The sequence below is a fragment of the Cupressus sempervirens genome, chromosome 1, assembly GCF_028749045.1.
Source record: "Cupressus sempervirens isolate cs-2001-9-10 chromosome 1, ASM2874904v1, whole genome shotgun sequence".
Taxonomy (NCBI): Eukaryota; Viridiplantae; Streptophyta; class Pinopsida; order Cupressales; family Cupressaceae; genus Cupressus; species Cupressus sempervirens.
This window is the reverse complement of record NC_143118.1, coordinates 884,601,464-884,745,642: the sequence shown is the minus strand read 5'-3', so window position 1 is coordinate 884,745,642 and position 144,179 is coordinate 884,601,464. Positions and strand designations below refer to the sequence as shown.

The 144,179-nt window shown below is 33.2% G+C and overlaps 1 pseudogene; it reads left to right on the top strand.

Moving 5' to 3' along the window:
• The first annotated feature begins 49,921 nt into the window (after positions 1-49,921).
• Positions 49,922-126,342, top strand: LOC149580665 (elongation factor 2-like; annotated as a pseudogene).
• Positions 126,343-144,179: the final 17,837 nt, after the last annotated feature.

Below are 144,179 nucleotides of genomic sequence, written 5' to 3'. Positions count from 1 at the left end.
TAGCATACAAAGGAACATTAATTTAAAGTGTGTTATTAAGAAAAATAATAGCATTGTGATCTTTATAAATGGTAAATAAGATCTCTAATCTGAAAGCATGCCATATCTGGGAGTACTTGAAGGAAATTTGAGCATTGTCACCCAAAACAACCATATGCTAAGAGAAAGGTTTTGGGTGGAAGGGGCAATAGAGATCATGGATCCATTGCTAGTAACACTGAGCCCATTGATAGAACTAAGAAATGTGCAAAAAAGTCTCTATTTGACCATAGAAAGGGAAACATGGGTCAGGAACACCCAGGTGTTGCAGTTGGGGGCCCAAAGGTAAGACCTGGGAAATAATACACTAGGTGAAATGTGCAATTTTAGGATCAATAATGGTTTTCCACATATTAAAAACCTATGACCCCAAGTATGGTGAGAAGATTTCAAATGCCATCTTTGGTTAAGAACTTTGACCATGGGCAGGTGATGAACTAGCCATCAGTAGCCCAACCTAGGCTTGTACCTAGTTACTAGGGTATCTAGGTACCACCTCTAGTCTTTCCACCAAGGGCAAGAGGATTGAATGCCAAGTTTATGTAACAAATGTGGAGGCACTAAAGAAACAAGAAGATCAAAAGTCTAGCAATTTGGACAAGTGAGCCAGAATTGCACTTTCATGTCCTCCCATGATCATAAGCTCATAGTAACTCTTGAGAAAATATCTTTAGGGGTTCTTATGCCACATTTTTTAAAATGTAGAGCACTAGCCCCATGTACTTTGGTCAGGGGAACACCTTGGATAACAAATAATGGTGACCACTAAAGATTATCTTGGTTCATGAAGAGTCCATCTCTGAACCCATCACCAACCTAGTGAAGCCAGAGCTTAACTACTTCCCAAGCTTTCCAAATACTTTCGGCAACAAAAGTGCCTTGAATCTGAACAATTTCAATGGTCACAAGAAGGGTATGAAAACCAATCCCCTTCTAGGCTAGCCAGTGAACTAGAAATCTTGAAGAATGCAATGCCACAACAAAATCTTCCAAGCTTCATTGCTAGAAAGAGCTCAAATAACCCATTTGGCACAAAGAGCAATACCTTGCTTTTGTGTAGACAACAAGCCCACAAAACTCTTTGCGAAGACAATAGAAATCCTAGGCAACTATATGAAAGCCTTGGTGAGAAGCATCTAAACCCTACAGGAAGTCACACGGTAGTCACTCAAGTTTGAGATAAGAGGCCTTTGAAGGAGCCCAATAGGAAGAGTAGTACACATGGGTGGTGTCCAATACCTTGGAAATTTTTTAGAATTTTCCCACAAGGGAGAGAGGTTTGGTGATCCAATATCCTAGCTTCTTCTCTATTCATGCAAGGACCACATTCCAGAGCTCGATGATAGAAGCTTGAAATGCTTTTTTTTTTAATGAATGGCCAAGGAAAATACATTCATAACTTGTTGGATCAAAATTACTAATATCATCATCTCTTTTAATGTAACACTTGCTTCCAAATACTCTAAAATAATTAAATGATGGAGAATGACCAAACTATATTTCATAAGGTGTCTAATTAATACCTTGTCTAATCTGTACTCTGTTGATAGTGTATATTGTTGTATTGATGGCTTCTCTCCAAAATTTCTTGGAAACATCATTCTCGAACAAAATTTATCTTGCTTACTCTTCTACTAATCTATTTCTTCTTTCAACAATCCCATTTTCTTCATGTGTCCTAGGTGAAGATAAGTGTCTCTTGATTCCATTCTCTTCACAAAACATGATAAACTCTTTAGAGGTGAATTCTCCTCCCATATCTAATCTCAAACATTTTATCTTAAAACTAGATTCATTCTCAAATCTATTCTTAAATATCTTAAACTTCTCAAATGCTTCAAACTTCTCTTTAAGAAATGCTAGCCACATCATTCTAGTGAAATCATAAAAAGAATCATGAAATACCTTTTACCATAGAATCCTCTTGTTCTAGAGGGACCACTTAGATCTATGTGAACAATCTCTAACTTCTCTATGGTTGTGAACTTCTTTCCCAAAAATGATACCTTCTTCTACTTAGCCAAAATACATTCTTTGCAACAACATTAGTAGGCTTTATTATCTTAGGAAAATGTCTAATTGCAAATGTGCTACTAACTTTCAAAATATTATCAAAGTTTATATGAAAAAATCACATATGCCATAACCAACTATTTTCTACTTTTGTAACCAAAAATTTCATTTCAATGGGATTCAATTGAAATACATTACCTTTGGACCTTGTTCAATTTCCAATCATCTTACCATCTTTATCCTTGATAGTGTAAGCCTTTTCTGTGAATTGGAATTGATACCCTTTGTCCACCAACTATTGAACACTCAACAAATTATGCTTTAGTCGATCAAAAAAGTAAACATCATCAATTTTAGTCTTTCCATCTAAAGTAATGGATCTTATTCCTATAATGTCATAGGTTGCATTGTTACCAACTCTAACAATACCTCCTTCATAGTTCCTAAATTTAGCAAACTTATTCATATCACTAGTCATATGATGTGAACATCCACTATCTATTATCCAATCAAATTTATTTTCAACTTGAGAAACTAGAGCCTTTTCTTATCTAATTTCTTTATCAAGATCATCTTCCTTAATATCTAAAAATCCTATCTCATCATCACTTTCACTCTAACCATTTTCATTAGATTCCTCTTCTTCATTATTATACAGACAATTCCTAGGTCTTCTAGGATTAAACTTTCTCATATACATTTTCTCTATTTTAGGACATTTAGATGCATAATAACCAAACTCATTACAAGTCTGACATTTAAAGATATTCTTACCATATTTTTCTCTTCTCACAAGAAGGGCTATACCTTCCTCAATATTCTTATCTTCAACAAATCTATTTTTGCTACTACTAGCAAAATCTCCATGTGTACTTGTAGTTCTAAATAGATTTGGCCAAACATTTAAGGCATTGAAAGTTGTCTCCACTCTTGTCAGTTCTCCTTATAGTCTCAAACCTACTTTTGTTGTTTCCAATCTTCCAAGCAATATTTCCTTGGTAAAATCTATAGTACAAGATATAAGTAGTTGAATCATTTGAGCTATTTTCCTAAATGGTGATGTCAAATTCTTCAAGATCTTCTACACAACCGCATCTTCTTCCTTTTTCCCACCATATGTCTTGATTCTTGCAAAAATATTTGATACCCTACCAATATAGCTTCTTACAAATTCATCTTCCATCATGATAGCATCTTGAAATACACATCCAATTCTACAATCGTAGTCTTTTTGTATGTGTATCACCTTCAAAAATAAATTATAATTTTGTCCAAACCTTATGAGATGTTTCTAATGACTTTACTCAGCTATATTCATTCTCCAAAAGATCTAATAGTAAAGCTTCTCTAGCTCTCATGTTTCACATGAATAAATCTCTATATTCTTCACTGCATTCTTCAATCTTCTCTTCTTTGACTATTGTGTTTTTGTTTTTAGTCAAAATCTAATAACACAAATCCATACATAGTAGATGAGTCTTCATCTTCTCCTTCCAACTGTCATAGTTGGCCCCATAAAATCTAGGACTATCCTTTCTAAAAGGATTCACCATTGATAAGAGGGAAAACCCTAGTGGGGATGGTACCCACAAGATGATGTACTAATATAAATATTCCTTGTTAGAGGATGGACCCTGTTAGGAGTCTATAACAACATTTGGTACATATCAACCCCTATTGGGAGACTTTGAATCTCTATTAGGAGATTCAACTCTGTAAGGAGTTGTGCCAACCCTATTAGGAGTTTTTCCAACCATGTTAGGAGTTGTAGAAGAGAGATGGACCCAATGTCCAAACAACTACAGGGAAAGATCAATGAACCCACTTTCCAAATGATCTCTATAGTATTCCTTGTAGAATAATAGAACTGAATAGTACTGCTTCTTCCTCTTTCTCTATCTTTTCAACTAAACTCTTGCTCCTTCTAATCTTGTAACTAGATCACAAATCTCACATCCAATAATCCCTTAGATTTCTTACTCACATTCACCAAACACTCTTCTCCTTTTCACACTTTACATCAAAAAACAATACTCAAGACACTTTAAAAATAAGGAAAAAATCTATCTTTTATACCATATCTTCAAAATAATTCCTTCAATTAGCCTTGTGACTTTTCCAATTAATTATAATAAGATGAATAATTAATTTATAATTATACTAGCACCGTTGACTCATCGTCTATACAACTTCTCAAACATGTGTCACTAGGACTTGTGCATTCACTATCATCATCATTAGAATGTCATATGTCACTGGCTAACTATGCATCTCTAGATTATATCTTTGTCAGATGATATAATACAAACATCAAAAACTACTTCTTAGGTATTCTATCTCTATACTACTCTTTGTAAATCAAGCATATCTTATGTATGTCATCATCTCAAGTACTATGCATTGAACCTTCACATTAGGACACTGTATCAAATGTGTCCATGAATTCACATTTCTAATCAATCAAAACAATTATTTGTACAACTACAATCTTTGTCTACTACTTTACCAGTCTTCATAGACTTACTACTATGTTGACATCAGTGAAAAACACATTCAAGAATGCAACATGTCAATGCTCTCTAATGATTATGATACTTCCCTAATATAGTATTATGAAAATTCATGCTAATAGATCTAAGGTAGGGTATGTAGTAACTCAATATATCATGGCCTTGTTAATCTTAATTAGTCTACCTTCTAATCATACCTTGATATCATGTACACAAATAAATATGATCTTTATCCATTCAACTTTGAAAACTTTTAGAAAACCTAGGGCACCGGTAAGTCCTTTCTCAACAATAATCTTGTACTCATCCTTTAGTACTCCATTGCTAGATAAATTATCATAAGTTGTTGTTAACTCAAAATCTTTGACTTCTCCCATTTTGCACATGTAATAGGATCTCACATCCTTAACAATCAAAACTTTGGGTGGAATTGACATGACCCTAGTATTTGTATGCATGAATATGTGGCCTCTACTAATACACACACTTCAACATGGTCATTGTATGTGGATTCATCCCAAAATGAACATGGGATTGTTCATCTAAAAATTAGCCTACAAGGTGACCTGTTGCCTTCTATCCAAAGGGAATTTCTTGTTAGATATCCTTAGATTTGAGGTGTTAAGCAACCAGACCCTCTACGAATGAAGGATTTGAAAGAAAATGTGACTAATCTATATGAGAATGCAGATTAATCTAGAATGGAGTATGCACATTTAATCTAAGAACATCTAAAAGAAATTATACTAAATGTATGCATATTAAATCTATGTGAGAATTAAACTAGAAAATGAATATGAAAGTAGGGGGCTCAAATGAATGCACAATCTAGCAGCAATTCGATGCAAATTCTCATTCAACCTCCTCCAAAATGAAGAGATGAGGGTCTCTTAAATAGACTTTCCTAGAATCCATCAACAGTTGAGATCGATTTCAATCAACGATCAAGATTAAAGATGAAGTTTAGTCATAAAGGAAGATTCCCAAATTAAAGGGAGTTAACTGATTTAATTTGAGTAAAAAAAGGAGTTAACTGATTTAATTTGAGTAGAATAAGTAGTTAACTGATTTAATTCCTTTTTGATCAATAGTGAACTGAGAATTTCCTTTTTTGAACTGAAGAGAGATTTTGGTGAGATATTTAATTTAATAAAATGAGATATGCTCTCATAATTACCTTTTTCATTTAATTAAATAATTCTATTTAATTAATTAGAGACACTTTTCTTATTTAATTAAATAACTTCATTTAATTAATTAGGAATGACTTCCCATTTAATTAAATAACTTTGTTTAATTAATTAAAATAGGCATATTTATTAAATTAAATAAATTTAATTCCATAGTACATTAACCTTAGGATATAATTTAATTTAATTAAAGTATAAATACTTAATAATTAAATTAAATATTAATCAATAGGTTTAATGTAACTAATATGAGTAAATACTATAGGAATTAAATAATAACCATGATGAATGCAGATTAGAGTTTTCTGCATCTGACATTTAAGTCAAGTAGTGATTAGCAGAATAAGAATTTTCCTAGTGAAATAGGACTTAGGATTGATCAGAAATAGACTAGAATTGGTATCATGGCATTGAGCCAATTTTGGGGTATTACATTTTTCCCCTCTTTGAATGAATGTGCGAGCAACACGTTCAATTCAAAGATAATTAGAAAGCATGATGTGAACATGAGATTGGTTCTAAAGTTGATTACACGGAGACCAATTGATAAGCTTTTAAGGACTCTCTCTAGAACAAAGCTCAATCCCAACGAATCCAAGTAGAGCACCTAGATACCTAAGATTGGTAGCATTTAAAAGACTATCTCCAAAATAGAGTGTAATCTTTAAGGATCCAAAAAAAATGTCTAGATACTTGAAATTGATAAGCATTTAAAAGGTTTCTTCATAACAAAGTTTAACCTTTAAGGATCCAGATAGAACATCTAGATACTTGAGAGTAATATCATTTAGAAGACTATCTCTAGAACAGAGCGTAATCTTCAAGGATTTAGATAGAACATCTAGATACTTGAGATTGATAGCATTTAGAAGATTATCTCCAAAATGGAGCTTAACCTTCAAGGATCCAGGTAGAACACCTAGATACCTGAGATTGAAAGCATTTAGAAGATTATCTCCAGAACAAAGCTTAACCTTCAAGGATCCAGGTAGAACACCTAGATACCTAAGAGTGATAAGCATTTAAAAGATTATCTCTAGAATGGAGCTTAATCTTTAAGGATCTAGGTAGAACACCTAGATACCTAAGAGTGATAAGCATTTTAAAGATTATCTCCAGAACAGATCTTAATCTTTAAGGATCTAGATAGAACACCTAGATACCTGAGATTAAAAGCATTTAGAAGATTATCTCCAGAATAAAGCGTAACCTTCAAGGATCCAGATAGAACACCTAGATACTTGAGATTGAAAAAAGATAACAAGGTCCAATCATGAGTCATAGAATCATCCCTAGAATGAGGCTTGATCCTCAGGAGTTGAGGTTTATATTGTCCCAATACCTATCCATCGAACTCTGAGAAGAGTTGTTATAAGGTTGATCAATTGATGAAAAGATAAGATAGATGGAAAAGATGCCAGATAGAAGGGAGCCAGGTGCCCGGAGTGATGAGATGCCCCAAGTGATGAGGATATGAGATGGGAACAAGATGCCCTGAGTAATAAGTATTCAATGATGTAATCATCCTTCCCCCTCAGGAGCGAAATTGAAAGATGACACACCAGAAATAGATGTGAAGCAATATAGCGATAGATATAGAAGAAATCTAAGTTCTAACAGAATGTAGAAGAGATCAGAATGATCTAAAGAAATATGAAGAGATTAGAATGATCAAAAGAACTTTGGAGGTTGATCTGTAGTGATGTCTAGATCCAAAAGACCAAGTTTGAGTTGAAAAGATTCCAAGAATTGCAAAGTATCAGAAATATTTGGATTGCACAAAAAATTTAAAATGTATTTTGAGCCACTTAAGTGTGTCAAATTTTGAATTTGATCCTGAAAAATGGGTTCAAAGCAACCAAAGTAGCCAAGAGGGTGATTAATCAATCATTTGTGTAGTTCGTGAAAGAACATGATACTTTGAAGAGATCAAAAATTCCTCATCAAAGAAGGTGAAAGTAGATTTGTAATTGAATCGCATGCTTATGCAAGTGAAGTATGTAATGTAAGACTATGTTAAATGCAACCCTAGGTCTGGTTACCAAGCCTCGATATTTAATCATCACCAGATATAAAATAAAGCTCGTATGTTATACAATTCCCACTAACATTGCAATCATGGAAATATTTATATAACATACATTATCAGTTTGTTGGGAATAAATGCAAGCATTTGAGGTACAAGAAGCCAGAATGACCAGAACATTTGTCCTTTTTGATGTAGCCAGTTAACATAAGCATCAAAGCATAGATGCTAGGATGACCTGAATGTTGCTTGCATTATAGGCACACCAAACACACGGGAGATCCCTCTTATGCTAAGTATTCAATATTCATTCTTTCTGCAATGACCCTTGCATTCATAACCTAAGATAGAAGTGCGCTAGATATACTCACAGTGACCCTTACATTCACTTAACAAGATGAGTATTAGTATTTACTATAGCATGAAGAGACTTCAACAAACAAGGAGAAGAACCAAAATTATTGGCATATTTGTATAAAAGGAGTCGAGGTACACATGACCATCCAATATGAGATGGAGGCTCTTATAGTGGACACCCCTCTTATAGGAATATATCAACTTATTGGAACTAAACTGAAAATAGAAAGAAAAGAAAAGATCATGACCCAGTCGTTACTTCTCTAGTCAAAGATGACATCATTGAGTTACTCGAGGAGATATGATAAAGAAAAAAAAAGCAAACAAAGAAAATGCTCAGCATATCCAAACAATTATATCATTCTTGAGTTCATTTTTTGGGATTGATGTCAAATGTCAATGTCTAGAATACATTTGAAAGAAATATCTTTAGTAGGGTGATGACAGTAGGCAGATGCAGTCAAAATGATTGGTGACTGAGGTCAAAGAGGAATCTTCATGATGAAGGACCTAAAGAGGTCTAAATGATAGTAGACAGACACAGCCAGGATGACTACTGACTGACGCAAAAGAGATCTTCCATAAAAGAGTCTGGAGATATGAACTTAGCAACAGTAGTTACACATAGTTGAAATAATTGGTGATTGTTGTGAAAGAGATTCTGTGAGGAGAATCTTGAAAAGAGTGACACTAGAGATAGTAGGCAAACATAATCAAAATGACTGGTGACTGTCACGATAGAGATTCTATGAGGAGAATCTCAAAAAAAGTGACACTAGCGATAGTAGGCAGATGTAGTCAGAATGATTGGTGACTGTCGTGAAGGAGATTCTATGAGGAGAATCTCAAAAAATAGTGACACTAAGGGGGAATGCCCCCGAGCTGTGAAAAGACTCAATCCATGGATACATGAGCAGGAAGTAGGAAAGTGAAAGCGTGAAAGCAATTGTATAGAAAGCCTAAAGGTACACTACAAGATGAGGCATTGGGAACAAGAGGCACCTGTTTACCAAGTTTTCACCTTCTTGGCAATTTTTTTTCTTTTTTTGCTACCATGATGCCTATTTCCAAGTTTTTATCAATGGCACTATTTTTTTGTTTTTCAATTTTTTTGTATTTTTTTCTTTTTGATTTTTTTTGGTGTTACCAAGGCATCTATTGCTAGGTTTTCACCAGGGTAACCATTTTTTAGGACTTTTTTTGATTTTTAGGTTTTTTCAAAGATTACTAGCTCTCAAGAAGGATTACCTTGATTTTGTTTCAGTGTCTAGCAAGGTGTAGGACATGATGTAGTAGCAAGCAAGTGGATAAGAGAGATGGATAGGAAAGGAGTATGAAGTGGTGAATGTTACCCTCAAGGAAAGCCTTCACAAGATTACCCAAGCTAGAGAAAAGGATATAAGCTCATGGTGTAATGAAGGGTATCATGTAAGTAATCCAAGAAAATGACCATGTCAAGAGATTGGTAAGAACTGAGTATTCTTCTTTCTTTCGTTGATCAAGACCAAAGGGTTAACTGAATAGGATAAAAAAGTTTTTTATGGAGGTTATGAGTGAATGACTTTAGGAATGAGGACATATGAAGGATAAGCAAGATCATGATAGGATGTCATGGATGGAAGAATTATGCATGATGCCTGTTTACCAGGTTTTCATCATGGTACTTGTCCAAGGTGCCACAAAAAGTGGTTTTCACCATAGGACAAATTTATTTATCTTTACTTTTGCTACCAAGGCACTTGTTTCCATGTTTTCACCGAGGCACTTTTTCTTTTTCTTTTTTTTTCTTTTTTCTTTTTTTTTCAATTTTTAGAGTTTCTAGAAAGAACTCAAGCCTTTCTCAAGTTAGATAGCATGCCTATAAGAAAGATAAGTTATGATAAGCCAAGGCCATATCAAGGTACACTTAAAGATGTTGATAAGGTAATGCAAGGGAAATGAAAGGAAAATGAGAGGTAGATGGAGGATAAGGTTGTTGGTTTTGGAAGACTAAAACAAGCAAGGATGGCGAGCAGGCATAAGATTTAGAGAATCTCATGAGGGTGGATGAGATATTAGGAAAGATAAACATTGACACACACCCTGAAGGGTAGTGGAATGATGGAGGAAATATGGATGAAATAGATTGAGGCTTAGATATATGAGGTAGAAAATCCATTTTGGAGAGGGGTGGAGTAGAAGGTTTTGAAACCTTTTTAGGAAGATGTTGGAAAGGAGATGGATTGGAAACCTTTGGAAGCTTGAATGCCAACTTTGATTTGTTTTCAATATTCAAGTCCTTCAAAAGAGACTTGGGAATCCATATAGCTTTTGATTTTTCATTAGATGCTTTGGAAAGCATTTCTTCAATAACAAATTTAAGAACCCATACTTTCTTTGGTTTAGCTCTTTGAATAGTTGACCTTTGTGGTCTCTTTTGTGTATTTTCCTTCTTAACATTCACATGTCGATTAGAGGAGACATAGTCAACTTTTGAGGATGGATTCATGCACTTGTGTTTGAGTTGATCATCCAAATTGCTTCCAAAGGACTTGGGACTTGTGGATGAGTGAGGCCAATATGACTGGTTTAGATGGAAAGATGGATGTGAAGAGTTCAAGTATGTGCATATTTGTTGATCTTGGGCTAGGATAGGAGGAATGTGTAATGAGCTAGTAGTGGCAATAGGAGATAGAGAAACATAAGGTCCTAATATGGATGGAAGGCTTGAAGGTTTTAGCTTGGATGGTAGGGACCAAGGATAGATTTAGAAGATGTGAATGGACCATGAGTAGGGATATCGGCATCCTTAGAGTGAGCAACATGACCAAAGTCATCAATAGATTTATGAGTGATTGTTATAGGAGCAATACCTTTGACAGGAGTGTTTAAAGCTTGAGCATAGTTTGGAAGTGAATGTAGTAAGGTAGAATAAGAGAGTGAGGAAACACTTTTCTCTTCAAAAGGAATCTTTTGTAACATAGGAAAAGTATCCTTCTCTTGGTATTTTTTAATCTCCTTAAGGATGGTGGAAGGAATATCTTGATCTTTCTTAGTAGAGGTGCATGACATGGGAGATGGAGGACTATGTGACTCTTGAGATGGAGGCATGAGATCTTGGAAGACTTGAAAGCGGATGAAGGAATATTGGTCTTCATCAACACTTGTTTCTTCATCATTTAAGTGGTCCTCTTGACATGAAACCAAATCCAAGGATGAGGGAGTATGTGAATCTGTATTCAAATATATTTCTAGAGTCTCCATAATAGGCTCTTGAAGGGATAGTGGAGGAATAGTTGGATTGGGGATAATAGGAGGAGCAACACATGGAGGTTTTGGATCTTTGCTTTGTGTAGTATGGGAGAGGTTTGCAGCTAAGTCAAGATTATTTTGAGTTTCCTTTAAAGGTAGTCCTTGAGGGTACACATAGTCAACTGGGGGAGTAGTGAGTTCTTTTGGTGAATATGTGTTGGAAAGATTGGATAATTTAGAAGGTGGATGTATGTTGGAGGAAGTAGAAGTTGTGTTGTAACCATTACTAGACATGGTTTCATGAGGTTGATCCTTCTTGAGAGTAGAATCTTTAGTAGCTAAGAGCTTAGATTTTTGAGTAATGCCATTATCAAAGAGATCTTGAATCTTGTTTTTCAGCTCCTTACAATGTGAAATTTTATGTAAATTATGTCTATGATAGGCACAATAGTTAATCATAAAGGAAAATCCCGCCAAAGTGACCATAGGTAACACAATGAGTTTCTTTTGAAGAAGTTCTTCCAAATTTGATTCATAATATCTTCCCAAAGGGGTGAAATCACACTTTGGTTTAGGTTCCCAAGGTTTTTCTTCAAAAATATTTCTAGATTTCTTGGGTATTTGTAGATTGTTTTGAGATGGTTTGGACTCAACATTATAGGAAGGTAAATAATCTCACAAGGAGAATTTGTTCGATGATGTGTCATCTTCCTCCTTCAGTCTTTGAAGTTGCGTGCTCATTGATTGGATTTGTTGCTTCATGTTGGCAATAAGTAGCTTTTCTTCCTCACTAGGAATATTGGATTTGGTGCATTTGTTGTTAGCCATTTTGATGTACTGTGTTTCAAGTAGTGATAGCCAAGTTTTAGAACATAAGTCAAGTTGCCACAATCATAGACAATGACAAAAAGAAAAATCTTAGACAAGGACCACACTAGAATGTAGTCTTAGAAAAGCAAGATAAGAGTGTAGTAGACTAAGGTACGAATAGTCTGATTTGAAGGCTACAATAGCCAAAGATTATGACTATCATGACACGAAGTACAACAAGCACTAAAGGACAAGAGCAATATAACTGAGAGACAAGACTAGTTAAATTATGGATCACAAGTCATTAGCTAAGTAGGATGCCATTATTTGGGACTGTTTGTAGATAGAGAACGATAAAAGGATGCAAAAAAGGGCAGCATACAAATCGTAGATAGCTAGATCAGACCAAAAGTGGAAATGCTAACACAAGATCTCGTGTGAAAAACCTTTATAGGCTGTACGAAGAAGTTTTTTGAGCTGCACAAAGAAGTTTTATAGCTCGTGCAAAAGTTCATAGGTCACGTGAGAAATTTCATAGGTTGCACGAAGACTCATGATAAAATTTTAGTTTCGCGCAAGGACGAAATGATTTTGCGCAAGGAACAAATGATTTCACGCGAGACTAAAAAAGTTTTTGTGTGAGAAAGCAGATCAGTTTCAGAATAGTGATTGATTTTGGCAAGATTTCAAGACTTTTTAGACAGATTGGGTAGATTTTTGAGACAAGTTCAATTTAACAGATAGCAAATTTGATTGTTTTAGTAAGCAAGCAGATAAATAGGCACATAGAACAACAAGCAGGTGATATCAAGCATGTCTGAAAATAATGAGCAAGGGCAAAAGCAACCTTATGCATGACCAATCAAGTGACTTAGTACGCACTAATTCCTAAGAGAGCTAATTGTGTATGTTTTCAAAGAGTTTTGCAATCATTGCACACATTCCTAGAAAGTGAAAAGTTTTGGCCACTCTAAGGTTTTTAGTAATGTTTTGACTCTACAACTTTTATGACTCACAGGGGTGACCTCCAATCCTAATGCACCGAGGTTTCAACACGGTCTGAGAACTTAATCTTCAAGAGCTACTGGGGAGATCTGACAACCCACAATGAACCACACCCATGGAGATTTCTTCCACAAGGACATTTATATAGCGGTTGTCACTACCATGTTAAAAATGGCTATTACTGCTTGAGGTTCCATCAATGCAGTTTGCCCTGTAGAGGGATTGTCTGCTATGGTTAACCCTCTCTAAAGGTGACTGACTCACAATAGTGTACCACAAGGGGACTTAGCTTCCAGATTCAAGGTCTTGACACCTTTTCACTTTTAGCCCAATCAAAGCAAACAAATTAATCCGACATGCTAAACTAAGACTATCTCTTAAAGATCTATGATATCAACTCCCAGTGATCTATCAACCTCTTCAGAGAAAGGATGCCTCAATCAACAAGTTGAAGATTCATCTATCTACGAGATGCTCAAAGTATCCTCCCCACCTCCAAGGAATCTATCTTAGAGAGGAGTTTCACTAGGAACCCACTCCCTCAAGATCCACGAATAGTGTTCATGGGGGCTTAATTACTATGTGTGTACAAATGTTAATTCTCGAAAGCAAATCTATCCAAAAGTAGTCAAAGAGCACAAGGTGGTACACTTAATGCTTTAACTAATGTAAGGTGAGTCCAAAGATGTGGAACATTTAACCCCTCACACAAGCCAAAATAAGTCCACAACTCAAAAACTAGTGAGTTCTAGAAAGCACAAAAGGGTTGCCTTGTGGAGCATTTAATGCTTCTTTCTTGTAGACCCCTCCCCTTTAACGTGGTGCTGATCTTGCAACCACAGGGTGGAACGAGGGGCTAGCAGATTAGCAAGTCCAATAACCCAAGATAGCTAATTAAATCTATCACTAGTAATTAAGCCTGCTAGATGAAACTAATAGAGATCACAACCTAGTATCAAATTATGCATGTGTTGTAAAATGAGAACATGGAAGGAAATATACACAAGCTTGACACAAGAGATGTTTGTTTTAGCTCGAAATGAAGGATTATTAGTCAAAGAGAATTACCTGGTAATCCTCACAACATGCTTAGTAGATGTTTTACCTTTTTTTTTTATGATGAAAAATTGGAAAAAATTGTCTTTTTGTATTGTTGTTCCAAAAAATAGAAAACACTGAAAAAATAGAAATAGTGAGCAATTAGCAAAAAAACTAGAAAACACGAAAATCAATGCAAAAATAGCCTCTGTCAATAGAGTCTCGAGCAAAATTTTTGATAGAGCCACGCGAAGTTATTTCTGTCTCGTGTGAAACTGTTCAACGCCTACGCAAAATTGTTTTTGACTCACGCGAAGAAACAAGTGTTGTGCAAAATTTTGCGTGCTCAAGCACTTTCTCGTGCGACCCAGAGAGAATTTTTGCATGAAGATTCTGGATCTTCATGTGAAAATAAATAGTCTTGCGCAAAGATTCTCGAATTTGTACGGAATAGTACGGATAGAGAACACAAAAATGATTAGAAAATGCAGAAAGAGGCCAAAAAAATTGATTTTCGAGCCCCACATTGGGTGCCAAAAATGTATGCATGAATATGTGGCCTCTGCTGATACACATACTTCAGCACGGTCATTGTATGCAGATTCATCCCAGAATGAACATTGGATTGTTCATCTAAAAACTAGCCTGCAAGGCAACCTGTTGCCTTCTATCCAAAGGGAATTGCTTGTTAGATATCCTCAGATTTGAGCTGTTAAGCAACCAGACCCTCTATGAACGAAGGATTTGAAAGAAAATGCAACTAATCTATATGAGAATGTAGATTAATCTAGAATGGAGTATGCACGTTTAATATAAGAACATGTAAAAGAAATTATACTAAATGTATGTATATTAAATCTATATGAGAATTAAACTAGAAAATGAATATGAAAGTAGGGAGCTCAAGTGAATGCACAATCCAGTAGTAATTCAATGCAAATTCTCATTCAACCTCCTCCAAAATGAAGAGATGAGGGTCTCTTAAATAGACTTTCCTGGAATCCATCAACGGTTGAGATCGATTTCAATCAACGATCAAGATTAAAGGTAACATTCAGTCATAAAGGAAGATTCCCAAATCAAAGGGAGTTAACTGATTTAATTTGAGTAAAAAAAGGATTTAACTAATTTAATTTGACTAGAATAAGGAGTTAACTAATTTAATTCCTTTTTGATCAACAGTGAACTGGGAATTTCCTTTTTTGAACTGAAGAGAGATTTTGGTGAGATATTTAATTTAATAAAATGAGATATGCTCTCATAATTACCTTTTTCATTTAATTAAATAATTCTATTTAATTAATTAGGAATGATTTCCCATTTAATTAAATAACTTTGTTTAATTAATTAGAAAGAAGTTCTCCATTTAATTAAATAATTTCATTTAGTTAATTAAAATAGGCATATTTATTAAATTAAATAAATTTAATTCCATAGTACATTAGCCTTAGGATATAATTTAATTTAATTAAAGTATAGATACTTAATTATTAAATTAAATATTAATCAATAGGTTTAATGTAACTAATATGAGTAAATACTATAGGAATTAAATAATAAGCATGATGAATGCAAATTAGAGTTTTCTGCATCTAACGTTTAAGTCAAGTAGTGAGTAGCAGAATAAGAATTTTCCTAGTGAAATAGGACTTAGGATTGATCAAAAATAGACCAGAATTGGTATCATGGCAATGAGCCAATTTTGGGGTATTACAGTATCATCTTTAGTCACTTCAAAATTCATATTATTTCTAAAATTAGGTAGGGGACATTGGTCGTTCCTTATGATTTGAGTGTTGCTCTCTTTCAACACTTAACTTGTAGATGCCATTTCAATCTATGGTTTATAGAGTTTTGTTTGTTTGATAACTACTGAAAAAAATAACTCAACAATGAAAGTAAAATTTACTAACTTTATCAAATTAATCAATACTTCACTGTGATTCGCTTTCTTTTTTTATAAATTTTTTTTAGTTGACTTTGAATCACTTGTGAAATCTGAAATCACTTGGTGAATAGAAATGAATTTTGAATTTTAATAAATACCTTGAATTTATCATTTAGGTCTAGAATAAATGTGTTCTTACTTTGGTGGGTGTTTGCAAACTATCTTAGTATTCATTCTTAGTTGTAAACACTCGATTATCATTATCTTTCTCAGTCAATGCCAAATCATTCAGTCAAATACACCAACATGGTCATCATTGGTTCTTGGTCTATACTACAATTCTTTATAAACATAGACTTTATTATTGATGCTAGGTAGTCTATGTTGCAAATGATTCTTTTCACTATTCTTGCCATAGATATTTTTTGTATGCATCCTTACTTATACATATATGATCTTTGGTACATTTTATGTTAGGAACTGATGTAAGATATAAAATTGAATAAATAGTTCCTACATTCCTTCTTTACTTATTTAGTTTTTGTGTGATCACCCGATCCATTGGATTGGGTGATCTTAGATTTGCTTAATACAATATTTCTATCTTTAACTATTTCTTCCCATGTTTTGTTTTACTCAACCTTTCCTTTACCTTTGTCATTTCCATTATTTGGTGTAGGTGCTCTAGTTTTTTAATTCTACTAACATGAACAAATTTGTGATAACTAAAACAAACTAGTTCTCCATTTGACCATTTCTTGTAATTCCCACTGAAATGTGTCTTGATGCAAATCTCTAGAATGTGTCCATATTCTTCAAAATAATAGTAATCATACCATATATTGTAATCAAAATTTTGATGGTTAACTTTCTTAGGTACATGCATTTATTTCTTTGATGTCCAGTTAGATTTTGTCATGGATCTACATTTATGAGCTCTATGTCAATATTTTTAACAATTATAGCAATGTCCTTCAAATCTAGATGTAGTGGGTAAATCACATTTCTTTGATCTAAAGTCATATTCTTGGTGTCCTATCTTCTTTCAATTGAAGCAATTACCAATAAACTTAAGTTTAGAAGAATTCATACCATTCTTACTTCATCAGATGTTGGTTGTATATCCAAGTTTTCCACAATCATGACATATAGGTTTGCCTTTGGATTTTGCATGTCTTTATTCTTCACTCTTTGATGATTCTCTTTCTTTGGTAGATGAAAAATGTTTGATGTATCCTTGTCCAAAAGTATCCCTTGGTGATCTAGGTGATTTCATCAATTCTTCTAAATATTTTCTAGATTCACTTGGTTTATTCATTCTTTCTAGAAGTTCCTTTATAGTTCTCAACTCATGTCTTACTTTATCATTTAGTGACCTTAAACTTGTGATCTGCATGTTTCATGAGTTATGATTACCGAGTGATTTGTCATTTCCAACTAATTGTTTGTGAGTTTTTGCACCTCAAATAATCTTTCTTCAAGTTTGATAGTCATTTATCTTTTTTCTTCTTCTATTTTCTTCTTTTACTCAATGACTTTACATAGTTTTACTAATTGGATTTCCTATTCTCTCTTGAGTTCTTTTACTTCTTTATTTAGAGTGTTATTCTTCTTGAATAGTTCTTCTATTTTTTCATCACCATTACTAGTCTTTGTACTATTAGTCTATCAAGTAGTTCTTTTGTATCAATTTCCTTGTATAGTGTGTCATTTTGTTGAATGGCCATCTCTTTCCTTTTTGTCTAGGATTTCCTTAATTCCTCTTTTGCTCCTTTTAGTTTTTGTACTATGATATGGATTTCAATCATCTAGTTTTCAAATATTTTTCCATCTTGTATTCCTCCATCTTCAAGATATTATCCTCTCAAGTTGTTAGTCTTCTTCCAAGAGAACTTAGCTTTGATACCAATTGTTGGAAGGATTTAATAGGAAACATGATACTAAGAGGGGATATGAATCAAGATATTTAAACTTTTACTTGCAAAACATATTTCTAATTTCACAACTAATTCATCACATATCTTAGATCTAACATCAAAATGTAATGCTGAAATGAAATTACAATATAACATCCATGAAAATTTCAACACATAACACAATTGATTTGGTAACCCAGAAACACTTCAACGTGAAGGTAAAAATAGGGTTGGGATGAAACCCATAAATCTTCATTGTTGCAACAATAAAGTTAACCTATTAGGGTTAAAATATTGATCATAATATATGATCTACCTAGTGAAGGGTCTACCATGTTAAAGCTTTAAGATTGTTAGGTCTTACCCTGTTAAAGGATTTTACACTCATAATTAAGTAAGGAATATTTTAAGATATTTACATAGATCTATTAGGATCACTTGGTTAAGAGATTTCCCCTAACTCAATTGGTTAAAATTGGTTTAGTACCTAACCCTCAATTTTCTCTGAAAGCTAATTTCAGTTCTCCTCTCTCCAATATCTTAATTTGATCTCTTAATATGAAAAATCCATTCTATCCTTCACTAATTAGGTCACTTTGTCTAGTCTTTTTTCATACATAGTCTTCCTCTCTCTATTATTTCCTTTTTTTCTCCTTCTCTTGCTTGACAATACATTCACACACACACACACACACACACACACACACACACACACACACACACACACACACACACACATACGTGTGCGCACGCGCGCGCGCGCACGCGTGCACACACACACACACACACCCATGCATGCACGCACACACACACGCACACACGCACACACGCATGCACACATGCATGCACGCACGCACGCACATGCACATGTACATGCACACACACACGCACAGGCACAGGTACATGCACATGCACACACACATGTACATGCATAAGCACATGCACAAACACATGCACATGCACGCACACACACACATACACAGGCGCGTGCGCGCACGCACACACACACACATGCACATGCACACATACACACAGATGCAGAAACATGTTCCTTTTCCACATCCCTCTAGATTCTAGGGTTAGAACCCTCATTAAATAGATAATGTTGAAAATTTATAGATCAGAATCAATAGTTCACAATTCATTCCTTTTTCCATTTCTCTTTGGATTTTCCAATTGGTTGATCTACTTTCCTTGAGATCAATACCTTCTACAATGATGCATAGACTCCATCTTAACTATCTTTACAATCATTAAATATTGTATGGAAGTCATCCAAAAATGATATACATGAATGTTTGTGCAATTATAAAGTCCTATGTCAAAACTAGTTTTCTTGACATTTGAATGTTCTAACACTCAGTCATAACTAACATTCCTATTATCACTTAGCTTCTACACACTCAATGCTTTATGTTTTATCGACAAAAACTATCTTTCAACTTGCTTGGTCTCAATTGTGTATGCTTGACTTATATATGTTCTTGGCCTCAACTAGTGTGCTCAATAACCTTTGACTTGCTTGATATGTAACAAAAAATAAATAAATCTTGATGTAATTGACCTTTACTAGATGACTAAATCATAGTGATGACTAGCCAACCTTGCCTAGTAAATCACTAATTTTTTGGGTAGTAATAGGAAAGTCAGACTTAGAGATCAACAAAAAAATACCCTTGTACATAATGAAGAAAATAACCTCTATGGGGAGTAGCATGAAATGAAGCTTTAGAATCTAAAACCCATGAATCATCAACACTTTGTAAAGAAAGAAGCAAAGCATCTTCTTTGGATTTGTCACTTACCACATTTTTCCCCTTGTTCCCTTCTTATTTTTCTCCTTTATTTTTCTTTTGAGTCCAACAATATTTCTTCTTATGACCTAGTTTTCCATAATACTGACAATCTCTTGGTCCTTTAAATTGAGATCTCTTTCCCTTTGAGTTTCCTCCTAATTTCCCATGATTTTTAGAATTGTTTCCTCTTTTAGTCATTTTCCCTCTACTTTGAGCATTTAAAATACTTATCAATGTAGATCTAGCTAAGATTTTCCTACAAGTTTCTGCACTCAAAATAACACCAATCACATCATCAATTTTTAGGGTATTAAATCTAGAAATAGAATTACTAATAACTATTACCAACCCATTCTAGCTTTTAGGAAAAAGACACAAAATTAACACTTACAGATGATAATTGACTAGTAACGATATTAAATTCATTCAAAGGATCTGTAATAAATATACCTTTGGCCATCTTTATATTAAATAAATGTTTGATGGGAAATACCTTATTTGAAGTGGAGGGATTTTCATATAATCTTTCTAGGGTTTGCATCAACTCTTATGTTGTCTTTTCTTTTGGAATATTAAATGTCACTGATTGTGCTAGACATAAAATTATACTTCCAAGTGCCTTCCTATCTAAAATATTTCACCCCTCATCTGTCATAATGATTAGTTTCTTGGGTTTTCCTTCTAATGGCTGCCATACATCTTTATGATAAAGATAATCCTCCATTCTCATCTTCCATAACTGAAAGTTCTTCCCATTAAACTTATTAACCTTCAACTTACCCTTATCTACCATTTCTCCCACTCAACCATGAGACTCCCACTCAACTATGAGACTCCCACTCAACTGTAAGACTCCCACTCAACTGTGAGACCTTCCTATAAAGCATAGCTAAAAAATTAAAAAATGATGGCATCTCACTTTGATACCACTTGTAAGGATTAACTATAGACATAAATAAATATTACATGAAAATATAACCAATATTAGAAAATAATAAATTGCAAATGAGAGAATACAAGACTCAAAGATTTAACATAGTTCACCCAATCCCTAGGCTATGTCCACTGACATAAAATCCAATATTATTATTATCTAGTGATTACAATCCATAATACCTTATAGTTCAATACTATTGCAAAAATCTACACTATCATTTTAATGACTAACTTATAAAGTGTCCATTGTATTTGCATGATACTTAACTTATCTCTTCTCAACAACATCACTAGCTCACCTTGTTATCTCTTCTTTTGAAATCTTCTTTATAAATCAACAAATATGAAACTCTTCATTGTTAGCAAATATCTTGGTAGTAGGTTAGAAAATGTCTTACCAATAGGTTTGACATCAAAGAAAATATAACAATTATTCCAACTATAGTTTCCAACAACATCATCAATGAATGCAACATAATAATTGTATCATCAAGAAATGGAAGCACTTCCATATAGGACTATTTTATCCGTTTGAGTAGGTGGTCTAGGATCATGTCAAGTGCATTGAGTGGGTATTTCACTAGATCTAGTATTTTTCCCTTGTTCTACTTCTCTCTCCCCTATTTCCATCCCTTTTTTAGTAGCCTTCTCTAAAGATCTAAGATCCTTGACCAGATGACCTTCTGGATCAAGGTCAACATTGACTTTAACCTAGGTCAAAAATGAAATCAACCTTGACCTAGGTTAGAGTCAACCTCCACTCTAACCCTAGGTCCAAATTTTAAGTTCTTAAGGTTTTGAGATATCAGGCTTTAGAAAGTTTCATTTCCCACTTCTGGGTTGGCTGTTTCAAATTTTAGATGGTAAATTCTTAAATTTTATATAATTTAGGCCCATTTCTAGGGGTTAAGGCTTAATTTTAATTTAATTCTGCTATTTCAACCTCTATAGAAGTTTTTTGTACTAGATTAGCATAAAAGGAATCCTTCCTCTCTTGTTTTCACAATTGAGATTAATTTTTCAAGATCAAGCTTCCACCTTCCATTTAATTCAAGCATAAGCACAATCAAGTGATCAAGCAAGAAAGGAGAAGGAAATAATTAAAGCATTCACTTAAGAAAGGAGATTCATTAATAGTTATTGAAGGATTCAATCTCATTGGAGTCCTCTTGTTGAAGATTCTAACATCCACATTCATTCAAGCTTCTTTCTATTCCAAGATCCATTCAAGATTGGTGTTGAAGATCTAATAGAATTTATTTGAGAAATCCTTCATTTAAGAATTTGAATCCTCCACAAGGACATCAACATAATCAATTTGAATAGTTCATTTTACTTTGTTTATCTGTATTGCAATTTCAATTCCCTTTTTAAATGTTAATTCCAAATTAGGGTTTGACCAAGTCAAGCCCCTCATCCAACAAAAAAACCCTTTTTCTTATAGGAGCAGGTGTGGGACAATGAGTATTAGTGCAAATTTGAGTACACTTTTAGGTGAGCTTTCAGGATCCACGAAAAAAGTTTCTATTGGAGTAGTATAGGTCAAGGTCAAAAGTAAAGGGCTAAGATCTTACCCTAGATTCGGGTCAAGGTTAACCTTCTTTAAAAAGGGGAAAATTTTCTAGGTTTTCTTTGTTTCTACATTTTTAGTCCAAATCTAGTTGCAAAATTTCCCAAAACTATATACATACATTAGGAAACAACAATTTCTAGATTTACTCCACTTTAAGGTTAGTATTTGTTTTCAATTCAACTAAAATTTCAATACATACTTTCTATAACAAGATATAAGGTTCTCTTATCTATTCATATTCTCCATAGATTTACTCTTTTGTGCATTAGCCTTTTTGGTTAATCAATTTAAATCTCTACTTTGGGAATTTGGATGTAGAGGTAGATCTTATATCCATTTCATTTCTCTAAATTTTAGATGAACACTCATTATTCATCTTACATTTTGGTGAGCATCCAATAGACAACTCTTTCTTTTATGGCATTAGATCTTGCATATATTAGATTTGTTTTATGTGTTTGCATCTCATATAAAGTAAAAATAGAAAAATATTCATTTCTTAATGCTTTGTGTTTTCTTAGTTTGGTTCATTTTCATTGCATTGGTATATGATCTTTACTACCTCTAGTTCTACTTATAATATTCTTCTTAGTAGAAATCATAGACTTATGGGTGCCTTTGATCCTAAGTTGTCCTCTCCTTTCATTGGGATCTTGGATGACAATTTGAATATTCATGATTTAAACCCTATTATGGATAAAAACTCTTCTCACTCATCTCATGATGAGGATGATGCTTTAAGAGTTTCTCCTGAACAAGTCTAAAAAATTTCAAATGAACTTGATAAAATGGGTAATTGGATTATTCAATAAAAGCATAATCAAGACTATATTCAAGCTATAGAGGCTCTTAAGAAAGTTCCTTATGATAATGACCAAGGTGTTAATCTTCTACATGGTATCACTCACTTCATGCATTCAAATTTTAAACCTTTAGCTCAAAAAGCTCAGGATTTGGGATTTATTCCTCCAATTACTAGTGTCTAACCTTTTTCAGCTCTTTTACCTAGTCTTCCTAGTTATACCCCTCCTTTGGTGACTATAATGGTTCCCTCTCTTTCTATGAGTGTTCTTGTATCCCTCCCTTCATCAAAACCTTCTTACCATAATGTTCGTTTTACTTATTTCAATCCTCCTCCACCTATGGTTCCAAGTGTTCCTCAAGTTTTTTCTTCCATTCCTATCATTTCTTACACTTTATCTAGTGGTTCTAATGTTGTTGTGCCTATTATTTCTTCCAATAATTAAAAAATTATCAGTTTGGCTCAAACTATGTCATCTTTACAACACCAACTTTTTTCTTTAACTCAAAGAAAGTTTAGCATTCCTACATGTGACATGGGAAGTCCTCTATCCTTATACATCATTTGTACTCCTATTCCTAAACAAGTTTATATGCCTTGTCTTGCAAATTATAATAGAAAAGGAGACCCTATTACTCATGTTAAAAAATTTCAAATCCTTTGTAGTGACTATGCTCACGACCATCAGATTTTAGCCAAGTCGTTTTCTTGAACTTTTTGTGATAAGGCCTTGCAATAGTTTTTTTCCTTGCCTTCTTATTATATTGACTCTTTTCCAAAAATTGCTAATTCCTTTATTCAATAATTTCAAAATAACATTTGTTTTCAAGTGACTTTAACCAATTTAATATATTGTAAACAAAACACTAAGGAAAATTTGGCTGAATTCATTGGTAGATTTAAGCATTTACATGCTCAAATTTCTTATCTTGTTCCTAATATTGATATTCAACATATGTTTATTTCAAATGTGTAAAAGGATATTAGAGATAAGATTCTTCTTACTGAATTTACCTCTTTTTTATAACTTTTTATAGTGCTTCATCATTATCAATTACAAGTGAGCCAATTCGAGAGCAACACTCAAATGGCTCATGTTCTAGTTGATAAGAGTGATGTTGCTCCTAATCTAAATAAATTTGAAAATCCTAACAACTATGTCAAGAAAAACAAATAAGTGGATAAAGTTGGTGATCAAGTTATTGTTGCATCTCACAATGCTACTTCTACATTCATTGTTTTCCATTTGAATCATACATTTACTCCTCTCTCTAAATCTTTATATTCTATTATGAATATTTTGTTAATGTTAGGAATAAGGTGTCACAACCTTGGATAATCCCTATTATTATTATTTTATTTGTAAATGTATTTTTTTTAAAATAATGTAATTAAGTGTGAGTGTACATGTCTAGTTGACATGTTGATGCACTCCACTTGCATGCGTCGGCATCTTGAATTGTGTGTAAGGAGATCATGATTGAAAATGTTATGGCAAATTCCTATGACATGTAAGAGCTATCTTTGGAGGATATGATGATGGGTGAAGACATGAAGACATGTGGAAATTGATCATTGAGTATTGTACACTTGAGTCTCCATCTATCGCATGGGGTGTAGGGCACTAGCCCAAAAAAACAATTGGGTTCTTTCTTTTCTAGAGAATGGTAAAACCCTAATACAGTTCTTCTTTAGAAGTTTCCCTAAAATGGAAAGTGCATGATATAAGTGACTTTAAGGTTACAGATAGGAGAATGTGGAAAAGTGTGTATTGATGGTAGTGTTTTGTTGTGACTAGATTTTTCTTTTGTGCCTTGAATGAACTTGCATTGTAAGTGTGTTGTAACCTTTGTGTTGAAGATAATACATTGTAAAGGTTTTGAAGGGGTGGGGTTGTTTTACTGAAAGGTTTTTCTCCACCAGCATATCTTTTTGTTTGAGTTTTCTTTCTCTATCTATTTTTGTATTCATGGTTGACTATAATATTATTGTTTACATAATATTGAATCTAAAATTGTAAGGATTTTAAATAGAATTTGCACAATACTTTTCTTAAGGGATTAGTATAGGAATTTATTTCCACATCTAAGTTTCCTTACAAGTGGTATCAGAGCTTGATCAACTTTTGATCCTAGTTGTTGGGTAGGGTTTTTTGAGCTAATCTCAAGTTGAGAGGGAGTTTTGTGTAGAATATTCTAAATCTTATTTTTAGATTGAGATGGCTAGTTCATCATATGGAAAAGTGAAGGTGGAGAAATTTAATAGTAGTAATTTCGAGTTGTGGAAACTCAAGATGGAAGACTTTCTTAAAGATCGTGATCTATGGGAGGTGGCTTCACTTGGTGAGAATTATAGCAATATCTCAAGTAGATTGAGATCTCAAGGATTGGAAAGCTAAGGGTCTCATTAGACTCTATCTAGCTGATTCGGTTCTCCTGAATGTTCTTGACGAGAAGACCACAAATAGTTTGCGGACATGTCATATGTCTATGTATCAAGCCAAATCTCTAGTGAACAAGTTGTTCCTAAGGAAGAAGTTGTATTCTCTTACAATGGATGAAGGAGGATTTGATATAGATCATCTAAATGTTATTAATTTATTTATTGCATAGTTGACATCATCTAGTGTCAAGATAGAGGAGGAGGATTGATGTATGACCCTATTATGTTCCTTTTCAAATTCATGGGACCATCTTGTGATGGATCTTGGAAGTAATTTAGTCACTTTCAGAATGGATGATGCGGTGTCTTATTATCTAAGGAGAAATAGAAAAAGTCTTCAAATTTGGCTAAAGAAGCTCTTTTTGTTCACAGTAGATCCAATGAAAAGGAAGAAAAATGATAACAAGTCTAAAAAGCATAGATCCAAATCCCATGGAAAATCTAAGACTCATGGAAAGTCCAAGGAAAAATGCTAGAACTGTGATAAGACTAGGAACTTTCATAAAGACTATAAAGAGCCAAAGAAGAAGAAGAAGGCCTTAGATTTAGGTTTAGAAAAATCTCAAGAAGATGGCGATGCTTTCATTGTAGCCTTTGTAGTGCATGCATCTGATGATGTGTGGTTGATAGAGTTGGGTGCTTCTTTCCACATGACCTCTCATCAAAGTTGGCTCTCAAAGTATGAAACTTTTGATGGTGGAAAGGTGTACTTGGGTGATGAATCTCACCTAAAGATAGTCAGATGAGGATGGGTCACTATCAAATTCCCTGATGGATGAGTAAAGGGGATCAACAAGGTAATGCACATCCCTAGTTTGGCATGAAACCTATTATCTGTAAGTATATTGAATGATGTAGGTGAGCAAGTTGTTTTTTCTAAAGATGGATATAAGATGACTAGAGGAGCTATGGTGCTTTCTAAGGGTACTAGGGGAGGTACTCTATTTCAACTTGATGCATGCATTTCTCAATGCAATAGTTCTTTTGTTTCAAAGAAGAGAGCAACTATCACTTCATCTCCACCATCTAAATGAGTAGTAAAGAAGACTGTGGTTATTGGTTTTGATGGCAGTGTAGTATGTGTACCTAAGGGTGCAAACACATTGGAAGGTAAGCTTCCTACAAAAAAGATAGAGTTGTGGCATATGAGATTTGGTTAGAACCCTAAAAAATAATAACTTCATTGAGGGATTAAATGATTATAATCTTGAGTTTGACCTCTGCAAACATTTTGTTTATGGTAAAAAAAGTATTGTATAACATTCCTCAAGAAGGAGGGTGACACTTTCAAGGACTAGGAGATACTTCTCTTGAAGGTGTGCAATACTTTAAGGGTATCATACAAAATTTCTTACATGGAGGTGCGATATTAGAAAGTATATGTGATAAATCTTCAAGAGTCATGCAATAGAATCAGGGGATGCATGATACAATTTCAATGGGCGTGCAATAGATTTTTGTGTCATAGCATACTGATAAAAGGTCACCCATAGAAACACAAGAACACTAAGAAAAACACAAAATGGGAAAAATAGAGTAAAAAAATTTGACACCAAGAAGTATCAGATCCACAATTCGAGGCATAAACACTCGAACACACTACTAAAAGATGCAATCTACATCTAACCATCTAACAAGCAATGAAGGGAAAAATACTGAAGTGAACATCGTAGTGTACAAAAGAAACATCACAATAACTAAAATAACATCACAATGTATAGAATAACCAACTAAGCATGTGTTTCCTCCCAACTGTCAATGGTGTCATAAGACCATCATGGGCCCTAGCCATCCCTTATTTACAACATCCCAAGCCACCGATTAGATCATCAATACTGTCATAATAGGGATGTCACTACTAAAACATGCTAGATTCAAAAGTATAAGGAAATCTAATGTGCTAGTAGTAAAGCATAAGATAAACCTACAAGTAGATAACATCACCTATCACATGCTAATCATCATTATAAGGAATGCGTTAAAACTAACATCATCTAAACATGATAAACAACATCTCAATGAAAGCATAAATCACAAGGAAGCATACTCCATAAACTAAAGTACCAAGTGAACACATCCAACAATGGTCACACTAGGATACAAGATCATCTCTGTACACCAATCCCCAGTAGTGGTGAAGGTAGCTATGCCTTCAAACCACATGGTACCCATAGGTCCACACCCACTGTGCTGATGGAGATAAAGATCCAACCACAAACACATGCAAAACAAACATCCATGGCTAACACACATGCCAAGAAGAATGATGACTGAACCCAAGACAAAGGCAATGCATGACTATAGGTCCTAGTCAGACATCTCAATGGGCTACTATGTAGGGACTAACATCATGGAGAATCACTTGGCATCCAAAAGCCCAAGCTTGGATCTCATGTGGAAACACTCTCAAGGTACTCCCTTGGAGGCCATCACACAAATGAAAACACTCACTCAAGGTACTCCTTTGAAGGCCAACACATAGCACTTTTTCATTATCTTAAGTTTTATTACCACCCAATGTTTTATTTAATTATCATTTACTTAAAAACTCCCTCTACCATACTTGTGGTCTCATGATCACCAAGCTGTGAGATAGGAGCCACCCTCTATATGCTACCCTACCCTACCCATGCTGGTCCAACAATGAGTGCCTATAGGCGTGCAAATTTCCAACCCATCCCAAATGATCACAACTTCTCGAAGTACCATGAAAGATCGAGCCCTACAAGTCACCTGACAGATGTACTCATGTGTGGCACACCACCATCATGAAGATCATACCAAAAGGACTGGATGAGAACACAAATAGAAAGTCAATTAACTAAAAAAATAATCGGAATGACAAATGCTACAGGTATCCCAATGCAACATAAAGTGCAAAAGTGGTCTGATGAATATCAAAATAGTTCATCCAAGTCCACAACCCACATTGTGCCAAGAAAACTTGAGAAAAGAAGGTGGCACACAAAATGAAGCAAAAACCTCAAATTTTGGAAAATTTCTAAAATTAAAACCCATTTGGCCTTTTGGTGCAAAAACCCCAAAAATGCAAAATAATTAAAATCAAACATCGTATGCAAAAACAACCAACATAACAGCTCAAAAACCCAAACCCCTATTTCAAAAATAGGAAAAAAATTCATACCCGACCAACCAGGTAGAACTAGCAAACAAAAATGAAGGGGAACACTAGTTCTCAGCCTCCTAACATATTACTATAGGAAACAAAAGCTAAAACAAAGCAAAAACAATAAAATGGGAAGGTCATACCTAATAGAAAAAAGGGTAGAAACTAAAACCTGCACAATAAAATAAATCACCTGCCAAATCTATTGAAAATAATGGCAAAACATAAACTCTACAAATCGAATCCAATGAGACCAACCCCATACAGATCCCATGCTCACAACTCCTAGAATGAACATTTGAAAAAGAATACTTTAGAAGAGGATTTCCAAATTTTCTCTCAAAATTCTATTTCTAAAATGTGAGAAGTGAATAATGAATTCACTTTTCCAATACTTATTCACTTTTCAAGTGAATAATTGATTATGGTAAATAGCCAACTAAAGTAGCTAGACTCTGAATCGACCCAAATGAAAATAGGTTATTATCCATAATAGAAATTCACCTAAGTCAAAGCTGCTAGAAATTAAATCTAAAAGATTAAAAACCCAAAAACCCAAAATTATAGAAAATCACATAACACTTTCACGACAATGTGAACTTCTAAATGCATAGACACACTCACTAGTCTAAGCACATAATGCAAATGAGTTTAGATTTACTAATCACCGAAAGGTTTTAATTTAAAACAAAACAATAAGGATACATTGACCATACTAGGATGACATTGGCAAAATATGAAAAGTTGAATCACTAACTCCATGTCCCACTGCCGAGGATATAAATTCATGCACACTAAAATACACGATCAAGTGCAATTGTATATAATATCATAGCCAAATAAACATGTATTAAAATACCTATTTAATCCAATTACATCACTCACATTCATAGAAAGCATAAAGATACCAGAATAAAGTAAATAACTATAGCATAAAATTAATCTCATAACATAACCAAAAAATATGTCCAAATAAACTATATAACCAGATATCGTCATAGATCTATTGTCATCTCAAAATAGCATCAACATGCAAATATGATAAATTGAATAGCATAGCAATAACACATATATAGTACTAAGTCAAAGTATAACATCTGACCCTCTAGTCATAATAAGGTACAAAATAAGAGTATCAAGTATCTCTCAAAAAAAATTATCAAGATTCAGACTGTAAACATGAGAGGCACTATAGAGATGGCTTCATTGGATTAAAAAAAAACTTGGGACCTTGTACCTTTTCCTAAAGAATGGAAACCTATTGGTAGAAAATGAGTGTTCAAGAAGAAATTCTATATAGATGGCAGTGTTGAAAGGTGTTGGAAATAGAGATGGGGTAATTGAGAGGGGAGGGGTGAATCAGTTACCACAAAAATAAATCCATAGATCCTTAGATGACTTAAAATATAGCTGCTGAAAATCTCACAAATAAATTTGAAACTTGATAGATGTTATGATAACTTATTTAGCCTTTAAAGTGATAACATGCATGCATAAAGAAATAACATGAACACAAGAGACACCAAATTTAACGTGGAAACCCAATTTGAGAAAAACCACCAAGTAACTAGTTACCAATTTTCACTCTTCTGAAGTGAGCCTTGTTAGGAGCCAACCCTGTTAAAGGTTACAAAACACACTATTAGGTGTGACCTTGTTAGAGGATTTGATCACCTTGTTAGAAGTGGCCTTGTCAAAGGTCTTTAAAATAATTGAACTGAATTGTCACCTTGTTAGAGGATTTACAAAATGGTTGTCAAACCAACTCTATTAAGAGATTTTGAATCACTGTTACAATGATTAGAAAGCAACAGTGAAGTGATCTGAAATATATGAAACTTATCTTTTTTGAATACATATCTCTATTCTACATCACTAAATCCTCACTGATCGAATGCAACTTTGTAGCTTCATAGGGATATCTAATTCTTCCTCAACATTTTCTCATATATTTTCTTATTCATACATTCGCACTTTATGCATCCACACACTTCTACATTTTTTTGAATTTATAGCTTGACCTTTCATATATACCTTACAAATTGTCAAGTTGGCTCAATCAACTGAAAAACATAAATCAGTTAGCTGTATAAAACAATTAAACTTAATTTTTTTGAACAATAAAATTCTTCATTGCCTGACCCAGCTCGATGACCATTGCTCAGAATGGTTTCCCCAGTGTTAACCAAATGGAGCTTGCTAAACACTGCAAACCTTGCAACTTCCTTCGGAGATCAAGTTAACTTGGTAAATACTGACCTTCCTTTGTTTACCAAGTGAGCTTGGTAAAAACTAATTTTTCTTTGCTTACTAAGTGAGCTTGGTAAAAGCTAACTTTCCTTTGCTTATCGAGTGAGCTCAGTAAAAGATAACTTTCCTTTGCTTACCGAGTGAGCTTGGTAAAAGCTTAATTTCCTTTGCTTATTGAGTGAGCTCGGTAAAAGATAACTTTTCTTCACTTACCGAGTGAGCTCAGTAAAAACTAACTTATTGTGTAATGTTCAGGAATGCTCGGTAGTCACTATAAATTTCTTTGCTAACCATCTGAGCTCGATAGACTTTGTCTGATGGCTGATATGACATTTGTGTAACATCAAAGACAATACACAATTAACAATTGTATCCAACTAAAAGGTACAAAGCTATATTGGTTGTGAAAGGGTACTCACAAGTAGATGAAATAGGTTATGGTGAAATATTGTCTCCTATTGCAAAGTTGACATCAATTAGATTTCTTTTATCTTTTTCTACATCATATGATTTAGAGATAGAATAGATGAATGTGAAGACAACTTTCCTTCATGGTGATTTGGACGAGGAGATTTATATGTCATAGCCTGAGCACTACATTGTTAAAAGTAAAGAATCTTTGGTTTGTAGATTAAAGAAGTCTTTGTATGGTTTGAAATAATCTCCTAAGATGTGGTACCTTAAGTTTGATGCCTTTGTGTTGTCAAGTAGATTTGTAAGATTGAAATAAAATCATTGTGTTTATTTTAAAGTTGAAAATGAGCACCTTCTTATTGTTGCATTATATGTTGATGATATATTGTTGTCTAGGAAGGGTAAGGGTATGATTTCTAATTTTAAATCTCAGTTGTCAACATAGTTTGAGATGAAATATCTTGGGGCAACAAGGTACATCTTGGGTATGGAAATCAATAGAGATAGGTCTAATAGAAAACTTTGGTTGAGTTAGAGTAAGTATGTGAAGTATGTGTTGGACAAGTTCAACATGCTAGATTGTAAAAAATTGTGTGTTCCTTTTTCTATGGGAACAAAGTTATCTATAGATGATTGTCCAAAATCTCCTAGTGAGGTGGAAGACATAAGTAAATTACTTTATGCTAATGCAGTTGGCAGTCCTATGTATGCTATGGTTTGTACTAGACTAGACATTTCCCAAGCAATGGAAGTTCTAAGTCAATTTATGGCTAATCCTAGATGGGTGCATTGGGATGCAGTTAAGAGAGTATTCAAATATTTAAGGGGTAAATTAGATTACTCCATTTGCTATCATGGTAGCTCTTTTAGAACTCTACATTCATTTTGTATTCATAGGTTTTTGGATTCATATTGGGAAGGTGATAATGAAAAAAGGAGATCCACCAATGCTTATGTGTTCACTATGTTTGGTGGTGTCGTTAGTTGGATGAGTAAGAAAAAATGTGTGGTTTCTTTGTCCACTACAGAAGCTGAGTACATGAATGCTAATCATGTTTCTAAGAAATCCATTTGGCTTAGGAGATTATGTTTTGATAATGGTGTTGATGTAGGACATATTACTATTTGTTGTGATAGTTAGAGTGCTATGTTCATTGCAAAGAATCCAATTGTCCATGCCAAAAAGAAGCACATTATGTGTAATTTCACTTTATGAGAGATATGGTGGAAGATGGAAAGGTAAATTTGGAGAAGGTAGATACTATAAAGAATGTTGTAGATGCATTGATGAAACTAGTGTGCACAGAGAAGTTCAAATGGTGTTCAGAGTCTATAGGCCTTTCGGCCTATAGCAGTTAGTTCCTGTTATATTCTTGTTGCTCTTACAAGATGTTCAAAAAGTAGGAGAATGTTAGGAATAAGGTGTATCAACCTTGGATAATTCCTATTCTTTTTTTTTTTTTTGTAAATGTATTTTTGGAAAACAATGTAATTAAGTGTGACTATACATGTCTAGTTAGCATGTTGATGTGTCACTCCATTTGCATGTGTTGGCATCTTGAATTGTGTGTAAGGAGATCATGACTAAAAAAGTTATGACAAATTCCTATGATGTGTAAGAGCTATCTTTGGAAGATATGATGATGGGTGAAGACATGAAGAAATGCGGCAATTGATCATTAAGTACTATACACTTGAGTCTCCATCAAGTGTGCAGGGTTTGGGGCATTGACCCAAAAAAATTTTGGGTTCCTACTTTTATAGAGAATGGTAAAACCCTAATATGGTTCTTCTTTGGAAGTTGCACAAAAATGGAAAGTGTATGATATAAGTGACTTTAAGGTTGCAGATAGGAGAGTGTAGAAAAGTGTATATTGTTGGTAGTGTTTTGTTGCGACTAGATTTGTCTTTTGTGTCTTGAAAGAACTTGCATTACAAGTGTGTTGTAACCTTTGTGTTGAAGATAATAAATTATGGAAGTTTTGGAGAGGTGGGATTGTTTTACCAAAAGGTTTTTCTCCACCGGCATATCTTTGTATTTAGTTTTCTTTCTCTATCTATTTTTGTATTCATGGTTGACTGCAATATTGTTGTTTATATAATATTGAATCTGAAATTGTAAGGATTTTAAATAAAATTTGCACAATACTTTCCTTAAGGGATTAGTGTAGGAAGTTGTTTCTGCACCTAAGTTTCCTTATAGTTAATTGATAATATGATTACTTTACCTCCTATTCGACCTATTTTACCTACTACTATATCTAAATCTTTTGATCCCAAAGATTTTTGTCAATACCATCATCAAAATGGCCATGATACTAAGAAGTTTTATTCTTTAAAACATAAGGTTAAGAACTTGAATGATTCTAATACTTATCTATTGATAATTTTCATGGTAGTGGGAACAAGTCTATTTCTCCTCTTAATCAAAACCTTCAAATCTATATGAATTATTTATGTACACATGATACTAATCTCATTGCTCAACCATCTTCTATGGATATTGTTTATAATTTAAAGATGGATGATCTTAATCATATTGTCAACCATGTGGAGTATGTTGATTTATCACAATCTATATCTCCACCTCAACCTCAAACTCACCCTCAAATTCAACCTCAAGTCACACAACAACATTAGTTTAAACAAAAAACTCAACCCAAACCTCAAAAACAATATAAGAATAAAAGACCTCAGGAACTCTTGATTACCTTTGATGATTCTAAGATTATTAAAGCTCCTAGTGGTCCCCTTTACATTTATTCTAAGATTTCTAAGATACCTACATGTGGTTGTCTACTTGATTCTACATCCTTAGTCAATGTTATCACTGAAGAACATCTTTTTATGAAAAAATTTCAATGTGATTCTTATGATACATCTTATGTGTGGATTCAAACTTGTAATCGTTTTCTTTATCCATCATTTGGTTCTATTGATTTTCTGGTTGAACTTTGTGCTAAAATTGTGAACACTACCTTTGTTGTTGTTCCTACTTTCAATGAATTTCAAGTTAAGCTTGGTTTTCCTTGGTTGAATAGTGTGCATGTTATTGCTTCTCTTATTCATAAGTGTCTGAAATTTGTTCATGATGGAAAAATGAATATGATTAACCATATTTTATATCAATCTTCTAGGCCTAGGGATTGTGCTATACTTGAATTATTTTGTCCTTCAATACCTAATTTATGTCCTTCTCGACCTGATAATCTTTTTTTCTCATATCAAGCCTATAATCATCACAATATTCTTGAGTTAATTATGGTATTTTTCCTACACTATCTATAGCTTCTTTATCTATGGCTTCTAGTTCTATTAATCAAGCTCATACAATTGCTTTTTAGTCTCCTAATAATCCTATTAATCCTCCTATAGAATCTGTGAAGGATTCAATAGTTGTTCCTCCTAGTTCTCAACATGTTTCAAACAAGACAAAATGTAATCGATCTTCTAATGATCTCTATAAGAAACATCATGCTCACACTAAAGCCAGTACTTCTATTATTCAAGGTTCTTTACCTTCTTTTGAATAACCTATACATGATGTGTTAGAAGAAGTTAATGCAAACAATGAGGTTCAGATGCAATATTATGATAATTCTATTTGTATCTTCGATCCTATTTTGATTAATATGGATGAAGATAATACTCTTGATGATGTTGATGATGTTAATGACGAGTATGAATCTATGGACATCGATATTGATTTACCTAAAATGCTTTTATCACAATTGACAATTATACATAGTATCAAACATGATGATTCTCAAGAGGATCCTTGTTTGGAACTAGCTATCATTCCAACTATGTTGGATATAGTCCCTCCTATTGTATGCAACCTAAAATAGTCACTTAGACTATGGGCTCCGATTCTTCAATTTATCAATTTCTGAAATCAATACAATAATTTCAATTCAAATCAAATTTCTTAATCAAATCATAATTAATTTATTTATTTCAATATTTCCTAAGGTTTGATCATTTCATCAATAATCATATTTAATTAAAAACATCCCTTTTAAATAAATAAAAGATTCTTATTTAATTAAAATAAGATCTCTTTTCTAATTAAATAATTTTATCTTATTTAATTAAAATCTTTTTTTTTTATAGTTAACATTTTGATTTTTCATTGATATTAAAAGGAGGAATTACATTGAATTTTCCATTTGCATAAGTTGGCCAAAAGAATTAAAAACATATATCTTCCTACCCCATAGACATATATAGATGTTAAACAACAAAAAAAAGGCACTAACACCCCATGCAAAAGACAACGCCTCCACCCACAAAAACCACAAAAAATAGATGTTCTATATGCCCAAGGCAAAGACACCATCCACCTGTACCAACCATTCATGCTTAGTCCTTAAACCACTATGCCACCTCCTCCCTTATGAAATTTGGAATGATCTAATCATCCTAAAATAACCTTGGCATGTCAATAGGTCTAGTTCCTTGGTGATGCTTACTACCCTCACTTGTGCCCACCTCTTCAATCAATGATATATCCAGCCACATTACATGCATCATAGAATCTCCAACATCCTTTTGGGATTTCCATACAAGCTAGTGTTGTAGGGGTTATCATGAAGGTTTCACACTCTTTCATGGCATCACCTTCATAACCCTTACCTTTCCTCACTCGTCACCCATATCTTGTCCTACAAAAATTCCACAATCCTCGTCCACCCTTTCTCTGCCTATAGAATGTGTACCCCTTCTGGATTTTTTGATGACTAGACACTTAGAGGTTGAACTAATGAATTGCCTCCTCCAATCAGTCTCCATGGCTCCTATCCCATCTCCATTTTGACACCAAGAGCAACTCTATCCACAATCTCCTCTAGCCCCTACAACCATTATGAGTCAACACATGATGACATGACCCTACGGACTTCCTCCTTGTTTGTACCAACTAGCAACACCAATTCCACCAAGAGAGAAACCACATCCAAGTTGGAGTGTCTCCACTAGTAGGATTTCATATACTCCATTCCAAACATCTATTGGATGCCCACCAAGAACTCCTAATAATCAAACATGAAAATATTCTTACAAAAACTAACTGTGATCTTCCCTTCATACAATTATGTCTAATTGTCAGATTTAAGATCAAAATTATCCTTCATTTCTATCTCTCTACTGAAAACCCTATGGAATGCCCTTCCTCTCCTACTTAAAATCACACACTTTGAACAATCTAGAAGCTTTCTCTATGCAAGGTTTCAATAAATAATTATAATCTCTAACATGTGCAAGGGATTGATATTTCATGAATGCTGCTAGGAGTATTGATTCATGATTTCAATTGTACTCCCTTCTTTAGTCAACAAAAACACCTTTTTGGCCTCTTCATTGTGTTTTCCAATTTTAATTCCAAGTTGAGAAGCCTAAGTTATTCAAATATATTATTTTGAATCTCTAGATCTATATTCACATCCATGTTGGTCAACTTATCCACTACCTTATTTGCTTCTTTGTAAAAGTGGAAAACCTCAAAGTCCTCAAACTCCATTAACTGACATCAAATTTAGTTTATCTGATTGTCAAGATTCCATGCTTACAAATTTCCTTTCTTAATTTTGTTGGTGATTATCTATGAATCCCCTTCAAGATGCACTCTACAAAAATCCAATTTAGCACTTAAAATGAAAGCCTTTCTAGCTACTTCACATTCTACACATTATTTGTTCCATTCCTTAGTCATTTGGTTACAAAAAAAAGGGTATTTCCCTAATGATCTCTTGATATACAACCACATCCAGAGACCCGAGCAAATTTCCCTAAGCTACCCCATCAAACTTGATTTTTACACATCCTTCATCTGGTGGCAGCGAACACATCATTTCCCTTCTCTTTTTAGGATTAGCCCTTAAAAGCCCATTAATAGGCCTAAAATCTCTCTTTTAATTAAATAATATTATCTTATTTAATGAAAAGAAAATTCTTCTTTTATTTAAATAAATAAATCCCCACTTAAAGATCTCTTTTTAATGAAAAAAGAAAATAGATCAAATAAAAATGAATAAAGATTCCTTTTTTGCTCATATTTCTAAGTGGTGGTCTTTCTCCCCTCACTTGCCTTTGTAGGGATTTTTCTCACATTGCTCTTAAGGATGCATTCCTCTCCACACTTTCCTTTATAAGAAGCCATCTCCTCATTTTCATAGATCAATATTTTATTGTTATGCTACTGGTTTGGAGAGAGATTTTGTAGGAGAGCTTGAGTACTTGAGCTTTGACATTACAACTTCTATTTTTCTTTTATTTTTCCCTCATGCATCCATGGGAATCCATTTAGGCTACTCTTGCACTTGCATGTTAGATTAGATTTACATTTCCTTTCATAGAATAATTTTGCATTTACATTTCTTTTCATAGATTAGTTTTATTTCATGAAATTTTATCATATAGAGCAACTTCCATTTTAATTTTCATTTATATTTGATGATCATGGAGACTAGTGTTCTTTATTTTCCTCTTTGAATCTATCATTTTATGGTGTACTTGCATGGGAAAAAAGTAGGTCTAAACTGAGGGCCTCCATTATAAACCCTTACACTCCATGAATAGAGAGCTATAAGTCACCATTTGAGACCTTATTCTTGAGAAATATTGGATATAGTGATTCATAGAAGTGTGTTAACATTTTAGTACTCATTTTTTGGAGCCCACTATGGGGCAACCCACTTTTACATGCTAATTTTGGAGCTAATCCTCTTGTGCAAATTTTTTTAGAGATGAAAACCCTAGATTTTCAAAGATTTGATCATATCTACCAAACGGCTTGGAAGTTTGGTTTGAATTATTTTTTGCAAGTACGTGATATATCAAAGAAGCTTTAGTAAATAATTGAGAATTTTCTTAGGTATTGCAAAGTTTTTATAATTATTTCGTTATTTTTCATAAAAATAATTTTTGGTCCAAATCAACATTTTTTAAAGATATTTTTACCTTTTTAGAAAGTTCTTTAAATTATATAGGGGGTCCATTTTTTGTGTTTTAAATTTGCGTACCATATTATGTTGGAATTAACAAATGGGAAGGTTTAATTTTGGGGGGGGTGAATTAGAAGTAACTAATTTATGCCTTTTCAAATCTTTTAAGTTAAACCATTTTCGATGAATCTAATTCATATAAAAAATATGCAAGTAAAGACATGCATGAAAATAGATAACACACAAATTTGGTAAACTAGAAACCCTCCAAAAATGAGAAGGTAAAACTGGGGTGGGGATGACACCCACAAAATATCACTGCAACAATGTGTAATTGTTCAAGGTTACAATTTTTGACCACTTCCGATGGTGTACCCTATAAAAGGTCTATCCTATTAAAGACTTTTAAACCTATAAAAAGTGATCTGGTTAAAGGATTTCACTGCCCTACTAAAACTAGGTCTGGTTAAAGGACTTTAGTACATTCACTTGGAATGCCATCTTATTAAAGGATTTACAAATGGTTGCTGGGCCAACCTAAGCCCATAGGATTTCCATACCTAATACAATTGCTAGAGAGTATTAGAATGCCTTTGACCTGATAGCTTTGCAATCTTCAATTGCTGATTTTAGATCCTTATTCTACTCCTAATGATCTTATCCTTGCTTGATCTAATGTCACTCTACTAGATTCTAATACTGTCTTCTTCAATAACTAGATTTTACAATTTTTCTCTATTCTTTATTAAGTCTTTCGAACTCCTCTCTGAATTTCACTATAGTTCACCCATACACTTCTCTCATCCATAAATACAATGGGTTTTGTCCTGCTTTAAAAGATTTCAAAGACATAGGGTTAAGTATGAATCTATGATCAATATTAAATCTTCAATTTATGCTCAGATCTTGCACTTTTCTTATTGGTTGCATGCCTTTTCCATTTTTCTTAGTGGTTGCATGTTGATTGCATAGGTAATACAAAATATTCAATCTTATCTTCAAGATCTATCAAGATTCATCCCATGTTGACTCCAAAAATGGTTTACATCTTAGTTTCTAAAGGCACAAGCTCATATGTTGATTCTATGTTACTCGGCACATACTAGTTGCTGATGCTCAACACATATAGGAAAATTGGCTCACTTGGCTCCTATAGAAATTCTATTTCACTCAGCATCTATAGTGACTTGGCATCTGTACTTTGCTCGGTACTTGAACTTCGCTCGACACCTAAAGTTCACTTAGTGACTATTGAATTTTTTGGCTCGACATACATTGTAGCTTAGCTTTTTTATTGTACTTAGCATCAATTGAAAAATTTGATTAAGTGTGTTGACACTCAAATGTCAAAACAATTATGAGACTAACAATCTCCCCTTTTGACATGAATGGCAAAAACACTTAACTAAAAATTATAAATATGATCTTTATGAGTATACTACATATTTTTTTCAGCATATGTACAAGAATTCAAAAACTTATGCAAAATTTTGTATACCTCAAAATCTTGTAACTCCCCTTGAGTTGATGTGCCATTTCCATTCTTGTAACCAAAATTCTTATTTTGAATGTGTCTCATGCTGATGTATCTAATGATGTATCTAATACTTTTTTCTTTATCTACCTTTATCTATATTTGTGTACCCTTTTTTTGCTTCCTGTCACATCTTCTTACAGTTTTTGCATCCTATTTTCTTTGTTACTTCCTCAAAGTGTGAATGTGAATACCTCCCCCTTTGGATATTCATTATTTCCATCAAAGAATGTATTATGCAATCATTCTTATTCACATCTCTCCAAAAACATTATATCTACCCTTTATTATTTCTTCCCCTTTTTGACACTTATGTCAAAGGGTCCTAAGGGTGAATAGAATACTTTGCTAAAAAAAATTAATTTACCTCCATAATAATCTTGAGAGAAGCATCCCAATTGTTCAATACTATTTCCAATGACTTGTGTTGGATTGTTGTCTCTCCTGCAAGATGAACAAGGCCTTCAAAAGTAGAAAGATTAGGATCTTTCCTTAGTACATTTTCTACATAGGCCTACTCCTTATGGAGTGCTTCTAGATGTGGGGTTATGGAAGATTGAATTTGCATCAATTTGGCCTTAATATTGGCCTCTTTTGCTATCAACAAAACTAATTCCTTTTGTGTGTGAAGTGTAGCTACAAAATGCTTCTCACTCTAAGCTAGATCTTTTGGTAGCTGAGTGTTGGAAATATTTAGCTTTTTCTCCAAGCTTAGTATCCTTTGGCTTGTTTCCTATGTGAAATATGAGGAATCACACAACTTGGTGTATAATGAGAATATATTCTCAGGTTTTTTCTTCACTTTTTCAATTTTCCTAGCCAACTCAACTTGTGAAAGTACTATTTCACTTGATATTTTCTCATTTACTTTCATCTAAAACTTCTTTTCTGACCATTCTAATAATTTTACATTTGTGTCAAGGTCTTCATTCTATACCTGGTCCACAATGTTGGACAATTGCTCTACGGTGGGCTGGGTTTCATCAGGTACTTGCAGGCTAAATGCATCAAGAAAGATTTCTTTGATTTCTACCAGTGCTTTCTTCTACCTAAACTCATTTCTGAGTATCTCTTGTCTCTTCCTCCTTTCTAGTGCCTCTTGCACTTCATTTATCTGTTGAAGGTTTATGGTTCTTAATTCATGACTAGTTATGACTATCTCTTCATCAAGTGCAGGGTCTCCATAGTGTGGTACCCTTGCAACCTTGGTAGTGCTCGAGCCTGGTGCTGAAATCTACAATGGGACTACATCAGTGCTTAGCTTCTTATTAGGAGTCCCTAAGGTAGGCAAGTTTACCAACATTTTTATTGCCTCCTACTCCTTAGGGGTTTTCTCTTCTTTTTTCTCCTCTTCTCTACTACCTTGATTAATAATGATAATATGTGGAGGTGCACCTTGACTTTGTGTTGTAGGAACATCTTGTCCTATTTGGTCCTTTGCTTGCTCCTTGGCAGTTGTTGTTGTTGTAACTATACTATCAACCTTAGCAATTTTTCCCTATTATTCTTTCTCTTTAGGTTGATCTATTGTAGCTATGGGAGGTTTTGTAGATTTTTCTTGTGTTCTTTCTTTCTCCCTTGTTATCTTTGCAAAAACACCCTCTAACTCATCAACACTCACCAAAATTAGATCTATACAAAGTTGTGCTTGCAATGTATATTGGTGAAGGATTTTTTTTAGATCCTTTACAATTAAAGGATTGATGTTCTAAGTTGAAGTGTCAGGAACATCTTGTATAGTTACTATTTCTACAAGTGTTGTATGTGGAGGACTTGGTGGTGGTAGTTGGGTTTCTTGGACACTCTATTATGTCTACTGCTCTTTAGCTATTGCCTCTTCACCATGCATCTTCTCCACTAAGGAAATTAGATTTTGAGCATTTTCTTCATTGACTTCTTAAAGTCCTAAAAATAACAAGTCATCAAGGTTTCAAAATTAGCTCCCATCTACTCTGTGTATTCATTGACTTCAACTATTATTGTCCTATCAATTTTCCATGCAATTTTACGAAAAGAAGGGAATTCATTCTGAACATAAAAGAAAATACATTGGGAATTTTACCAAATTTGCATTCGGATCCCTTTGTTCTTTTAATAGCTACTAGATTTTCATTGATCTATTGTAGTTGCCTCTTTGCAAGATCATATGTATGATCTTTCTTCACCAGTTTATATCCTACATCTACTACAATACAAGGCACATTGTTGAGTCTACTGGACTAGTAAAATTTGTGGGCTATGACCCTAATATAAAATTCAACTAGAGGGTCTTGGATAGTGTCAATTGTCATCCCTCTCTTATTCCATTTTGCACCTATTTTCTTCTCAATTGCCTCCTTAGAATCACTCCTAAGGGTCTTCAGCCAATCTAGGGTTGGGTACCCTGTCACTCTATGTACAATTCTCTTTGTGATTTTTATGGGACCATCCTCCAATCATAAACTACCATCATGCATTTGGCTCAACACTAGTCTAATCCATTTTGTCTTGAACACTATAGGGAATTAGGGCATGTGTTGAACCCTTCCTCTCAATAATCTTGTACAGAGCTAACTTTAAGAAACCCCTCTTGAGAAAAATATGTAAAATGTTGGTGAATTCAACATTAAATATGCAAGAAAAATTTCTAATCGAGGGCAATTTTTTCATTTGAGGCAAGGGAGAAAATTATTTTCTATTGGTGAAAATTTCATTTCCATATCAAAATTTAATAATAATTGTGGTGAATTTATTTTATTTTTTTTGGTACGCAAATAAATGTAGGCAATTTTTTTTGTTGGTCATAAACATTTTCATAATGTAAGAGGTGAATTAATTATTTTATATAACACAAAATATTAATATAGTTGGATAATATGTCAATTTCCAAAGAGAGATTATTTAATTTTTTGGTGAATTTATAGAGTCAAAAGTGGTCCATGGCCCACATGCCAAGTGTACACTATAGAGTGTACTTGTAGTATGCCAATCCATTAAGATTCAATTAATAATGTACCCTTTTTTATTGCCAAATTGGTCATCATCACTTTTAATGTTGTCATTTTATGGTGAAAAGAATTAATTTGGACCGTTGATTTAATATAGATCAATGGCTTCATTCTATTTTGGGCCTAATTTTAAATTACATACAATAAAGTCTCAATCTTCCCAGAATTAGGACAGGTGTGCCAAAGACTAAAACATAAAATAGTTGGCTAAACAGGGATAGTTAGAGACACACGTTAGTAAAATGGTGGACGATGTGCAACCTGAGGGAAAATATTATTTTATTTTAAGGGCAAAATAACATTGTCCAATAAGAAAACATTAGGGAAACACAGGCAAAATTTTTAAAATAATTGTGTTTTAAATGTAGATTACATTGGCGATTGGATCGAGATTTGCGACCAATTATGTGTAAACTAATAAGCAATTAGTCTTGGATTTTGACCCAAATTATTTAATATCTTGGTGACATGGTTGACCCTATATGTAGGTTTTATTTGCCAAATTTTGATTTCCCAAAGAGATGAAATAGCCAATTGGCGAAGATTCACCACTAAAAAAATCACTGATCTTGTACTCTTCCTTCAACACTCCATTTTCACACAATTTCTCATATGCTTCTCTCATTTCCATATCACCTATGGCTCCTATCTTGCAGTTATAGCATTTCCTTATATCTTGAACCATTACAACCTTTGGGGGCATGATAGAAAGGGCTCTAGCTAGGTCATTCTTGTATGCAACCTCTAGGATTGGACAAAAATTGGGTTGTCTAACCTCTTTGGACACTAATTGAACTTCAAATGATTCCTTCTCCTAAAATTTTCTAGAACTAGAAGCCATTTTGCACAATCTAGGGTTTCAACACAAAGAAAACACGAAACTATGTAGCTTGGCATAGTTGTAAATACCTTTAAATCGAAGGAATCATACTTGAATGTTGTTGAAATCTTCTTATACACTAGTTTCTTTTCTTTGGATTCATTATGTGCTCTTTCTCATCTTTTCTCTACATCCTTGATGAAGAAAAATGATTGAAAATGTGATATTATACCCTATTTTCATTGCATTTAATGCATAGTGTGTTTACAACTATCCACTTGACTTCTAAAGGATTCTACATTACTCGGCTTCAACTAAAATTTCTACTTCACTCAGCTTCCTCTATCAACTAGGCTCCAACATTCTTGACAATCAACTTGGCTTGTATTGGATTTTTACTTGGCATATGAGGGAAACTTGGCAATACTTGCAAACTCTTGAAATTTAAACAATGCTAGGAACTAATGGATGATAAAAATTTGTAAATCAGTCCCTTATGCCTTTTCTTTGATTAGTTTGATGAACTGTGATCACTTGACCTATTAGGTGAAGTGATCCCTTCATTTTATGTGTTACTCCCATCTTTATTCTTCCATGTCTTGTTCATTTCTCCTTTGATGTGTTCAACATCTACCTTCACTTTACCTTTGTCATTATTTGAGTTAGGTGCCTTTGGCCTTGTTGGGAAATTCTTGCTAATATGACCAGTCTTCAAGAAACTAAAACATGTGGTTTGGCTCAACCATCTACTATATTTTCTTTTCAAATGTGTCTTTATGCAATTTTTAGGAATGTGTCCATATTCCTGATAGTAATGATAGCTATACCTAGTGTTGTAGTCCCAATTGTAGTGATGACCATTATTTGCTTCTGCTAGTTGATTTGGTGTCTACATAGACTGTGATCTACACTAAAAAGTTCCATGTCCATACTTCTTGCAATTTTAGCAGTGACCTTCAAATTTTGGTGTTCTGATAGTCATAGTCTTGCAGTCATGTGTTTGATGTCCTTTCTTTTTGCACTTATGACAATAACTTGCATTCTTAGGCTTGCCATGCTGATGGGCATTTTTTCTTCTACATATATGAGAATTATGTCTCTTTTTACCATAGAAATGACAAGTAGGTTTAGTGTTCTTACCTTTGTTACTCCTTTCTTCTACAGTCTTGGATGATTCTCCTTTTTCAGTGCTAGTGAAACCAAGTCCTGAAGTATCATTGCTAGCCCTTGGTGATTTTAGTAGTTTTTCAAAATATTTGATGGCCTCATTTAGTTTATTGAATCTTTCTACAATCTCCTTCTCTCTTTTTAGATCATTTCACACTTGTTCATTTTTCATCTTTAGTGTAGTGATCTCAATATCCTTGATATTCAGTTCATGATGTGCATTCATCATCTGACTTAGGGTGTCTAGCTACATGTTTGAAATTCTTGCAAGCTCAATTGAATTTTCTTCTAGTCTTTTGGCAAGGTTTCTCTTTTCTTCTTCTAGTATAACTTTTTCTTCAATGGCTCTTTTCTTTCATTCAGTCACTTCACAAAGCATCATGGCTTGTGATTCTTGTTCAAGCTTGAGTGTTCTAATTTCTTCTGCTTGAGCTCTATTTTTCTTGACCAGGTCTACTATTGCTGCATCAAATTCTTTGGAGTCTCCATTTATAAATAGATTTGAGGTGTCAATCTCCTTGTACTCTATGTCATTCTCAGCTATGGCAATCTCTCTTCTTCATTTTAAGGATTTTCTCAGTTCTTCTCTAGCTTCTTCCAAGGCATGTAAGGCAATATGTATATCAATTACCTAATTCTCTATGATCTTCCCAAGTTTGTAGACTTCCATTTCTAGATCTTTTCTCCAAGCTCTAAGGCTCCTCCTTGTGAGAACTACATTTTGATTTCAATTTTTGGAATTAACAAGTAGGGAGGTTTACTTCTGAGAGGGGGGTTAATCAAAAGTAATTAATTTAAACCTTTTCAAATCCTTCTAACTTAAACCATTTTCCATACATCTAATTCATCTAATAAATATGAAAGTAAAGACATGCATGAAAATAGATAACACACAAATTTGGTAACCTAGAAACCCTCCAAAATTAGAAGGTAAAACAGGGGTGGGGATGACACTCAAAAAAATCACTACAGCAATGTGTAACTATTCAAGGTTACAATTTTTGACCACTTCCAATGGTATTCCCTTTGAAAGGCCTATCCTGTTAAAGACTTTTACACCCTGTAAAAAGTGACTTGGTTAAACAATTTCACTACCTTGCTAAAAGTAGGCCTGGTTAAAAGACTTAAGTACATTCACTTGGAATGCTACCCTATTAAAGGATTTGCAAATGGCTACTAGGGCAACCTAAGTCCATAGGATTTCCATAACTAATACAATTACTAGAGAGTATTAGAATTCTTTTGACTTTATAGCTTTGTAATCTTCAATTGCTAATTCTAGATCCTTATTCTGCTCTTGCTGATCTTATCCTTGCTTGATCTGATATGTCACTTTACTAGATTCTAACACTTTGTTCTTCAATAATTGGATTCTACAATGTTGTTATATTCTTCACTAAGTCTTTCAAACTCCTCTCCAAATTTCACTGTAGTTCACCCATACACTTCTCTCATCCATGCATACAATGGATTTTGTCCTCCTTTAAAAGATTTCAAAGACTTAGGGTTAGGTATGAATCCATGATCAATATTAAATCTTCAACTCCTGCTCAACTCTTGCATTTTTCATATTGGTTACATAGCTAATGCAAAAGATTCGATCTAATCTTCAAGATCCTTTGAGATTCATCCCATGTTGGCTCCAAAAATGGTTTACATATGAGTTTGTGAAGGCACAAACTCATATGTTGATTCTATGTTATTCAGCACACACTAGTTGTTGATGCTTGGCACATATAGGAAAACTGGCTCACTCGGCTCCTATAGCAATTTTGTTTCACTTGGCATCTATAGTGACTTGACATCTATACTTTTCTCACCACTTGAACTTCACTCGACACTTAAAGATTGCTCGACACCTGAAGTTCACTCGGCACCTAATGAATTTTTTGCCTCAGTATACATTGTAGCTTGGCTTTTTTAGTGCACTCGACATCAACTAAAGAATTTTTTTAAGTGTGTTGATACTCAAATCTCAAAACCATTCCAAGACTAATATATTATAGTTAATTTGGTTGATTTATGAGAACTAGTCTATTTTGGAAAAATGGCTCCCTAAGGCATAAATGAAAAGATATTTTTAGAATTATGGAATTTTTGGAAAGCTCTCTACTTTTAAATAGGGGTCTCTTTTTTACATTTAGGGTTTTGGATATGAATTCATTTTATATAGGTCCAATCTTGTTGACTAGGTCAAAAATCAAAATTAAAAACAAGCATTTAATTATTAGCTTGCACTTATGTTTCACATGGTTCAATGAATGATATGAGTTATCTTTTGGATTATTACTCCTAATAATTAATTTCTAGATCTAATGCTAGGGTTTGCATAAGATGAGTATACATTGTATATCTTTCCTTTCTTGTTGGAAAGTTTGTGGCTTGCTTGTGCAAAAAAGTTCAACAAAAATAAAAATAATGTAAAATATACTAAGTGTGTTGCATGGATTAACATGTATTCTATTTAAAACCCTATGAAATTTAGTTTTCTTTTATTAAAATGAACCTCTTATGTGTCTTACTTAAGTGATTTCCTTCCTTCATAGATCACATTTCAATTTCTACTCTGAAAGAATCAATTTCTACTCTGAAAGAATGAACATAGATTTTTTTCTTGAATATCTGTTACACATAGTAGTTAGGCCCTATGAACACTATTTATGGATCTTGAGAGAGTGGGATTCAATATCTTCTTGATAATGGAACCACTTGTAGGTAGGGAAGGTGCCAATCAAGTCTAGGTTCATGTTGGGCGTTCATTTTGCACGAGGTCAACGACACGAATCCATAATGTAATTCCTCTCTTGAAAAGTAAATCTTTTTAATGATCCACTCCAAGGTTCAGTGTTTGTCTTGCGACGTACCAAAATTTGCTCAGTAGAAGATAAATGTGAATGTTCATGAGGAGGCCTTTGCTGGTTCTAAAAACTCTTTTACCTTGGAATTAAGTAAAATTTGTTTGCTGTCCCAAAATATCACACCAAAAGAACAATATTTTTGTATTTTCTATTTTTCAATGAATGCAACTCTAACAATGTAGCTACTACAAGGTCCTATTCTAATAGGGGGTTAGCAAAAAAAATAATGAAACTGAAAGAAAATAACATGAAATCAAATAACTTGAAATTGAAATTATTAAACGGACATAAGCTACAGAACACAACGCGCTACGAGTTAAACCTTTGAAGAAATCGGTACGAAACCAATGAAAATAGGAGCAACACTTCCTAGAATCCACTAATGCGATAGTCGGTGAGAATATTTAATAAATTGAATGATGTTTCAATGTTCATCAAATTGCAAGGCCACAAAAAGTGTGCTCATGTGAGACAAAAAGCTATGTAGACACAATCGGATGATCTCTTCTCAAGCTTGTTACGTCAACAAAATTCATATATCTGTATCAAACAAGAACTAAAAGATCGCACAACTAGAAAAAATGCAATAAACCTTCGGCTCAATCACAATCTTATGAATAAAATTCACAAAACAATGACACATTCAAGCAAGAATAATTACACTCCAAATGCTAGCACCAAAAGCATAACTTTATTGCATAAGAACGGCGGCCTTTTTTACATTTTACAATGGGGTATTTATAAGAAATCGTCTCCTAAATTTGTGTTGAGAGTGAGATATCTTAATGCAATAAATTTTTTTTAAAACATTATACAAACTAAATATATACAAACTGGTAATCTAACTAGTACTTAGAGGTACTCCATCCATATTTTATTCATTAATTGGATGCATGAGCCCTTTACATGTCAAAAATAATGAAAGCATGAGAGAGAAATTAGGAGGAAGCCATCAGTCAAAGTGGAAGTGCATGGAGAGACCAAAAATAGAAGTTGGCCCTTCACTTGATGTGTGTTGGAGTTAACTTGCCATCAAAATGTGCTCCCAATGCATGGAAAGTGCTATTTTTGGAACTGGCAGTCAATTGTCGGTACACCTCTGAATTGCAAAGCTACATGAAAATGCGAAGCTATGTATCTATGGAGCTATAGACCTATGTAGCTATGGACCTAAAAAGCTAAAGACCTATAGAGCAGTGGAGTTGCAGACCTACGTGGCTATGGACCTGCAGAGTTGCGGAGCTGTGGACCTGTAGAGCTTAATTTGCCAAAAAATCAAAGTTCTCAATTTTGAGAATAGTTTTTGGGTTTTTCTCAAATGAGGTTTTAGATCACTTTTGTATATGCTCCATGCCCCTTTCTAATGATTTACACCCTCTTTATAGCTAATTACTTTCATAAACTTGCACTCCCTCTACTTCAATCGAAAATCTCAAGGCACCTGCATTGAATCTTGTCCCCAATAGCTACATAAGATGAGGAACTTGATTTCCTTTATGTTTCCAGCCTCTATATCTTTGACCTTTGTCTTCTCTCCACCTATCCAATCCTTCTTGACAAGAAACCAAGTGATCCAGATTATCCAAGATGATCAAATGTTTGCAACTTTTTCATATTTTTTCACAAATTTTCTAGGCATTTTTAAATGACCTTTTTGAAGGTGTTTTGCTCAAAATTTCAAGTCAAAACCTTTGTTAGTCCCTAAAACTAGGTATTCAAAGGCTCATTGTTTTATGGATTTGAAATTAGATCTTCAGTTCTTCTTTCCAACAGTGTAAGTGATTCTAAATTTTGAGGCCCAAGTCAAAAGTTATGATCTCGACAAGTTGAGAATACCTTTTTTACCTACAAAAGAAGCAAACATTAGTTTGTAGAGTTAACAATGCATAGTAAAGATACACTAGCCATTCAAACAAAATTGGAGGTGAATCTTGAAATCTGGCTAAGTCTAAAATTTTGAAGCCCTAAAATTTTGCTAAGTTTGAAATCCTGAAGCCCTGAAATTTGGCTAAGTCTAGATTTTTTGAAGCCCTAAAATTTCCTAGAATCTTTACCTTATCTCGGGGAGGTTTGAAACCTATCTCAAAAGATTCGTCGCATATATTAAAATATGTCAGCTTATACTTAAACGATATATTTTAAACCCCTCTAATGGCTACTCAGGCAAAATTGGAGGTGAAAGGGCAGCTTGGTTAGCATGCACAGTGCCTTGGGAGCGCGATGGTGTGAATGCACACAAGGTACTTTGATCATGTGTGTGCACACTCATGCATGCGTGCACTTGGGTGCACGCATTGCCCTTCAAGGCATGCAGGCAGCCTTTGAAGGGCGGTATGCATGGGCCTTGAAGGCATGCACATGGACCTTCAAGGTGCGCATGCATGGCCTTTGAAGGGTGGCACATGTGGCCCTTGAAGGCGCACGCTAACCTTGAAGGCACACACGCGCAGCCTTTGGGGGGCAACACATTTGAATTTTTTTTCTTTTTTTTTTTCAATTTTGAATTTTTTTTGTATTTTTTGTTATTTTTTCAATTTTTGATTTTTTTGTGTTTTTTGGACTCAACTTTCTAACTTATTTAATCAAGTTTTCTTCTCTCGACTCTCGAACTATGAGTCTAGGAGTCAAAAAAAGTAGGGGCATGTGTTGTGGACACCACAAGAGTTCAAACATCATCGAGTCTTTAACAATGGATAGTATGTTCTCTCTAGAGAAAAAACTAAAATCGTTGTTAGTAAACACACTTTGTTGAGTTGGTATCAACAATTTTGCAGGTCAATTAATCTATTTGTTGTGTTTTGGTGAGGTGAAGAGGCTAGAGGATTATTCTTTATTTCCTTTGGGAGTATCAAAAACTTGAAATCCTTGAATCTGAACCAAGTGCCCATGTGGTCCATGTCATGAGTCTTCCTTGCACTAGTACAAAAATAACAATATGTGAATAATAAACTACTAGAAATTGTATATATATATGACTAATTTTGATCATGTGACCAAAGGTAGTTTATTGTTAGACATTTATCTCACAACCAAATGTATGACTAAACTATTTTAATAATTGATTTGGTCATTTATTCTAGTTACCTAGTAGTTTATTTGGTAATTTTGATAGTATTTATGGTAGTATATTTGGTAGTTTATTTGTTAATTTATTTGGTATTATATGTTGTTACATGGTAGTTTATTTAGTAGTTTATATGGTATTTTTGGTAATATATGTGGTAGTATATGGGGTAGTATATTTGGCATTTTATTTGGTGGTTTATTTTGTAGTTTATTCAATCATTAATTTAATCATATTAGGGCACAATGGAATCAAACCACCATCTTCCTACTTGTAAAGTAGGTGCTCTTCCATTGAGCTAGTACCCTTTAACATTCTAACCAACTAGTTCTCACACATTAGATACATGATAATAGTTAAATAATTTATTAACATCTTAACTTGCAATGAAGCAAAGATCCTATATAATGTTAGAGAAGTGGAAAGAATACTTGATGGAAAAAATAACCCAATCTAAGTTTCCTCCCTAATTTGGTAGTAGGTTCTCTTTAAGGAGTAGGGATACTTCTCATAGTCAGACATGGCCTAGATAAGAGGTTGCAGTAATTTATATCAATGATTATGGTTTTAAATTTCATTGAATGCATCTTTTATCAACAAGTATATCTTTTTATAGATATATGACAAGACCATTAGCTATGTATGCATGTGTTTAGAGGATAGAAAAATACCAAACTAAGTGTGTTTAACCTTGGCAATGTGACTTGTAGGTTTCACCCATTCACTATATTTGCCAAAGTGTTGAGAAAAATCAAAAGAGTGGCACCTCTCTATATTCAACTAGTCTCAAAGGAAAAAAAGGGATTAAAAACATGTACATGGTACTTATATATGGATGCAACTCATTATTGAAACTCAAAACATTTTGTTAATCATACATAGTATGGCAATGCATTCTTCATATTGTAGCTCTATAGAAAGTTTCCAACAATTGTCAAGCATTTTTCAGTATAGTTATCAAAAGTAATAACAATACTACAAGAGATGCTATTGGTATTCTTTCCTATTCCCTCTTTATTACAATCTATTTGGTGCTTCTACAAAGTCTTTGACTGAAAATCCATCTTTCCAAGAAATTAGTTTTTAGTGTCCACTTCTCGTAGGTTGATTTTAAACATCTTATAACCCTAGAGAGTGAAGAGGTCAATATTCAGCAATGGATTTGCACAAAAATGTGATATATCTTAAAACAACATTGTCCAACACTAAACATGATTCATGGGATACCCTACATGGTCACATGAATATCTTGAATTTGAAAATTAGTGACAAGATCTAAGATAAATTTCCATTTTCAATACCTAGTGTTGCAAACACCTTAGGAATTATTCCTTAGCTTGTTGATGGATCCATTGTGGTCAGAATTTTTGTTTCCTTCAAATAATATGGAGGATTAGTAGATTGAGGTATCAATACAAAAGTAGTTTCATCATCATGAAGGGTACATCTGTAACTTTCTAACCAAAAAAAATATGACATTATAGGAAAAAACACATTAGTAGGACATGAAACACCAAAAAAAACCAAAAAATAATTAGGTTTGAAGAACATGAAATCCCAAACAAAATACAAAAAAGTTCATGCACTTCCTTCTTATACATGTATTTGGTGAGGTGAATGCATGTCAAATGAATGTAACTATGGCTCTTGAAAATAGAAATCAGTTGGACGTAATAGTGACACACTAAGGGATGATAGAGAAAGAAGATCAAGACACATGGAAACCATATCCTTCTTAGATTTTGTAAGGATAAGTGACAAAACAATTACAAAGGAATAAATCATGGGTAAGGATAATGAGAAAGGGATGACCATAAAGAAGAAGCATCTCAAATATTATTCCAAATATGATTACAAGTTGAAAAGGGAAAAGGCTATTGTAGATGTGTCCAATGATGTGACTAATATCCTTCATGTAAAAGATGATAACATAGGTCTTACACTTGAAAATAAAAGACATGGAAAATATTTTGTGAAGTAATGGGTAAATTTTCTAGAAATGAATCTCTTAAGGTAGAGGATGGTGAGGAAGACCTTAGGGAGGGCATTTCTAAATGGAGAGATGGATGAGGGGTTTCAAGACATACAATAAAGTAAAATGCATCTATGCATGTAGAAGAAGTTGAAAAGTGTATGAAAACTTTAGGCATAGGAATATCCTTATGAAGTCAAGTTAGAACTATTAAGGATAGAACTACTAGTAGATGACATACTAATTTGGGTCATAGAAGTAAGAAGAATGGCAAGATAAGTTGTATAGGTCATGATTTATTAGGTAAAGATGGGCAGTGATAAATTTTGTAAGATTGGAACAAAGGACATTTCAGAAATTTTAAAAAGAGCAAGAATGGCCCCAAAAATTGAAGCCAAATCTACTAATGCACCTATAATAGTCCTAAACATAGGAGATGTTGTAGCTCAACTTGTCAAGACTCTAGCTACAGAGGTTAGAGAGTGTTTCTTTTGGAGGGTTTTTGTTGTTAAATGGGTAATTTCCCCCTAATTCAAGGTCTCTTACAAAAAAATTATCCTTTTTCAAGTTTAATCAAACACAAATGATGAAGAAGTTACTTTTGAGGTTGTGCTTGTATCTATTACTACAACAATAGTTTTTTATGTTTCCTTATTAATTAATGTTTCTGGGTGAGGAAAAAAATTAATAAAAATTTTCATTTCAATTAGTTTGTATGTAATAAGTTCACATTCATGGCTAATAATGTTAATATAGTAAAGGAATGATATTATTGATAAAGGGCATGATGTTGTACACAATGACTTTGAGATGGGGTGTGAGCTCAAGGAGATCTTAATATTGGATTTAGGATCCATCATTAGATTGCAAGAGAAATTTTTTGTCCATTGGTTGGAGATGTTATAAGAGTATGTTGAAGTCCTAGATCTTGTGCTTCATGAAAAGGGAGTAGATATTTTATTCTCCTTCAGCAAAAATAAAAAAATGAGTATTCTTAAAAGACCATGTTGTCTAATGTGTTGAAGTTGATTTGTGCTCTTTCTTCTCATTAAAAAATGTGAAATTATTTAAATACCCTTGCATTGTATTAGTTGATGCCATGCTTTGAAATAAAGGAAAAATCTATAATGCAGATGATCATGTCATGCTTTTAAATAAAGGAAAAACCTATAATGAAAATGATCATGTCATAATGAGCTAGTCTTGTGATTTAATATCACCAACAAGATACATAACATAAATCACATATATAACATGATATGATTTTTTTTTTCATAAGCAACATATGAAACCAAGATTCAAACAAGAAATAATTTATGGGATGAACATTTCAAACTTGATTCCAAGGAGGCATTAAGAAAAACTAGGAATCATGCAATAGACAAAGTTATCCAGTTATACATTATTCAATGTCCAAATACATGTCATTGCACCATGCTTTGAGAGAGCTCATCAAAAATAACATAGATAATGATGAATCCATTTTAAGTATGCTACCAAAGGTACTTGAAGTGATGAGGTTTAGGTTGTGGGAGAATAATAAGAATATCAAAGAATATTAGTAGTGTGAACACAATCATTTTAGAATTATATTGTTATACATTGGTTCATGCATTTTTAGTCCAAATAAGACAACTTGGATATCTTTCCTTGAACTAATCTAATTAGGTCCATAAAGGTCTTGACATTAATGTATTTTTACACAAATCAAATGCAAAAAACTCAGTGATAATAATATAGAAGCAAGGTATTGTACAAGTGCCCTTTCTAATGCAAAGCATCCTGGGTGTAAGGGAAATCTTGCATCACCCAAAAATATTTTATCTTCAGCCTTTTCTATTTTAATAAGGACTAGTAGATAGAGTGATTACTATTTATGGGAATTTTCTATTTTTAGTAAGTTTGTCATACAAGCTCAAAATGTTCTCATTTTCTATAGGAAGGTTGATTTTAGGGATATAAGCCTACCATAAAAATCTCATTGCTCTAGCTTAAGTATCAAAGAAGCTATTGTGGATTTTCGATGGAAGAATTTGTAGAAAAATCTTCAAGCTCACTATTGGAGACCTTAGAGTGCCCGGATGAGGTCTAAAAATTAAATGGAAGGGTGCTAGCATAGTTTCAAGCCTGTAGATCATGAGCTAGCATTTCCAAAAAGTGGTTATAATAGCCAATCAAAGCAACGGTTTGTGAGTTATGGCCTTTAGAATTTGGGCTACCAAAATTTCTAAAATAATTTGTCAAAGATGTATTTGGCTGAGTCTATGTGTATTTTTAGGGTCTGTTAGACCTACATATTAAGTTTGAATATTTAGAACCTTCCCAAGAAGCATAAAACTGCCTATTTAAGAAAGGCCCAAACATTATCTATGGCAGCTCTAGGTCATAGTTCACAGCAATGTCTTGTAGACTACTATAATGAAGGAACCCATTTGGGTTAGCATATTATAATTGAGAATTTTTTTATTTTTCATTTGCGGTTATAATAAGAAGTCCATATTTTTTTCTCACATTTGCTATTTTTTCTTTTTTTTTGTTATGAGTTTATGGTATTAAGGGGAGCTCCCTACATCACTTTCTAATAATAACATGTTTATTTTACCATATAATGTACAATCAAAAAGTGCACTTTCATAAACCCTTCTATCCAAGGTTTTCCATAGATTAGAAATCTTGAAATGGTGGCCTAGGGCTCCCTAGTCATGGAGTGAAAGAAGCATACAAATGAGTATAAAATGGTTCTCAGCTGAGCCTTAGGAATGTAGCCCTTGCTAGTAAACCATGAGGTGGGAAATTCCTTAGACAAGAGCAAGAATGCTAGTATCAAATAACTCTATGCAAATGCAAGAATGAAACTAGGATAGGATGAGAATGCAAAAATGTAGCTATTCTAAACCATGATGAGAGTGTTACAATCCAACTATTATGCTATGTGAGCTAGATTATAACAAAGGAAACTAAGCTATTATGCAAGTATACTAACATGCCATAAGATCTTGAGCTAAATGTAATGGAATGCAAGAACAAAGACAAGAAATAGAATGTTCTCCTCAAAGCTCTAGGAAATCTAACAAAAAACCTACAGCATAACAATATTCTAATGATGATGGATGCTTTGAGGGGGAAAGCTATCTCCCTTTTAAAGTTGTATGGATAGTAGAGATCAAGATTGAGATGGTGGATGATCAATAGTTGAATTCAAAAATGGGAGGGATCCATGTGCACACACAAGTCAAAAAATAGAAAATAAGTTGACTTGTCATATAAGACAAAAGTCTCACAGGCCTTTTCTTTTAATTTCAAAATAGAAAAAGGACTTTAAGTGGGTTAGAAGAATGGTGTCTTTTATTTAATTAAAAGGGGACATGTTCTTTTAATCAAATAATGAACTTAGGATAGCATAGTCAAACTATAGGTTATAATCAAATTAATTGATTATTAGCAATTTGGTCTAAGTAAATGATTAATTAAGTTTAGCCAAAATGCTAAGGGGGCTAATAGTTTAGATGAAAAATTTTAGGTGATTACATTTGCCCCTCTTTGAGTAATGTGTGATCAATCTGGGAACACATTGTTGGAGTTGATGAAATCCAACTTTGAAGATGCCCAAGATCACCTACATGTGAAAACTTGTCAAAGAGAAGCCAAGGAAGGAAGAACGTGGAGTAAGGGAAAAACCCTAAATGGACATGAGAGAGAGAATATTGCAACACCAAAAAAATGTATTTACAATATGCTAAATGAAATACAATGAGGGAGCCTGAATATAAAGAGCTCTAGGAATCTTCTAAAAAAAGATAGAAGATGCTATGATATAAGTGTGACAACTAAGAATACATCCACATAAGGTGGAAAGTCCTCGAACAATGTGAGAGGATAAGTATGACTTAGGAGAGAAAAAACTCCTGTATTCTCAACAACTTATAACAAACTCCTAGACTACAACTAATTAATAAATGCATTTACCTAAGTAAGCTTAAGTAAATAGAATAAATAATTAGTAAATTAATTATTTACTCTAACACACATTACGCCAAAGAAAATAGAAGCCAAGTAGGTAGCAATAAATATAGATATCTAATTTCATAGAACAAAATGTAGAAAGAGACAAAAAATCTTGAATGTATAGCCTAATAGTAGTAGTTCTAAACACTAGGAAAAAAGATGATGTTAGAATTCAAGAAGAATGTTAACACCTAGCAAAATAGATAAATCAAGAGCAAGTGAAAAGATCAGACAAATGCTCTTGAGAAATAAATAGCTATAGCAAGTGATGATAGAGTATTTTTGCCCCCTTAGTATTGAAATTGAAATGAGTTAATGGGAATTCAAAAGCAAACTAGATATGAGAAAATTAGGGTATAGCAATCTCCAAGGGGAAAGATAGATAATGAGAACCAAAGAATGACTATTAAGAAGTGATAGAATGCCCCAATTTGACCAAAGTTGACCATGAAGGATTAGGTCAAATCAAGTAGAAAGGTAATTTTAGACATGAAAAGGTGAATTTGAGTAGATATGAAGCATAGAAATTATGGACATGAAGAAATGAAGATGCCCCAGCAATGATTCAAAGATTGGACCTCAGAAGGTCGACTAACTACTTAGAAGAAGGTGAAATTTTAAAATGTGATTTTGACCATCAAGATGAACTTGAATTCCAATTTCAATCTCGATAATGGATCCAAGATGTCAAAATTAGCTAGGGGTGCATTTTTTGTGGAATTTTGATGAGTTTGAAAATTAGGTCAAAGGCTATAAAGGGGCCGAAGTGTCATTTTCAAATTCATTTTCTCTTTTGTGATTTTTTGAGAGCTTGTGAGTGGTCCAAAGAGCATCATGGCTTTGGTGACCATTCTACTTTACCAACACCATTTTGAGTGCAGCCAATTGCACAATTGGCTAGAGCACTATAGGGCGCCAATAGTAACTAAATTTTTGCCATTTTTTTGAGCTTTTTTGGCATTTCCTGCATGTTTGGAGGGTTTTTACAAAAAATATCACATGATATTTTAAAAGTATCGCATGGGTACTTTATAAAATGTTGCATGATACATTTTGTTTCAAAATGTGTCACATACATGCTTTATGTTCTATCATATGGAACATACCTATTTATCACCCACATTGGTGTGAAATATCGTATGATAGAATTATATCACATGACTTTAGAAAAAGTATCACATGATATCCTTCTAGCATATTGTATTGCTTGTAGTAGGAAAAAGTATCACACAGATGTTTTGTTGTTGATATTTTTGTTCTATGATCATGTGTTGCAATGTGTTACTAACATGTACCTATTTTTTTGTGTGCAAGAGGTATTTCTAGTGCTACTTATCAAAGGCTCCAAAGTGGTGAGATTGTGAGTTGTTGAGTATTTGATAGATGTTGAGCATGTTATTGTATAGACCATGGAATTAAGGTAAATTATATGGATGCCCCATATTTAGGATAACATATACCCACAAGCAGAAATCAAGAAAATATGCCCCATGCCTCCAGTCTTCTAGTCAATGACATCCTCAACAGACTATTAGGGAGGGAACACATGGTAAAGAAATCATCATATACAACACATAAAGTAAATAAAGATCAGCATAGCTCAATCATTTAAGTGTTTAAGTGCATGTGTGTAAGTTACTTGGCCATTTCTTCAAGACTTGATTCTAATAGTGAGAAATATCACGACATCGGAGACCATAGGTAAACTATCTGAAAAGTGTTTAGAGAAACTTAATGTCAAGTTGGGGGTAGTGTTGAGAAACACTATTTTTGAGTTGTCAAAGAAACCCTAATGCACAAGGACACCTCAATAGGCTAAGAAGCTATGCCCCTAAGACAAGGATAAGAAACAATCCCATACTAAGAAATGCATAGTGAAGTGGGTGATTGAGACTAATAGACATAGGTGCAAGGGTCTCAATTAGTTCATGTTTCTAGGTTTTCACCACTTGGCACATTTTTTTAGGACCTTTTTAAAAAAAATTTAAAATTTTTTAATTTTTTTGGTGACACATCAAAGTGCCTATTGCCATGTTTTCACCAAGATGATCATTTTTTCAAGACCTTTTCTAATGTTTAGGATTTTTTTAGGATCATAGATATGTACAAGATAGCTGAGCAGTAAGCCTTTAAGCATATAATTTTTTTATTTGTAGGACATTAATAGGCTCTACAAGTTCCTCACCTTTAGGAGTAGACAGTTGATAAGAACCATACCCAAATGCTGCTATGATAATGTATGGGCCTAACCAATTTGGTTCAAAATTTCCCTTCTACTCTCTATGCTGTTGATTTTTTGTATTTTCTCTAATCACAAGGTCACTGACTTGAAACTCACATAGATGAACCTTTTTTTTATACTGAGTAGACATGCACTTCTGATAAGCCCTCATGTGATCAAAAGCTGCCTTACAGTACTCATCAAGAGTTTCTAATTCTTGTATTTGCATAGCTCTATAGTCTTCATCAGTTATGGACCCATGTAAAGAGACTCGCAAGGAGGAGATCTCTACTTCTAATGATAGAACAACGTCAAAACCATAGACTAAAGAAAAGGGTGTGGCTCCTATATGAGTAAGAATAGTAGTTCTATAGGCCCAAAGTGTTGGATTTATCTATAGGTGCCAATCTCTTCTAGACTTATGAACTGTGTGATGCAAGATTTTCAGCAATGTTTTGTTGGAGGTCTCTGCTTGGCCATTCCCTTGAGGGTAATAAATGGAAGACCAGTGTTATTTGATCTTAAACTTCTTGCATAGTTGTCTTAGGTCCTTATTCTTGAATTATCGCCCATTATCAATGAAAATAGAGGAAGGAATAGCATATTGACAAATGATGTGATTTAGTATAAATAGGGTAACATGTTTTCCTATAGTAGTAGATAATGGTATAGCTTCAACCCATTTGTGAAATACTCAGTTGTTGTAATCATGAGCTTGTGGCCACTAGATTAAATTGGGTGAATTTTGCCAACCAAATCAAAGGCCCATTGTTGAAATGGCCAATATGTCATAGAAGGAATCAACTCATGTCTAGGAGCATGAAATAAATTACCATGGAGTTGACATTTTTGACAAGACATGGAATAACAAACAATATTAGCTTACATAGTTGGCTAGTAATAACCTGCTCTAATTAGCTTACAATGTGGCCCACAAAATTCCATCATGGACTTTGGCAAGTGCCTTTTCAGACTCTTCTAGCTCTAAACACTTAAGAAATGTTCCATCTAGACCCTTTCTATACAATTCACCAAAGACCAAAATGTAATGTGAGGCATTATGAAGGAATTGACATTTTTGGTTACATATGAGGTTCTCAGGAACAATTTGATCATGTAGATAAGAGGATATGATAGCATAGAAAGAGGAATCATGGCCTAAAATGGTGCAAATCATTTGATTATTGGAGCAATCATAGGTGGGATGATGTAGTTCTTCCACCAGGAACTCAAATCAAGATTCATGTTCTTATAGTTGGAGAATAAATGCCAGAGTGGCCATAGTATCAATAGTTTTGTTTTTTGATATAGGAATTTTCTAAGATGTCACAAAAGTGAATTATTTCCTTAGAGCATCTATCAAATTTTTTAAGGTATCAACTTGTCATCTTTCATTTGATAGTCATTATTTACTTGGTTAATAACAAGTTGAGAATCTCTGTAGATATGCAATTCGGTTATTCTCCATTCAAGAGCCATCTTGATCCCATTTGTTAAAGCCTCATACTTTGCTATGTTGTTTGTACAAGGGAACAAGTGTTTTTAAGATTTGGGAATCATATATCCATGAGGGGAAACAAACAATATACCTGCTCCAACTTCATTTTGTGTATGAGAACCATCAAATAAAATTTTCTAAGTTCTCTCAGTGATGTACATAATTTAGGCATCTAGAAATTCAGCTTGTATGGGTGTTGCATCCTCTAGAGGAAAATCAACTAGTTGGTTAGTGATAGCTTGTCCTTTGATGGCTTTACGTTCGACATACTAAATGTCAAATTCTAAAGGAATCATCATCCATTTAGCTAGATGTCCAATAAAAATAGCTTTTCTCAATAGATATTTCAAAGGATCAATTTTAGCAACAAGGTGGACTATATGTGCCAACATGTAATGTCAAAGCTTTTGAGAAGCAAAGACCACTATGAGACAAGCCTTCTCGATGTTGGTATAGTTCATCTCATAAGAATCTAGATTTTGATTAATATAATATATAGACCATTCTTTACCAATCTCATCACTTTGGGCTAATAGTGCTCCTAGAGAAGAAGTTGTAGCTAAGATATGCAAGATCAAAGGTTTTGTTGGAATAGGTTGCATCAAAATTGAAGGATTTTCCAATTACCCTTTGATTTGATCTAGACATTTTTTACACTCATCATTCTAGATATGAGTAGAACCTTTGTGAAAATTCTTGTTAAAAGGTCGAGCTTTATTAGCCAATTGAGAAATAAACCTTCTTATGGATTATAGAAGTCCTTGTAGACTTCTAAGTTGACTGATATTTTTTGGAGGAGGCATATCCATGATAGCCTAGACCTTTTTAAGATCAACCTCAATACCTTTTCCTGAGATGATGTAGCCTAGAAATTTTCCAAAAGTGACACCAAAGGCACACTTTTTTGGGTTTAGCCTAAGTTGGAATTGTTCCATATGGTCGAATATCAAACTAAGGTCTTCAAGATGTGTATCTCTTGTTCTAGATTTTTCCAATGTGTCATCAACATAGTCTTCCATATTTTTATGCATCATATCATGGAATATGGTGGTCATTGCTCTTTGGTAGGAAGCACTAGCAATATTGAGTGCAAAAAGTAAGATGTCCCAACAGAAAGTATCCCACGCACATGTAAAAGTTGTCTTCTCTTGATCAACTAGAGCTATCTTAATTTTATTATGCCTAGAAAACCCATCCATAAGGGTGTACATTTCATACCCCACAGTCATGTCCACTATCATATCAATGTTTGGTAGCAGAAATCATCCTTGGGACATGCTTTGTTCAAATCTTTGAAATCAGTACAAACTTGGATGGTTTTATCATGTTTGGGTATAGGTACAATGTTATAGATCCATTTTGCATAATCAATTTCTCTAATAAAATTTGCACTCAAAATTTTTTCCAATTCTGCCTTCACCAACAAAGTGACATGTGGATGCATCTTTCTCAATTTTTGTTTAACAAGCTTGATATCAGGACAAATAGACAAATGATGCATGATAAGATTTTTGTCAAGCTTAGGCATGTTCGAATATGTCCATGTGAAATTGATTTTTTTATCTTGAAAAATTTGGGCAATTTACCTCTTTTCTTCACTTGATAATGATTGAGCTACATGAATAATTTTAGGAGATTTCTTTGTCCCCAAGTTGATTGGCTATGTAAGCTCAATGAGAACTGATGATCCATCTTGAAAATAGCTTGGCGGACTACCAAGTACCTCATTCATAGGTGCCTCAAAGAGGTTTTCACCATTAGATATGTCTTTATTTTTACTATTTCTAGGTTCAAATACTGCCATAATGTGGTTTTCACCATCTAACCATTTGTTTTTTCTTTTGATTTTATGACTAAGTTACTTGATATTTAATTCTGTCATGTGAATTGTAAGTTCACTAGTGGAAGAAGTGATAGGCTCAATGGCATTTAGGTATCAAGTGATCTCATAGTCATTTTGGAAAGATTTTATTTTTTAGGGTCTAATGTTGAATGGACCAGTATATGAGATTGGGGTGAATCAATTTGAGTGAGATAGAAGCTTCAAGGTTATTGATGAGAAAAGAGTCATCTCTGGTGACATGTGAAGTTGAGCCTATAGTGAATGTTCCAAAGGTATCTAGATTAGGAATAGTCCTAGAGGGACTAGCATGGCCCACTAAAGAACTTTGCAAGCCAAACTCATTAGACCTTACACTAGACTCATGTACTACATTTGATTGAATTGCATAAGTGTGAGTGACATCAACCTTGAGTTCACAAGAGGCATTTGATAAACTTTACCATTCATACTCTTGAGAGTCTATACTCTGATCCCTAGCAATTAGATGGGCAATATTTTGTCTAATTCATCCTTTATTTAAATCTTTAGTGTCAAATTCATCCTATTCTAGCTATCTAGAGGTGGAAGCCTCATCATTATTATCGGTAGTAAATGTTTCTTCTCCCTAAAGAAGAGAGGTTATAAGTATAAAGTCTTCATCTTGTGAAGTAGCAAGAACAAGGGAGAATCATCATCCTCTAATTCACTAGATATGGGTGCATTTTGAGTAGATGCTAGAATATTATTCTCTAGCCCAAATCCTAAGCCAACAGTGTCTCAAGCATCATAACCTTGAGCATGACTTAAAGGTTTAGCTAGACCTCATTTGCTACTAAATAAGGACCCATGACCTTGATAGCCCATGTTTGCAAGCATCCTATATCCTTTTCCATATCATTTGGGAGAAATGAGAGTTGTGACTGTAATATCCTCTTCATCTTCCTCTCCCCCATATATCCAATCTTTAATAGCTTGTTCTTCTTTTTCTACTTCTAAGGTAATTGAGGACTATACAAAAGTGCCAAAAAGATTTATGGTAGATGTAGAAGGTTTCTTTTTGGTAGACAACTTCCCATAAGATTGAGGGGAAATAGGTAGAGCAACAATACATTCTAAATTTTATTTGCCCATACCAAGACTCATCATTTTTATTTTTTGTTCACACTTTGTAAGAGACGGTGTTGGCTCATGAGAGGAGCGATTGTGTGGAACTTTTTTTTCAGCAGTAGACAATGTGTTAATGGCCATTGAGTTGCCACTAGGGACTTGATGCACTTATGGTACATAGAAGAAATTGCTTGCATGTCATGAATTCATGGTTGTCCCAACAATAAATTATATGCAAGGGGCATATCTAGGACTTGGAAAACAACATCCTTCTCCACTGGACCAAGTCTAATTACTAGCACAATTAGACCCTTGGAAGGTCTTTCAACCTCATCATAAGCTTTTATGGTGATCTTGCCCCTAGGGTCAATAGAAAATTCTGACATGCCCAACTATTGGATCACATTAAAGGAAATAATGTTTAATCCTGCACCATTTTCTATCAAGACTCGATGAACATGAGTATGAAAGATTTGGACTTCAACGTGGAGAGAAAGGTTGTGGGAATAACCGAGTGCTCAGTCATCTTCTTTAGAAAAGGTGAGGTGATGAGGTGAAGAGATATGATTCACCATAAGTTGGAGCCATTGCACATCAATATCTATGGGAATAGTGGTAGAGCATAAAGCTTATTCAAGGATATCCTTGTGCAAAGGAGATAACTCTAATAACTCAAAAATGGAAATTTGAGCCAGGGTACACTGTAATTGACTAATAAGGTCATAGTTAGAGATCCTAGAAGTGGTTGGTTGTTTAGAAGATGAAGTATTCTTTGAATCCTAGACAACTTTTAGACCAACCTTAGATTTCCCCCTAGTAACAGCATTAAGTGGTCACTTTGTGATGAATAAGAATCAATCACCCAAAGCACCACCTTAGGTCTAGAGTTATTAAGGTATTAAGGAACATTGCACATTTTTAAGACAACTTTATGTCATTCATCTACATATTAGTTTTCATCATTATAACTTGCCCTGCATAAATACTCAATGGGCTCAAGCATACCTATATCATTGATTGCATCAGCATAAGCATAACTAATCTTGGCATCATGATTTTTTTAGTGGCTTTAGAGGTTTCACCCTTCTCATATTTTGGTAAGGGTTTCTTAAAAGCTTTGTAATCAGCATTATTGACAAGACCATCTATGACAACTTTTCCTTCCTTAATAAGATCTTGAATTATATCTTTGAGCTTAAAATTGTTTTCAGTGTTGTGACCCTTTCTTTGATGATAACTGTAGATATGATCCTCTCCACCATGGGGGTTTGATAGGTAGGTCATAGGGTCAAGAATTATCTAGCAAAGTAATCAACTTGTTTGCACTTAGATTTTTTAAGACCACTTCATAGGGCTCAACCATTGGTATGTAAACACGTCGTTTCTTGGTAAACTTAGAGATCTTGTCAAGTGTTTGTAGTTTCACATTTTCTTGTTGCTTTGTTGCATAGATGGCAGTGGAAAGATTAAATGTGGGTTCTTTGGTCTTAGGAGTGTCCACTACCCAATCATTGACAACATACTTGTTTTTATTCCAAGGTTTACCTTTTCCTTTACATTTCCATTGTTGTTCTTCTCTTTGTTTATGACAATATCACACCTTTTGATAGCAAAATCTTCAATATGATCGCACTCTCAACCATTACATTGAAAGATGTAAATAGTTGTTTCCTTAGGTCAAATTATAATTATGGTATGAGTGTATTGACAAAAATAAAGATTTTCGTAGCCTCAGGAATCTGTCAAGGATATCAAGAGTATAATGACCTCCATCATTGAAGATATGTTGCAAAAGGTTCTCCTAGTTTTTGTTTGATGTTGCATAAGTCCAACACCATTACAAGATGTTGAATATTATAGGAGTATTGCTAGATAAAACATTGTGCAAGCTTGTCAAATTTTTTTATAGGAGGACTCAATTTGGTGTACCATTCCATAGCTTTCCCTCTTAGACTCCTAGGGAATAACCTCATAAGAAAGGTGTCTTCATGCACAAACTGCTAAGAGCATAAAAATGCCTCATAAGATCATGAGGATCACCATTTCCATTTTATTTTTCATACTTAGGAACCTCTATATCCTTAGGAAAAGGTAGCATGTAGAGACTCCTATCAAATGGAAGTGCACATATTGATTCAAAAAATGAAGTTTTAGGTGGTTCTTTTGAAGCTTGCAATTGTGCAAATTTATTCCTCAATTCTTGTATTTCTTCCCTTAATGTTTCAGCTTCACTGGGTTCTCATTTTGGAATTATCTGCTCTGTATCAAAATCTTGGGGAAGTTTCCATCCTCTTGTTGCCATGTATCAGAAGTATTGGTCTCTATTTTCCTCTAAAGCTCTAAGAAATAGTTTTTGAGAAAAGCCATCTTGTTGGAATTTTATAACATCTTTCCTGGTTACTTCTTCATCACTTTCATGATGAGAAGGGCATGTGCTCATGGCAACTCTAGGAGTTCTTGGAGATGTGTTGTTGACAACGTTGCCATCAAAAGGATTTTAGGAACAAGTCCCCTTGTTCTCTTCATGGCAGGTATGGTTATTGTTTTTAGCTTGTTGATGTTCTTTCTCCCTAGTGTACATGGCTTCTAAGATCCTTTGATTTTCATGTGCTTGTTCCTCTAAACAATGTTGGACTTCATTGGGGTGTACCATGGTGATCAAACCATTCTCACCCTTAGGTGTCTCACAAGGTGTGATGAATGGATTTTCAAAACTGTAAAGCAGATTATGCCTAACTTTAGCTTTTGTGTTTCAATATGGTCAGGGTCTTACACGCAAGGCTATCTATGAGGATGTCTAGGTGGGGTTTGTAATTTTTTGAAAACAAAAGGAGTATGGCTATTGCTCCCAACTTGAAATCTAGTTGTAACTGGCATGTAAGGACTTGTCTTTTTTTAATAAAACAAGAAAAGTAAGTTAGATTTGAATTTTTTACAATCAAGATTAGTCACTTGTCAAAGTGTGATAGATGTCTTGTCAAACAATGCCCAAGAATGTACAACACTGGTGACTCAAGCCAAGCAAGTGAGCAAGAAGCTCAATAGAAAGTAGCTCAAAGGAATGGTAACTAGATTTTGACAAGTGATTTATTAGTGATGTTTAAAAACTTACATCTGATAGACTATACCTATCTTTTCAACTTGGGATAGCTTCATAACATACAAATGTGTAACTAGGACCTAGGAGATGGAAGTGATGCACTCTAGACTAGAAAAACTAGAATGCAAACATTGTTTTTGCAAGAAATAGTTCTAGGTGATAGTCGAACAACATAAAATTTCATGTTATACACTTTAGAATAGGAGGGCAATACTTTTCTTACAGACGATAGTTCACACAAAATTGTGTGATAGATCTCAATATGCAAGCATGGTATTACTCATAACATGTGGGTGATACAATTTTGAAAAATTATAGTTGTGTGATATTTCTTCAGAGACCAAGTGATAAAGTGCCAGATTTTATGTACAAAAGACTAGTTTTGACTCTAGAATTTGTGTTTTAGTCTTGATAATCAAGTGATTTTTTGAATTAGACAATTTATGTTTCTAGTTCATGTCAATTATCAACAAGGTTTACAAATAGTAAGTGTTTTAACATGTCTCAAACAATTGAACAAGGGTAAAATAGACCTTGCTAGCATGCACTTGTGATATCATAATAGCCTTTCTACTAACATTACCATGATTGTTTGATGTGCTAGAAAGTTAACACTAATCAACACATTCAAAAATAGTAGCCAAGTAATCTACCTTAAGGTCATGGTTCATTACTCAACTTGTCCCACACTTGATGCTCCTTCACCTCACACAAAGTGGTTACCCAGATATTGGCTTTTTCATAGAAGTTCCATAAGAACAACCAAGGGAACACATATGGTGAGTGTAAATTTTTGGGTGATCTAGGTAGTCCACTAGGATCGATCCTTGCACCAGGAAGTTGAGCAGCAAAATAGGGTGGATAGTAACCTAGGGTGTCTAGATAGGGCTTTCATTTGTAGTGTTCCTTTTACACCCAATTAAGAGACACCCCACCTTGTGGTGGATAATAGACCTTGTGGTCACAAGAGCACCTTAAGCATTATTTCATAGTGATCTCCCTATAGTCAAAATCCCATAAGTGATCACACTAAGGAAATATAAACACTACATCTACCACGGTTTTGTGTCCTTGATAGCCTTCAATTTATAGTAGGTTGGAAGAGCTAGGTAATTTTTTTGTCTCCACTTAGGTTATTCCTCTTAGGTTGTCTGAGAGTAGACCCTCTAAAGGATCCTAACTACCAAAAAATGGATCCACTCTCAAGGGTGAAGAGCATACTCTCCTACCTCGATTGCTTCCCCCAAACATGCCAAGAAAATTGAATTACCCTCTTGATTTTGAAATCCAAAGGTGAGTCAAGATTTTTGATTCACCACAAGGGTGAAGATCATACTCTCCCATCACCAAAGAACCTCAATAAAAAGTTTAATGTGCCTAAAAATGAACAACTAGTATGTGCCACACATGAAGTAAAAAGAAAAAGAAAATGTTTGTTTTTTATGCATCGGGTAGCCCTGCAAAAAAATATTAGTAACCCTTTTGCATTTGGAGCTTTAACATTCCTTATTTTAATCAATGTTTAAGGCTTTCAAGATGAAAAATTTCAAACACAACTGTTAGCACCATGGGTTAGATTTAAAAAAACAAATCTATAAATAGACTTCTGGAAAATAGTAACAGACCCACAAAACTACCAATCAGCAAGCTGAAGCTGAAAAATGACCCAAAACACCTCAAATAGCAAGAAAATCCCTGTCAGGTAATAGTTTTCATTAAAATACTATAATGTGATACTTTATAGTATAGCTACATGAAGAACTTCTATGTGTGATATTTCTTCTTCATCTAGACAACAAAAAATTGTATATAGAGGTGATAGAACCTAGTACGGTCATGCAACACTATTTCCAAAAAAGTATTGTACAACAATAATGTGAACTATCATAGAAAATTGGAAAAATACCACTTAGAACTATGACTATTAAAAAATTAAAAGTGTAGGACAGTAAATGAAACTAGCAACGAAAACAAAAAAAGAGAGGACAAAACCCACTGTTCTACCCCATAGATGTGCCAAAAATGTAGACTCAAAAAGTGCACTTCCCTAAACCCTTCTATTAAAGGTTTTCCATAGATTGGAAAGCTTGAAATGGTGGCTTAGGGCTCCCTAGTCATGGAGTGCAAGAAGCATACAAATGAGCATAAAATGGCTCTCAACTGAGCCTTAGGAATGTAGCCCTTGCTAGTAAACCATGAGATGGGAGATTATTTAGACAAGAGCAAGAATGCTAGTGTCAAAGAACTCTACACAAATGCAAGAATGAAACTAGGCTAGGATGAGAATTAAAAAATGTAGCTATTCTAAACCATGATGAGAGTGTTACAATCCAACTATTATGCTATGTGAACTAGATTATAACAAAGGAAACTAATCTATTATGCAAGTATACTAACATGCCATAAGATCTTAAGCTAAATTTAATGGAATGCAAGAATGAAGACAAGAAATAGAATGCTCTCCTCAAAGCTCCAAGAAATATTTTTAAAAACCTACAGGATAATGATATTCCAATGATGATGGATGCTTTGAGGGGGAAAGCTCTCTCCCTTTTAAAGTCATATCGATGGTAGAGATAAAGATTGAAATAGTGGATGATCAAAGGTTGAATTCAAAAATGGGAGGGATCCATGTGCACACACAAGTCAACCAATAGAAAATAAGTTGACTTGTCATATAAGACAAAAGTGTCACAAGCTTTTTCTTTTAATTGCAACATAGAAAAGGGACTTTATGTGTGCACTTTAAGTGGGTTAGAAGAATGGGGTTTTTATTTAATTGAAATGGGACATGTTCTTTTAATAAAATAATGAACTTAAAATAGCATAGTCAAACTATAGATTATAATCAAATTAATTTATTATTAGCAATTTGGTCTAGGTAAATGATTAATTAAATTAGCTAAAATGCTAAGAAGGGGGCTAATAGTCTAGATGACCATTTTTATGTGTTTACATATAAAGCCTTCCCCTTATAGGTATGTCTAAGGATATTTACAATACAAAAATATTTGTTGATAAATTGATATGTATGGACCTTCCTTTTGTCTTCATTAGTAACAAAAATAAATTATTTTCTCATTTTCATTGTGCAATTGAAGTATTATACTTTAATTGGAAAGAGAGATTTAGATGGCTATTAGTTAATGTGATAGTAATAGGCTAAATATTATGTATCCTTGATGTGGTGCTAGCATCATCATTTAATTGCAAAGTATCAATTTTTTTGTCATAATTTTGTGTTTCATTGGCTATATGCAGATATAGAGTAGTGATAGTGCTTACTGCATATAGTGCATGATATAACCAAATGAAGAACTTTTGAGAACATCCCTTGATGGCTTGATGAGTTAGAGAAACCATGTTTAAAAAGATATCATTATTATGCTAGTAGGAAATAAATGTGGTCTTGGAAACCTTCTTGTAGTGTAGATAGAGGATGCTAAAGAATTGTCTATTTATTTTTATAAACATCAGCATTAGAAGTAATGAACATTTAGAGTGTATTCTTATAAGTTGACCAAGATTTTTATGGTATTTAGTAATAAAAATATGTTTTTTGGTTTAATTAAATATTCACTAATTACACTTAAGCTTACTTAGGATAATGCATTGCATAGTAGTTTGTGATTGAGACACTTGGGAGTTTGCACCTCAATTAAACACATGGACTAGGAGAATTCCACTCTGGATAGTCATAGTTGTTATCTCATTCCACCTTAAGTGTACTTATCACATTATCATCCTCATCATCACACATACTTCATTGATAACAGAGGATGATCCATCTTTTATGGACATGTGATTCCACCTTGTGTGAGTGATAGCTTATCTTCTCCTTATCATTGTCTCTTATTGCCTCTCCTATATAAGGAGGCATATTATGTACATTTAAAATCAATTCATTTGATTTCAATCAAGTCCATTATCAATAATAGCATTCTTTCATCTTCATGCAATTGTCTTGTTATTCACTTGTGGAAGTTATCTTGGTCTTTCATTTGATCTTGGGGGTGTTGTCGATTCACCTAAAAATATGACATGGTATTAGAGCTCTCATGGTGTGAAGACTTCTTCTCAAGAAGTGAAATCTTGGCTTGACTCATTGTTGGTGCAACATTTGGCAATTTGGACATCATAATTTGGAAGATATTTTGGGAGTCCTATTTTGTGACCTTCTATTACAGGTGAAAATTGGAGCTTGTTGGTGCAAATTAGAGGTTGGCATCATATAGAGGAGGTCCAAAAACCCCTAAATCTAATTTTGTTTCATCCAAATTAGACATCTAAAGCCAAATCTAGAGCCATTTGGTTTTTGAAGGTGTGGCAGTAGCAATTCAGAAAAAATAATTTCTTAGACAATTTTCAAATAGCAATATCTCCCTCATATAGACTCCTTTTTCCGAGCAACTTTTTTTTTTTTTTTTTTTTATGTGGGGGGTAGAATTTCACAATCTACACAGTGGTGCATGTGACTTTGGATCTCTATCTCTAAATTTTTCCAAAAATCACAAATTCCATTTTTTTCAACTTTCAAGGCTCTATTTGGGCACATTCGGTAACATTTTCAGGTGTAAATTTGTTTTGAAAGTGCATGATTTTTCCTCTACTTTCCAAATCTGTAATTAGATTTCATTGATTTGGAGTGGGCATATCACTTTCAAAAATAGGTTTTCTTTAGCTATATTTGCACTTGGTGAATACTTGGATTTTAATTTTCTTAATTGAATTAGTAATTTGAAGGAGTTATTAGTTGATTTTAGTCATCATTTGATTTCATTATGGATTTTTCAAAAGTTCCATTAGTCACACCATATAACTATCATGAATGGAAACAAGAAGTTTCTAATCAGTTGATGAGTATTGGACTACTTAGAATGATCATTGGATAGGATCTAGAACTAGCTATAGGTGTTGCAAAAAGAAGAAAATTATTTGATAGAAGAGATAAAGAACTTATCTCTCTTAGATCTACCATCTCCAATGATTTTGCATATCATATTGCATCTTGCACACATCCTCATGATGCCTAGACTACATTGGAAGGATTCTTTGGTAAACTTGATAGAATAAGAAAATTCAAATTGGAGAATGAGCTTATAGGTCTAAGTCCATGTGATTTTGACAATATTCAAGACTTTTTCTCTAAGTTCAATTGCATTAGATTGGAGCTTTGTAATTTTGGCATTAATAAAGATGATGAGCAATTAATATTATCTATTCTTTCCAAGCTAGGACCTAAATATTCAATCTTTGTTTCCACATCCTATGCTACTATGAATGCTCTTGGTAGTGCATACAAAATGCCTTCTCTTGATGAAATTGTAGCTTAGCTCACAAGGGAACAAGCAAAGTTAGCACACATGGGTCAATTGAAGCCTTGAAAGAATAAAGTATCGGTTGCAAATGACTCCTCTCCAAAGGATCCCAAAGGAAAGGGAAACAAACAACAAAAGGATCCTAAGAAACATGACAAAGGTAATGACTCTCCTTCACAACATATTATTGAATCCAAATCCTCTTCAAGAGAGAAAATATATAGAAGAAAGAGAGATAAATGTGCTTATCACAAAAAATGAGGACATGATGAGCATAAATGTTTCCATAAGAAGATTAATGGGCACACTCACATTCTTCAAAAGAATAATATCTAGTTGCCTTGATCAGTGTCTTCTCCATCCTCTCAATATCAGGTAGCTGCTACATCTACATCATCATCTAGAGGCAAAGGAAAAGCACTCATTGCTTCCACATATCCTATGAAAGGTAAATGGCTTCTTGATTCATGTGCATCACATCATATGGCATCTTCTATGGATATGTTTTCTTCTATCGAGCCTTCTACTTCTCCATCTATATTGATGGGTAATAATACATACATGAAGGTTTGTGGAAAAGGTTCTATTCCTATGTCAGAGGGTACATTTAATGATGTTCTTTGTGTACCATCCTTGACCACTAATCTCCTTTTTATTTACCAAATTACTCATGGGACACAAGTTAAAATTGTTGAGTTCACTCCTAATTATGTCTATATTAAGGACATGGAGAGTAGAGATGTCATAGCTATGGGATTTTTTGATCATACATCATGTTTGTATTCTTTTTCAAAGTTTACTAATAATGATGATGATATTCATGATGTACCTAACCCTTTATCAAGGGTGAATAATTCATGTGAGGAGAAAATTGGACACTTGAATCATTTTGTTCTTGAACCTCCTACTTCTTTAGACATGAGTTTTACTATTTAGTAGGATGATCTTTATGCTTTAGATCTTGTAGTGTGCGATGAATTCATGGATGATCCTTCAATTAAGTCTCATAATGTAGATTTGGTTAATACATTTGAGGGAGTTTCTTTGGAGATTGGATTTCCCAACTCTTCAAGTTCTCTTGATTTTTCACATCTCATAGGTCAACATGATGGTGTGATAGAATCTTTGAACTTGGAGACACCTATTCAGTCTTCAGAGATGCATACATGGAGAATGTCTTCCTCCTTCCTCACTTTTTACTTGGAGTGGCTTCTTCATCTTTTGATGTATTTATATTGTACTAAGGAGATACATGTTTCTTGTAGGCATTGGATTATATTTTTCTTGAAAGTACTCTTCATCTACATTAGAGCTTCTTCATTATGGGGATGATATCATGTCTCCTTATTTCCTTCCTATGGGGGGATCATTCTTTGTATATACATGATGTATGCAATTTTTTGGGGGTCTTGAGTACTCTATCAACCCATGCATCTTGTTTTCATCTCTCTTTTTGTAGGAGGCTTTTTCCAATGAGGTTTTCTCTCTTTCTCCACTTTATGAGAGATTACATTTCATGTATTGCACTGCATATTGTCCATGGGTACCTAAAATGGCCTAGTAGCTAGGACCCTTCTTTCATTGTGAGTTTAAGTGCATTCCCCTAAGTTGCAATTAAGGAAGGGTGTTGGTGTAATTAAACATTCACTAATTACACTTACTTAAGCTTACTTGGGATAATGCATTGCATAGTAGTTTTTGATTGAGACACTTGGGAGTTTGCACCTCAATTAAACACACAGTGTAGGAGAATTCCACTCTGAGTGGTCATAGTTATTATCTCATTCCACCTTAAGTGTACTTATCACATTATCATCCTCATCATTGCACATACTTAATTTCATAATGAAGGATGATCCACCTTTCATGGACATTTGATTCCACCTTATGTGGGTGATATCTTATCTTCTCCTTATCATTGTCTCTTATTGCCTCTCCTATATAAGGAGGCCTATTATGTACATTTCAGATCAATCCATTAGATGTCAATCAAGTCAACTATCAATAATAGCATTCTTGCATCTTCATGCTATTGTCTTACCACTCTCTTGTGGAAGTTATCTTGGTCTTTCATTTGATCCTGGGGGTGTTGTAGAGTCACCTAAAACTCTAACAATGTTGTTTAATGGACTAAGATGATTGTTGGAAAACCTAGATTTGTTGTCAAGATATCTTTCAAATGTGGAATGTTTGGTTTGACAATTGTGATCAATCACAAGTGCATTTAGACATTTTTGATGACTGTCTATCACTAGTATGAGTATTTTTTATCAAGGAAACATAATACAATCTCCACATATATTTTAAAAGATATTTAAATGTAATTGAAATGCCTTTTGTTTGGGGATTTTTTAAAAAGAAATTTGTGATTTTTTTTTTTAGGAGTTCTAATTGTGATTCTTAGCCTGACTTTGCATCAAATATAGTAGTTGAGAGATCTCTAATTTTTAGAGGTTCTTAAGAGTATAAAGTTGTATTGAGTTTTCTTAGAGTTTCCTTGAATTTCCTTGGGTTTTGTGACCACTAAAGAACATGTTTGTTACGAGGAACCTATAAGTCAAGGATGTTATTTTTAGGGGAAAATTTGGAACTTGTGAAATATAATGAAGTTTTATTATTTGAGCATTGTTCCATGAAGATTATTTCAAAATGTGATAAGGTGGAATGGATAAAGGCCTATGCTGAAGCTAAACCTTGTGATATGAGTTGATGCATTCTAGATAAGTTTTCTTATTAACAAAATCAGTTCTTATTTTATTGAGTTCTAACCCCAATCTTGCCTCATGTATTCACTTCAAAACATTGGGAAGAGGAGATATTATTGAAATCAGATATAGGGGTTACTTAATAAGGGTATGTTTGTATTCTAGAATCTATATAAATATACTAAGATGTAGATATAGTGAAAGAAAAATCATCCTCACTAGCCTATACCTGAGTTTTAGTGAATATATTCATTCCTATTTTATGTTTTACTAATGTAAATAGACTGTACCAAAACTCATAGCTAAATATTTGTACCCAACTTAGTGTCACAATGTAGATAGAAAAGTGGAAATATTATACTCCAATACACCTTCTATGAAGAAAACTTGCATTAGTCTCTATATAATCACATTCTTGAGCCATTTTCCTTCAAGTATTCTAAACTATTCCCAAACACAAAATCTTGATCAACAAAGGAATCAAAATTTTCAATTTCCATATAGACCCATACATAGCCTTCTATAAATTTTGTTCCTAAACATATCTATAAAATCAATCTTGTGGAAGACTAGAGAATTGGGTTTGGACAAACATATCCAAAAATCATATAAATCCTATTGAGAACATGTGTCTCAACCTTGCAATTTGTTTTTGGAAAATTGCAGAATTTGTTTTTGGAAGTTTTCCACCTGTTTATATCTTGGAAAAGAGTGTATAAAATACCAAAAGGTGCCTTGTCCATAGTAGAATATAGGAGGGCCATTTTTAGAGCATAGTTAGCTTGTTTTATGACTTTAATGGAGGTATAGAATAAGAGACAAAATTACGGATAGGATTACTAATTTAACCTAGTTGTTTTTCCATCTTGGAAATGTAAATGTCAAAAAAAAGTAACATATGGCATGGTAGTTTTTCCCATGGTTTTGTAAAACCACAAGTGGTTTCTAGGTTGTAAAATCACTATAAAAGGAGGGCTTGGGGAAGTGTTTATGTCATTGATTTTTTGCAAGACTAGTGCTACAAGGAATTTCTTTGAGTTTGAGTTCTGGTGATGTGCTCTTGTAAGAACTTGCATTTCAAGTGTATTCTAATCATCTTGGTTTGATAATACATTGTGTGGGTTTTGGAGGGTGGGGTTTTTCTCTCAAAAGGGTTTCCCCATGTTAACCACTATGTTATGTATTCATTGTTATTTTGATTATGCCTTATTATGCATTTTTTGAGATCTTTGTGATATTTAAGTTGGAATTTGCATAGCCATCCTCTCAAGTTTAGCATAGGAAGTGTTTCCACACACCTTTGCTTCCTTACAAGTGGTATTAGACCCTAGACAATTTGGTTATATTTGTTGGGTATAGGTGTTTTTTAGCTAATCAAGGTTTGAGTGGGGGCTTGTGCAAAGTATTTCATTTTTGTGTTGTAGGATTGAAAAGATGGCAATCATGTCGACAAAAATTGATGTTGAAAAGTTTTCTAGCACAAAATTTGAGATGTGGAAGCTGAAGATGAAAGATCTGTTGATTGATCATGATCTATGGGATCTAATTGATGAGAATAAGTTGAGGCCCGTAGACCTGTCTTTAGCTACATAGTATGATGTAACTGATAGAAAAGCTAAAGGTTTCATCAGATTGTGTCTTGTAGACTCAATTCTTATTAATGTCCATGAAGAGCCTACCATGAAGAAGATTTGGAAGAAGCTAAGTGAGATCTATCAAGTGAAATCACTTGTAAACAAGATTTTCTTGAGTAAGAAGTTATATTCCTTAAGAATGGAAGAAGGTGGATGAATTTCTAATCATCTAGAAAGCTTTAATATGTTGGTGACTTAGTTAACCTTAGTAGGAGTCCCAATGGATGAAGAAGAAAGGTGCTAAATCTTTCTATTTTCATTGCTAGACTCATGGGATAGTCTTGTGATGGCTATAGGGAGCACTTCAATTTTCTTAAAGATTGAGGATGTTGTTGGTTCTCTACTTTATGGGGAGATGAGAAGGAAGGTCTCTTTAAATGCCAAAGAGGCTTTGAGTGTTCAAGGAAGATCAAAAGAAAGAGGTAACAATTAAAAGTAGCATGGCCATTCTAAGTCCAAGAATAAGGGAAGATCCAAATCTCTTGGTAAGTCGAAAGCAATTTTATGGAATTATGGCAAACTTGGACACTTTTGAAAGGACTTCAAAGAGGAGAAGAAAAAGAAGAAGTAGAAGCAAGATTCTGATTTTGAGCCTAAGAAGGAAGATGGAGAATTTTTCATCATAGCCTTGGCCACTCGTGCAAGTGAAAATGAATGGTTAATAGACTGAGGTGCATCATTCCACATGAATCCTAATAGAAACTGATTTAGTAAGTATGAAAATTTTGATGGCGGTAAGGTGTATTTGGGTGATAACTGAGTTCTTGATATTCTTGGTCATGGAAGTATTCATGTGAAATTTTTTTATGGTAGAATTAGAAGATTTGATGGTGTCTTACATATCCTAGGACTAGCAAGAAATTTTTTATTTGTTAGTAAGCTAATAGTTGCAGGTGTGCATATACAATTTTGTAAAGAAGATATAAAAATAGCGAGAGGTGCTATGGTGATAACAAGAGGAAGTAGATTGGGTACATTGTATTTGCTTGTTGTATGCACAATTGAGTGCAATAGTACTTCTGATAAGATTATAAAAAAGACTACTTAGTTGGAAAAGGAGAGGGTTTCTCTTTCAATAGATTGTCATTGTTTTTGGGTACCCAATGGTGCTTTATCTACCAAATCAAAGTTTCCTATAGAGAAGACCATGCTATGGCACCAAAGACTTGGCCACATAGGTGAGAAGGTTCTATGGACCTTGAAAAATAAGAACCTTATTGATGGGTTGAATGACTAGAATATTGAATTTGATTTTTGTGAGCATTGTATCCACGGTAAAGAAAACTACATTCAATTTTACTCAACTTCTCATAAATCCTCATGTGTTTTGGATCCAATCCATTCAGATGTATTTGGTCCAGTTGATGTTCCTTCTATTGATATATTTGTTTATTATGTTTCTTTCATTGATAATTTCAATAGAAGAATGTTGGTTTATTTTCTAAGGGGTAAAGCTAAAGTTTTTAGTTGTTTCAAAGAATTTAAATAAATGGTTGAGTTGCAAACTAGAAAGAAAATAAAATTCTTGAGAAATGATAATGGTGGAGAATTTTTCTCCAATGATTTTAACATATTTTTTAAAGATTGTGGTATTAAAAGGGAGAAGACTAGGAGTATGTTTAGTAAAGCTAGACTGGAACAAAAGTTCTAGGCTAAAGCTATAGCCACTACCTACTACCTAATAAATAGGTCTCCTACATCAACTCTTGTTGATAAGACACCAATGGAAGCATGGTAGGGCCACAAGCCTTCACTTAGACATCTAAGAGTTTTTGGTTGTGAGGCTTATGCTCATGTGCCAAAGGAGAAGCCAAAAAAATTGGATAACAAAGTTGTTAAATGTAGTTTCATCAAATACAACTGTGGTGTGAAAGGATACAAGCTTGGGAATTCTATTGAACAAAAGGTATTTTATTCAAGAAGTGTTGTTTTTAGAGAAACTAAGCTTTCTTTTGTTACAGTACAGCCAGAACAAATAGAAGAAAAGAAAGATGTGATTCAACTACCTACTACACCAAAGAATTTTGAATTGAGGCCTTTAGAAAGACAAGAAATCGAAGAGATCTCTATGGATTTTGAATCATCAAACGAAGAAGAGGTACCTAAAGCTGAAGATGAACTAGATCTTGTTTGAAGATCTAATAGACAAAGGAAACCACCTGAAAGGTATGGGCATTCTCCTAATAATTGGAGATGTATATTTTCTCTGAATGCTAATATTGATGAACCAAAATCAATAGTAGAGGCTCTTGGTATGAATGATTCAGAGTCTTGGAAAATTGCCATTGAAGAAGAGATGGAAACTCTTAAGAGGCATGACACATGGGACCTTGTACCATTTCTTGAAGGATAGAAGCCTGTTGGTTGTAAATGGGTGTTTAAAAGGAAGATGGGTTCAGATGGAAGCATTAAGAAGTATAAAGAAAGTTTGGTTTCAAAAGGTTACTCTCAAGTTGAGGGAGTAGATTATGATGAGATTTTTTCTCTAGTAGCCAAAATGACATCCATTAGATTTTTGCTTTCTATTGTAGTAGCTTATGATCTAGAGATCGAGCAAATAGATGTGAAAAATGCTTTCCTTCATGGTGATTTGGAAGAAGAAATTTATATGTGACAGATACAACACTATGTGATAAAAAGTAAAATTCATTTGGCCTGTAAATTGAAGAAATCCTTATATGGTTTAAAATAGAGTCCTAGGATGTTGCACCATAAGTTTGATACATATGTGTTGAGTTTGGTATTTGTGCGATCTAAATCTGATCACTATATATATATATTTCAAATCCGATGGTGATGATTTCATGGTTATTGCCTTGTATGTTGATGACATGTTGTTTATTGGGAAAGGAAAAGGTTTGATTGCAGAGTTAAAATCTTAGCTCTTGATAAAGTTTGAAATGAAAGATCTTGGTGTATCCAAGCACATTCTATGAATGGAGATTATAAGAGATAGATAAAATAGAAAGATCTGGCTAGGCCAAAGTAAGTATGTTGGTAGTATTCTAAAAAGGTTCAATATGTAGGATTCAACACCATTGAGTGTTCTAATTACAATGGGAACAAAGCTTTCTATCTCATAGTGTCCCACATCACCATTGGAGATGGAAGAGATGAGTCAAGTACCATATCAAAGTGTTGTTGGAAGTTTGACATATGCTATGGTTTGTACAAGACTAGACATTACCCAAGAAGTGGGAGTACTTTCTTGTTATAGTTCTAATCTAGGAAGAGAACATTATGATTTAGTAAAATAAATTTTTAGATACTTGTGGTGTACCTCAAAGTACTTGATATGTTTTCATGGAATAGGAAACAAGCATTCCTTAGATATTTAAGGCTATCTGGATTTAGACTGGGTCATTGATGTTGATAGTAGAAGATCCACTAGTGCATATTTGTTTATACTATTTGGTGGTAAAATTAGTTAGATGAGCAAGTGATAGAATGTGGTCACTTTGTCCACTACTGAGGTCGAGTATATGGTAGCTAATCATGCCTACAAGGAAGCCATCTGGTTAAAGAGATTGTGTTCAGATATATAGTTCAAATAGGGTGCAGTGACGATTTATAGTGATAGTAAGAGTGTAATTTTCCTAGAGAAGAACCTAACTTTTCATGTCAGGACCAAGCACATTGACATACAATATCATTTTGTGAGATATATGGTTGAGGATGGAAAGGTGAAGCTAGAGAAGGTAGAGTCTTTGGTGAATGTTGCTGATGCATTAACTAAATCTATAAGCATAGAGAAGTTTAGATGGTGTTTAGAGTCTATGGGCCTCTCGGCCCTTAGCAATTAAGTCCATGATATTTTGGATCCCCTAACTCTTGCAAGGTGTTTGACAAGTGGGAGAATGTTGAGAACATGTGTCTCAACCTTGCGATTATTTTTTGGAAAATTGCATAATTTGTTTGTGGAAGTTTTCCACTTGTTTATTTCTTGGAAAATAGTGTATAAAATACCAAAAGGTGCCCTATCCATAGTAGAATATAGGAGGGCCATTTTTAGAGCATAATTATCTTGTTTTATGACTTTTATGTGTTGACATATTAGTCAAGTTTCTTATTAGTGACATACACTTATTTAGATTGTAAGTATCTATAGAGCTTATTGTACAGTTAACAGTGTTAACCAAGCATTTCAATTGTGACCAATTTCTACAGTTGTTACCAAGCCCTTTGGACAAATTCCATTGTATACCAAGCAATTACAACTATTGTGAAGATCAGTAGTATAAATGGAGAACCTCTGTTTATGCCAAGTTTACTAGTACAAACCAAGTTGTGTACTAGTTACTAAGTTTGTAGTTGATGTGATGCTACTCCAATGTTGATCAAGCTACTTAGTCTTAACCAAGTGACTCAATATATAATGAGCTTGAGGTTATAGTGTTTATCAAGCTATATACTGGTAAACAAGTGATTCAGTTTATATGTCAAGCTTCATAGTATTCACTAAGTCACCAGTGTAGATCAAGTTCAAGACTACTTGGAACTGATTAGTGTGGACTAAGCTTCTCCATCTACTGAGTGCATGATGATTCCAAGCATTGATAGTGGATTCTAAGTATTATAACCTCACTGAATCAGTCTTTAGAACCCAAGTGTCCACACTTGAGCCAACTTTGTAATATTTGTGTAAACCTGTATTGTGGCCAACTTTGTAATTGTATAATTGGATTGATATATATGTAATGTATTGTATTATATCCAAAATATATATGAGAAATACAATGTAATTGAATCTGATTAGAGAAGAGAAGAAAGAGTGAATTAAAAAGGCTACAATAGTATAAGGAGTAACAAAGATTCATCTATCACGCCAAGGTGATTTGTACACTTAAAGGAATCTCATTCAACAAACCAAGTTGTAGATTAGAGATCAACTACTATTTTATCTATATTAGGTGGATCAGTCAAATCCTTTAACAAGGTAGATCTAACAATCTTATGCAAATCTATTTACCAAGTGCATACTTCATTGTATGTTTGTAAATCATTTAACAAGGTGGACCTAGTAGTCCTTATTGCTCCTAATAGGGAAGATCATTAGAAGCAATCAATGTAAGTCTTAACGGGCCAAATTTATACTATAAAACTAAAGCTTGTGGGTGTCATCCCTACCCTATTTTTGCTTTCTATTTGAAAGGTTTCTAGGTCACCAAATCTTTGTGTCAAAGTGTTATGTATGCTTTCATGTTTTCCAAAGTTTCTCATGCATGAAGTTAGATCAAAATTCATATAAAGGATTAATTGTTAATTAGATTAAATTTTTAGAAGTTAATGATTCACCCCTCCCCTCTTAGTAAATTAATCTATAAGAATATTTCCAACAATTAGTATCAAAGCTTTGTGGTTCTTAGAGGAAAGTTTAATAGCTTGAGAAAAGATCAAAGGCCATGGAGATATTCAAACTTGACAAGGCTATTGAAAATGAGAAGCTAGATTTGGAAATGGCTATTGCCCAATTCAAGAAAGCAAAGGAGGAACTCTCTCAATCTTTGAAAGGAAGAAAAGATCTTGCAATTCAAATGAATTATTATCTCTACAATTAAGAAAGAATTGAAGACCTTCATTTAACAAGAAACTCAGATGAAGCAAATGAAGTAATCAAAGAACTCCTAGAAAAGAATGGTTCACTATAAGAATAAGTAAGAAAACTAAGAAGAGAGTAAGAAATTTAGTCAGTAAGATTATGTGAATTTATGGAAGAGGAAAAAAAGATAAGAGAAGAGATAGAAGAAAAGAACAATAAAATCCAACACCTATCCCTTCAACAAGCAAACTTCATTGATCAGCTCACCAATGAAAATGAAGAAATCATGAACCTAGGATTAGAGAATGAAAGAATATGGAATGATCTAAACTCTGAAAGGCAAACCAATGAAAGAATGATGAAATCCCAAGAAGAATGAATCAAGTGAATGGGAAAAATCTCTATAGACAAAAAGGAAAAGTAGGAATTGGATATACAAAAGAAGTAGAATCATCCAAGCAAGGAGCTCAAAAGAATCAAAGACCTATTTGAAATTACTATGGTAAGATAGGTCATACTTCAAATAAATGTTTGAGCAATTAAAAGAAAAATTCAATGGAAAATGTTACAATTATAATCAACATGGTCATAGAGAAAATGAATGCAAAGATAAACCAAGATTTGAAGGAAAATGTCACAAATGTAAGACACATGGGCACAAATCATTAGAATGAAAAACCAAGATATTAAATCCAACAGAACAAATTGTGAAAGCCATATTTGATTTGGATTACAATAGCTAGTGTAGATGTCATTACTATGGAGAATTTGGACACATTGGAATGAATTGTGTAAAGCATCATTTGAGGAAAATAAATACTAGTAAAAGATGTTTCATTTGTACAAAACTTGGTCATCTTGCCAAAAATTGTATGAATAATGGTAGAATTGAAAATAAAAAGAAGGCAAAGGCTGATAACATCTAAAAATAGATAGTCTAGGATGGATCAGGGCATGGAGAAGGTACAGGATCAAATGGCTAAGGAGCAACAAAAGATAGTCGAGGCAGCTCAGACTATGCAGGAAATGGAGAAGATTACTGAAGACTACTTTTCTTGTCCTTTGTATTTTAATCTTTCTATCTTTTAGCTTTTGGACAAGCTTTCTATAGTCTCTTTTAGTTTGTTTGTTTTCTGGCCTTTCTGTGGGCCTTTGTTATGGGCTAGGCCTTCGAGCTTTTTTCAGCTGTTGGACCTCTAGTTTGGTTGGGCTTCTTTTGCTTATTATCAGCCTTGTTTTTTGTAAAACTTATGGGTTTCAAGATCCCTTAAAACTTGTTTATCTTATCAAAAACATTTGAAAATAGATGAGACAACAATGGGTTCCAAAGTCTACCAAGAATGCAAGTCCAAAAAATGATGAACAAGTCACTCAAGAATTGGGTGGCTCCATAATTTCTACTTGATTTCTCAAAGGACAACTGGAACTAGGATACCAAAGAAGACATCCAAATAAGTTCTAGTTGAAAGGAAAAAAGGTTCATATCTATATTCAAGATACAAAGAAATCATTGAGTAAAAGGGTACTAGTTACTATCGAGTTACTTTCCTTACTGAGTGAGGTCAGGTCACAGACTCTACCAAACGAGGATGGGAGTAACTAAATTTCATATGGTTATTGAATGATTGAAGACTCTACCAAGTAATCAATAAAAAGAAGTGGATGATAGTATATCAATTTGATCTACCATTCATACCAAACATTTATGGCAAAATTTGATAAAAGGAATGAAATCAAAGTCATCTTTATCGTGAATTATCGAGAGAAAATTATACAAAGTGATCTTCAAAAGCATCCGAGTGATTTGAGTGAAGATGGCATCCAAAAACAACAAGGCAAAGTGAGGTTTTGATGTAGCACAAGGTAGGAGAATCCCTAGAGGAGATGTCCTAGCCCCCAACAAATAACCACATAGCAGAAACACAATAGCAAGAAGCAATAACACAAGATCTTATACCAAATCACAACTCTTTATTTATAAAATAACTACTACAAAAGCTTCTTGAAGGGTGATCTCTTCTTTTTAGAATTTTGGAGAGAAGAAGGAAGTGAGGAGTGAGTTTTCTTGAGTATGTGGATAGAGTACCGAATGTGAGGCAGTTTACACTAGGACTATGGTGGAGTTGTGAGTGTGTGGATAGAGTGTCAAATGTGAGGGAGTTTACACTCAGATCTTGGGTAGAGTTTGAGAAGAGCTAGTAGTTGCAGTTTGGAAGACGAGGAGATTTCTTGGTGGGCTTGCAAGCACAAGTTTAGATCTTCCTTGGAGGTTTCTACCAGAGTTTGGATCTGGACTAGCTAGTCTATGGGTTGGTTCTTGAGGGATCTTGTAGAACTGTTATTGTAATTTCTATTGTATTTGGCCATAACCAAGAAGACCTTAAAGCCTAGCACATTGCATGTAATAGTTATTTTATAAATAAAGAGTTTTGATTTGGTATCAGATCTTGTGTTATTGCTTCTTGCTATTGTGTTTCTATTATGTGGTTATTTTTTGTGAGCTAGGACATCTCCTTTGGGGATTCTCCTACCTTACACTGTGTCAGATGGTATCAGAGTGAAGGTCATTCTTGAGTGTGTAGATAGATCATCAAAGCTGTGGTAGTTTACACTTGGATCTTGGATGAAGTTGGAGCATAGCTAGTAGTTGTGGTTTAGAAAACAAGGAGATTATTTGGTGGGCTTGTGAGCACAAGTTGAGATCTTCCTTGGAGGCTTCTATCAAAGTGTGGATCTAGACTAGCTAGTGTTTTGATTGGATTTTGAGGGATCTTATAGAACTATTACTTTGTATTTGGCCATAACTAGGAAGGCCTTACAACTCGACACATTACATGTAATAGTTATTTTATGAATAAATATTTTTGATTTGGTATTAGATCGCTCATTTTTATTATGTTTCTAATGTGTGGTTATTTGTTGTGGGCTAGGACATCTCCTACCTTTTATCCCACATTGGTTGTGTTGATAACATCTTAGGTGGTAAGTGTCTATTTAAGTAAGGCATATGAGCATTTCTAATCAAGCTTCAAGGTGTGAAAGCTTGAATGGTGATCTCTTCTTTGTAGAAGTTTGGAGAGAAGGAGGAAGTGAGGAGTGAGTTTTCTTGAGTCTGTGGATAGAGCACTGAATGTGAGGTAGTTTACAACAAGATTATGGTGGAGTTGTGAGTGTGTGGACAAAGCAATGAATGTGAGGTAGTTTACACTTGGATCTTGGATAGAGTTTGAGAAGAGCTAGTATTTGTAGCTTGGAAGATAAGGAGATTGGTTGGTGGGCTTGCAAACACAAGTTTAGATCTTCCTTGGATGTTTATACTAGATTGTGGATCTAGACTAGCTAGTGTTTGGGTTGGATCTTGAGGGATCATATAGAACTATTATTGTAATTGCTATCATATTTGGCCATAACTAGGAAGGCCTTACAGCCTAGAACATTGCATGTAACCATTATTTTATAAATAAAGAGTTGTGATTTGGTTTCGAATCTTGTGTTATTTCTTTTTCTTGTTGTGTTTCCACTACATGGTTATTCATTGGGGGCTAGGACATCTCCTCTAGGGATTCTCCTACCTTGCATTATGTTAGGTTTAGACATGCTAGTTTGTGGTGTAAAATAGAAATCCATAAACTTCAAGCTGACTTCCTCACTCTCTAAGAAAAATAGTGACAACATCAAGCACAGAGAGAGACTCAACACAATTGATTGTGACTACTAGTGACAACACTAGCATTAAATCAATCTTTGCACTAGTTTAGCTCAACACTTCATTGACTAAAGTGACCTCCACTTCATCTACCAAGCTACAAACTCTTCCCTTTTCTATCATGTTGGATACAACAATTTTGGACACATCAATTTTGGATATGTCAATATTGGCTACTGCAAGTATTTATACTTGTATTTCTACAATAACTGTAGTATAAATTTTTGCGACTAGTCTTATTATGTCTACTATTTCCATTCCTAGTAAGCAAGAAATAAGTTCAAAGACATTTGAGATCAAGCCTCAACAAGGCACAAAATTTTTTTGTAAAGGAAAAGAAAAGGACAAGGAAATAGACCTTGATGAGGAAATAGTGTTCCCAAATTGGGACATTTCCGAACTCAATCCAGATGAAATGCAAACATTTGGTGAACATCTCCAAAAGAAAGAAAAGAAGCAGAGGCTAAGAGAGGAAAGAGAAAAAAAAATTAAAATCATTGAGGATGCCAAGAATATTTTGGCAAAGGCTATAGGTATAGAATCAATCGGTAGAAGTAGTCTAGAAGTTAAATGAAGATGTAGATGGATAGGACAAGTTACTACAAAAATTAGAGAAGAAATTTGAGAATAAAATGTTAGAGCACATTGCTCAACAAATTTCCATCTACCAAGTAGAACTCTCTACCATTTTGGGCTCTTTGGAAACCTTTTGTACTAATGTATCATCACTTTTTGGTATGCTATGTGATGTTTTAAATCCTTTAACAAGGTAGACCTAAGACTCTTATGAAAATCTCTTTACCAAGTGCATACTTCATTGTATGTTTGTAAATCCTTTAACAAGGTGGACCTAACAGTTCTTATTTCTCCTAACAGGGCAGATCATCAGAAGTGATCAATGTAAGCCTTAACAGGCCAAATTTATAATAATGCAGTACTAAAGCTTGTGGGTATCATCCTCGGTCCAATTTTACTTTCTATTTGAAAGGTTTTTGGGTCACCAAATCTTTATGTCAATGTGTTATGTATGCTTTCAAATTTTTTGAAGTTTCTCTTTCATGAAGTTAGATCAAAATTCATATAAAAGATTAATTATTAATTGGATTAAAGTTTTATAAGTTTTAAAAGTTACTGATTCACCCCTCCTCTCTTACTAAATTAGTCTTTAAGAATATTTCCAACATTATGGGGGCCTAAACTAAGAGACAAAATTATGGATGGGATTACTATTTTAACCTAGTTGTTTCTCCATATTAGAAATGTAAATGTCAAAAATAGGTAATATGTGGCATGGTAGTTTTGCCCATTGTTTTGTAAAACCAAAAGTGGTTTCCAAGTTGTAAAATCACTATGAAAGGAGGTCTTGGGGAGGTGTTTGTGTAATTGAATTTTTGCAAGATTGGTCCTAGAAGGAGTCTCTTCGAGTTTGAGTTGTGTTGAACTACTCCTATAAGAACTTGCATTGCAAGTGTATTGTAATCATCTTGGTTTGATAATACATTGTGTGGGTTTTAGAGGGTGGGGATTTTTCTCTTGGAAGGGTTTCCCCATGGTAATCACTGTGTTATGTGTTCATTGTTATTTTGATTATGCTTTATTATGCATTTTTTAGATCTTTGTGATATTCAAATTGAAATTTGCATAACCATCCTCTCAATATTAGCATATGAAACATTTTTGCACACCTTTGCTTCCTTACAAATTTGATAGTAGAAATAAATTTATAGTCCCCACAATAGGACTGATTTGTACAATAAAAAATTAGACAAGACACTTCAACTTGCTCATGATACCTAAGCTGTTAACATCCATTTACTTTGGATTATGATAGGCCATTACCAAATCTTGAACTATGTCACTGATTGGTTCAAATTCTAAATAATATCATTCCGAAGAAAAATGGATTTTTTAACTACATATCACTATTTGTTGCTATCAAGGTCAAATAACTGAATTTCATAGGCTGGAAATGGACACTTTATAAACTTATTGAATAAATCAATCATTGAATAGATAGAGACAAAATTATCCATAATAATATTCTCCAATCAATTTAATAACAATGTTGGCAATTTGAACTTGCTATGAATTCATCTTGAAAATTTGTCACTTTATCCATTATCCACTTACTACTATTTCTTGGCTTTGGAGTATCAACAATCTTTCATGATAACAAATTATTGTATTGATATCAAATAATTGACAAGATCATGAAAATTTTACAAACAATGATACTCTCCTATCTTTGTTGACTAATTCATCTTGAAATGACATTCAAGAAGGGTCAACACCATAATCTAGAGGCCAAGGAATGAGAAGGAACTAGCAAGGAAGTCCCTAATGAAATATTTTATACAAACCTAGCTAACTATCAGCACTTCTTTACTTGAGATGGTGATATTCCATCTTCCATCTCCTTTGAAAGCACATATATATCATGTAAAAAATTTGTATGAAGGTCCTCTTGATGGCATGTATGAAACTAAAACTAAAAATTATGACCCTAAAGGACCATTCATGTTGTATGTTTCAAACATGATTCCTACCAATAACAAGGGGAGGTTTTTCTCCTTCAGTCAATTTTTGCAAGTAGGGTATCTACAAATGAAGATTAGGATTATGGACCCAAAATATGTTCCTAGTTAGAAGGATTTTTATATGAAAAAATTCTACAGGAATTTTTGGATGGGTAAAAATAGGATTCAATTGAGGATGTGCCCTGTGGAAATAGAGTGGCCTTGGTTGGGTTAAATTAGTTCATTAACAAGAATGCTACCCTAACTGAGGAGTTTGATGTCCATCCCATTAGAGTGATGAAGTTCTATGTCTTTCCTATTATACATATTGAAGTGTAGTTAAAGGTATTATTTCACCTTTGGAATCTTGTTAAAGGGTTGAAGTGACTTGCTAAGTCCAATCATATGGTGGTGTGCACAATTGACGAATATAGTCAATATATTATTACCAGAGTAGGAGAACTTCACCTTGAAATTCCCTTAAAGGATTTTCATGAAGATTTTATGCGCAGAGTGAGATTATCATGTTTGATTTTGTTGAGTCATTTAGATGAACTGTATTGGAGAAATCGGTCCATACTATAATGAGTAAGTATCCAAATTAACACAACAAGCTTTATTTTAAAGAAAGGCCTCTTAAATGATGCCTTCCAAAAATTATTGATGAAAGTCACATTATCCCAAGGAATGATCATAAGGGTCATCTAAAAATCCTCTCTGAGGATTTAAGATAGGATAAGGATCTGACAAAGAAGATATGGTGTTTTGGACCCAAAACCATTGGTCCCAACATAATTGTAGATATGTGTAAGGGAGTTCAGAACTTAAATGAAATTAAGATTTAGTTGTTGCAATATTTTAGTGGGCATCCAAGGAATGATTCTTACTAAGGAAAACATGTGTGTAATTCTCTTTGAGGTTTGTGATGTTGTCTTATATATTGATGTCATTCATGGAGGATATGGCCAAATATTCTAACAGCCATAAGGGTTATGTATGCTTCTCAGCTTACTACCAAACCTAGGCTTGTGGAGTTGGATGATAAGATGGTGCATATTAATAAAAAAAATATTGATAATGAGGTAAATAGTGTTTGGAAATAATAGAATTTAAAATTAAGAATATTCTTTTTTGTAGTTTAAATTAGGAGAGACTAGGTGGAAGGAAAGATACTATGCTATAAAGTTTGAAGCACATACACAAGAAGTCCCATAGGAACTTATGAAAGATGTTGTGAGTTCCTTTTCTCTTATAGAAAATAAGAAAATATGTATAGGGTTTTTATTGCTTATAATGGCTAGTGGCACACTACACATTTTAAATTATTTTATGACTAGTTTCTATTAATTATTTTTTAATATTATATCTAATTACAATACTATTGAGTTCACCAATTATTATATCATTATTGTATTAATGATATTTTTAATTTAGTAAATTGAATTATAGTTTTATTGTTATTTATCTTTTTCTTAATTAATTTATTTTCATTACCATTTAATAATTTATCGTTAAAACTTATTCTAGCATGGGCACATTACAAATTCTTGCATTGGTTAGTTTGAAAATGGTATATTGAAAGTGCATATGATATTAGTGTATGTTGAACTTGTGCAAAGTGAGGAATTTTACACCATAAGAAAATTTCATATCTAAATGTACTCTTGTCATTTTTTTTGTCAGGAGTTAACCATAACACTATGCTCCCTTTGCCTATGATTGTAAAGATCTCAATTAGTCAAAGATTGACTTCCAACTTGGAAACCCATTCAAAATAGTCAATTAGTTAATGGGTGTCCTTCTAGCTGCAAGGTAAAATTAATTTTCAATGCTTTCTTAATTCTCTTTTTCTAAAACATAGTTCTTGACTTTGTCTCTTCTGAAGTTCAAATATACTTTTGAGTAGTAGAAGAAACTGGTGACTGATCCAAAGTCACCTATAATTGACTTTTATCCTCCTCGTGAGAATTAATTTTCTAAATTTCCTTTTTGGGATCATTTTATAAAATTTAGCCAAGAAAGGTTTTCCATCTTTGGTCTTTGATGGATATTATTTTTTAAGTGACAGTTTTTGAAGTGGGTATGAATAGAAAGAATTATGCATGGTAGGTATTTGGAAAATAATCTGCCATCTATAAATAGCTAAGACTATCCTTAAGTACAATTTGAGACCCATTTCAATCTTATATTTGAATTATATAAACATAGATGCTTGTAGATAGTCTATCTCATTCATATTAACTTTTTTGGATAGGGTGTTGCTAATTTGACTTTCATTGATGAGACCCATCTTCTTGCATAATTAAGCAAGGTTGAAGGAACATTAACAATATCAGTTCTATTCCATTATTCTATGGAAAAATATTGGGCTTGGTTCTAGTATCATAGTTTGTTTACAATGAAAAATGATATCATCACCCATGCTTATTTTGATATGATAGTATGGTAGCATTTTGGTTTATGGTGGCATGACGAAGAGAAATTGAGAAATATGGTTAAGTTTGAGTATTTTTGTGACTATCAATCACCATTTAGCCCCATCTCCATTTCCATTTTGTGACTATTGCAAACATCTTATGGGTGAGAAGAGAGCTAACATTAAGGATGTAGTTGATCTTGATGCAAGATATGTCCAAATATTGTGGCATTCCTATTTTTTTATTAGTGAAATTCCTAGACATTCATGCAATATACTTTATTCCAAGAGATATTGTTGGATGAATAATCATCTTTGGCACTACTTACTAGCTCAACTGAGTAGATACACTACTTGGGTGATGAGGCATAGTAGTCTTATGGTTAACTGAGGTAGTGTATCTAGGGTACTCACAAGCTGTAACTCTAGCAAATAAATTAATGATTTTCTAGGGAGCCTAAAATATTTCTTGAGAAAATGCTTGCTACATAACTCTTAGACTAGAATTTTTTTTCTTGCCTTAGATTGTCTTTTTCCATCATTACTCTCTATCATTGATAGGGGAAAGTTTAGCACTAGTAAGAAGAATAAAATAAAGAATGACTTTGTTTTAGGTTTGAAAACCATAAAATTAGTTGGACATTGGATTTGTTTTAATAATAGCCTCAAATTTTCTATTTAATATATCACGTATTTTCTAAATATTTGTTATCTAATTATATTTACACAATTAAATAAATATAAGTCAAATAATTTTATATATATATATATATATATATATATATATATTCCCCTATCTATTTATAGGCAAGGACCTAATGTTTTAAGTAGACCCCTCTCCAATTAATTTGTCTAGTTTAAAAAAATCAAATTCTAAGGTTTGAGAAGGTTTTTATTTTTACACTAATATATATTGCTTATTATTACTTTCCTATTGGTCCATCACAATTTTTTTGGGTTTATGTTATTTTTCCAATTAAAAAATTCAAAAAAAGGTGAACCAACAACATTAATTGCATTTAATAGCTATATTAGATGCACTTCAAATTTATGATTTCATTTAATGGTGGAGAACTAATCATCGACACCACTGAAATGAGGAACTTCCAAAATTCTCCTAATGATTTAGACCATTTTTTTCCCTCTAACAATGGTAGAAAAGTCTCTGGCTTCTGTTATTATGTGCCTTAGCTTTGGAGTGTAGTGACCTACAATTTATGTGCCTTTATTTCTAATAAAATTGGGCTTATTTTCTCCTCATGCAGGCATGTAGGATTCTATTACCAATGTGAAAATTCCTACTGCAGTCACTAATTATTAACCTCCTATTATAAATGATTACTAAACTATAAAAAATAAATTGCCAACTAATATTGAAAAATAATACAACTACAACTTCACTTATAAAATATGGAAAGAAATTCACAACACAAAGAACACAATGTTTTTGGACAAATCATCCCTAGAAAAATACCTAAGGGAAAACCAGTTTTACAAATGAGAAAATTATATTAACTTTAGAAAATTGAGAGATACAAAATTCCTTGCCTCTCACTGGAAAAACTCAAACAACCTTCTAATTTCACCTACTGATATTCCTCCATTGCTATCCCTAATGCTATCATTGTGCCCTTACTAATAGTACAAGACTATTTTCTATCACTACAATCTCATTTACTAACACTACAAATGATTCTAAGAACTTCATGTTCTCCAAATGCCCCCTTGACCCCCTTTTATACTACTCCTATTGGAAAACCAATAGCCGAGATTGATTATCAATTGACAATAGAGATTAAAAACAACTAAACAACCCTAACTAGGTTGGTTTCTAGTTGTTTCCAAAAGTGGTCAATTAATTAATAAATATGTGTTCCTAATCTAACCAATTAGTTAGCAAAACAATTACTTTCTAATTAACTACATATGGATGAAGAGATATCCAAGCTACCAAAACTAACACTCCCTCTTAGCAAGGAAGTTGCTCTTCATGACACCTAAGTTATCTCTAAAGAAGATGAATTTTACCTTCCCCAATGCCTTAGTTAGAATGTCTACTACCTACTCTTCTGTAGGTATGTACTATGGCTAAAAAAAACCCCATTGTACATAATCTTTGATGATGTGATATCTGATATCTATATGTTTAGATCTATCATAAAATACTGGATTCTCAGATAAATTGATGAAGCTTTGATCATCATAGTGTATCACACTAGTCTTAACCATCTAACCAAAGAAGGTTACTAAATTTTTTTGAAGCCATATAGCTTCACATGTCACCATGCTAGTTGCTATGTATTTTTCTTCTATTGAATGCAAAGCCATAGACTTCTGCTTCCTACTGAACCAAGATATAACTCCTGATCCCAAACTGAAATAACACCCTAAAGTGCTCCTTTTGTCTATTGTATTTCCTACCCAATCTACATTAGTATATCCCATCAACCTAATACCTTCACCTCAAACATATTTGATCCCATACTCAACTATACCACATTAGTAACATAACACATTCTTGGCCATTGTCCAATGCACTATCTTTGGTTAAACCATGAATTGACTAAGTGAGTTCACTACAAAAGTAACATTTGGCCTATTGTTGATCAAGTACATAAGAAAACCAATCAATTTCCTATATATAGTGGGAGCTACATCATTTTCCTTAGATGTATCTACCTTCCTCCAATTCATGATCATGGTGTAGACACAGCTTTGCAATCCTCCATCCTGAATCTCTTCAAGATTTCAATGCAATATTTGTATTTTGTTGGTGTTTTATAGCTACTAAGCAACAAAATGCTCAATACCAAAAAGATATCACTCACACAATCTAAGGATTAGCCAACTCCTATTAACAATTATGTGTGCAAACCATTTGGACCCAACTTTAAAAAAACCAAAGGTGGTTTTCTACTCTTTAGGCTCTACAAAACTACGGTGGGTATACCTAGGGATGATTCAAGACTGGGAAACACTGTATGAGAATTATTTTAGTTTCATTCTGATTCTCATCTCAAATCCTCAAATACATGCATAATTCTTGACAATTTGATAAACACATCCCATATAATAGATCTAGCTTAAATTCTTCTATAGATCTACATGTGTTCTCAGCAATAGTGGTTAACTGAAGCTAAAACATTCCATGCAAACAAGTACCAGCCACCTTTGAAGATCTACAAGAAATAAAAGTAAAATGGATTATAATTCTGCATTTAAAAACCATTTATGACATATTTCTCTTCCAGCTGAATCAATTTGACCAATGCCTAATCCATTAGGGCTCAAAGTCTACTACCAATCCTTAGATCTAATTTTTTGCCTTACAACAAATATTATCAGCAATTCTTATTAGAATTCATTATTCAAAAATCCTTCTTACTACTATAGAAACTTTATCAAATTCATCAAAGCTTTTACTTAATCCATTGAACTAATAGCAGTGATGAACAAATATACAACCTAACTGGATTGCATTCAATTGCATAAGCCTTTACTCATACAACATCAAGATAACCAAGTAATCAAAAGGAGACAAAATTTAGAAAGAACTAATATGGGGCCAGCTCATAATTTGTATTCATTTTCTTTGAAAATTGTATACATTTATTATAAACTTAGAATAAACTTAGGAAGAAACATAGAGATCATTATATATTCATGTATTCTCAAGAACTAATAGAGAAAATGCATCATAAACTTGTTCCAAATATTGGATTGAAAATAGACTAAGTATCACTTAAGCTTTTTTTTAAACATTAGACTCTTCTCTAGCCCTAGAATCTGACTTATATAGTGTGAGATGCAACAAGCTTTACGCTAAGAGAAATTGACAGGTGTCCTTTACAAGAAATATTTACATACACCTATCACAAAATGACAAAATGTGAATAATAGAAAGAATGCTACACCAAAAATCCTTTTTTGGGTCCATTTTTGTTATTCCTTTTGGGGAGACAAAAACACTATGATTGAATTCCTTTAGTGTTCTAGTTCCTCAGCATAGGTGGCCATCAAATGTGACAGTGATGAGTCACCTCCTGCCACCTGAGGATCCTCTTTGTCTTTATCATCAGTGGTAGAGGTGCCTTCTACATTTGTGCCCTCTTCTTTATCATCATTGTCCACCTCATCATCTCCTTCTATCCATTCTAGAGACATAAACTCTTCCTTCCACTTATTATAGGTAGTGTCCTCTGGCCAATCAAAATTTAGAACTTCTCTTTGTACAGTTAATGAAGAATTTTCATTTGCCTCTATATAAAAAAAATCTTTTCTGATGGAGTTATAGAATATCTATACTTTTACCAACTCCTCATTTGTCATTGCCCATAACAAAGGGCCTATTTCATTTATAACCTTATTCATTCTTTCATAGAAGATTTCATCTAGCTCCCTCTTCCATTCTTCCTTTTCCTTTATTTTATCAATTGTTTTTAGAGCACAAGGGAATAAATCAAATGTTTCCACAAAATACTTGGAAAAACAAATAGTTAATCTTTTGTAGAAAGAATCTTGATTATCATCAAAACCCTACAACTTATTTAGTAAATAAAAATTCCTTCTATCTGATGATATGTTAGCTGAATAACAAATATAAACATAGCAGTGATATCTAAATTTCTCTATCCACTTCTGTACAATGGGTCTGAATATAGCTTGATTTTGCTTCAATTCATCCCTAATAGTTGAAATCCTTGCTAATTGATCAAAAAATGTAGGCCATTCTATCTTGTCTATTAAATACATGATACCTTGCCTCAATTTTTCTTCATATTGATTATTAATTTCTACATGCATTTCATATAACTTATTTTTCTCCTCTTCAAAATCCTCTGCAGTATAGAACTGAGGCCTTTCTAGAGTATTCAATATCTCAATAATTGGTGTTGATTTAAAAGGCTTAACAGGTGGCTATGGGCAGTATACAATCCTAGGCTTACTAGTCTCTTATTTTTCTTTTCCCAAGAATCTTCTCCATTTTGAGTTACTTTATTTTCTAATGATTGTATTTGCATACCCCTCTCCTCATATGCTTTCAAAACTTCTTCAAACCTAGCATTGAGTTGGAAAATTTTATCTTTCTCTTGGCCAGACACCATGCTACCAAATTTTAGCATCTCTGATGCCATCTCAATTATTTGTTTACTACCTATCTCACTAGCCCTAAACACTATCAATGCAATAGTATGCTCTACAGTGGAAATCTAATGCATTCTAGTAGTGTCCCTTTTTTTCATAGAACATATAACAAGGGCTTGGTGGTCATCACTAAATTTTTCTCCCTTATGAGCCTATAGTATTTCTTCAGTAGTCCTCAGTTGAACATCCTTATGTTTCCTTACTGAATCACAAACAATGGCATTTTCTATATCCCACTCTAGCAGAAGGAGAACTCCTAACTATCTAACTATTGGCCTCCCAGCTTCAGGACTAAATTAAGAAAAATCATTCAAAAATTTAGATTTCACCTATTCCTTAATATCTAAATTAGGTTTGTTTGGCTATTCTGGTTTTATCCTCTCATAGGTTTTCTTAAAATTTCCCATATTTAATCTCCACAAAAATTGATCAAAAGCCCTAGACTTTACAAAATTCTCATCATTAACAAGCCTTTCAGAAGCTTGGGCAACTATCGGATCAATTTCCTTACGTTGGTAATCAGAAATGGTTAAGTCCAAGGAAGGTGTAGGAGGTTCTTGTGGCTCTCCAATCTCCAAGTCTGTAGAAGTAAAAATTACATCCCCTTCTCCACCCATTTGTCTAAGATAATCCATTAAAGATGCTTCATCATCAATCGAGATTGGGGACTGGCTTGGGGAGTATTTTCTACCTAAGAAGAAGAAGATCCCTATTATAATTTCTTCCTTTTTGGAGAGTTGGCTGCAAATGGACTTCCTGGTCTTGGCCTCTGATGAAGGGGTGCCTATTGCACACTTTGAACCATTACATAACTTGCCCTTCTCTACAAAGTATACTAGCCAGGAGCTACCACATTTATGTCGCTTATCCTTCTTTGTACCTCTATAGCCTTATCTAGATATGTCTCAACATGTATGGCTTTCTTCTCACTCGTGGTTTGGATTATTATAGAAAAATTATTCATTAATGCTTGCATTTTAGCTCCCCAATATTTCTTATCCTTCAATGGGTCAAAAGCATTAATGAATTCTAAAGTCTTACTGAATACTATCCATTTTTCTTTCCTCAATTCCTATTCTTGCAAAGTGAAAAAATTTCTGATTATATCCTCTGGATAATAAACTTGTTGTACTATGCGAGAAGCTTTTACCCTCTCTCTTAAGAGGTCATAGAATCCTTTAGGATCAATAAATTTGGCATGAAATTATACCATGTTATATCTATCTAAAAACAAATTAAGGTGCTTCCACCCTTTATTGATAAAAAAAAAAATCATGCACTATAGTAACAATTGGAAAGAAGGTACCCTTTTTAGACAATTCCCTCTCATCTATAGTGTCTATCTGCCATAGGAGCTCAGCTATCCCTATCTTTAAGGGCACATGGAAAGGTAGAACATGAGGCTTTCCCAAAAACCCATATACTCTTATTATTATTGATACATTGTAAGGGATTATATCCTCCTAATTATGACTAACCAATAGTCCTTGTGCATGGTCCTTGGGTCTAACCAATTCTAACAATGCTTGTGGAATTTTGGGGCTGTCCCCTTTCAAAAGAAACCTAAGCTTTGATGCAAAGTATCTATCAAATCTCACATAACTTGCATCTGTAGCTTCTATAGTCATATCTACACTCCATAGCTGCACTGGATTCCTCTCTCTATCCCTAGTTGTTTCTAGCTCCATACCCTTGGAGAAGACGGTAAATCCCTTGTACAAGAATACATGCATGAGCAATGAATACCAACAAAATGGTTTGTCCACTTTTCCCCATGCTATCCCTACCAGGCCATTGTAAATTTCTTTCACAAGGAAAGTAGAAAAATCTAGGATAGTGCTCATCCCAAATTGAAGAGTTTGAGCCATGATAAGGAATACAGAGCTTGGGATTTGATCAACTTCATCCATCCCAAAAATCTTGTAAAGAGAAAAATATAATTCTTGAGCTCTAAGGTTGAAATGCCTTCTCAGCAATGGCTCTAGGGTACTGGCTATAATCATAGGAAAGGTTCCAATTTTAACAACATGCTGTTGCAATGACCATGTTCTTAGGTAAATCCTTTGTGCATCATACCTTGCTTGAAGGTCATCCATATCAATAATTTCATGCACAACGTGGTTAGGATTGAGGTTGAAAACCTTACTAATTAATTTAGGGAAAACCCTAAAAAGATTCGCTCCAGCATGGTTCTTTACCCACCCTATAATTGGATCATATTTCTTTTCCAAATCCATCAATAAATCACTATCAAAGAAAATTGTGGGGATGGTTACTTTACCAATGTCAAACTCCCATGCATTGCTCATAGGAGTGTCCAGTTTTTTCTTTGAAAACCATTTCTTAAACAACTCTAGACCCCCCACGAAAACTTGGGCATCTCTTACCCAATTTGCTTTGGCATAAAAAGCTTCTGCTATGGCTACTCTTGAGTGTTTTGGAATGAGTTCCCTCCCCCTAGTTATTTCATGTACCGATAAGGGGAATTGTTTAAGAAAATCATTGTGCATAGAACATTTCAAATAATCGATTTGTTCGATGAATTCTTTTTAGGGAGGCATTTTGAATAAAACCTTAGAAATTTTATAATAGCAGATACTTGAATTTCTGAAAGAGTCACAGAGTACTTACCCACTAGAATTTGCATTTCTACACTATGTGATTTCTTCAGCAATTTTATTGGATTGCTAGCCAAAAAATTTTGTGCCCTGGCTCTGAGAATTTTGTATGCCTTGATGTTCTTTTTGCACTTTGGTGATTCATTAATGGTGAGATTGTGAGTTATTTTCATACATTGAAATCGCACGAATGAAATCTGAATCATATTTACTCTCAGTAACTATTACCTCCAAATTGCAAGAAAATTTGAATCCTATCTATAGATTTTCACTAGATTAGATGGATTTGATTTAAAAGGCAACAAGCTTCATGGCTTTAAAAACAAGGCTATGTGTCACAATACTGCTTGCTCATATTTCTTAAATTTCTTGCACCTTAGAATTGCAAGGAATTACTGGTCATTGATCAAGACAAGATCAACGATCAGATCAATTCACATTTGAACAAAATCTAGTTAGCTATTCTGACCAATAGGAAACCATTATATGAGTGTGTGCCTTCTGACAACTTCCTCACTAGTGGGTCCCATATCTTCTTCTAAGTGAGAAGGTTCTTGACATCACTCTTTCCACGTGTCAAGCTGGCGCATTCTCACTTTTCTTATCTAATGAGCATCTTCAAATTATTGGCTTGCACTAGTTGTTGATCTTTGAAAGATCAATGGTGCTAATGCTAGAAATTTGTACACCTTACAAGATGATAAAAGTGACGTTACCATAGACACATGTCTGCATGGTGCATTGTCGCTTTGTTTAAACTTCCCTCAAGTTCTTTATATGAGAAAGCATCCTTCATTGATCAAGATAGGATCAATGGTGTGAAAAATTTCTACACTTTATGGTCAATCATCCACTTGGACCAATGAAATGACCCTACTCAACCCCCATGCTCTGACCCACCTGACTACTACATTAATTTATGAGGTTTTTGTGCCCATAGCATAAGTACTTCCAACTAAGCACAAGTGGTAGATGACATGGCATAACTCAAAATTCTTTCATAATTTGGCCCCATTGTGACATGCTTCACAAAGGTGCATACCTACATTCCTTATTTGACTAGCAGCTTCATAATGTGAGATTGCACTAACCCTCGATCTTTGAAAGATCTACTACTAATGAGGCTTCAATTCCATCTAGTAGACAAACTTCTTCAGTGGCACATCTAGCAGTACATGTTAGTGATCACTTTACAGTGTGTCACACCATAGCATACAATTAAAATTTCTTGACCCCACCTTGCCACATGTCCAAGAACCGCTTGCCCACATTATTTATCTTTCTTGCAACTTCAAAATGTGGGCATGCGCTAGCCTTTGATCTTTGACAGATCAACAGTTATAGAATTAGGCATTTTAAATACCATGTTGATTGTAGTGATGAATAAAATATCTCAATCCATTTTGACTCATCTGAAATTTTCCAGGGAAGACATCTCATCATCATCTTTGAGAATGGCGGGCCCATCTTGTCAAACTGTGCCACTTGTCCCATTTTTGCTTCCCCACATTATTTAATTCATGAGCATCTCCTTCTTGCAGGAAAGTGCTAGCTCTTGATTCAAATGAAATCAATGGTTGATGTTTCTTGGTGATAAAGGAATATCTCTATTAGTAACTCAACCAATGATATTGCAGGAAATCCAAAATGTGCACAAAAAGTATTGACGAACTTGCATAAGTTCTAACTAGCTTTGACAACCATGAACCTTTTTCAATGCATTGAGGCTGAAATGTTAGCACCGGCTATGTGTCAAAAAGGAACTTTCTCACAATATTTAAAGACCTCACCACTCCATATTGTGGAAAACCCTCAACCCTCGATCTTAAAAGGATCTATGATGCTTGAAAGATATCGCAACTTGGACCTTTTCTCAAATAAAATAATGCAATTTAGGAAAACTTTATAAAGTTTATCAAAAGATTAATAAATGCATCTTTTCACAGATAAATCTTTAGGATAAAAATGTCCTACCAAAATTTATTTGAAACAATACTTTCTAAAGTTCTCAAAGGCTAGGGCCAAACAAGGCAAGGCACAAGGTTATTTGGTGAATTTTTTGCCTAGGGTTTTTTGACCAAATTTCAAATTACTTGGAGTGCACATTTAGAGTTTTTCATTTCTGAATACAACAAAAAGACGGTGGTGAAAAACCAAGCCAACAATGGCTCTATTTGGGGATAATGAATAAGAAAGATTCATATGAGGGCTTAGAATCCCTAGGAGAAGCAGATCACAAGCTTGACCTTAAAAAATATTACAACTTAGACAGAGAAAAAATGCAGGACAGAAAAATATATAGGGACTGTACAGAAGACAAAAAGATTATACAGAATGTACAAGGAAATGTAGACTACTATTTATGGAGAAAATAAGTATTTGTCAAGAAAAATACCTCTTCAAGAACTATCTGTGAACTAGCAATTCAAGAATATTGTCTGATAGATCTTTGAGAACATAAGAATCCTCACCCCAAGTATTTTCAATCAAATAATGGCCTAACCAGATAGGATCAAATTTTCCATTTTTTCTTTTATCTTCTATCCTAGAATTCCACATAAGGACCAAATCTCCACTTTCCAATTTCTTACTCATTTTCCTCTTATCATAGAGTGCTTTAACCTATAATTGTAACTTTTGATTCCTAATTGATGCCTATTTCCTGATCTCATTTAGCCCAACTAGTTCATCCAATCTTTCTTGCATATCATCAATTATATCCTCATACTACATTTGAATGTAGTTATACAAACCTACTAGGTTGTTCTGAGGCATTCTTGCTTGAATTCCATACACTATATCAAATGGAGCTACACCAATGGCTTTCTTTGCAGTTACCTTATTAGCCCATATTGCTAACTGTAACTTGGAATCCCATGCTTTCTTGTTATCATCCAAGGTTCTCTTGATAACCTTTAACAGGCTCTTATTTGTGGATTCAACTTGTCCATTTCCTTGTGGATGATCAGGAGAAGATGATGATCTTTTTGTTCATATTTATCACAAAATCCAATGAATTCCTCAGACCTGAAGCACATGGCATTGCCTGTTATAATTTTTTGAGGACAACCAAATCTGGAAATAATATTATTTAGTAGGAAATTATTGACAACTTTACTTGTTGCATTTCTTGTGGGATAGCCTCTACCCACTTTGTAAAGTAGTCAGTAGCCACTAGAATCCAAGAATAGCTAGTGCCAGACTTGGGGGAAATCTCTCCTATGAAATCCATACCCCATTGTTGAAAGGGTGCTTGGACCTCCACTAGCTTCAATGGAGTATTACCTGAGAACTTCAATTTTCCAGAAAACCTCTGACAAGGGTCACATATCCTAATCATAATTTGAGCATCCTTCAAAAGGGAGGGCCACCAAAATTTAGCCCTCATCACTTTATGTGCAGTGGTCTTGGCCATATAGTGTCCTCCACACACTCCAGCATGCATTTCATTTAAGAATTATTTTTCCTTTTCTTGATCAATACACTTCAGCAACACTCCCTCAAAATTTCTCCACCATAAAGTTCCTTGGACAATTATGTATCTGATGGCTTGTAATTTAGTATTCCTCTTTTCATTTTCAGGAAAATGAGAAGGAGCTTCCATGTGTTGCAGGTAATATATAACATTAGTGTACCAATCACAATGATCCATGTCACATAAGTTAGACTTGAGGTCATCAACTACCACATTTATCTAATTGACATCCAAATTAGATTCATCCATGAGTTTAGCCGAATCTTGATCTCTTACCAACTTAGTTATCTATATTTCAATATTGAATTCTTGGATCCTATTGATCCATCTACACCTTCTGCCTGATACTTCCTATTGAGAAAATATGTCCTTCATAGCTACATTGGGTACAAAGGCAATGACAATAGCACCTACTAGGTAGCATCTAAAAGGCTTTACAGCCTTTACTAAAGCATATGCCTATTTTTCATTTATCTCATATTTCAATTCAGCAAGTTGGAGTGACTTACTAAAAAAAGTAATGGGTTGTTCATATCCTTCATTTTTTTGCAACAAGACTACAGCTACAATGTGAAAGGATGCAAAAGAGAAAATATGCATAGGCTTTGTGTAATCTAGAGTTCTTAGTATTGGAGCATTTTTTATTCAATTTTAATATCCTAGAATGCTTGTGAAGGATCACCATTCCAATCTATAGTAGCTCCCTTCTTGAGAATCTTTGAGATAGGTCTACTAATTTCAGCAAAATTGGTAACAAACCTTCTAAGAAAATTAACTTGGCCAAAGAAGGATTGAATTCCTTTTACATTCTTTGGCTTGGGGACTTTATCAATAGATGCTACTCTCTTAGGATCTATTTTCACCCCATCTTTGGACACTATATGTCCTAGTAATCTACCTTCTATCACCCCAAATGTACATTTCTTTGGGTTCAAGGATACTCTATATTCTAGAGCTTTGATATAAAAAAATCTCCAAATGCCTATAATGATCCTCAACCTTCTTAGAATAGGCTGTAATATCATCCTGGTATACAACCATAAATTTGTTGATATAATCATGAAATACCACATCCATAGCTCTTTGGAAAGTAGCTCCTGCATTAATCAAGCCAAATGGCATCCTTACATATACATAGGTTCCCCATGGGGTTGTGAAGGCTATCTTAAATTGTTCATTTTCCATTACTAGAACTTGATTGTACCCCTTGAAACCATCCATCATGGACATTAATTTAGAACTAGTTACTTGCTGCAACATGGCTTCCATATTTGGTAATCCATAATTATCCTTCAGGGATGCAATGTTAAAATTCCTGAAATCCATACATAATCTTATGTCTCCATTTTTCTTTCTAACAAGTACCAAATTTGAAACCCAGGTGGAATGTCTAATTGGTTTGATTATCCCCCCATCCCTTAATTTCATCAATTTTTCTTGCATTTTGGGAGCTAGGTTAGGGTTTATTGGTCTTTGTTTCTGTCTAAAAGGTTTTACATTATCCTTTAGTGGTATGACATGTTGGAGAAAATCTTCCCTATAAGCCTTAAGGTCATCATATGACCATGCAAAAACATGTCTATACTTCCTAAGCAAGTTAATTAATGGTTTTCTAATTTTAGTAGGCAAATTTGGCCAATATAAGCCTTTTTTGGAGCTTCATCAGTACCAAGGTTTATCTCTTCTAATTTCTAAGGCTTAGGGTCCTTAACTCCTAGTTTGACTCTATCCTGGTTATCAAAAATACTTTCCAAGACCACTAACCCCTTTGGCATCTTGTTGGTTTTCAACTACATAATCTCTTGGCAAAAAATGGTTTCCTTACCATCTATGGTTTCAATTAAATCACTGCAATCCATTTCTTGACCTTGGTATTTGTCTTCATTTAACAAAAAAATTATAATGTATTTATCATCTTCAAAGATTTGCCAATTTTCAACATTATCAAGTATTGAAGGTCTACTTTGTACCTCAATTTGAGAAATTCCTACAAATGATATCTACTTAGGCTTGATTGCTACATTTGCTAATAAATATGCCATCTTATTCCAAGTCCTATCTCTCCATGAGATACCAAATGCATCAAAACATTCTATCTAGTCCCAAACAACATTTTTATACTACTTTAATCTCCTGTTCTTGGATGCATAGGTTTCTTTTATCTGGGAGATAACTAATTCAAAATCCCCTATGACATGAAATTTCTTAATTCCTTGATGTGTAGCAACTTTCAATCCTAGCAACAAGGCCTCATACTCTACTATGTTATTTGTGCAAGAAAAATTTAAAGTGAATGAGTATCTGAAAGTATTTTTCCCAAGAGAAACAAAAACTACTCCTGCCCCTACACCCGCTTTAGAACTAGCCCTATCAAAGAACATTGTCCATAATATTGGTGAGTTCGTACAACATTGAACTTCATGCTCAATTACAATAGGAAAATTATCAACTTCTTGAATAATCAATTCAACTCTGAATGCATTTTAACCAATATCTAAGAAACAAGTGGCGTCTTTGTCAATTTCTTCCCCTAAAACGTGACTGACCCTTGGCTCTCTATTTACCTTGATAGATTTATCCTCAATATGAAAATTAGCATAGGTTAAGTCACATTGCAGACTACCCCCCATAGTAGCAGTCCATTTTTTAGAAAGCAACATTCCATAGTGTGGAGGTATATCCACTACAAGAACTTACATGGTTAACTCTACTTCAGGATATGTAGCTAATTTGAATGGTAAAGCATTTATGGTACCTATGATTGGGACTTCCCTAGCATCCATTCCTCTACATCTACCATGCTTGATGTCCACTTTCAACCCTAAGGCTTCCATTACTTTGAAAGACATTATGGTGTTAGAAGCTCCTGAGTCTATCATGCAATTTTTTAGGGTCTTCCCTTTTATGATCATGCTGAGGAAAAATGGGTCAATATCTTCTATAAATGCCACTTAGGAATCATCTAAAAACATTTTGGGGATCTGGGATATGATACCACTATCCTCTACTACTAATGGGGTTTGTTGGATAACAGTTTTTCTACAACAGTATTATTGTTTCCTATCCCTCCAAACCATGATAAAGCCTTGCTTTTATGCTCTTCAATTCTATGAAGTTTAGACAAAGTTACTTTTACAGTTATTTGGGACAACATGGATATCATATCAATAGGTTTAACAATAGTGGGTTTTACAAGAATACCTAGAGTTGAAGTCTTTAGAACAATAGGCACCACGGTTTGCTTGATAGTATCAACTCCTAATTTCTTTGGTTGCACAACTACTTTTGTTGTTTCATTTGTTTGAAACTAAACCTTCTTTTTTGGTTCCCACTTCTTAACCTTGTTGTTTTTTATCTTAGGCACATCTATATTGACTTTCTTATTTTCATCATTCATCTTATGGGTGATATCTTTGATGAATACACTGGATGGCTTTCCTGCTTCATTATTTATTGTTCTATTTCTCAAATTTTAGTTACTATGGACTTGGGAAATCATTTATGTTGTAATTCTATCAATCTCCTCTTTGGAGGACATTCTTAAGCTTGTGTGACCTATATCAGAAGATGTAACACATACCTTATTTTCATCATAACCTTCATCATCTGAAAACACTTGTTGTTGATGTAAATGATAATTAATTCTCTAACTAGTAATATCATTTTCAGGTTCTTCAGAGTTAGAATCTATAAAATCATCACACATGCTTACCATATTGCAACTTATATCATCATGGCTTTTCTCTTCATTTTCTTCTTCAAGTTGCACACCTTGATTAGAGGCAAATGATTAAGCAACAACACAATAATTAGAAGAATGAGGTGATTGACATATAATGCACCATGGTACATCATCATTCATATTTATAGTGTTCCTTTGTAGGGGATCTGTGGTACCCTTATCCTTCACATTTTGTATATGGTTGGGGACTGGGTTACCATCTTTCCACTAGGTGGTATAAGGGTAATTTTGCATTCTAGGTTGCCTATTGAAACTGTTGTTATTCAAAAGGGTTTTCTCAACAACATTTGGCTTATTGAAACTAGCAGGATTCATCTTCTTTAGTAATTCCAAAACTTGGCCCATAGTAGGTTCTTCTAGCTTCTTTCCTATAGGAGTTTTATCACCCTCCCTTTTGTTATTGTTCTTGGGATTAAAAAGCTTTAGATCATCCCTCCTACCTAGTTTGTCAGATGCCTTCCTATTCTTCTCTATATTTATTGCAACTTTATAGGCATCCCTTAAAGTTTTGGGATCCTTATCCCTCAATTGATAAGCCATTTTTCTATCAAAAGCATTAAAATATGTTGTGAGACAAACATCCTCATTCAACCTCATTTGGGTTTTTCTTGATGTTATTGAATTCATTCAACATGAATCCAACATTGGTATATCTCCATACTACTCTTTAAATAATCTCTCCAAGTCACTCCATGAGGTGATACTCTCATCAGGTAGCCTTCTAAACCAATCCCTCATATCCTCAGTTAGTGAATGCACAAACAATTTCATTACCATATCTTCATGTTCAACTTCATAATCATTTAACATATCAATGAAAATTCTCAAATGTTCTTCACCAGTAACAACATTATTCATAGAAAAATTAACCACTTTGTCTCTTAAATCAAACGATATGGGATGTGGAGCACTACGGATACCAGCAAATGATATTTTTCTATACTTTTCCAAGTATACAAGTTTCTTCTAGAAACCATGAAAATTTGAGGTACTCGCTATGTTAGCTTGGTTTAGAGGAACTACATTTTGAGTTTGATGATGTTGGACAAAGGGGACTTGGGTGCTAATGGTGGATGATGAGGTAGTGGCAGATTGGGATGTTCCCTGAGTTGAGATTATTGGACCACTAGCTAGTGTAGGAGTTACAGATGGGATAGACAAATTTGGCCATGAAGCCAATGCAGAATTAGATTTTATGAATTGGATTTTTCTCCTAGTTTCTGCGGCTTGAGCTTCATTCTCAACCTTCTCAAGTTCTTTTGCAAGATCTTCCTTCTCCTTTCTAGATGTTTCCAAGTCTAGATCTAATTTTGACATGGGAGGGTTTACGGATTTCCTTGGTAGAACTTGAGGTTCATTTATTTGGATTCCTATGGCTTTGCCTTTCCCTTTATCTATAGCTTTGACAGTGGGTTCTATAGGGTCTACTTGAATAGGTTTATAGGTTTGGACTTGGGTAATAATAGGCTCTTGTCTTTGGCTTAAGAGCTTTTCTTGTTCTTGAACCTTAGATCTCAAAGTATCTACATCTCCAAAAACATCAGTATTGAGAGTCATAGTTTTTTTTTCTAACATTTTATTCTACTCCTTCAAGGTAGCCATCCTTCTCAATAGAGCATCCCTTTCTATTATGGCATCCAAGGTGGCTTGCTCCTTCCCTTTTTCAAGATGAATACATTTAGCTTCTTCCTTAACAACCCATTTCTTTAGAACTCCTATCTCAGATTGCACTTCTTTAGGGTTTGCAGAAGTAGCCTCTGAATCAGCAGGATTTTCTAGATCTATAAGATTGGGTTCCACATATGGGACTGCTCTTGGATTAAAAGGATCATCAAATGAACTCCTAAATCCTAGACTATAGTTCATATCTACTATGAGATCTGGCCTTGGTGAAACAATTCCTACTATCAACACATCTTTGTCCTAAAAAACTCTCTCATCTAGTAATGGGGTACTGAAAATATCTCCTAAGAGTCTTGTAGTTTCAAATTCAGAACTAAGTGAAGAAGACTCTCTCCCTAATACTGGTTGATACTAGGAATTGATTGACACACTACCTCTAGGTTTCCAAGTGGGATTTGGATCTATCCTTTTCTTATTTTGGTTCTTCCTACCACCTTGGGGTAAACTAGTATACATTGGTACATTAGGATTGGCTCTCATGTAAGATCTTGTGTTCTTTCTCTTGTCAGCCATATTCACCTTTTATTATAATAAACACTAGCTTAAAAACCTTGACTGAGTCACCAACCTATTCTCAGGAAAATACACAATGACAATTATTCCTGACTCTAAGGAAACAACACACAAATAGAAAAAGAAATATCTAACACAGATAGACCAATCATTGAGATTATAAGACTGCAACTCTTTACTCATTAGATAAGACACCTGGAGAAACTAGATACGTCAGTATGTCGCTATGGTATTTGGGATATTCTCTCTTTAAATTCTCAAGGTTTTCCACTAAAATATCCTTTTATGACCATGGTTAAAACTTAGAGGACTGACACACATGTACACAGCAGGACCAAAGACTCTGTAGTACATTCTATAGATGTGTTGGACAACTCCCCTGTAGAGTCACCATTTTGTTGGTGTTTTATAACTACTAAGCAACAATATGCTCAATACCAAAATGATATCACTCACACAATCTAAGGATTAGCCAATTCCTATTAACAATTATGTGTGCAAACCATTTGGACCTAACTTCAACAAAACCAAAGATGGTTTTCTACTCTTTAGGCTCTACAAAACTAGGGTGGGTATACCTAGGGATGATTCAAGACTGGGAAACACTATATGAGAATTATTTTAATTTCATTCTGATTCTCATCTCAAATCCTCAAATACATGCATAATTTTTGACAATTTGATAAACACATCCCATATAACAGATTTGGCCAAAATTCTTTTATAGATCTGCATGTGTTCTCAACAATAGTTGCTAACTGAAGCTAAAATATTCCATGCAAACAAGTACTGGCCAACTTTGAAGATCTACAAGAAATAAAAGTAAAATTGATTATAATTCTACATTTGAAAACCATTTATGACATGTTTCTCTTCTAGTTGAATCAATTTGACTAGTGCCTAATCCATTAGGGCTCAGAGTCTACTAAAAATCCTTAGATCTAATTTGTTTCCTTACAACAAATATTATCAGCAATTCTTATTAGAATTCATCATTCAAAAGTTCTTCTTACTACTGTAGCAACCTTATCAAATTCATCAAATCTTTTACTTAATCCATTGAACTAATAGCAGTGATGAACAGATATACTACCTAACTGGATTGCATTCAATTGCAAAAGCCTTTACTTATACAACATCAAGATAACCAAGTAATCAAAAGGAGACAAAATTCAGAAAGAATTGATATGGGGACAGCTCATAATTTGTATTCATTTTCTTTGAAAATTGTATACATTTATAGTAAACTCAGAATGACCTTAGGAAGAAACACATAGATCATTCCATATTAATGTATTATCGAGAACTAACAGAGAAAATACATCATAAACTTGCTCCAAACATTGGACTAAAAATAGACTAAGTATCACTTAAGCTTTTAAAAAAAAAATTAGACCCTTCTCTAGCACTAGAATCTCACTGATATAGTGTGAGATGCAAAAAGCTTCAAGCTAAGAGAAATTGTTAGGTGTCCTTTACAAGAAATATTTACATACACCTATCACAAAATGAATAAATGCAAATAACAGAAACACTGGTACACTGAAAATCCTTTTGTGGTTCCATTTCTATTATTCTCTTTGGGGAGACAAAAACACTATGATCAGATTCCTTTAGTGTTCTGGTTCCTCGGGATAGGTGGCCATCAAATGTGATAGTGACAAGTCACCTCCTACCACCTGAGGATCCTCTTTGTCTTTATCATTAGTGGAAGAGGTGGCTTTACTTTTGTACCCTCTTCTTTATCATCATTCTCCACCTCATCATCTCCTTCTATCTATTCTATAGACATAAACTCTTCCTTCAACTTATTATAGGTAGTGTCCTCTGGCCAGTCAAAATTAAGAACTTCTCTTTGTACACTTACTAAAGAATTTGCATTTGCCTCTATATTAATAAAATCTTTTTTGATGGAGTTATAGAATATCTGCACTTTTACCAACTCCTCATTTGTCATTGCCCATAACAAATGGCCCGTTTCATTTATAACCTTATTCATTCTTGATAGAAGACTTCATCTAGCTCCCTCTTCTAGTCTTCCTTTTCCTTTATTTTATCAATTGTTTTTAGAGCACAAGGGAATAAATCAATTTTTTCCACAAAATACTTGAAAAAAAATATATTTAATCTTTTGTAGAAAGAATCTTGCTTACCATCAAAACCCTACAACTTATTTAGTAAATCAAAAATTCCTTCTATCTGATGATATGTTAGCTCAATAATAGATATACACATAGCAATGATATCTAAACTTCTCTATGTCCACTTCTATACAATGGGTTTGAATATAGCTTCATTTTGCTTCAATTCATCCCTAATAGCTGAAATCCTCGCTAATTGATCAAAAAATGTAGGCCATTCTATCCTGTCTATCAAATACATGATACCTTGCCTCAATTTTTCTTCATATTGATTATGAAGTTCTAAATGCATTGCATTAACTTATTTTTATCCTCTTCAAAATCATTTCCCATTTAGAACTGAGGCCTTTTTGGAGTATTAGGTATCTAAATAATTGGTGTTGATTTAAAAGGCTCAACAAGTGGCTGTGGGGATTATGTAATCCTACATTTACTAGTCTCTCCTATTTATTTTTTTCCCAAGAATCTTCTCCATTTGGGTTACTTTATTTTCTAATGATTTTATTTGCAAACCCCTCTCCTCATATGCTTTCAAAACTTCTTCAAACCTAGCATTGAGTTTGGAAATTTTATCTTCCTCTTGGCCAAACACCACACTACCAAATTTTAACATCTATGATGCCATCCCAATTATTTTTTTACTACCTATCTCAACAGCCCTTAACACTGTCAATGCACTAGTATGCTCTGTAGTGGGAATCTCATGCATTCTGGTATTTTCCCTTTTTTTCATAGACCATATAACAAGGGCTTGGTGGTCATCACTAAATTTGACTCCTCTATGAGCCTATAGTATTTCTTTAGCATTCCTCAGTTGAACATCCCTCTATTTCCTTACTGAATAAAAATAATGGCATTTTCTATATCCCACTCTGGAAGAAGGAGGACTCCTGACTGTCTAACTATTTGCCTCCCAACTTCAGGAGTAAATTGAGCAAAATCATTCAAAAAATTTAATTTCACCTCTTCCTTAATATCTAAATCAGGTTTGTCTAGCTATTCTACTTTTATCCTCTCACAAGTTTTCTCAAAATTTCCCATGCTTAATGTCCACAAAAATTGAGCAAAATCCCTAGACTTTACAAAATTCTCATCATTAACAGACCTTTCCAAAGCTTGGGCAACTATCGGATCAATTTCCTTACCTTGGTAATCAGCAATGGTTAAGTCCAAAGAAGGTGTAGGAGGTTCTTATGGCTCTCCAATCTCCAAGTCTGTAGAAGTAACAATTAAATCCCCTTCTCCACCAATTTGTCTAAGCTACTCCCTTAAAGATGCTTCAGTATCTTACTAGACCGCTAGCCAAAAAATTTCATGCCTTGGCTCTGAGAATTTTGTATACCCTGATGTTCTTTCTGTGCTTTGGTGATTCATTAATGGTGACATCATGAGTTCTTTTCATACATTGAAATCGCACGAATGAAATCTTAATCATATTTACTCTTAGTAACTGTTACCTCCAAATTGCAACCAAATTTGAATCCTATCCATAGATTTTCACCAGATCAGATTGCTTTGATTTAAAAGGCAACAAGCTTCGTGGCTTTAAAAATAAGGCTATGTGTCACAATACCGCTTACCAACATTTCTTAAATTTCTCGCACCTTAGAATTATGGGGAAGCATAGCTTTTTGATCAAGACAAGATCAATGATCAGATCAATTCACATTTGAACAAAATCCAGTCAGCTATTCTGACCAATAGGAAACCTTTATATGAGTTAGTACCTTCTAAAAATTTCCATGCTAGTGGGTCCCATATCTTCTTCTAAACAAGTAGGTGGTTGACATCACTCCTTCCATGTGTCAAGCTGGCATATTCTCACTTTTCTTATCTGACGAGCACCTTCAAATTTTGGGCTTGTGCCAGTCATTGATCTTTGAAAGATCAATGGTGGTAATGCTAGAAATCTGTAAACCATACAAGATGAGAAAAGTGATGTTACCATGGACATGTGTCTACATGGAAAATTCCCACTTTTTTAAAACTTCCCTCAAGTTCTATATGCAGGAAAGCGTCCTTCGTTGATCAAGATAGGATCAACGATGTGAATAATTTTTGCACTTTATGGTCAATCATCCACTTGGACCAATGAAATGACCCTGCTCAACCCCCGTGCTCTGACCCACCTGACTACTGCATTAATTTTTGTTGTTTTCACACCCATAGCATAAGTACTTCCAACTTATTAGAAGTGGAAAACCACATGGCGTAACTTAGTATTCTTTTTTAATTTGGCCCCATTGTGACATGCATCACAAAGGTGCATACCCGCATTCCTTATTTGACTAGCAACTTCATAATGCAGGATTTTAGTAACCCTTGATCTTTCAAAGATCTATAGCTGATGAAGTTTCTAGTCACACCACAACATACAGTTAAAATTTATTGACCCCACCTTGCCACATGTCCAAGAACTGCTTGCCCACATTATTTATCTTTCTTGCAACTTCAAAACGTGGGCATGTGCTGGCCTTTGATCTTTGACAGATCAACGGTTATAGAATCGGGCATTTTAAATACCATGTTGGCTGCAGTGATGAATAAAATATCTCCATCCATTTTGACTCATCTGACATTTTCCATGAAAGACATCTCATCATCATCTTTGAGAATGGCAGGCCCATCTTGTTAGACTATGCCACTTGTCCCATTTTTGCTTCCCCACATTATTTAATTCATGAGCATCTCCTTCTTGCAGGAAAGCACTAGCCCTTGATTCAAATGAAATCAATGGTTGATGCGTCTTGGTGATAAAGGCATATCTCTATTAGTAACTTAACCAATGATATCGTAGGAAATCTAGAACATGCACGAAAAGTACTGATGAACCTACAAAAGGTCTGACTAGCTCTAACAACCACGAACCTTTTTTAGTGCATTGAGGCTAAAATGCCAACAAGGGCTATTTGTCGAAAAGGTGCTTGTCTGCAATATTTAAAGACCTTGCAGCTCCATATTGTGGGCAAGCCTCAACCCTCGATCTTAAAAGGATCTACAATGCTTGAAAGATTTCACAACTTGGACCTTTTTCAAATAAAATAATGCAATTTAGGCAAACTTTATAAAGTTTATCAAAAGATTAATAAAGGCATCTTTGCATGGATAAATCTTTAGGATAAAAATGTCCCGCCAAAATTTATTTGAAACAATACTTTCTAAAGTTCTCAAAGGCTAGGGCCAAACAAGGCAAGGCACAAGGTTATTTGGTGATTTTTTTGCCTAGGGTTTTTTGACCAAATTTCAAATTACTTGGAGTGCACATTTAGGGTTTTTCACTGCTAAATACAACAAAACAAGGATGGTGAAAAACCAGGCCAACACATTGACCAAGGAAAATCTCTCCATTTTTCTACCACACCTCCATGCCTAGAAAGTAGTACATAAGTCCTAAATCCTTCATCTCAAACTCTTATACAAGGTCCCTCTTGCAATCCTCTATGAGCCCTAGTGCACGAAATAGGTCTTCCACATAAAGAACAAGAATGAGAACTTCACCCCCAACCATCAAGTAGTAGAGATTAGCATCTACTTTACTTGGAGTGCACATTTAGGGTTTTTCACTACTAAATACAACAAAACAAGGGTGGTGAAAAACTAGGCCAGCACATTGACCAAGGAAAATCTCTCCATTTTTCTACCACACCTCCATGCTTAGAAAGTAGTACATAAGTCCTAAATCCTTCATCTCAAACTCTTATAAAAGGTCCCTCTTGCAATCCTCTATGAGCCCTAATGCACCTATAAGAAATAGGTCTTCCACATAAAGAACAAGAATGAGAACTTCACCCCCAACCATCAAGTAGTAGAGGTTAGCCTGCTTGAGTTTGTACAAGGCTTTCATCAATATGCACATCTAGATCTCTTTGTTGTGTTCTACAAAGATTTGTAGTTTCTTTATGTATACCTCTTGCTTCAACTCACCATTAAGGAATGTTGTCTTGACACCCATCTAATGGATTTTCCATCTCATCTGTGCTACAAATGAGATGACAGGTTGTATAGAAGTATACCTAGCCACTGAATCAAATGTCTCCTCATAGTCTATTCCCTCCTTCTAAGAGAACCCCTTGGCCATGAACCTTGCCTTGTATTTCTTGATGCTACCATTTGCAGTGTGCTTTATCTTATAGATCCAGTGAGATCCAACTAATACTCTATCTATTGTTGTAGGCACTACCTTGCACATATCATTTTGCATAATTGAGTTATTCCTCTCAACCATAGCATCCTACCATACCTAATGCTCTATAGCCTCCTGATAGCTAGAAGGTTCACTATCTACCAACTGACTAACTAATGCCACATAGTCATTCAACTTTATTGGTTGTCTCCACTCTCTAGTACTCCTTTTACAAGCTCCCACAAACTCCCAAGTATCCTTTTGTGTCTCTTGAACCTAATGGTTCTTGTTGCCAACTATAGAGGATGAAATATCAACCTCTAAGTCTTCTAGATGCATTTCCTGTTGTACCTATTATTCTATGCTCAATGAAACTTCACCACATGAGTCTACACTTGCATTGGTAACTATACTTTTGTTTTGCTACCCTTGACTAGGCCTCGGAGTTTCTATTAGCTGCTCACTTTGATAATTTTTTGGAAAATCCCTAAACCTTCTAAATGCCTTGTCCTCCATGAACTTAACATTGTGTCTAAAAATAATTCTTTTGGTCCTAGGGATAAAAATCCTATATGCCTTTGAAGTTTAAATGTACCCAACAAAGTACCCCCTTATTTGTAGTCTAATCTAACTCGGTACATGTATCTCCTAGAATATGACAATATGCCAGACTCCCAAATATTTTGAACTAATCAACATCTAGCTTCTTTCCTATGAATGCTTCCTCTGGTGTCATCTTCCCTAGGAGTGTGGAACCCTATTTTGAATGTAGATTGTTGTATGACACACCTCTACCCATAAATAGCAGTGCATGTCCTTGTCATGTAGCATAAGTCTTGTTGCCCCTAATATAGAAAAATATTCCTCTCAATAACTCCATTCTACTATGGATTGTAAGGAATAGTACAAAATCTCTTGATTCCTTCTTTGGTACAAAATTTTTGGAAGTTACTTCCTTTGTACTTACCTCTGGGTAAAAGTACAAAGTTGTGCCACCTTTCAAGCTAACTTATCAGAATGACTCAATTTGAGGATTTCTATCAAAAAATCAATTTTTTTTACACATATGATCTAAATAAATTAATTCTAGCTAATTCATATATAGTCTCACACTTTTCCAATTGAAAATGTCTATTAAATGCATGTTTTATACTAGTTTGTATCCAATTACTAAATAAATAAAATTATTTCAGAAAACTAATGTTTCAATAACTCTTACTATATTTTTATGATATTTTTTAGTAACATATAAACACCATTTTATGGAGCACAAAGTCAAAGAGTATTCTTATATAGAGTTTATAGTGTTTTAATTAGATATAAAATATTATTTTTTAAAAATTCTATAAGTATGCATTTTAACAATTGAAAAGATGTCAATTTTGAGAAAGAAATTTTTTTAAAATCATATTTTAAAAAAATTAAAAAAATATGTCATTCTTGAGGAGAGAGTCCTCTTTAAGAATGTATAATTTTTCTTCTAGTTAGAATAGATTTGTTTTGAAAAATGTGTTGGGAGATGAAAACTATCAATTTCATGCAAGTTGAAATTTGAATCATTATAAAAGAGAAAATATAGGTATAAATTCAGTTTTAACTTTTCATTTTTCTAGCTATATATATTATCTATAACATAGTCTAAGTTCAAATAGAAATAAGTTTATTTCCATATAGTTTTGTGGTGGGAACTAAACCCCCAATTTTTAGCATTTTTCATAAACTAAAAAATTATCTATAAAAAATAGGAAAATATATCAATTACTATTCCAAATAATTATTAAAAATAATAATCCTTAACTTCATCCATTTCTACACATTTCATTAGTTTACTTCATTTTCAAATTCTAAATACTAATACTAGTTTTATGTCATTGAAGGTGAAGAGTTGTACTTTTGTTAGATTTTTTCTTTACAAAAGGGTGACATAGGTTTGTGTTTTTACCCCTCCATTGTCTAATGGAAGAACCTTTATCTTCCTTCTTGTCAAGTTCTCCACAAGAGCCTTAAACTCTTGGAGTTGACTAAAAATCTCATCCTTTGTCTTCAAGAAGTATATAAAAGTCTTCCTGGAGAAATCATTGATAAAAGTGACATAGTACTCATATCCTCTGAGAGATTTTTTTGAGATCAGTCCACATACATCTAAATGTACTAGGTCAAGAATACTTTTAGATCTGGTGTCACTCCTTGGAAATGATACTTTTGCAAAGTTCCCCAATACACATCCCTTACATACATCATCATGCTCTCTGCTCACTTCTGGAACACCTATTACTGTCTCATGAAGCAATTTGAGTGCTGCGTGATGAATATCACCCATCATCCTATGCCATAGCTCTCCAAGATCTCTAGGATTACTACTACTCATGAGTTCCTTAGGAGTATCAAATTGCAACATATAAAGGCAACTACTCCTAATAGTTATGGGTGATTTCCATTCCTTGTGCTTAATCAACACATTTGTCCCTCTAAAAAGTACATTATACTCCCTATCCTAAAGAACAAATACAAAAATAAAATTCATACCTAAGCCTAGGACATGCAATACATCATGAACTAGAATTATCTTTCCATTCTCCTTTTGAAATTGAATAGTCCCTTTTCCCACAGGGTTAAGTTTGTACAAGTTTCCCATAGAAATCTGGATATTGGTCTTCTCCTCCTTATAATTGGAGAAGTACTCTAACTCTTGTCATATGAAATGATGCCCCATTATCTATATACTAGATAGTCTGTGAGGTTCAGCTCACCATTCAAGCTATAGGTGCAAACTCATCTTCCATTCTACTAGAGAGTTCTTTTGCACTTCATGAAGTTGTCACTTGCTTTGTTTCCTTCTTCCTTTCTGGGAAATCATGACATCCATAGCACTTGACCTTAGAAAGGTCTGTCTTCTTCTTTTCACTCTATGAATTCAATCCTTCACTAGAACCCTTCTTTGCTTTTCCTTTCCCTGCTAGGGAAACATTTTCCTATTCCATCTCACTTTTTTTACTCTTGTTAGCCCCATTGAAAAGACTTACTCTAAACTCCTACTAAGTGAAATTAGTCCATACTCAATCCCAACTCAGTAAGGTATCTCATCCATTATCAGCTTGAACAAAGATATTCCATTGTTTAGTAAACCCATTTAGGGATATTCTCACTAGCTCATCATCACTAGGGCTATCTCCAACAATTGCTAACTCATCCTTGAAAAGTCTAATCTCAATGAGGTAACTTGTGACATGTTCTCCCTAGTTCATCTGAGTATTCTTCAACTACTCTTTGAGAATCATCTTCCTATTGGTGGTAGCATTTTTATATAGATTTAGAATGGTACCCCACATCTTCTTTGTTGTATCTTGCTCTGAGATATGTGGAACAATATGATCTTTGACACCATTAAGGATTATCCTCCTCACCTTGGAATCTTCCTTCTTATATGTTTCAAGTTGTGTAGCATCTATAGGTACAACTATACCAGTGGTAGCATAGTTGTTGATACCATTCTCTTCCAACAATAAAGAAAGTCAAGCCTTCCAAACACTAAAATTTGAGGCACCATCCAATCTATCCTGATCTCTCAAACTAGCTAAAGCCATCTAAAGGGATTAAAGCAATAATAAATCTAAAGAGATCAATATAGGTTTTATAAACCCTCAATTTCTTTCCTAGGGAAAAACTCTTCTACCTTCAACACCACTCTAACACCATGAGAAAATTCCTATTGCACTCACTAATTATTAATCTCCTATCATTGATTATTAAACTACAGAAAATAAATTTCTAGCTAATATTGAAGAATAGCACAACTACAACTACACTTATAAAATATGGAAAGAAATTCACAACACAAAGAACATAATATTTTTGGATAAATTGTCCCTGGAAAAACCCTAAGGGAAAACCAGTTCTATGGATGAAGAAATTATATTAACTTCAACAAATCAATAGGTACAAAATTCCTTGCCTCTCACTGTCAGAACTCAAACAACCTCCTATTTTTTCTTGGTGATATTCCTCTACTGTTATCCCCAACGCTATCGCTATGGCCTTGCTAACACTACAAGACTGTTTGCTATCATTGCAAACTCATTTGCTAACATTGCAAATGCTTCTACAAACTTCATGTTCTCCAAATGCCCCATTGACCCCCTTTTATACTATTCCTATTGCAAAACCAATGGCCAAGATTGATTATCAATCGATGGTTAAAATTAAAAAAAAATAAACAACCCTAGTCAAGGAAATTTCTAATTGTTTCTAAAAATAATCAATTAATTAACAAATATTTGTCCATAATCTAACAAATTAGTTAGCAAAACAATTACTTGCTAATCAACTACATATAGATGAATAACTATCCAAGCTACCAAAACTAACAACTGACCAATCAATTTCATTAGCATGTTCCAAGACTGGTATATTCTTAGATCTTCCCATTGTCAGGAAGCAATCTCTTTAGTGCTTTCTAGAGAGGGCTAGGGTAGGTAGCACCAAAACTCTCTATGCAAGCTAAGAAAACATTGAGCCAAAACTTATTTATTCAACTCTAGATACTAGTGCAACACAAAATTTATGATATGCTTAAAACTTTTGAATAGTAGAAATGGAGTTTTCAAGTAAAAATGTCTCAATCCAAATCAAAAAGGTTGCTTGATATGACTATTTATCACTTGAGAGTATTGGAATATTTTATGCTTACTTTATCCAAAATATGGTTGAAATGCTTATCTGCAACCTTGTCCAGCTCCCTGGTTTGATGTTGATATGTGTTTCATTAATGTGGCTTTTATAATTTTCTTTAATATATACTACATTTTAGTTCATCAACATACTTTATTTCTACTATCCAAAAATTGATACTTGCCAATATTTTTCCTTCATAATTTCTAGTTAATATGGAGAACTTTTTTTTTTAAAATATAATATTATTAATTTTAATATAATTTTAAGATATTAAATTAAATAATTTTAATGTAAATTTGTGTACTATATTTCTCTTTCTTTTATGTGTGCTAATATCTATCACAATATAAGTTATTATTATTAGTCCTCCTCATAGCTATGAGATCATCATTAGTTGTGGTTTCTTAGACGAATGGTCTAGTGGACATCATTAAAATCCTTTATTCATTCATAAGCTTAGATTTGAAAAATCTATAATAAGATGTCAATACATATTTTTTGATTGGTGTGTGCATAATTTCCAGACTTATTTATTTTTAAAGTGAAAAATCAGAGAATAAATGAAAGGTGGTGCTTGTTGTGACAAAAAACTAATGTATTGACCTTATTTTTATCATATCTTTTATTAATTTAATTACATCTATCATATTTATTTTTCAATTAATTATTAATAGAAGATTTAAAATATTTCTAGGGTATGTGCAAGATCATGGTCAACCAAACTATGCTCTTAAGTGGCAATAAAAAAAAAGGAAATCAGAGTTACATCAACTTGACGTGCAATTTTCTACTTGTTATTAACTTTATATAAAAAATTTGAGAGAAAAGAATCTCTATTACATTGAATCTAGTTTATAAACTACTATGACTTATCTCAATAAAAAATAAATTGATTAGTCAAAATTTTGAATTTTAATGCAATATTACAATAATTTCAGAAAAAAAATAAGAAGTAGACGTATGTCTGACCACCATAATCAAAATCAAATGATAATATTTTTAAAAAATATTCTAGATATAAGTAGTAGACTCATGCCTAGATGTGACACATATTTTTTTGTATTTTTATTCTAAATAAATAATAAATAAATAATTTTTTATTTTAGTATTTTTGGAATAAAAAAACTCTCGTGTCTGACCACCTTAACTAATTCAAAACTCTACAAAAATCAAATTTACATTTTTTTTCCTTATAGTAGAAGAAACATAGAATGTGATGCATCTTTTGGATTTAAAAAATGTTGTGCAATTTGAAAGTTATAGTTTCTTTTCAAGTAGTGTGTTAGTCAACACTTTATACATAACTCCATTAGAAAATAAGTAATAATTACTTACTAGACTCATAATTTGACAAACCTTACATTTATGGAAAGATAAGAACATTCTTAAGAAACCTTTTTCATTTCATCAAATTTTGGGAAAAAAAAGTTGTCAGCTACATGTTTGAAGTAAAAATCACATAAAAATAAGTCAAAATCACATTTTTAGGATGTTTTTAAAATTGACCATATAGGTTTGGTATCAAAAGATATAGTAGGCCTTATAAATATATTAATTGTTTTCATTTAGTATCAGGGTGGGTGGGAAAAAAGTTGGAATATATTGAGATATTTCAAAACTACAGATTTTTCATATCGCCACTTTTTGGTACCCCATGATCCTGCACATACCCTCTATTATCATCTCTCATATTTTATTATTGATTTTAATATCTTATTATTTTAATTAATTAAATTTTAAAAAAATAAATTACTTAGATTTTTAAAGGTTTTGAATTAATATTTTAAATTCTTACAATATTTATATAAATACTTTTAATTTTTAAATAAAATAATATATTTATTTTTAAAATGGTAATTGTTTGATTTAATTAGAAAGAAAAATTGTAATACAATTTTAAATAAATATATGTGTATATATCTTCATGGATCTATTATAATATTTTTTCCCTTAGACAACCAAAAATATTATTACTAGAAACATAATTTAACATAAATAGAATCTATAAAAAAATAAATTCACATGCTTTCAAATTTATTATTAAAATTTTACATGGCTTTTAAATTCAAAAGAAAAGAGATAAGTGGAATTTTGTTAACAAAAATTTGGACTACTTAAGACAATGTTATGAGTTCTATCAATATTTCTCATAGAAAAATAATAATAACCTCACAAATGCTATGAGGTTTGATATAATAATTTTTTTTTAATAGCATTAATTCTAAAATGGATATTTGATGCTTAGAGTTGTATTATTATTTTTCATGCTGTTTTCATATTTTAAACCAAAAGGGAGGGACTCAAGCTCTATTAGAGCTCTTGTTACATTATTTAATAATTATTGAATTAATTTTTATATCAAATATGTGCAATGACTATTCATAATTAGATAATTCTTGAACAATATATTGACAAAACTATTAGAAATTAGAACATATTTACTTATACACCTTATGTATAATGATTTCATAGGATGTGATCACAACATTGCACTAAAAATAAATTATACATATGTGTGCATTACCTTATATTAAATCTAAGAAATGTGAAAAAAAAAAGATAACTATTTTTTTAAGTTATCTTATCTATTTATACATTTTCTTCCTTTTTCATGTCCTCACAACTAATGCCTTAATTTCCTATTTTACTTTCACATATAGAAGTTATTGATTATCAAATTAGATTTTCCATATTCTAATCAATAAGAAAGAAATTAATAAATTTTACTAGCTACTTTAAGATCATTTTTATCAAATATATTTATTATTTATTATATATGTATGTGTGTGTGTGTGTGTGTGTGTGTGTGTGTGTGTGTGTGTGTGTGTGTGTGTGTGTGTGTGTGTGTGTGTGTGTGTGTGTGTGTGTGTGTACATGTATATACATGTACATATATACATACATGTGTGTGCATGTGTGCATGAGTGCGATTTTGTGTATGTGAGAGAGAGAGAGAGGTACCTAGAAGGTTCATAGTGAAGATGTGTTAAATAATAGTGTCTCTATTTGTTCACTTAAGAAATACAACATTAAATGATACTATAGATAGACACACATGCTCAAATTTAGACTAAGTCATGTAGGTATCATGTGGATAATGTCCTATTATAAGAAGGGACACAAAAATGGCTTTGAAAGTGGTAATATGGAAGGAGAAATATCAAAATCTAAGGATTCAAAACTTGCAAAAACTTTGAATTGTTTTTTCTAACCTAGTTAGTTGATAGCTCTTAAATGCAATTAGATTGCTTAAATCTTATTTTATTAGTGAAATTGACCAAATTTTCTCTTTGATATATTTGGAAGTTAAAATAGTTTCAAATCATAGTTAAAAATATTACTAATTCATTATCTTCATGAGTTTGAGGAAAAGATAAAATGCATTAATGTTATTTTTATTAAAAAGTAATTATTTCTATTTATTAAATACTAAAATATTTAAATAAAATAATAAAAATGTGGCATTATATTTTCTAAAGATAATTATAGAATGACATTAACATGATTAATAGCAATTTAATATTGACATTATATATTAAATACTAAATTGATCATTAATATTTCTGATATGTAGAGATACACTTGGGGTTTTCTTTTCAATACACGGGGGTTTTAACTTTCTTCAAGAGTTTATAATAGATTTTGAGGAGTTTAAGTGTAGATTGGGGTAATTTTGAGTTTATTTCTAGTTTCATATCAATTGAGAGGACATATGAGGAAGTTAACTAGTAATGATGTGTTGATAAGTAAAAATTTCAATTGGTGAGTAATAAAAGTTAATAAAAGCTATCAAAAAAATGTTAAAGAATGTAGTAATATGATAAAAAATCATTGATCATTCATTTAGTCATTTATTTGGGTGACTAATTATTAGTGGCCAAGTTTTTAGTCATTTATCTAGTCACTTATCTTTTTCTAACTGTATGTTTTTACCTAATGGCCAAATTAGTCATTTGTTTAGTCTCTTATTCTTATAGATTGTAAAATACTCCTAGAATTTGATAATTTTTAGTCACATGACTAAAACTTTTAATCTTGTGACCAAAAGTTTTAGTCACATAGTCATTTATTTGCCAAAATTCTACTAGTGTTGTTAGAGAGGGTTAACCATAGTGGATACTCCCTTTATTGGGTAAACTACACAAACAAAACCTCAAGTGATATTAGTCATTCTTGCCATGGAGAAACAACCAGTATATAAATTTCCTTATGGAAGAAATATCCATAGGTGTGGTCTCTTATTGGGTTGTCAGATCTCCTTAGCAGCTCTTGATTGATTAAATTCTTAGACTGTGTCAAAACCTTGGTGCATCGTGATTAGATTTTGCCCACTTGAGATTGTAAGAGTTACAAAGTTGACCATTACTATAAACCATAGTGAAAACAATTTTTTTTTCTAAGACTATGTGCATGACTAAAAACATTTTGAGAACATATATAATGAGAGCCCTTAGGGAGTAGAATACTACATCACTATTCGTGTTCATGTGCAAGATTTCTTTGTCCCTTGTTCATTGTTTGAAGATAATTTTTTTCTTAAACTTCCTAATTGTTGTCTTTTGTGCTTGACTAATGCTAAAAATATGTTAATGAATCTAGTTGGTCAATTAAAATGAACAAAAACTATGTTCCTGAGTCAAAAACCAACTTTTTAACTTGTTTGATTTTCTATCCTATCAGTTTTGGTCTTCCTCGATCGATCTAGGATAGATTAGGTCACTTACCCCATTGTTAGAAGAATGTTTACACTTTGGATTTCTTTCTTTTTCTAATCTCTTAAACTAGTAATATTTGATTTAATGAGTGACCTTGCTTGGAGTTGGTGAGCTATAAATTGTCCTTATTGAGAAGAGAAACCTTTGAATCCTTTGATAACATGCTCGAAGAGTATTTGTAATATCTTGTACATTCACTTCCATAAAAATTTTAATTCAATAAATATAACCTGGGTAAATCATCCTTCTTATCCATATATGTTAGGGTATTCACCCATTTAGTGAGCATCTCTATGGTAGTGTTGGTTTATGCCTCTTACAAAATTCTATCTTATCACCTCTCTTTTGCACAAGTGGATGCTTTTACTATCTTGGTTTGGTACCAATATTTATTAGGGTCATCCTATCACCTAGTACCTTTTATTTCATGTCAGTTACAACAATATATCAAGTTGATCAAGGAAAGTGACCTCAAATAGTCTTTAACCAATTACTGTAATGCCTTGCTCAGGAACCCAAAAGAAATAAACCTAATATGTTACAAAGTTTACTAAAATATTTTTTTTAAAGTTTAAACCACATCAAAGAAACAATAATTTGGAATAAATATTTATATACACATCAAATACACACAAGAAATTACAAGTACAATTTTAATTCCTCAAGGGTTCCTTCACATTGAGTCACATTTAATAAAGTTTTATTAATAAGTTAAGTGTCAATTACAATTTCCATAATCATAAAAATGAATAAAAACATACATAATCATATAAGAAAATGTATAAGTATAACTAATGATATGAAAGCACATCTAATGAATAACATCCACTGTATATGTCACAGGGTATGTGAAAATAGATATAAGTACATTGATATACAATACAATATCCCATAGGATCTCAAAACACATGATACATAGATAAATCAAATGAATAGAAGTATTCAAGATAAGAGGAAGAATGATAATGGTACTACTATATCAAGGAGCATCCAACATATGTCAATCTGAGGGGTTCCAAATGGTAAGAATACATTACCTCTTAACTGTGTGGTCACCTAATCAGGCTCCCACTTCCATCGTGTAAGAGAGATAATGTACAATCTATTTGAATTGATGAAATTCAACTCTAAAGATGCCCAAGATCACCTACATGTGAAAACCTATCAAAGAGAAGCTGAGGAAGGAAGAGCATGGAGTAAGGAAAAAACCCTATACAGACATGAGATACAAAATATGCAAACACAAGAAAAAAAATGTATTTACAATATGCAAGAAGTGATGTTATAAACATACAATGAGGGAGAGACCACTTATAAAGGCCTCAAGAAATATTATAGAGTGAGCTAGAAGATGCTAGGAGATAAGTGTGGCAACTAAGCATACATCCACATGAGATGAAAAGTCCTCGAACAAGGTGAGAGGATAAGTATGACTTAGGAGAGAACAAACTCCCATATTGTCAACAACTTATAACAAACTTGTAGACGATAACTAATAAATAAAATGCATTTACATAAGTAAGCTTAAGTAAATAGAATAAATAATTAGTAAATTAATCATTTACTCTAACACACCCCCTTAAGTGCAACTTAGGGAAATACCTTAAGCCCATAAAACTAAGAAGAAATGCAGAATATGTCCCAACAACTAAGTCATGTTAGGTACCCAAGTACAATGCAAAAGATGCAACCTCTGAAAGTGGGGAAAGAGAGAAAACCCAATGGGTAAAACCCCTCTCCAAAAAGAGATAATCTAGTAAAGGACTAAAGAAGCCTCCAACTAGAGAAATGTCCCCTAAAATAGGAACAAGGACTGATCATGTAGAGCATCACTGAGGCAAGAAGAAGTCATAAATCTGCCAAACTACTGATCTAAAGTACCACCAAAAAAGAAGATGGCATGAACCAAGTGTGTCTATATGGTAGATGATCCATCTCACCAAAATGCATAGGTAGCTAGCCAATACAATCACCTTGTATATAGGATCAACCAGTGAATACATAGCTCACACTAATGAACCATCTAACCAAGGATGCATTAGAACAATAGCATAACCCCCCCTTAATGCAGATGGGGTGAGATGATAGGCAACTGAGAAGGTGGACCAAAGTCTCCTACAAATGAACCAAGAATGACGAGAGAGGAAGAGGTACAAACACCTATAAAGACACGGTCACAATGATGCTACATGGGGCTAATGTCATGGAAGGGATACTCACTTGACAAAGGGAGAATGCCTAAAATTGCAAACAACTATCCCCCATGGTGCTTTATAAAAATAGTGGAACTACAACTGACTCAAAACAACGTTCATGACCCCCAGAATGCAAGAGTGGCACTTTATCTCAGTGTGATACATAAAAGTGCTTCAAAATGATAGCTATAATGATCAAAACCAAAAACAAGCTGCAAAAAAATATAGTACAGCCTAAAACAAAGGAGACCATGCCAGGAAAATGTTCCTCGGGCCTAAAACACTCAAGATATCCACCATATAGAAAAAATGCTAAAAACATGATAGAAAGATCATGGGCCACTATCTCAGAAAAATGATCACATTTCTAAAAAGGTGACAGAACTATCTTTCCAAAATTATAAAGTTTTCAAAAAATTGGCATGGGACATAAAAGATATGCATGCCAGAGTCAAAAACACAACTTCAAACTTCAACAAAAAAAATGGGCAATAAAAATGCATCAAAACATTAAAAAATACCTACACCAATGTCTTTGTCTTAGAATCATCTTTCGGGCACTTCTTTGATGTCATGCTAATGTCAGCATTTCACTGTCTTAAATTTGATGGCCTATCAGCTGTCATGGCAAAAAAGAAGCCATTTGGTAGTGCCACGTGGATGCCATGTGGTACGCACTGACATGGCAGGGGTGACATGGTGGGTCCATGTGGCAAGGTGCCATATGGCACCCAAGCCACCCTCGCGAGCTGCCAACTGGCAACAACTGCTGACAAGGCGCAAAACATCCACACAGGCATTGAGTTGTCTATAGAAACACATGTCAACACATGATTGGATGCAGTAGAGGGTGGCACTGATAGACAAAAATAGCCATAGGGGTGACAGAACAGAGAAGTCTGCTAGTGGAGGCGATGAAACGAGTGATGCCTAGGCTGTGGTGGGGACAGGGTTCTACTCGGGCAGTGCTACTGGGTGTAGCGAGGAGTAGGTGGAGCATGAGTGGCCCTGTGGTGGCCACTCGGTAGTACCATAGTGACGCGGCCTATGAGCCTTTTTTTAAAAAAAAAATTGCTTAAAAGTCCGTATGATCCATATGGGAAAGCCCTAGAATGAAATTTTTTTTGCCTCTTGGAGCTCTATCTCCAAAAATGAAAAATTTTATATGAATCCTAACAAAAAATAGCCTTTTGGATTGAATGACAGTGTTCGTTTGGGCCCAATGTGCTCTGATAATTTGTTGATCCCCTAATTTGAATAAAAAATGCACAAACAAACTAGGGTTTGTGACTTCAAATTACGGCTTCAAAAAAATTTCAACCTAGCAGCAATAGGGAGGCTCTAATACCATGTTGGAGTTGATGAAATCCAACTTCAAAGATGCCCAAGATCACCTGCATGCAAAAACCTATCAAAGAAAAGCTAAGGAAGGAAGAGCGTGGAGCAAAAAAAAAACCCTATATGTACATGAGAGACAAAATATGCAAACACAAAAAAAAAAATTATAATATGCAAGAAGTGATGTTATGAAAATACAATGAGGGAGAGACCACTTATAAAAGCCTCAAGGAATCTTCTACGGTGAGCTAGAAGATGCTAGGAGATAAATGTGACAACTAAGCATACATCCACATGAGGTGGAAAGTCCTCGAACAAGGTGAGAGGATAAGTATGACTTAGGAGAGAACAAACTCTCATATTGTCAACAACTTATAACAAACTCCTAGACTACAACTAATAAATAAAATACATTTACCTAAGTAAGCTTAAGTAAATAGAATAAATAATTAGTAAATTAATTATTTACTCTAACACAATCCACACATAGAGAAAAAAATCATAAAATAATCCTAAGTAAGGAATCTTGATAGCCAAAACTACCTCAAGGATAGCACAAACTATTCAAGAACAAGAGATAATAAAAATTGAAAGGACACTCATTCAATACCAACAACACATACCATGTCAACATACAAATACCAAGACCAAAAATATACAATCACCTCGAAATCAATGTCAAGTGTCACAAGCAGAAAGACCAATAGATAACAATTGTCATCAATAAAAGTAAACTATCAATCACTAACTCCAACAATAAAATACCACCAATGAATAACTAATTATTCATTAATAAAAGTCAATTGTCAACAATAAATGACATCCAATCAATGAGTAACAACTCACAATAAATGCACCATCAAAATTAATATCCAACAAGTACACCACTCGAGACAAATATTAAAAAAATCATGAAGGAGACTCAGGCTAAATACTATGGAGTGTCATCACATGAGCCAACTCTAGAGTTACCCTGGTAGTCTCTCAAGACCGCAGCCCCCTAGTGACTCTATGCGGAACTAGAATACCCTCTCATGATGATGAGGAAACTTGTCATACCTCTCAAGGTATCATCTTCATCTCATCTTTAGTCTATAAAAGCACTCAAGGCATGGATGAAGATAAATCTCTAACTTATCTTTTTAATGTATCTCAAGGAAAAGGCTAGGCCAAGTATTTTAATTACAATGTTATCACTTGTTACACAACTTACAATGAGTTACCTTAGCCACTTTGGGCCCTGGACCCCCATTGCAAGCCACTCCCATAGACATGCACCTAAACTACCTTCCCAAAAATCACAAACCACAAAAGTGTCCCATACCACAAGAGTAATATTGATCGAATTTGGTTCTTTAATAGGCAACCCAAAAAATAACATTAGTTCTCAAAACCCAAGTTCTTATAATTTCTCAATAGCATAAAACTCACAAAACATAAATCTCAATTCAAATCATAAAGGTCATCATGACATTCAGTCAAATAATCATAAAAGAAATCTCATAAACCACCTCTAGTTCACATCCTAACTTGGCCAACTAAAAACCTCACAAAGAAAAACTATCAAGAAATTAAACATCACAAGACTATAAATAAAATATTAGAAAATAAATAGTTTTTAGCCACATGATTTAATTCTGCCAATTTCTCTTGTTTAGTTTGACTCATAAAGATGTGTTCATAAATAAATTAAGAATATATATGTTAATATAAATTGTTATGCTAATATACTTATTTAAAATAACAAGTATTTAATTATCCAATCTTATTGTGCATATTAAATATCATACAATATTATCAAGTTATGAATTTAAATAATCTTAAATCATAAATGATTTAATTAATAACATAAATGTATATTATTATATTTAAATATTGATATTAATTTCAATTTCTAAAATATTAATATGAATTTTTATTTAAGTCTAATATTAATATTAATATTTTTCCTTTAATTCATAATGCAACTAGAGATAAAATTATAAATTTAATTTAATTATTTATAATTTCTCTCATAAAGTCAAATAGTTATTAACTAAATGATTAAAAAGTGAACTCTACCACAACTTCTCTTAAAATATATTAAAATTCTAAATATTGATTTATTAAGTCCCCTCTTGCATTAATAATTATAAAATTATTTATATGTAACTAAGAGTTTAATTAGGCTTAAATAATCACTAATGCTAAAATTCACTTTAATTCAATAAATAATATTTATTTAATTTTTAAAATTTATTATTTATTTATTTTTATTTTTTCAAATAAATAAATATAAAAATTATATTATATTTTTATAAAATAAAAAATAAATATGCAATTAGTATTTTCAGATGTCTTTGATCTTTCAAATCATGCAAGCATTCTATACACTCTTTTCTATTTTTAGCATATTTGTTTTCACATGCATGTAACCATACTATACTTAGTTTTCTATTTTTAGAATATCTGTTTTCACATGCATGCAACCATACTACACTTAGTTTCCATTTTTAGCATGTTTTTTTTCACATGCATGCATAAATTTAGTTACAACATGCTTTCCTCTCAATTAATCTTTTTTTTTTTCAATAAATTTTGCAATTAAATTATTTTAGATATAAGCATAATATTTATTTATATTTAGAAAATTCATGATAATCACATAGTTCTAATGAAAAATTTAAAGGTGAAACCCTAACTATTCAATTTATTATTTTCTTCCAATTTTCAATATTCAAATTTTTATTATATTAGAAAGGGGGTTTATAAAAATACGGTCACAATAATTTTCTACAATTTTTCTATAATTTTTCTTAGTCAAGTTTTCTTGATTAATAAGTTTTCCTTTTTCAAAATCTACAACATAATTCGTTATTCAACAATCACTACAGTAAATTAATAAGCAATAAGCAAACACTTAGGAAGACATGAAGTAGATAAATCTTTAATAAAATTCTATAATGGGTTTTCAAATCCTACCTCAAAATCACAACTAAAATCTAAGAAAATCTGTGAATGCATGTAAATCCAAACCCTCTGAAAAATTTCAACAAATCCTTTGATCCAATTCTGAATTTTTCTCTCCAAAACCTACATATCTAGAAATGAGCTCTAATTTCCTTAATAAAGAGTTTTTCCCCAAATCAAGGTTCGATCATGCAATCATGCAAAAAACCCTTTGTCTTTAATTACTATGTTTTAATATTCATGTACACACTTTATGCAATTTAATTAAAATAAACTTTATTAAATTAAAGTTTTTTCTCCCTTATTAAATCATGTGATATTATTAATATAATCTTTATTAATTTAACTAATAACATTATTTAGAGTTTTGTAACTATGCAGATTCAAGTTCAAGCTAACAAAGTGGCCTTGGAGGTGGCTCACCTACAACAGTTACTAAACCATTGGGGCAATGCCCCTTGCACTATTGTTAGAGTTCCTCCAAATGCTTCGGTTGCTACCTCGATGCCTTGAGGGTTTCATTCATGGTGCCATTTCTCAAGTTGACACTCGCACACCCCACATTCCCAAGCTACCCCCCACCACTCTCCCAGTGGTGGTGATGGTGGATGGAGGTGCTGCTCAGCTTCCCCACCCTGTGGTGGGTCTGGTTGGTCCCTAGCTCCTCCTCCTAGTGCTCAGTAGACATTTTCTGGGAGATGGCCTCACAATTTCTCCTCCATGGCCAGAGATAAAAGATGTAGAGGCTACCACTGATCCTACTACTACTACTGTTGATGACGGCCAGGCTATCCCCAACCCATCCCACAATCCCAAAGATGATTTGGGTTTTCATGATTGTGATGAACCACCACCCTCAGTAGGCACTGCTTTGGTTGTCTACGGTTGCTATTTATGTTTTTTTTATGAATAGTGTTTGATTCTAGTTGTGATTGTGTGAACTTTCGCGAGGTGATCTTGTATCCCTTGGCCCTTTTTTGTGAATTGTAATCTTAGTATATTATTTATTAATAGAAAAGGACTATTCATCAAAAAAATAAAACTCATAAATAAATTATTATTAAATTAAATAAATATAAGTATGCCTAAATTATAACTTTAATCAAATCTTTTAAATGTAATTCTTTCATGCACATTTAAAGAACTTTTTAATTAAAATATTTTTTTATATTTTTTTTTCCTCCACTTATTAATTAGTGCAAGCACTAATTAAAGCATAGTCTATTATTTAAATTAATAATAATAATCAAAGCTCATTGTTCAAATGCAACTATAATTTAATTATTATTAAATAAATAATTATAATAAAGCAATATTAAATCTTTAATATTTTGATATTTTAATTATCTCTTTTTGTCCAACTTCTTAAATTAAACTTTTAAATTAAATCTTTAGATTGAAGTACATATTTAATTAATTATTAATTAATTAAATATCATCATATTTTAATTTATCTTTAACCAATTTTCTAAATTAAGACTTTTAAATTAAAGCACATAATTAATTAGTTATTTAATTAATTAAATATTCTCATGCTTTAACATTTTCTTTTTAATCAAATAATATTTAATTATATGATTAACCTAAATATTATAATTAAATTATTTACCAAATAAATCACATAGCAAAATTCACATAAAAGAAACATTACCAAAACATATCAAAACTCAAAATCAAACAACACAAATTGAGATAAACTCACAAGTTTTAAAAGGGGTGGAAAGTCAATTATGAGCCCTCCTTGGAAGACAAGTATTTAGTCTATGGCTAGGATTGGACCTAAACATTATCTCTCCATTCTTACCATTAAGTTATTGTGATAGGGCATGCTCATCCTAACAATTTAGGGAAGTCAATGCCTGATACCTACATTCTTCATAAAAGACAAGCATGTATATTTATATAAATATATCTAAACTAAATAAGTAATGGAAGGGAGTCGTACATCATGTAGATTTTGGCTAGCAGGTGACTATGACTCCCTCCCTTAACCACATCAAACATGACAAACAGAAGGATAAAACAAAATAATTATAAGTCAAACATCAAATGCTCAGATAAAATAATGCATTGTTATAAATATGAAGTAATCATCATTAAAACATCATCTAACATTGCTATGAAAGGAATCACATTTATTAACTATGAATCATTAAAGCATCATTAATGCACTAGTAACCATAATCATTAAACAACACATGAAATATAGTAATAATTGTTGATATATCTCTAGTCCAAGTTATGAAATAATATCCTTGAAACTAACACATCCATGAAATAGTCATAAAAGAGTTTGGTAAATATAATGGAAAAGAAAAATATAAGTGAGCACTATAATTACCCTTAGTTTAAACTTGCAAAAACTATTAACAAAAAGAACCTATATTTGATCAATCACCCAATAACAACTCAAAAGTTTGGTTTGATCCCAAGAGTAACCTTAGTGAGTTGAGTCCACCCTTACCATCTTGTCACTTGGATATGAGTTGTAAAATGACTCTATGAGAGAGGGAAGAAATGGATAAGTTCCTTGATGACATATTTGAAAAATATAGAGATACAATTTTGTTTGGAAACCCCTCCCATGAAAATCAATCAATCTCACACCTTATCTCAACTTGATATCTGGATGCACACCAAAGGGCATAAATAAATAAGACCAATATGATAAAGCTTATGGCACTCATGTGAATGCAACATACACCAATGACTTTTTTAGATATTCAAGACCAAGTTAACCTCTAAAACAACTTCAAGATATACAAGTGAAAGACTTAAGAAAATTGAGGATAAAAAGAAAGCCTTCCTAGATGAACAAGATGAAAAGGAAGAGAAATTTAGACTCCTAGAGTTGGAGATAAAAACCTTGTTTGAGATATAAAGGAAAGCCTACCAAGAGGAGTAAGATAGAGTCTTGGATCAACAACTTAATAATAAATTTACCATGTATATTGATGGAGGAAACAACTCTCTTCCATCCACCCCTCCTAAGACTCCATGAAGTGGAAGATGTTCAAGAACATCTCAATGATCTTCTAGCCCTAGAGGAAGGAGGGCTTCAAGACATGATCATTATAGGAATGAACACCCTTTAGGAATTCAAGACAACCTTCACAACATATTCATCATGATTCACAACATGGGGTTAGTATCTCAAGTTTTGATCTCAATTCTCAAGACTTCATGAAGATGCAACAAGAACCAATTTTAGAGTAGTATGTGGAGAGATACTTAGAGAAAACAAAGACAAGTTGCTAGACACTTTAATCAAAAAGAGATCTAGAGTCTCCTACAACTTTGATGTGGAGAAGAAGATTAAGAAGCAAGGTCCATCTCAAGAAGAGATCAAATAAATTAAGAGTATGATGGAAAAGATTTTGGCACCCAAGATTTCATTCTCACTTGATTCAATTTGTCCTAATCCTTTTCACAAAAATGTTAACATGAAAAACTTCCCTAGAAAGCTTGAGATCCCTCAATATGACAAGTATGATGGGAATGGAGATCCACATGATCACATGTGTCAATTATATATCATGAGTTTTGAGTTCCATCAAGATGATTCATACCTCATGAGATTGTTCCCAAGGAGTCTTAAAGGTCAAGTGATGGAATAATTCACCAACATAACTCCCTCCATTAAGGCTATCAAAAAGATCATCCATAGATTTGTCCAATTCTTTGCATACAATCTTTTAAGATATATCAACATGTTGGACTTATGAAACTTAAATAAAAATAAAGGGTAATCCTTTGTCACTTTCTTGCAAAGGTGGAGATGATAATGATCTCACTATTCTAGGACCATCCCTAAAAATGAGAAGATTGACATCCTTGTTAGCAACCTAGTTCTTGAAATGCAGTATGAAGTTAGGAAGATGGCTTTTGATTCCTTTGACACCATGGTTGAAACCACATGTAGGATTGAGGATATTTTGAAAGAAAAAATAATTTTGACCAAACATGAAGAAAAAAAAAATAGCAGTGGTCAAAATAACAACAAACCTAACAAGGATAACTTAAAGAACTCACATTGGAGTAGGGACAAAAAAGTCATCAATGATGGAGTTGTGGAATCCTCCAAATCTAATGATAAAGTTGTTCTCCACTTGTCGAGTGCTATGCAAGCCATGAATATCAATGTATCTAATCAACAAGAGAACATGCCAAGATACCAAGATAGGCCATAGAAAGAGAGATATCAATTTTCAAAGCTTGGTGATTCATATGAGGATGTCTTGAAAATTCTCAATGCTAAAAACCTTGCACATCCTCAAGATCCTACAAAGCATTATATACCTGATGTTAAGACACATTGGTGGGATGAGACAACTTTTCTAAGTTTCACAATGTCATGATGTGATATTGAAAATAGCTGGAAACTCAAACATATCATCCAATATCTCATTGAGAATGCTAAACTTAATTTAGATGGATTGAACACCAACACCAATCATAAGGAATTCAAAGGATATTTTCCAAAGTATGAGAAGGAGAAGGGGGAAACCTCTAAACCTAAGAATTCCCAGATGAAAAGAATACTATCAACATGCTTGAAGTCATAGAAGAAAACATTAACATGATGAGGTATAAAAAATCCCTATGGTTATGATTTAGAAATAGACTCTTATCTTATCTTTGATGAAGAACCCATGGTTGTGCTATGAGGTCCTAACTCTAGAAGGTCATCTTAAACTATCAATTCTATCACACGAAGTCAAGGTCCCAATATCATTAGAGCACCCAGTTTAGGTCAAAAAAGTATACCAAAGCAAGTGGCATCCAAGAATGTCACCTCAAGACCAACAATCAATCCTAAGTTGAGCTATAATCTTGTTAAACAGTTGCAAAGAACCCCATATTAGATTTTGACCTTTGAGCTCTTAGAGTTCTCCCTCAGACACAAGCAAGTCTTGGAGGATGCTTTTCATATAGCAAATGCCCCCAACAACTTAGACATTGATCAATTCCAAAACATGGTCAACCATATTGTTATCCATCTTTACCTTAACTTTTTGAAGGATGATGATAAAGCTTTGAGCCACCAACACAATCTCTCTCTTCATATTCAAGTCATGATCCATAAAACCCATGTTAGGTGTGTGTTGATAAATGGGGGTGTTTGGCTTAATATTTCTTCCTTGACTCTTTTCAAGGGGTTGATTTATTCTTTAAAAGTCATAAATGCCACAAAATGGATCACTATCAAAGGCTATGATGAGGCAAAAATAAGTTCCAAAGGGTTTTTCATCCTTCCAGTTAGGATTGGCCCTATTGAAAAAGATATTTTATTCTAAGTGGTTAATGTCAGTCCCCTTGCATACAATATCTTACTCACAAGACTGTGGATTCATGACATACAAGTAGTGTCATCTACCTATCATCGGTGTGTTAAGTTCTCTTACAATGGAATAGAAATTTGTATACCTGGGGATAAAACTTTATTTTTTAACTCAATTTCAATGATTGCTCATGTTCTCCTAAATAGAGAAGTAGAATACTTTGATACAACCTTAGTTGACTGTAGAGACAAGTTCAAGTTAGTAGACCTTGGCATGGGGGTATCAATTCAACTCCCTCGCAACACTATCAATTTCAACTAGGTCTTATGCAAAGCCTTAACAATAAATGAGACCTTCCTCTTTAGCTATGACTTTATTTGTCACATTTGTAGAGTCTTTGGTGCCTTTTCAATATGAGAAAGAAGAGATGATTATTAGAGACTAGATTTTTAGATAAGAGAAATACATGCACAATGAGAAATTTTCTCCCTCTCCTAAGGTTTATGGAAGAGGGTATACTTTTTTCAAATAGATGGGCTATCATGGAAATGGCACTCTTAGTCATAGATTGGATGATAGACATGACCCCTTGATCATGTTCTTTTTGAATGCAAGTCTAAGGAGACTGTTGACCTAGGATTTGCAAATTGCAACAAGAATACTACTCCTATTGTTGATGATTTGAATAGTGAAGATGAACCATAATACATATCTAATTTGAAATATTAGCTAGACATATGTGAAGAATGGGTCCCTTCCACTAATCTCCTTAAGGAGATTTCGATAGTCCAGTCACTCATGAGATAGTTGCAAACTTAGAACAAGATGAATCAGATGTAGAAGATCCTATAAGAGAATGTCAACAAAATAATCTTGTTGGTTTGGTGGAAAGAGAAGGTTTTAACTTGATTACATTAGAACTCCCACATCAAGATGTCCCAAACCTTCCTGGTGTAAACATCCAACTTGAAGTTCGTAAACAAGTTCATATGAGTATGAGTCCTAACTCCTTCTTAGAGCCTTCCATAGTTGAAATGAATGTCGATGTCATCCAAACTTATAATTCTCAATTTAAGGTAGTTGATTAGTCATGTGTAGGAATAGAAGACTTGAACTAACATATTAAATTGCTGGATGATTATTCACTTGTTAGGAAAAATCCTAATTTGGATAACTTAGAGGGATACTTGACAAACTTAAACTCTTCGATCACCAAAGTTGATATCATTCACATTTACAACCATGAACTAGCTAGTGAATTATCACTTGTTCATCCTAACCTCATTTATTGGTACCAACACTATCAAGAACTTGAGCTCTTAACATTTCAAAATGATTATGACATAGCCTACTACTTGAATTCTATTTAACCTATAGTCACTTCCACTAGTGAACAAACTACCAGGATGATAGAGCCAAACATCAAGTACCTTAGTCACAATATTAAAAAAATAGAAAATCAAAAGAATAGGAGTTCTAATGGTGAAAACCACTATGTGGCAGTGTCAGAACCAAATAAAGTAAGAAGAAATGACATATCCAAGGGTGAAAATGTAACATCTAGTTTTCTCGGGTCTAAATTAACATCTAACATACTCAAGGAATATAGTTATTACTTTGTTTCATAGGAAGATTGTTATATCATTCATGTTCATGTGAATAAGATTTATCGTTAAAATTAGTTAAACAAGATTTCTTAACTTAAAAAACTTGAAATACCATCAAATGACATTATTATAGAAATTGAAAACTACATACCTCAAAAAACTAAGATCAAAATCAAACTACAGATGCTTCTACAACCACTCAGGTTAGTCCATAAATACCTCTATAACAATACCACAAAATGACTTCTATCCAATATTGTTAAAACAAAATCAAATGATGATTATCATTGAATACCATTATATAAAATTAGGGCATCACTTACCACTGTAATCATTAGGGCATCGATTACCATCAGAATCTTTTAGGGCTTCCAATATCACTGATTCAAATAAGGCTTCTAATACCATGGATTCAATTAGGGCTTCCAATACCACAAATTCAATTAGGGCTTTTGATACTACTGATTTAAATAGGGCTTCTGATACCATGAATTCAATTAGGGCTTTTGATAACACTGTATCATTTATGGTTCCAGTCATCTCTCAATAAATTAGAGCTTTAAATTCCTTTCCTTCTAATTACTTAACTATGAAAGTAACTCAAGATTAGAACATATACTTATATTCTATATTCATATAAATGAAAAAAAAAATCCACAAAATCTATCTTTTGCATCTAGGTGAAATAATGAAGTAACTCAATTAATCTTATCTTCTTGCATATTAATCATAAAAGTGATAATACCTATTTTTGACAACCAATTGAATGTATGACTTATCTTTGTTTGTTGTGCATCCAGTAACTTGTGAAGAGATGAAACATTTTCAGGGGCTTAACCAGCCAACCTCAGATCACAACTTGTCCCCACATGATCTCTAATGAGAAAGGCCCTCCCTACTTGGAATAGACAGGGGTCATCTTGCCATCCACTAGGCTTCCTGGTAATAAACTCACCATACGACTTGGCAACAAGAGATCACAATAACAAGAATCTTCTTGAGCTATTAATTAATTCATATTAAATAATAAATATTGAAATGTCATAACTGATACTAATTCATATTATTGATGATTCCTTTCTCACACCTCATCACCCATCTTCTTGGCTACATAGCCGGGTGAGTCCCAAGTATTTGGAATTCTCATAGTAGATGACTCTATCAATTATTCAAGAAGATTACATACAACCATCATTTCACATTCTATTTTTACATAAATTATGTTCTTTAAAGATTTCAAAAATTGAATGCTTAATTACTTAATTTAATCATAGCTGAATTCTCTTCTGCATTCTTGCAAATTATCTCCACCTCTTCACCATTTCAAGGCTTCCCTGTCAGTGAATTCCTTAGTGTTAATATTATTCTAGATTGTTCAGAGAAGCTTGTTGATTTATAAAATCAATCAAGTTTTTAAACAACTACCATTTGAATTTATAAATAATGTATTCTCCAAGTTACTCGATTAATGATTTCTAATGCACTTCAAAAAACAAACAACTAGTATTATATATTAATCACTAACTACTATGCCTAGCCAACTATGGATGAATACTAAATCAGAAAAGAAAAGAGATGGAACATTTTTTTAAAAATTTATTCATAGCATTGATTTACACCTTCTTCACCTATGATGGCATCATTACCTAGTGAATGCATTGGTGTTTTGATTTCTTGTTATCATCTTGTAAAAGAAAATGTATTTTAATTTTGAGATTAAAGGTTATACAAAATTGGTAATCTTTTAGGGTGGGCTAAAACATCATTATGTAGATTTCATGATTTCAATCTATTAATTAGCTTTTGAATGCAATCCAAAATATATACATATGTGCAATGAGTTACAGCTCCTATGTATTAATGGCACAAAGAAATATGATTTCCATTAAGATATGTAATGAAATATGGAAGGAACTCTTCAAAATATAAATGGTGTTCTACACACATTACTACAGACTTAGCATAAGAAAAAACACAAGGGATTTTGTGGTCTTACATGACACCTCTAACATAGTTTGGCTACTCTATTATTGGGAGAAGATGTCTATTCTAAAAACTGTAGCCAGAGATATGAAGTGACTAGAGATGGATGAAAGAGTAGTAATATATTCCAATATCATTTAGATTTGAAGTGACTGGAGATGGATGAAAGAGCAGTAATAAAATCCAATATCGATCTTAGTTATCAAGAGAACCTTTGATAGCAAGGAGACAGTAATGGAAATAACAATGGAAAAAGATTGGGTTGTAATAAAATATGAGACTCTATAAAAAGAAGATCTTGACTTTATGACTTATTACAATTACAAGAATCCATTCGAATTCCCAAGAAGTCTATATGAATTCAAAACATAAATTCAATTGAACATGCCAAATAATAATCAATTAAAATCAAGAATAATAAAAAGATGAGAATAGAATTGGAAGATTAAAATTCAAAAATTATAATAATACAATTATTATAATTCGAACATTATTTATTTGTAACATTACTTATTCATTATTTAATTATAATGGTGCCAAATCATTTTATTTATTAAATGCATGTATAAAAATTAATAAAAATAATATGATGAAAGATAAATTAAAATCATTTAAGATACATTTTATATTTTAACTCAATTATTTTAATTAAATTATTTATTAAATAGCTTATGTGGGTCCTGCCAATGTATCTTGTTCCAAGTCACTAGGTCCTGTTCCAAGTCACTAGGTCTTCTACTCAGTGATGGTGATGCTATTGCCTAATTCTTTTCTGACAATGCTTCCACCCCTTCGACTTGTTTTTTGCAAGGAAATTCTTCTATAATTAAATTAGAAATTATGTAATCATAAATATTCGTAACAATTAACCTTCATCTCAATTCCATGAATTAGTGATTAATGATCATCTAACATATTATCTTCACTTGAAATCATAATGATTAACTATCTTACCTTGTTTCCAAATTATAAAAAATTAAATTTCCAACTGACTTCATGTGAACCTCAATGGCTATATTCTAAATTAGGTCAAAAATTGGGATGTAACATACCATTCCCCTTGTGGTTCATTGTCCTCGATGAACTTGAAATTGTAACAAACATTATAAAGGAGTATTTTAAAAAAAATATTGGAATGTAATGTACCATTCCCCTTATGTTTCATCATCCTCGATGACCTCTACAATTTAGACACTAAAAGAATATTCCAAATACAAGATATATGTATATATATATATATACTTATATATACATACATATACATATACATACATATATATATATATATATATATATATATATATATATATATATATATATATATATATATATATATATATATATATATATATATATATATATATATATATATATATATATATATACACACATATAGATATATATATACATATATATATATACATATACATATATATATATATATATATATATATATATATATATATATATATATACACACACACACACACACACACACACACACACACACATATAACATTGTGATATCATTTCTTTTGTCAATTGGGTCAGAATGAAAATTATAATTGAAACTCAAGATCCATTTTTACTTTAAAGTTTCCAAAAAGATACTTGCATGGTAACATAAAATTAGACACGTACTCACCTAAGTCCACTTTTTTGAACTTGTGTTCATCTCAGCATCAATTGAGTTGATTCTATTTTATATTCCTATCATACTCATGTAGACACTCACCATATCATTAGTTTGATTCCATACTGATATATTCATTTAAGATGATTTTCAAGGTTTAATTACGAAAAGTAAGATAAGTATTCAAAAATTGGAATTCTTCAGCTAGCAAGTTCTAGATCATAACTGGATCATAATTTAAATCACTTATATGTACCATCTAGCATATGGCACTTGTCAATGGGTAGATCATCCTTGCAAATTTATAGATCATCTGAAATAGGTTAGTGAATTCTAGTTTTTCCATTTATGTAACCTCGACCTCTTTGCCCATCTTATCACAATAGAATTTAATTATAATAATCCTCTCATGATAGAATACAATAGCTTAATATGTAAATCAACATCATGCGTATTATACATGTACAACAATATGCCAAAGGGTAGAAACATGATATACTATGCAAGACCATCATACATCTAATCAAGATCATAAGCATCTAAAACAATTAATAAGATTCTCATCAATTATTTGTAAATACTTGGAAATTCAACTTTTCCATTTCTATGATTTAGGTTTCCATGCCCATCTCATCAAAGTTTACATCTATAAACAAGCATTGGTAGTTCTAATTATGCAAGTGTGTTTACTACTTACTTGTTGTTTAACCAACATCATAAAGGATTATGGTTCACAGTTTTGTTTTCATTCAATTCAAGTTCAAATAGGTAACACTATATTTATGTCATTAATCACATAAAGAATTATTTAGCCATCATGATGGATTTTGATAAAAAATTTATGAAGATTATATAAAGTATGTTTGGATTGTGTAAGCCTCAACCTTGAGCCATACTCATCCCTCACACATTCTGACATTTTAGAATGGCTTCCTCAAAATGTTTATCTATCCGACCATCTGAGTAATCAGGTTCGTTAAAGTCCCAACATTTATTCTCCAAAATAAGTGAAGCATTTGGACAATCAACAAAGATCACATGTTTGGCACATGTGCCCATATATACCCTAGCCAAGGATTTCAAATTGGGTCTACAACCTAGATCTCCACCAACTCAGCTTGCCAATCATTTTTATCTTCTTAATTATGTTTTTTCTTTATAATATTATAGTTTATAGATATGTCCATTTTATATCATCTTGGCCTTCTTGGCTATTTTGAAAGATATATCTTTTTCAACATTTACATATTTAGTTTCTTAGAAACATTGTTGGACCCAAGGTTTCACCGTTGAACCCAGTGCTCTAATACCATATGTAACATCTAGTTTTCCTAGGTCTACATTAACATCTAAAATACTCAAGGAATACATTTATTACTTTGTTTCATAGGAAAATAGTTATATCATTCATGTTCATGTGAATAAGATTTACCATTAAAATCAGTTAGAAAAAAATTCTTAACTTAAAAACTTGAAATACCATCAAATGAAATTATTATAGAAATTGAAAACTGCATACCTAGAAAAACTAAGATTGAAATCAAACTAGGGATGCTTCTGCAACCACCTAAGTTAGTCCATAAATACCTCTATAATAATACTACAAAATGACTTCTATTTGATATTGTTAAACCAAAATCAAATGACGATTATCATTAAATACCATTATATAAAATTAGGGCATCACTTACAACTGTAATCATTAGGGCATCGATTACCATTGGAATCTTTTAAGGATTCTAATATCACTGATTCAAATTAGGCTTTTGATACCATGGATTCAATTAGGGCTTATGATACCACTATATCTTTTAGCATTCCAGTCATCTCTCAATCAATTAGGGCTTTAGATTCCTTTCCTTCAAATTACTTAACTGTCACAATAAATCAAGATTAAAACATATACTTATATTCAATATTCATATAAATGAAAAAAAAATCCATAAAATCTATCTCTTACATCTAGGTGAAACAATGAAATAACCATATTAATCTTACCTTCTTGCATATTAATCATAAAAGTGATAATACCTATTTTTGACAACCAATTGAATGTATGACTTATCTTTGTCTGATGCACATCTGGTAACTTATGGAGAGATGAAACATTTTCAAGAGCTTAACCACCCAACCGTGGACCATAGCTTGTCTCCACATGGTATATAACAAGAAAGGCCCTACCTACCTAGAATAGACAAGGGTCATCTTGCCATCCACTGGGATTTCTGGTAATAAACTCACTATATGACTTGGCAGCAGGAGATCACAATAATAGGAATATGCTTGAGCTATTAAATAATTCATATTAAATGATAAATATTGAAATGTAATACCTGATACTAATTCATATTATTGATGATTCCTTTCTCACACCTCATCACCCATCTTCTTAGCTACACAATTGGATGAGTCCCAGTATTTAGAATTCTCAAAGAAAATGACTCTATCAATTATTCAAGAAGATTACATACAACCATCATTTCACATTCTATGTTTACATAAATTATGTTCTTTAAAGATTTCAAAAATTGAATGCTTAATTACTTAATTTAATCATAACTGAATTCCCTTCCACGTTCTAGTAGATTATCTCCACCTCTTCACCATTTTATGGCTTCCCTACTAGTCAATTCCTAGGTGTTAATATTATTCTAGATTGTTTGAAGAAGCATGTTGATTTATAAAATCAATCAATTTTTTAAACAACTACCATTTGAATTTATAAATGATGTATTCTCAAGGTTACTTGATTAATGATTTTTGATGCACTTTAGAAAACCAACAACTAGTATTATATATTAATCACTAACTACTATGCCCAGTCGACTATGGATGAATACTAAATTAGAAAAGAAAAGAGATGGAACATGTTTTTAAAATTTATTCATAGTATTGTTTTACACCTTCTTCACCTATGATGCAATCATTTCCTGGTGAATGCATTAGTGTTGTGATTTCTTGTTATCATCTTGTAAAAGAAAAATAAAAGAAATTGTATTTTAATTCTGAGATTAATGTTTATACAGAATTGGTAATCTTTCAGGGTGGAGTAAAACATCATTATGCAAATTTCATGATTTTGATCTATTAATTAGCTCTTGAATAAAATCCAAAATATATACATATGTGCAGCAAGCTACGGTTCCTATGTATTAATGGCACAAAGGAATATGACTGCCATTAAGATATGTAATAAAATATGGAAGGAACACTTCAAATAATATATGGTGTTTTGCACACATTACTAAAAACTTAGCATAAGGAAAAATACAATGGATTTTGTGGTCTTATGTGACACCTCTGCATAATTTGGTTGCTCCGTTATTGGGAGAAGATGTCTATTCTGAAAACCATGGCTAGAGATATGAGGTGACTGGAGACGAATGAAAGAGGAGTAATATATTCCAATATCATTTAGATATGAAGTGACTAGAGATGGATGAAAGAGCATTTATAAAATCTAATATTGATCTTAGTTATCTTGAGAACCTTTGATAGCAAGGAGACAGTAATGGAAATAAGAATGGAAAAATCTTGGGCTGTAATACAATATGAGACTCTATAAAAAGAAGAGCTTGACTTTATGACTTTTTGTAGTTATAAGAATCTATTTGAATTCCAAAGAATTTTATACGAATTCAAAACATAAATTTGATTAAACATGCCAAATAATAATTGATTAAAAGAAAGAATAATAAAAAGAAGAGAATAGAATTGGAAGGTTAAAATTCAAAAATTATAATAATACAATTATTATAATTCAAACATTATTATAATATTATTTGTAACATGATTACTTATTAATTATTAAATTATAATGGTGTCAAATCATTTTATTTATTAAATGCATGTATATAAATTATTATTAAAATAATATGACAAAAGATAAATTAAAATCCTTTAAGATACATTTTATATTTTAACTCAATTATTTTAATTAAATTATTTATTAAATAGCTCATGTAGGTCCCACAGATGTATTCTGTTCCAAGTTACTAGGTCTTCTACCCATCTGCTTAGTGATGGTGATGCTCCTTCCTAGTTCTTTTCTAAGAATGCTTCCACCCTTTCGA